The following is a 144,179-nucleotide window of genomic DNA, read 5'->3' on the forward strand; positions in this document are numbered from 1 at the left end:
TATGTCTAGCCCCATGTCAGATTTCAAAATTGAATATAAAAAATCTGTTTGCTCTTTTGAGAAATGGATTTCAGTGCAGAATTCTGCTGGAGCAGCACTATTAACTGATTCATTTTGAAAACATTTTTTTTTCCCATGACAGTATCCCTTTAAGCAAAGAGGCAGGGCAGTCAATTACTTTCACTTTCCATTCACTTACTATAACACTTTAAAATCATATAGGGCACTGTGTATGGGTATTAGGTCCCCCATTCTGGTGCTTACACAAGATTTTGAGATGATACACAACTTGTCTTAATAACATTGTACATCCTGCCTGCATACTGTGATTGTGTAATTCCAAGACTGAAGGAAAGAAAATGTAAATAATGAATGTAATGTAAGTAAATTTTATTTTGCTCAACTAGCATGATTGGAACTGATGTGGAATTATTTCTTAGAGTGACAGGTCCCCTTTAAATGTTTTTTTTATGTGTACGTATTTAGTAAAGTTAAGGAGCAAGCTGTTAAAGTCTACTCTGCTTGTAGTCTTTTGATTAAAGGAACAGCAACACCAAAAAATTAAGTCTTTAAAAATAATGGAAATATAATAATACTATAGATTATATAAACAAGCTGCTGTGTAGCCATGGGGGCAGCCATTCAAAGCTGAAAAAGGTGTAAAGGCAAAGGATGCACCGCAGATAACAGATAATCTCTGTAGTATACAATGGGATTCTTCAGAATTAATCTGTTATCTAGCCCAATAAATAATGATTGTCATGACATCTTACAGCAGCCCCTCTGACATTTGCCAGAATCTACAAATTCCCAACTGCACCAGGGCCACCCCTCTAAGTGGCCTGCCAGGAAGACTGTAGGGAGGCAGGAGTATTGTACCAAGAAATGTTTATGTCATTCAGTATCGGATTTTAACTAAAACTGTAAAAAATTAGTTACTTATACATGTAGAGTGTGTGTGAATCCCTACAGATGTAAAGGGAGTCTTGTATATTTACATCAAACATACTGATCACATACAAATACTTTCCAATACAAGAGATAAAGGAAACCAAAAAGGCTAATATTATATTGGAAAGCTAGGTACTAGGAATGCACAGCATCCAGGATTTGGTTTGGGATTTGGCCAGGATTCTGCCTTTTTCAGCAGGATTCGGATTCGGGCAAATCCTTGTGCCTGGCCAAACAGAATCCTAATTTGCATATGTAAATTGGGGCATGAATGGAATTCACATAACTTTTCATCACAAAACAAGGAAGTAAAAATGTTTTCCACTTTTTCCTTTCCTGTCCCTAATTTGCATATGCAAATTAGGATTCGAATTCAGTGCTGTAAATTTGAGAAACACATTGAAGTCAATTCGCGTGACAAATTTACTTGCTCCAAATGCATTAAAGTCAATGGACGTTTTTTCTAATGGCGATTTTTTTGTCCAAATGCATTAAAATCAATGGGCGTTTTTCTTATGGGTGTTTTTTTCTCTGCAAATTTTTTTTTTGCGGCAAATTTTTCTGCTGCAAATTTTTGCCACAGGTTCATGAAAAAAATCTGATGCCAAAATGCGGAATTTCGCCACAAATCCATGGCAGGCATAAAAATTCGCCCATCACGTTTCAAAAAAATTTGGTGCCGAGGGCCCCACCACACAACAGGGACCACAAAGGGTTGCCTTAAGGGGGGCCCTACCATGTTACACTTACTTCATTAGTGTGGCCCACCTGCTGTCAGTGAGCTGCCAACTACAGAAGGGAGGAGGGGAGCACTGGTGGCTGCATCTTCTTCCAGTGACAGCATTTTCTTCCCTTATTGGTCACAGAATTTCAAGTCCTGGTAAAGCTGCATGGTGATTGGATGAGCTGGAGGAGAAGTTCAAACCTCAGCTATCCAATCCCTGAGCAGCTCAACCAGGACTTAAACTCAGTGACCAATAAGGGGAAGTAATGGACAGAAGATACCTCCCCTTGTGCTCCCACCATGCCTTCCTGAAGTCAGCAGCTCTCAGAAAGCAGGGGGGCCCGACTAATCAAGAAAGTGCGGCGTGGCCAGGCCCCCCTTACCCTCGGGGCCCCTACAACTCTCCCCCCTGTCCCCCCCTGATAGCTTCCCTGCATGCAAGAGACCTGCAAAGTTCTGAGCAACATCACAAGACATGGCTAAAACCCTGATGAGCGGTATATGGAACAGTTTAATTGTTATTAATAAAAACAAATCCTGTCAAGCAAATGTGCAGCTTCTGTCAGTTGTCCTGTGTTGTCTTTGCTTCTCAGCACTGCTCATACATCATATTTATGGCTTTAGTGTTAATTCTTGCGCTTTTCCAACCCTATTAATGCAGTTGGCATATTCTGAAAGTCGGCTGGCCAACTATAGCACAGAAGTTAATTATCCCCAAGGCTTTATACCACCGTTTTTAATGCGCCGTAATAACTATTTATGACGCGAAAGTCTGTGTACACTTTGTGCTTAACAGTAGCACACATGCTTAAATGAAAAACTGTAAAGTTTTATTAGTTAAAGCCAATTTAATAAAAGGAACAGATTGGCAATAGGAAAGCCATATCAATTTTAAAATGAGACCGACAAAGCTAACATCAGGGCAATCTGCATGTTTCCTCAGTGGCAAATTCCTGGATCCGGGATGGTACTAGACCTCATGTTCCTTGTGTTTGTTTAGCTAAATATGCTCACTGATGAGCCCAGACGGGAGGAGGTCACGTGAGACACTGCAAACAACTAACAGATGCATTATATTTATTCTGTTTTACTGCCTTTTCATAACTTTTCATAAACCACAACACTCATTTAACTCCTCTTTGCTGTCTGACTTGATTACAGCACTTCTTTTACTCTTTTTTATTCCTGCAATTCAGCCTTTGGTCAATGCATCTACTGTAGTTATCAATAAATCTTAAGTTATGTTTTTTTATAGAGAATATATATAGTGAATATAGAACCCCCTGTTGTAAAATATAAGGATATGATAAGTCACCGATGCGTTCCATGACCATATAAAAGCACGAGGCTGAAGGCATGGAACGGAACTCAGAGGTGACTTCTAACATCCTCATATTTTCCAACAAGGGGTACTTTATTTATTATAATACACACGTTTCATATGACAAAAATGACATCACTAAACTCCGTTTGTAAGAGCCGTTTATGAGGATATAATTTACAGGCTATTCATAGCTTTTGTGTATATATATAATTCAGCCGTTTGTTTTAAAGGGTTCAGATGGTGTATAGATATAGATGTAACCCCAAATTGTTTAGAAATAGTAGAATCTCACCAGTAGAGACATAGGGGCAAATTCACTAAGCGCCGAACGCTAGCGTTACTTCGCTAGCGTTTGGCATTTTCGTTACTGCGCAAATTCACTAACGAACGCTGGAGTAGATTCGCTAGTGTTACTTCGCACCCTTACGCCTGGCGAATTAGCGCAACAGACATAACTACGCAAATTCACTAACGTGCGCATTGTTCTGAACGCTACCTTTTACGCTAGACTTCCTTCACTTCCTCAGACCAGGCGAAGCGCAATAGAGTAGATAGGGATTGCTTCAAAAAAAGTCAAAAATCTTTATAAGTCCCAAAAAACGCTGGCGTGTTTTCTACATTATGGGTGATAGGCTGAAAAAGATCGAAATTTTTTTTGGGGCTCCCCTCCTTCCCCCCTACATTTCCTGACTCATGGCAACTTAACTATACAGTGGGCACATGTGTAGGGCAAAATAAAATTTTTATTTGATGTTTTGAAGGTTTTCTAGGCATTTGTAGTGCTGATACGTATTCCTCCATTGAAATTTGAATTTGGCGCCTTATGCAGATTAGCCTTCGCTAGCGTAACTTCGCTTCACTTAGCGAATCAACGCTAGCGCAACTTCGCAACCTTACGCTACCCCTGAGCGCAACTTCGGATTTTAGTGAATTTGCAAAGCGCTGGCGAAAGTACGCCTGGCGAAGTGTGGCGAAGTGCGGCGAAGTTACGCCTGGCGCAACTACGAATCTTAGTGAATTTGCCCCATAGGGTTTAGGTGCCAAGCCCTAAATCATCAGCCAGAGGAGAAGAATACTATTGTAGCATATAGGCTTGCACTTTATAAACCTCAAATGTACAGGCCGAAAAGTAAAAATGCACAAAAGTTTTAATTTAAATAATGTGCAAAAATCTGCCTTACCCCATTCATGCCCAATGGACACTTGGTGATATGCTCTAATGGGGATAATGTCTCATGGTTCTGCACACCAGGGGCCCCTGTATAACAGCAACTGCAGGTAAAATGAATCGGGAAAAGCAGATTTAGAATGGCAAGATGGCAGCAAAGTAAGAAAGTAAAGTAAAGCAAGAAGGGAACAGCGGAGCAAGTGAAAATGATGGAAATGGATGAGCAAGAGGCAACAACAGTTGATAATGATGATCACAGAAACACTGTATGATTGTTGATAAATCTGCAGTGCTTCAGCTATTGTTGTCAAGACCCGCTGAAGGGCCATAGATTGGAAATCCTACTTTATATAGATAATGGGTAGCAAAAAGTTCGGATTTTTCTCCCCCACCATAATAAAGAATGTCCTATTGAAATGGATGCATACCTTTTTTGTGCGCCATTATTTTTTTTCCCCTTAAAAAAAAGTAGAGTATGATATGCACAAGTCAGTGACCCCACAGCATCAAGTAAGGGGTCCACTGGAACTGTAATCAAAAAGGGATCCCGGGGTCTTTTGTACTGTACTTATGAAAATGATTTTTATTTTTTTGTATTTGTTGCTGAAAGCTACCACGGGAGCATGGGGCTCGTTGTAGTTCATTAGCAGCTGAAGAGCTGCAGGTTGGATCAAAATGGATATAGCTTAAAGTAGTGGTTCACCTTTAAGTTAACTTTTAGTATATTATAGAATGGCCACTTCTGAGTGTGTTTGATGCCTAAAAAACAATAATATGAAAACTGTCAGAGCATGCTGATAGCAGCTGAATAGCCATCATTTCCCTTGCAATTTTTGAGACCCTTCTTTAACTGCATTTTGCGGAGCTCAGCAACGTCTCTCTAACACACAAAGTGGTCAGACAGATCTAAATAGAAGAAACTAGGGCTTTGCTGAAATATTCTTTCCTTCCTTTTGTAGTTAATATTCCTCTTGTTCCAATTTGAAAAGCTGATAAAGAAATTGTATAAATCAAATATTGACACGCTGAGCAAGATATTTATATGGCAGGGCTTCCATTTTATTACAGCTGTTTACCTTGGTACGGGAACATTAACCTCCTAAGGGCTGAGAAAAATCTCATTTGTATTATCCTTATAATGAATGTTTGGACTGCTCATTAAATTTTAATTGGACTTATAACAGCAATAGTATATTTGTAGTTTTCTAATATGATTTATTGTTGAATTATGTCCTTAGACTTAATTTTTTTAATATTGATAAATATTATTTCCCATGAAGAACAGGCAGGGGCCATGTTTATATGCAGGGTAATGGACTCATTGTTAGTTTGACAAGTGCAAACCTGCTTTAGGTGCCAAGAACATCTTAGAAAATTATATTATGTGCATTTTTCTTGCTATAATCGTGTATTCTCTGTTTTTATGGAATATATCTATATCATTTTTTTGCATTTTTCTTTTATTTTGACTTTGTTTGTAATGGGACACTGTCCGTTTAAGTAATACTTTTTTCTTTTTTTCCTTAACTTTTTTTGATTGGTTGTTTATTGTATAAAAGCTCATTTCCTGTGGGTGAGATCTTAGCCCATGATTAAGTACCTTAGGGGTACGAAATGCGTAGGGTCTTTGGAGATGTATGTACACTTTTAACTTTGGTTACTAAAAACTTACTTTTCTAACTTATTTTTTTGGCCCTGTGGATTGCTCTGAGTCCCGGATAGCCCTGTTCTTTCCGCTATAGGCAGTGCATGTACAGATCCACCCATGAAACTCCCAACCTGATACCCATTGTGGGTAGCCACAGATTGTGTGCCATGAGGCAAAGCAATTTGCACTCCCAGAATGGCACACATGGATTTTTGCAAGTACCTTGATTTGCCTGAAGAAAAAATAAGAATCTAGAGGATGGCTTATAGCACATGACAAAGGAAGGACAACTGTATGCATACAGAGGGACATGGTGGCACTTAGGAAACTGCTTTGAATGGTTTGGCATTGTAAGTAACCCTGTTATCTACATTAAAGCCATTGTCTTCTGTTATCTGCCGTTATAGGCTCAGGTAGGCTCACTGCACAGCCCTTCAATAGGCTTAGTGACAGGAAGTCCGAGGGATGGTTCTATCCACAATCAAAGCTTTAGTTCAGAAAAATTTTGTTTTAAAGTTCAGGCTAATGGCACATCTGGGGTGTACTTAAAGAAAATGCCAGCACTCAGAATAGGACTGGGATCCACCTGTCAGTGCACACACAGGGTGTATTTTGGGCAGAAAATGCTAGTGTGCCTTGTGTGAGTATTGACAGGTAGATGCCATGCCTGTCCATGCTTACTTCTACTGCCAGTTAGAAGTAGGTTGACACTTTCTCTGCCAATGGAGCCTTAGGACTGTGGCAAACTAGGTGATTTGATGGCAGGGCAAACTATAGTGGTCAAAATTCCTTTCCCTGTCTGTCATCTCTTTCCATTCAAAAGAGTAATGGTAGATTGGTGGTGACAAGCAGACACTGCCCTGGAATGCTGAGGTTAGGGGCAAAAGGTCTTCTGTGATGCAGAGGTATAAGAAGTGATGGATTTTATAAAGAACTTTGTGCAACAAGTTGCTGAGAAATAAATTAGGCAAAACATTTATTACTGAACATACCATCTGGCTGTTCCTCTAGTTGAACCCCAGGATTTCAGCCTTGACAAATTGGAACCATCCAAGTGATAGGATGCAACACCAAGTACCATAATTGTACAATTAAGATACAGGTATGGGATCCATTATCCAGAATGTTCGGGAGTCAGGATCCGGGGTATTCCATATAAGAGATCTTTCCATCATTTGGATTGCCATACCTTAAGTTTACTTAAAAAATAATTTAAAGATTAAATAAATCCAACAGGTTTGTTTTGCCACTAATAAGGATTAACAATATCTTAGTTGGGATCAAGTAAAAGGTGCTGGTTTATTATTACAAAGAAAAAAGTAATATGTTTACACATTCAGAATTATTTGATGAAAATGGAGTCTATGGGAGATGGCCTTCCCGTAATTCCGAGCTTTCTGAATAATGGGTTTCCGGATTACTGATCCCATACCTGTACCTAGGGTTGCCACCTGGCCAGTATTTTACCAGCCTGACCAGTAAAAATGATACTTGACCCCAATGTTATTAATAGGGAAAAAATCTAAATATAAAGGAAGGCAACCCTACCTGTACCATTTGATATGTATTGCAGATAGGGTTGCCACCTAGCCGGTATTTTACCGGCTTGACCAGTAAAAATGATCTGATCTATTATTAGGGAAAAGATATAAATATATAGGAAGGCCAGTATTTATTTCCAGAAAAGGTGGAAACCCTAATTGCAGATCATAGGCTCAGACAAGACTGTGTCACTCAGGGAAATTCACCTGTAATGTTCCCCAAAACATGTCTCAGCTGACACTTCTGGGTCCAGAACTACTGCAGCCATTGGAATGTCTAGAGACTTGTTCACTTCAGGGCAGAATTAGTACAAATGATGTGTCTGGCCTCAAAATATGTGTGGGAAAAGAGTGTGAGCTTTGTTTCAGAATCCCGCCCCCCCCCCCCTTGGTAAATTATCCCATCTCATTATTTGAGTCGTCAGACTTGGTTTCTACTGTGCATTGAAAAAATCTGTTTAAACTACGGCTGCCCGTCACAACAGGTCCCTTCTTACAAGAAAGACAGTGACCTGGCTCCTCATATAATAACAAAGTTATTCTTAAGGGGACAGAGAAGAGGACTTAGGGCTTTGTCTCCAGAAGGCAAACAGCTTTGCAATGTACTGAGACAGGACAAATATAAGATAACAATCACAAGGGTCAGTATCGAAGCAGAGTCCGGCCTAGTTTACCTCCTCCGAGAGAATTCCTTGATTAGAGGGACAATGAGAGGCGGGCAACGTAAATAAGAACATGTATATATTCTACACTTATTGCTGAAAATTGTGGTTGGTAACTCTTCCAGATTATAGACAGTATATTATATATACAATCTGGTCATTTACTTATGAGAAGGCAGAGCGAAAAGTCACAAAAAAAACAAAACAAAACAATTGGCCTCTTTTATGTACAGGTATGGGACCTTTTATCCAGAATGCTCGAGACCTGGGATTTTCTGGATAAGGGATCTTTCCATAATTTGGATCTCCATACCTTAAGTCTGCTAGAAAATAATTTAAACATTAATTAAACCCAAAATAGGATTGTTTTGCATCCAATAAGGGTTAATCATATCTTAGGATAAATTACAATATACTGTTTCATTACTACAGAGAAAGGGGAAATCATTTTAAAAAAATGTAATTATTTGATTATAATGGAGTCTAGGGGAGACAACATTTTATATACAATAGCACCAACATTTTCTGCTAGATTTAAGAGTTTATACATCATTTTCCGCACCATTGGATAAATGCCAATCAAATTCACATACAGAATGGTAAATTATATCGGGGGGGCAATTAAACTGCTTGTACAGTATGCTTTTGGAAGATGCTTACACATATAGCACACGTGGGTTATTTATCAACACTGGGCAAATTTGCCCGTGGGCAGTAACCCATGGCAACCAATTTGCCCAGTGTTGATAAATGAGCCCCAGACTTTTTTTTCAATTTTTTTTTAAATCTTGACCAGGACGGAACTGAACCTAGGCAATGATAATTTCAAGTGTTCTTTTCCCCCACAATTCAGCGTATACCCCAGCGGGAGGCAGTTCGGGGAGATTAGTCGCCCCCCAGAAGAAGAGGAGATTTATCGCTGGGCCACTAATCTCCCCAAATCTCAGTGTGTGCCCTGACTCTTAAAACGAGATTTAAAAGATGTAATCATGTGTGGACCAGCCAGAATCCTGCAGGACATGGGCCAGGTGGGTTTGGCCCCGCAAAACAATTTAGCAGGCTGCAAGTGGGTAATGGTCCAAACTGTGCCCTGACCCAACCACCTGTAGGGTTGCCACCTTTTCTGGAAAAAATACCAGCCTTCCTATATATTTATCTTTTTTCCCTATTAATAACATTGGGATCAACCATCATTTTTACCGGCCAAGCCGGTAAAATACCAGCCAGGTGGCAACCCTATCCACTTGTGACACAAGAGTGCCCCCAATTCCTCCAGCAGTCTCTTCCCCTTATATAATTGTGCCTACATGTCCCACGGGTTTACCCACGGTTTAGGTTTGGACCAAATCCGCATAATGCCCTCTGGTGACACTGGAAATAGGTGGGTTGGGCACAGTTATATATCTTGGTTATAATCCCATCGCCAAGTGCGTGTCGAGAGAGGGCAGGTTAGGGTTGGGTGTGGGTCTGCATTTTGCTGACCTGCTCATCACTATTAAGAATGTCTGAAATAATAATATTCAAAAGTGAAAGTACTCAAGATCTCTTTTCTACACTATCTATTTGTGGGAGGATTAGCCCTTTAAGGAATTGTTTTACAGTATACAAATCCAACTTTTTTAAGAGGTACTTTTATTCTACTCTGCAATGCAATTCAATTCCCAGCAACAAAAAAAGGGGGGTTTGCCTCTCCTCTATTATTAGCACCTATGTGCCGTGCCGGTCACTGGTTTAATCCAGATAGAGGAGCCGTCAAACACCTGGCAAGCCGCATGAGATCTTATGGGCACAGATGTGGAAAGAGGCGGTGGTTTATGGCACATTAAGTCACAAAGGCTCCAGAATGTTGTATGATTTGAAGGTGCACACGTTATCTTCCTCAAAAGGATCAGACTGTAAATGGGCCATAACTTACAGCACATCTGTTTCCTGTGACTCTGTGTTTGTTTTGTGTCATGCTTGCTAAACTCATTGCAACAATAACTGGGGATTACATGGCACTTTTTTGGGGGGGGGGTCTGTATTCTAAAAATGACAGTGTATGTGTCAAAATTAGCACCTATAAGAACATATGTAAATATGTAATATCTGCCTCTCACCTTGGTCTTTGTGCTCATTTATCAACTCACTGAATACCGAATGTGCCTGGTTTATATTTATTCATTTCTATTTGATAGTATAAGGCTAGGGCTCACAAGGGGTTTTACTTGGTGCTACAGAGTACCATATTAAAGGGGTTGTTCATCTTTAAATTAACTTTTAGTATGATGTAGAGAGTGAGACAATTTACAATTGGTTTTCATTTTCTATTATTTGTGGTGTTTAGTTTATTTGTGGTGTTCAGTGGTTTAGTTTTTTATTCAGCAGCTCTCCAGTTTGCAGTTTCAGCAATCTGATTACTAGGGCCCAAATTACCCTAGCAACTATGCATCGATTTGAATGAGAGTCTGGAATATGAATAGGAGAGGCCTGAATAGAGATGAGTAATAAAAAGTAGCAATAACAATACATTTGAAGCCTTACAGAGCATTTGTTTTTAGATGGGATCAGTTACCCCCATTTAAAAGCTGGAAAGAGTCATAAGAATAATTTAAAAACTATAAGATAAAAGAAATAATGTGGGCCACTTGAAAAGTAGCCATTCCATAACATACTAGAAGTTAATTGAAAGGGGAACCACCCCTTTAATATTAATATTAAAATAGAATACAGGACTGTCCGCACTGGTTGTGTGTCGATTCACCAGCATACAAAAGCAGACTTTATAGCAGATTTTACAGAGATTATATGTCATTCGTTGATGTGCCTGCCCCACTAGAGATTACAATTGAAAATCTCTATCACATTGACATTATATTGTAATATTTATCAGGAGTCAATGAACAAGCTGGCCAGTGTCATCTTCGCACCCCTCGCATCACTTCGCCAGGCGCTAATGCGTTACGAATACGCAATTTGACTAATATGCAGAGTTTTGTCCCGCGCATCGAACACTGCCAACTTTTCACTAGCATTACTTCCGCACTGCGAGCATTTCATAGCGAAGATGCACTAGCATTCATTTGTGTCTAGCGAAAAATCGATTGTGATCTTGTGCTTAGGTCAATTTGTATATGGCGGGAAATTTACAGTTGTTTTGAGGACTTTATTAGAAATATTGGTGCAAATGCTATCAGTTTTTCGTATAGATGTCCAGGGAACCATAATAAGACAAGAGCGTTAATATAATGCCCTTCACATGAGCCCACTGTAAAATTAATGTTCCATATGTTATGAAATGTCTGGAGAAAACCCGTTCCCAAAAAAAGTTTCAGTCAGTACGTTTGCAGCCAATTCCACTTCAAAAAAGGAAAAGTCACCAGCGTTTTTGGAACTTTAATGCAATTTCGGCACACAGGATATGATGTAAGTGACAGAAGATTGAGGAAGATCTAGCTGCTTTTAAGCAATTGGCCTGGTCTGAGGTGGCAAAGTCAACTCTGGCGAAAGAGGTAACGTTCAGTAAAATCCGCACTTTGGTGAATTTGCGGAGTAACGATCGTTCGTCAGAGCGAATAGTCGTCTGGCGATAGAGTGTGAATGAACGATAGCGACGGTCCCGTTCGCTAGCGAATTAGCGCCTGTCCCTCTCCTCCAATAATATACCTGGTGCTCTATATATAGGGGGACGACACCCCCACAAGCATAAGCCATAGAGAACTCAAGGGAAATAATTTCAAAACGGGGATTACCCCTGTGTTTAATGTGTCAAGCCAAATACTGCAATGTTTCTAGGGCGTAACCTTAGTCAGGTGATCTGTACAAACATCAAACCAATTAAATCTACACTCCAATATTTTAGTTTTGTTTTCTTAATGTATTTTGCATTTATGTTAGAAGTAAAGACAAAAGGGACACATTGCTGTTTAGTTATTGTATTAGTCACATAGTAGACACCCCACCTCATCACGTATCTGATATAATTGATATCATAACCTTTAGCAACACATTTATTTACCATTTTTTCAGATTCACAGTTGTACAAAACATTGTCAGAGGTGATCCTCCTTACCTGCATTAGTTGGCTTTTAGGTAAAACCTTAAACAACCCCGGGGCATGAAAACTCTTGGAGTTTAGCGAGTTATTACAGTCTGTGGGCTTAGTATAGACAGTAGCGGTTAAGGCATTTCCAGAACAATAAGGGGGTTATTTACTAAAATCTGAATTTATCTCATAATTCAAATAGAAAAATCTCAACCAAACTCCCATGCCCGATTTTGCCTTATTTATTAATTAAAATAACTCAAATAAATCAGATAGGGGAAAAAACCCCAGATAAAATCAAGTGAAAATCTGAATCGTATGATTTTTTCAGACTTTTTTTCCGAATCGCTTTATTTTTTCGTTTTTTTTTTTGCCTGAAAACTCATTTATTGGATTATCGGGCTAAACCCAGCACAAACCACAATATCTTCAAATTGGGATAGGGACATCTCCCATTGACGTATACCTGACCTCAACAGGTCTGAGATGGCGGATTTTCTTATTCAGGCTTTTTGCCAGATAATATATAATAAATAAATAAAAAGTATAATAAATAAAATAATTAAAAAAAAATTTTAATAAAAAAAAAATAAAAAGTATAATAAATATTGAAGAATTCGAGTTTTTGCCCCAAAAAGCTCAACCAGATAAAATCAAAGTTTAGTAAATAATCCCCTAAATGTCCACATCCAAAAAATGGATGATGGAAGGGTGAAATTCCAGTGTGAAAAGGAATAGAACCTAGGACCCCAGCACTTCAAGGCTGTTTAAATGTACTGCTTGAACTGTACCTTTGTGTTTATACATTAGACGTATAAGGGTTAGGGCATATGCTCAGATTCAGGGAGATTAGTTGCCCGGCGACAAATCTCCTCTTCTTCAGGGTGACTAATCTCCCTGAACTGCCTCCCTTTCTGCTAAAATGTAAATAGCCGATGGGGTGGCACTCGGAGCTCTTCGTTTTCCAAAGTTGCCCGAAGTTTCCTTGTGAGGCAACTTTGGAAAATGAAGAGCTCCGAGTGCCATCCTGCCGGCGATTTACATTTAAAGATGAACTGCAGTCCTTAGTGCCTTTTTGTTAAACATAGAAGAGGGTCTGTAGTGGTCTGAACAGCAATATGTCTCCCTTTATCACTTATATTCAGTATAATAAAACTAGTGACTATATTGACATTTCAGGGGCCACACCAATCCTACAATTTATTATTTCCAGCAAGGGTTGAAATATTTAAAGAGGCGGTTCATTGTTAAGTTCATTTTCAGTATGTTTTAATTTTCAACCAGCCTTCATTTTTTTAATTTTAGTTTTGAATGATTTGACTTCTTCTTCTGACTCTTCCAGCATACAAATGGGGGGTCACTGACTCCATCTAAAAAAACAAATGCTTTGTAACAAATTTATTATTATTCCTACTTTTTATTACTTCTCTTTCGATTCAGGTACTCTCATATTCATATTCTAGTCTCTTATTTAAATCAATGCATGGTTGCTAGGCTCATATGAACCCTAGCAACCTCAATTTTCAAAATTGAGAGCTGGTGAATAAAAACCGCAAAAAATCCAACTTTTTTCAGAATATAATTTTCTTCATACCAACAATTAATTTAAAGGCATACAACAACTTCGGGCGACTTTAGCGCTGCGTGTGCTTTAGCGCTGCGTGTGCTTTATCGCAGGCGACTTTTCATTATAGCGGAAGGGAAGACACGCAAAGGCAGTTCGGGGAGATTGTCGACAAGAAGAAGAGGCGATTAGTCGCCAGGCAACTATGGGGTGCCGTTTGTCCCAAATACATTCTGTATACAAAACTATCCCTAATACACAGAATGAATGTCTCTCATGTTATATAAGTATTTGTGACCATAGCCTGAGAAAAAAATATACAAAAGACTTATTTCTATTAAAGAATGAAAACAAAATCTGATTAGTGCACAAAAGGATGTCCTTATATCACAAACTCCATTCTGTACAGTTTAACAAGCAATCTGTCTCACAAATGTATAACCTCCATGTAACGGACGCATTTATGTGCAAAGTTACTTACAGAATGAATTATGTAAAAACAAAGTTGGACATAATATATAATAGTGTAACTAACTAGTGCTTGTCAAGCTAGATTTGACTGACAAAATAGATATCTGTGACAGAAAGCAAGATTTTATAGTACAGGATTCATTCTTTCCACAAAATGACAGTTTTGTTTCACAAAACAGATAAAATAACCATTCTGTGAAGCAACACTGTCAGTCACATTCCTGAACCAATAAGAACAAAGCTTATTGCCATATACAAACAAGATGAGAAGTGGCCAGCTCTGCTCCACATGGCTAAGGCAAAGTATCTGACCTGCTATAGAGGGCGCCCTCTAATGTCCCCTGTGCTGCATAGTAATAAACATGAACAAACCTTTCCTAAAAGAGCTGCTGTTAAACACTACAGGTTCATAAATGGAAGTTTTTACAAATGGCTGAGAAATATAATTCTGCACTTATAATGATTGTAGAGAAAGAAAAGTATGCAAAACATAAATATGATCATTTTAGGTGATATGGCTATTCTTATTGTAGTTACCTGCTTGTGTGGCCATTTTGGTTAAGGGCATTCCTGCTGTTTTGCCATTATCTTATGACTCACTCCTGTTCCTCTTCCTGTCTAAGCTGAGAGCAATAATGGGACAGGCCACACCCACCTTCCATGTTGTATTAAATGTACCAGAAGTTACTGTGCTTGTCTGGCTGCTTTGCCTGACTCTCAGAGTCAGTTATAAGTTTTGTATATGATAGTTAGACTCCAATGTCTCCTCCTAGCTGTAATCTTGCACCAATTAGCTTGTAGTAGTCTCTTAATAATGTGCTTACCTATAGTTCAACTACTACATAATAGCTTTAGCCAGAGACTTGGGACTGATCATGTGCACAGTGCATACCTCCCAACTGTCCCTTTTTCAGAGGGACAGTCCCTCTTTTGACAGCTCAACCTGAGGTCCCTCATTTGTACTGGAAAGTCCCTCTTTTCTCTGCACTGAACAGCCAGAAAAAGAAACAAAGTTTCTAACTTAATTGGCTTTTGGCAGAGAGGCCAGTACAGCTAACAGGTGCAACTAAGATGCTTTATAACAATTTTGAGATAAGAAAATAGGTAATTTTAACAGTTAGGATAAGGAAAAATATTTTCAAATTTTTATAACCTGCCAAACTTTGTAAAATGAACATGGTAATTAGGGGGTGCGGCCACAAAATGGGTGTGGTCAAAAAAAATTGCTGCTCTACATGCAAAAAAATTTTTTGCCTCTCTTTTTATTTCCAAAATGTTGGGAGGTATGGTTCAACTACTACATAATAACTTTAGCCAGAGACTTGGGACTGATCATGTGCACAGTCAGCATACCTCCCAACTGTCCCTTTTTTGGAGGGACAGTCCCTCTTTTAACAGCTTAGCCTGCAGTCCCTCATTTGTACTGGAAAGTCCCTCTTTTCTCTGCACTGAACAGCCAGAAAAACAAGTCATCTGTAGTGTGGGTACTTCAATGTGGTAAACAAATTACTCACCACGTAAGGGAAGTGGCCCAGGTGCACTGCCCTGAGCCCTCAGCATAGGGGGCGGACGAACCGAAATGTAAAAAGGAGCAGACACTCAATGAACGCAGACTTCCAGCAGGCACCAATTCAAAGTGTAAAGATCTTTATTGTGTCCAAAATTTCTAACTTAATTGGCTTTTGGCAGAGAGGCCAGTACAGCTAACAGGTGCAACTAAGATACTTTGTAACAATTTTGAGATAAGAAAATAAGTAATTTTAACAGTTTAGATAAGGAGAAATATTTTCAAACTTTTATAACCTGCCACACCTTGTAAAATGAACATGGTAATTACGGGGTGTGGTCAAAAAAAATTTGCCGCGCTACATGACACGCTTTTACTTCCAAAATGTTGGGAGGTATGACCACGCATTCTGTATAGTATGATGTGTAGGTTATATGAGCAGCCACTCCTGAGTACTGTGTGTAAACAAAAGGGGGTCATTTAGGCAGGGGCAATTTTAGGGGATCATAATCTATTTATATAGAAGCAACAAGCTGTACAATGCTTTATATTTATTTATAACAAACGACTCTAATGATGCCGTCCCCTTACCTGCCCAGTGCTTAACCCTTTCACATCAGAGTGGGTCAAGGGGGGCACAACACTAGAGCAGAGAGCACAACTGCGCCCATGTCACATGCATGTCCAGGGCCGCCAGCAGGGGGGGACAGGGGGGACAAGTGTTCCAGGCCTGAAGGGGGGCCCAGAAGTGCTGCATTTTTCAAAGAGCCGGTTCCCCTTTACGAGCGCCCGAGCCGTGCGGCCATTTCACATATTACCGAATGCGCAAGTGCCGAAAAGACGAAGCTGAAGTTCCGAAGAAGCGAAAAGACGCAAATTCACAAAAGGAGGTGAAGTTGAAGTCCTGAAGCCTTTTGTTTACACACAGTACTCAGGAGTGGCTGCTCATATAACCTACACATCATACTAAACACAATGTGTGATGCACATGATCAGTCCCAAGTCTCTGGCTAAAGCTATTATGTAGTAGTTGAACTATAGGTAAGCACATTATTAAGAGACTACAACAAGCTAATTGGTGCAAGATTACAGCTAGGAGGAGACATTGGAGTCTAACTATCATATACAAAACTTATAACTGACTCTGAGAGTCAGGCAAAGCAGCCAGACAAGCACAGTAACTTCTGGTACATTTAATACAACATGGAAGGTGGGTGTGGCCTGTCCCATTATTACTCTCAGCTTAGACAGGAAGAGGAACAGGAGTGAGTCATAAGATAATGGCAAAACAGCAGGAATGCCCTTAATCAAAATGGCCACACAAGCAGGTTACTACAATAAGAATAGCCATATCACCTAAATGATCATATATATATAAGTTTTGCATATTTTTCTTTCTCTACAATCATTATAAGTGCAGAATTATATTTCTCAGCCATTTTTAAAAACTTCCATTTATGAACCTGTAGTGTTTAACAGCAGCTCTTTTAGGAAAGGTTTGTTCATGTTTATTAATATGCAGCACAGGGGACATTAGAGGGCGCCCTCTATATCAGGCCACATACTTTGCCTTAGCCATGTGGAGCAGAGCTGGCCACTTCTCATCTTGTTTGTATATGGCAATGGCAATAAGCTTTGTTCTTATTGGTTCAGGAATGTGACTGACAGTGTTGCTTCACAGAATGGTTATTTTATCTGTTTTGTGAAACAAAACTGTCATTTTGTGGAAAGAATGAATCCTGTACTATAAAATCTTGCTTTCTGTCACAGATATCTATTTTGTCAGTCAAATCTAGCTTGACAAGCACTAGTTAGTTACACTATTATATATTATGTCCAACTTTGTTTTTACATAATACATTCTGTAAGTAACTTTGCACATAAGTGCGTCCGTTACATGGAGGTTATACATTTGTGAGACAGATTGCTTGTTAAACTGTACAGAATGGAGTTTGTGATATGATGACATCCTTTTGTGCACTAATCAGATTTTGTTTTCATTCTTTAATAGAAATAAGTCTTTTGTATATTTTTTTCTCTGGCTATGGTCACAAATACTTATATAACATGAGAGACATTCATTCTGTGTATTAGGGATAGTTTTGTATACAGAATGTATTTGGGACAAACGGCACCCCATAGGCAACTGCAGAATCTGCTCCTGTGGACTCACCCTAAGGGTGAACCCTGTCCAGAGCAGCTGTAAAAAAACAAAATAAATCGTGAAACAATGAACAATCTGCAAACAACTGAACTGAATAAAGTGTTGAAAGGTGAACAACCCCCTTAAAGTTGTGAGATTGTGTTATTTCTGAACCCCATTTTTGTATAGTTTTACTCCCGTTCCTGCTTATTAAATTCCAGTTCTAACCTGTGCTTATAATAGGCAACACTCTATATGGGGGTGATAATTAGCTTATTAGTAAGAGGTCCCTATTTTGCATTTTTAATAAAAAGCTACATTTATACTTTAGTAAACATCGATCCCTAGTTGATCTGAGCCAAAGAAACAGCATGTTATGTTCTTGCTAGGGGCCTGACTGAATGCAATTGCAGCGACTAAACATAAGAGGGCGCTCTCTTACTACTTTGCTGAGATAAAATCCCCATAATATTAAGCTGCTGTTCGGCTTTTTCCCGTTCTCTATCCCCCCTTCTCTCTTTCCTAGCCCTACATTGTTATCATATTCTAACTTATTAAAGCCAGTTTATAGCTCATGTATGACTTTAAATTATTTAAAGCAGAGGGTTGCAGTTTGCGACATAATTATTATAAAAAAGAAATCATAGAAACCTCATATTTGGTATTGTTAAAATTGCATTTTTTTCGGTATAAACCTAAGGCTTTAATGAAAGGCAGCCCCCATATAAGTTTTGTATTATTGCTGGAGGATTAGATTAGACTACATTTAATATAATATTGAATATATAATATACAATATAATATATATATAATATATATCATATAATATTTAATATTCCATATATAATTTATATTATTTAATATACTAATTAGACTACATATTATATATTTTTTATATTTAAATTGTATACATTGTATACATCTATCTATCTATCTATCTATCTATCTATCTATCTATCTATCTATCTATCTACTGTATATATATATATATATATATATATATATATATATATATATATATATATATCAACCAGTATTCATACAGTGAGAACCCAATATGTGCTAGGATGAGTGTTTATTCACATGTGCAGCCCCCACCTCCCTACTGTATACATCTCTGTTTTATTTTATTATTAGTAATTTCCCCTCCTTGTACAAGATTAGCTTGCTGCACATTGCAGGGCTGTTCAAACGAAAGGCATCGCTTTTTATTCCTCTTTAGAATTTCCTTGTTTTCCTAAGGCCCAATTTATTGACCATCCCTGAGACGATCTGCTAAATCTGCGATGATCAAACACGTTAAATAAACTTTACTTTGTTTAATATCTCAAACAGCAAACGTGCCCTCCAGAATAAATATATGTTGCAGCTCTGCTGTTGGTGTAGTTCAGTCAGAACAGGCAGCAAATGACAGATCACAGGCAGATGGAACAGCAGGCACTAGACAAAATACAGAACATTTCTACTTTTATTATATATTTTCTGCAATTGGATTATGGTCATTTCCGGAGCAGGATCAGAAGGAAAAATACAACGTCGTCATCATAAAACATTTTGTTGTCTCTTTTGTTCGGCCGATGCTGGCGGATAGTTTTCCAGGTTCAAATGTATTAATTTTGATTTTGTCTTAATAATGACACTTCCCTTGTTGGCATTTCAAGGTGACTTTCTGTAAGGATTCCTGGCAGGAATTCACAGGACTTTTTGCATCAAATTGGAGTGGAATGTTCCTGACGGTGGTGAGATTAGAACTGTAACCTTATTCTATTCACATTATTTATCACGAAACCTATAATTTGTGCTTTTTTGGTTTAGAAATAAATCGCATATATTATTATCGTAGAATTCATAATTCTCCGGTCTGTGTATTTGTTCCAGTAATTCATTATTTGTTTTTGAACCTGTGCAATAAAATAGTGTTTAATAATATGTGTTCAAGATTTGTATTATTTTGTGTTGGAGATTTGGGATCCGTTTCTAAGATCTCTGCCAATTGAGGGTATACTGGCTGCATTATCCATGTAGGGGAACGAGAAAAAAAAAACTAGGGCAATAAAGTGAGTTTGTGTCCTTCTCTCGTCCTAAATCCCCACTCCTCCCCTAGGGAACTGCACAATCAGATTAAAGCTTAATGAATCTATTCAAATGGGTTTAAGGCAGGTGTACAATAGAAGGGCCGAGGAACTGTCTGGCACTTAGGTGTGAGCTGATTATTCAAATGGGCAGGCGAAGACCTGGGGATTGGAGGTCTGACTGGAGCTGGATGCTATATCACCCTAGAGCAACGTCACTGCAAGACTTGCAATCATCATCATCATCCTCCTCTTCAGCAGCACCCTGAGGTCTTTTTCAGCTCCTGCAGCACCTCTTCCTACTTCAGTTTCCCTGAAACCCTTTCCCACTCCCTGAGCAGCCCCTCTGGCTGCCCATTCGTGCCCAGCAGCAGCAGCAGCAGCCACCTCCAGCCTTCCCCCTCCTAGTGATCAGAGAGGAAGAGGGAGGGTTCCTGGCTCTCTCTCTCTTTTTTTTGTTGCTATTGCTGTCGTAGTTGTTGTAGCTGTTAAATTTTAAACTGCAAGGCACTCAGCTTCCAGTATGCTTGGGGCTGTGAAAATGGAAGGACACGAAGCTACAGATTGGAGCAGCTACTACGGGGAAGCAGAGGTAAAGAGACACTTCTCGCTAATGGCACAATCCTTGCCTCATTCTGCCTCTTTATAGCGCACTGTTAGCCCTGGGATAATATTAACTTGGTCATCAAATATTGACTTGTGGCGCCTCCAAATCCTCCTCGATGACTGAGCCACACACTGTCCCAACAAAGTTCTGTTTGGCATAGGCAGGGGGGGGAGGCAATGGGCACAGGCAAGAGGAATTCTATGAGAAAACACAATTTAATATTCCTAAATTCAACTAATCAGGCTTTTTGGAAGATCAATTTGTATAAAAATTGGCAATTTCCCGGCTTTTCTCCAGGAATTGCCCAGCAAGGACCCTCATACCCCACGGGGCTTGGGAGGGAGAGGGAGACTTCTTTATTCCAAAAATCCCAATATTTCGTTTTTTAAGCATTTTTGAAGAGCAACGTGTTTGACTCATGGATTTGTCACATGGGCTCTGTGTATTTAATATTAATAATAATAATATTAAGAAAAATTAAACCCATAGAATGTGTCTAAATACCTGTTGCATTGTACAGTCCCCAAGTTTGTTTCTGTAGCTTGTTGAGCTATGTTTGATTTGGGTGCTTTTCTTTGGCAAGGAGTATATTTTCGTGAAAGTGACGGATCCCAATTTTTCTGTGTGAAATCTGTAAAAATAATTTCCTAGGGACCAAAACGGTGTGATATTGGTAATGTTAAAAAAAAACAGAAACGGAATATATTGATGTAAACGGAAAAAAATAGGCTTTTTTTCTTTTTTTTTCACGTTTTATTTGTTTGGGGGAGATGCTTGAAACTGTTTAATTTATGGTTGACACTTTTGTTTTTTTTAATGTACTGCTGAATCGACAGCGGGACAGATCAGTGGGCAATAAACATCACCAGTCACCCCATTTTTGCTGGGCAGGTGGATGGAAAAGGTGTATATTTATACTGATCCATATGTAGTGGGATTATTAAATATAAATTTCCACTGTGCTTAAAATGTTTTTACATGGTTTTAGCCCGAAATGTTTTAACTTTAATCAAATAGAACAAGTTCTATATGTGTTTGTTCAACCTGTGACTTCCCAGCTCTTGCTGAATGCCATTCCCCAGAATTTCACATGTGCCTGGTGTGGTTCAAGCAGAGCTGGAGGGCCGCAGGTTGTTGCTAATATTTGGGACTTTTTGATTGTAACCAGCTCCTTTCTTCTCCAGGCTTACTCGTCGGTGGGCAATATGAACGCTGGGCTGAGCATGAATCCCATGAACACGTACATGAGCATGTCTGCTATGAGCACCTCGGCCAACATGACCGCCAGCTCCATGAACATGTCCTATGTGAACACGGGCATGAGCCCATCACTGACCGGCATGTCTCCTGGCACCGGGGCAATGACTGGCATGGGCACGGGGGTCCCCAGCATGGCAAGTCACCTGAGCCCCAGTATGAGCCCGATGAGCGCCCAGACAACTGCAATGAATGCCCTGGCACCCTATACCAACATCAACTCCATGAGCCCAATTTATGGACAGTCCAACATCAACAGATCCAGGGACCCCAAAACTTACCGGCGAAGTTACACACATGCCAAGCCCCCCTACTCATACATCTCGCTCATCACCATGGCCATCCAGCAGTCCCCCAACAAGATGCTGACGCTGAGTGAGATCTATCAGTGGATCATGGACCTGTTCCCTTTCTACAGGCAGAACCAGCAGCGATGGCAGAACTCTATCCGCCATTCCCTTTCCTTTAATGACTGTTTCCTCAAGGTGCCCAGGTCCCCGGACAAGCCTGGAAAAGGTTCCTTCTGGACCCTACACCCTGATTCGGGCAACATGTTTGAGAACGGCTGTTACCTGCGGCGACAGAAACGCTTCAAGTGCGAGAAAAAGCCCAGCCTTAGGGAAGGGGGAGGCAAGAAACTTTCAGAAGGGGCATCGAGTGTGGGCTCTGCGGCCAACAGCAGCTCTGAAAGCTCAGTGGGCAATGAGTCTCCGCACTCCAGCTCGTCTCCCTGCCAGGAGCAGAAGAGGTCTCTTGTAGATATGAAGTCCAGCCAAGGCTTGAGCCCAGAGCATACCACCTCCCCAGCCTCCCAAGCCCAGCACTTGCTTTCCCAGCACCATTCTGTCCTGTCCCATGAAGCCCAGTCCCACCTCAAACCAGAACACCATTATTCTTTCAACCACCCATTTTCCATCAACAATCTCATGTCCTCGGAGCAACAGCACCACCACCACCATCACCACAACCACCATCACCACCATAAAATGGACTTGAAAGCCTACGAACAGGTGATGCACTACTCTAGTTACGGGTCCCCCATGGCTGGCAGCCTGGCAATGAGCACAGTAACAAACAAAAGTGGCTTAGAGTCTTCACCTATTACCAGTGACACCTCATACTATCAAGGTGGGTATTCTAGACCTATCATGAACTCCTCATAGACTTTCTTCTCATGGACTTGTCACCTGGGCTCTGTTTATATAATATTAATAAGAAAAATAAACCCATAGAATGTGTCTAAATTCCTATTGCATTGTACAGTCCCCTAGTTTGTTTCTGTATAGGAGCTTAACTTGTTGAGCTATGTTTGATTTGGGTGCTTTTTTTTGGCAAGGAGTATATTTTTGTGAAAGTGACGGTTCCCAATTTTTCTGTGTGAAATCTGTTAATTTTTTTCCCTAAGGACCAAAACTGTGTGATATTGGTAATGTAAAAAAAAAACAGAAACGGAATATATTGATGTAACTGGAAAAAAATATGTTTTTGCTTTTTTTTTAATGTTTTATTTGTTTGGGGGAGATCCTTGAAACTGGTTAATTTATGGTTTCTGTATGTTTTATTTATGACTGCTGTATGTATTCTGGCCATAACCGGCCGGGTTTAACAATCTCTATTAAAAAAAAAAAAAATGAATTGGCATTTCTGTCGGGATTTTTCTTACCACCTCTATACACATATATTTTTTTTTTTTTGTGGCTGAAGGTGAATCAGATAAGTGAGCACAAGGCAAGGTCTGAGCTGCACCAAGGGGGGGGGATAAAGGGGGCTGAAGGGTTCTGCTCTGCTGACACTTGCCCTCAATTTTTCGCGAGTCCATGAAAGTTCTACCACACTGGGGTCAGATAAAGGATCCCATTGTATTGGATGGGTCGGTTCACAGGCCAGTTTTACAAGTATTTAACGAATTGGAATGCTGCTAGAGAGCAGATATAATAATAGCAGTCATAATAATAATAATTCTAATGAATTACGACTGTACACTCTGCATTTTGATATATTTGACTTATATTCCATGGCACTACCCTATTCTGGGTGTGACAGTAAGACCTTTATTTGGATGCAAATTAAAATTAAATTAAGAGGCGAAACAAATACCCACCAATATTCTTTCTAATTCGTTATAATTGCCATAAACCGGGAAGATAAGACAACCCTCATTATTTTATACTTTTAACACAATTAAAATCTTTTTTAATATGATAAACGAAAGCCTGAGTCTAAGCATATTTCAACACAACAAACAATACATAAAAAATAGATGTGGGTGGACAGGACTGGCATCAGTATCAGAATAGACGCTGGCAATGTATTAAGTGGGAGCGGCCAATGATAAATACACAGGTGTGAAGCAGACTGATATATTTGTCCGTGGTGGGAATTTACTTTATATGACACATAAAACCATCGAGTTACCGTTTTATAGATTAATAATATCTGAAATATTATTCTCTCAGATATATACGTCTATTAACTATTGTAGGTCACCATTTTTTGGTTTTCTTTCCAACTGTGTGTGTGTAAATGTATTTATATTTACTGTAGGTCATCATTTTCTGATTTTCAGTAGCCCATGTTGGTTTAAACAAATATACATGGCAACTGGTCCTCTCAGAGAAGCATTTTCCTAGGGCCCTATATTTTTATAGTATTATTATTATATTATTATTATTATTATTATTGTTATTTTAGAGTTGGAATTTACAGAGATTAGTCAAAAGCAAAGTGGAAATGAAATGCAACTTTGTAAATATATATATGCAGTGTAGAACCAGCCACCTGCCCAGAGATCCCAGTCCCTGAGAATGAGAGAAGCTGGTATATCCAGTCTGTGCAAGTCCTGCTGCCCCGAGAAGGCCAAGTGAGAAGCATAAGGAAAGTCAGGGGAAATCAAAGTCCACAGGGCCAGAAAACTCTGTATAGCAGGCATGTCCAAAGTGCGGCCCATTTTAAAATTTACACCGGCCCTCAGCATCCATCATGAAATAAATAATAATGAGGCCCCCCAGCACAGTGCGATCAGGAATCCCATAGCAGTAATATTAAGGCACATTAGTGAAATGATCTGCCACTTGGTCTATACTGCTGCATGTATGCTGAAGGTGTTAGTTATGGACATGTACTGGAACGTAGAGACGCGCTGTTTTCGCATACTTCTTTAGGGCTGAAGGTGTCAATAGACATACTGACGTGCCTGTACCGTAAACTAAAGAAGTGCTAAAATATTACTGCTGCGATTACTCGATTCCTGTAATTTAATGTTAATGGTTCAAAGAATGTCGGGCTGAATGGTCGGCCCCCACACATTTTCACCTCACCAAATCTGGCCCTCGTTGCAAAAAGTTTGGGCACCCTTACTGTATAGTAACTTTTCCCATGCGGTCAGGGACTACCAGATAGTGGTAGGGAAATAACATTCAAATCTTTCTTAATATCCACATTGTTAGAGGTTAAACAACGCGGGTTCCAGCCAAAGCCCCTTGCAGTCCCCACACTGGCAGGACACACACGTTGAGAAGGGAGCAGAAATGTGTTTCATTAGCACATAAAAGCTCCCCGCGGAGAAGGAGAATGGGAGCAAAGAATAGGGCTGATTTGGGAACAATTGCCCTTTCAGTGTGATGCTCTAACCTGTTATGTTCCCTATCATTTCCCCATTGTCCTGCGCTCATTTTAAACTACTTAGCGTGTCCTGCCCCACTGATCCCTTTGCAGATAACATGGAGTTCTGCCCCGATACATCAAAACCATGTCACTGCCGCCGGTGTGTCAGCCTTGTCCCCCTTTCCTTCCGTTCTCTTCCCTGGCTCCGTGCTCTGCCACCCAGGCTCTGCGGGCTGCGCTTTTTGTACAAAAAAAAAAAAGTGGGGGGGTTTGGGCAACTAGTACATTTATTTTTCAAGCTCTTTGCTGGTTTAAGCGAGCGTGAGCTGTGAATAAACAAAGGCAGTAAACAAGAAAAAAAAAAACCCTGAACAGATTCCAGGAGGGTAAACTTCCAGCAATAGAAGCAGCACGTCACTCTTTAGCAAATTGACTCACTTATTATATTCCCTTCCCTGTGCTCCGCACTCATTCTGCCACCCAGAATTTTATCCAGCTGATCAATATCTTCTGGCTGAAATATTCTTTGTTTTCCCAATGTCGAAATCTTTGCTTTGGTCTTAGAGTCAACAGTGATTTAAATCTTCAATAAAACCTGCAAAGCGGAGTTACTGGGAGCCACGGCAGCAGCAGGTAGGGAGAACTGCTATGTTTCTGTGGGGCAGCCCCTCATCAGGAACTTTATCTCACCGGCCTCGTGCAGGGCAGGCTGTTATTTCACTTTTATTAAATATACAAAATGCAGCAGAGATCAACCTGAAAATTAAATAGCACAAATGCAATTATGACCATTAGATTCACAGATGCATTTTGTACTCTTTGTTATTTGTCAAAAAAATATGTTTACATGACTCTCTTTAGTCCCAGCACAATATTTAGCAGCACTTAGCATTTTTTTTTTTAAATCTAACTTTTATTAGAGATTCTTTCATTAAATTACAAACAGTGTAGGGTTTAATATTCTCTCTTAGTTTGTTTGATCTGTCAGTACCTAATAGATTTCAAGGCAACCAATTACTACAGTAAATAGCAAACTTTCTGAATGATTCTGATGACACAATAAAACATAACATATTTTAACTCTTTCTTCCCTTGTTACTGTTAATAAATGTTGAAATGTTATTTCTTTCGTGCTAGGGATATTATGTTATGTTAACCCCCAATTTCATCAAATTAATTCTGTTAATAAAAATTTATTATTTCCCCCACTTGGCCAAACAGAGACCATTCTAAGTGTGCAAAATGCCGCAGATATTTTTTAAGAATCAAGAAATACAATACAGGCATCAGCCCTTTGGTAAATTGGAATAATATTTTTGTATCAGCAGCTAAATAAAAACGAATTTCCCCTGCAATATTGAATATATATATATATATATATATATATATATATATATATATATATATATATATATATATATATACATTTGTTTTTCTTTTCTTCTTTTTTTAATATTGCAGGGGAAATTAGTTTTCATTTAGCTGCCTATACAAAAAAAATAATATATATATATATATATATATATATATATATATATATATATATATATATATATATATATATATATTCAATATTGCAGGGGAAATTTGTTTTGTTTTCATTTAACTGCTGCTACAAAAAATAAATATATATTCAATATTGCAGGGGAAATTTGTTTTCATTTAGCTGCTGATACAAAAAAAAAAAAATATATATATTAGCAGCTAAATTTTCCCTGCAATATTGAATATTATTTAATATTGCAGGGAAAATTTGTTTTCATTTAGCTGCTGATACAAAAATATTGTGCCCATTTGGCACGAAATGCGTAAGGCAATACATGTCCTAATACATACTTTTTACATTTTACTACTACCTTGCTACTGCATTTATTAATTGTGGATCTACTTCACCTACTTTGAGTTTACTGATATATAAATAAATATATATATATATATATATATATATATAGATATATATATATATATATATATATATACACACACTGTAAAATATACATAGTTATATAGTTGTAGTGTTCTTGCTACTTAATTGTAAATATGTGAATATGATGACCTCTATCTATATAACATATGCAATATTCTGCACATATCTAGTTGATCATGTCAATTCTATTAATATTATATAATATAAAACATATATTATATCATATATTTATTATAATATCTTCCACTTCCTTGTAAGAGCTTACACACACACACACACACGACTGCTGTGACAAGTTTTATTTCCAGTACAAGATGAAATTCGAGCAGGACACACAGAAAGGCTAATCGTTTATAAATAATTAATTTCTTCCCATTTCTCTAGTAATGCAGGTCCTTGGATCTGTCAATTACTTGTGCCTAAATGAGTGTATACCCACGTACTTCATTTCGGATGGTTTGATGGGGGGGAAGCAGAGCAGAGTCAAGGCCACTCCAGGCTGCCTGAAATAGGAATGACCTTTTGATATGGGGGTTCAGAGTAACCTCTTCCTTAATGCAACGGCACTTTTGAAAGAAAGCCTGGCCTTGTTGGAGATGTAATCTGTAAAATGACCAATTTAAAAGGCCTGATCTTTATCATGTGAGCCTCTTCCTAGTCCTGCAGCTCCATCTATTCTATTCTGATGCCTCTTGTCACATTGACCAAGTCAGCAAGCCGGCAGCTCAGAAGTATTTTGTAATTAGGTGGGATTGATATCTAGTCCCCCTTTTCAATGGCACTTGTAATAAAGCATTTGTGAGGACTCTAGCAGCGAGCGCTTTCATACAGTATTGGAAATGTGTAATCCCCTCCCTGATCATTTTCAAAGGCAGCCTTTTATGTCTTTATACGGACTTTAATTGATTATGCTAAAAATCTGGATTGTGTTTTTTTATTTCCCCCCCCCCCTGCAAACCCAAGTAATACCTTCAAACGCAGGATTCATTTGGATTCATCTAATTCACAAAGGATTTGTGCATACAGATACATGGCTGCCTCTGAGAAAAACAGGGGCCTATTTAGGAGAAACTTGGATCGCAATGGGCAAGGTTACTCTTATCAATCAAAGGGGAGAAGGCACTTCTTATTCCAAAAAAAAGAAAAAAAAAATCAGACGGATCAATCACAAAAAGGTTTCAAAGGTCAGAGGAGGCAGAAATGCCTTTGGTTGGAGCTCAACTACAACACAGACACCAGGCATTTTGTTGCCCTAGTAACCAGGCCAGGCATCGTCTCCATTGCTGCTTGTTCATCCTACTTACTTTGTAACTTGCTTTAATTGCATCTCTTTCCAGTCACTAGTTTTGCATATATCAGCCATCGACATCAGGCATTTTGTTGGGCCTCTCTGTTTGGTGTTGGTGAAACAAAGCCAGTACTGTTCTACTGCTGGACACATAGCTTGCATCTAGTGCTAATTATCCGATTCTTACAACATAATTCTAAATAATAATAATAAAAAAAATATATATATATATATATATATATATATATATATATATATATATATATATATATATATATATATATATATATATATATGGCTGTGGCCATCCAGCTGTTTTCTGATCTCCAGCAGAGATAGGAGTCAGGACTAAACTAGCAGTAGAGGAGGCTCCGATTCTAACAAAATAATTCTAAATAATTAAAAAATAAAAAAATAGAAGTCCTAAGAGTGCTGACCTTTCTGTGAGTTAAATTTACTTAATTTGGACACTGCACCCAGGCACGTCTGCACACAGTGACGAGAGTGCCGGCTCCTCCATGGATTTCATATATATATATATATATATATATATATATATATATATATATATATATATATATATATATATATATATATATATATATATATATATATATATATATATAAACATGGAGGAGCACACCCTAAACCTGCTTAGCAACTTGCTAGGTTGCTGGTAAATAAGGTAAATAAAGTGACATAGTACCGCACTCAACGGGAATACTTGTGAAAAAAATCGAGATTTATTGAAAAAAAAATGACTTTTCGAACACCAACTGTGCTCTTTCTCTTGTTATCCTTGAGAAAGCGCACAGCTGGTGTTCGATACGTCGGATTTTTTTCAATAAATCTTGATTTTTTCACAAGTATTCCCATTGAGTGCGGTACTATGTCACTATATATATATATATTGGTCTTGATAAAGGTCTTAGGAAAAGACCGAAAGGTTGACCTGCTTTTAAACATGTATTAAATAAAATTTAGATTTTTTTACTTCTGTAAAGGTTCCCAGTGTGCACCTCATTTCTTGGATTTTTTTGTGCAGCATTCGGTTGATAAAGGGCTGGTATAGCCCGAAATGTTGCCGTGTTATTAGCACAAATAAATAGTTGAAACCAAGAATCAGAGTGCTGCTGCAGCAATTGTTTTCATTGGAAGTAACCTCTGCAGAGAGGATTACAGCGTGCACCTGGCGCCTCAAACAGCGGAACGTGTGAGTGTGGCAATTTATTCTGACTTTACAGCATTCGGATGGTAGCACCTGGGTCAGTTGTTTATCGTTTAGTGGTGTGCTGAACAAATTGGACTATTTTTACATATATATATATATTTATATATATATATATATATTTATATTAAAACAATATTTTAGATATATAGATGTTTTTACGCAAATATATAGCAGAAACATCACCTCTAAGAAGGCTTTATACTCTTGGGAAGCTTGTACATATTTCTTTTATAGCTACTCTTCAGCAAGCATGTATTTATAAAACACACGTCATCAATATATCTTCCTCCAGACTGGTAAACTGCTATTCTGCATTACCAACCAGGGTGCTGGGAATTGTGGTTCTGCATCAGCAGGGGCACCATGGATTGCCCATTAGAACAACATTTGTACTTGTTAACAGTGTATAAGGGAAAATAACAACTTCCCACAGACAGGCCACATTCTGAGAAGCAGGCAAGGAAAGTGCAGGAGTTCCCTGCTGTGCCAAGTTGTCTGGCTAAATACTTACAAGGGTTCGGGTAATGGATCTGGAGTCAGACACTGAGCAGCCTTTAGCGCACACACACCTGTGGATTTAGCTGAGCACAGAGGATGCATGGGGGAGATTCCCCTGCTGAAATCTAGGATTAGGGATATTCCCAAAGAATAGGAGCTAAACCAGGCTAGTGTGAACTGTCTTTCCAAGCAATAGGCTAAAGCAGTATTACCGCTAGTAAAATAGGTCTCCATCAGTATCCCAGGAGACACATCTACTTGGGTGTTCCAGCCTCCTAGTGCAAGCTGTAATTAGTCTTGCTACCAACTCTTAAAGAGCCAGCCACACGTGCAGCTTTGCATTTAACCCCTTCCCTGCCAAGGGCTTTGACAGCCTACTCTGCCCAGCAAAACGTTGTTATTAAATTAAATGCCATCCAATAATTAGTATAGGGCATATTTAACAAAGATTGTAATACAATAAAGAGAGTAATACATTTGCATCTCGGGCACATTTTCACAGTGAAATGTCATATTTTGCAAATAAATACACCAAGAACTAGATTAATTAAAGAGCCAGAAAGTCTAATGCACAGAATGTCAGCTTTTATACATAAAAAAATAAAGCACAATTCAGTAAGCATTCTGAGGTCAAAAAAAATTATCAGTCATCTGGTATGTGCAAATTACAGTTATTCCAAACAAATTGACTAGGTGAACTAGGCCATTATTTCAGTGTGCCAGCAATGTAAAATAAATCCTTTAATAAAATTACCCCAATGCATTATCATCATCATCATTCATATACAGCGCCAGAAAGTTACATTAATTTATAACAAACCGAGGTCTTACAATCATGTAACAAACAAGGGTTACAGAATAAACATAAGATCAGAGGCCCTACTCACAAGAGCTTACAGTCCACTACCAGTTATTTTAAATGGCATTAATACAAATTTGCAACACTGGTTATGCCACAGTACTTTGGCCCTAAAAATTTTTTTAAGGGAACCACAACATAAAATAGGGAACATGTATCTGGGTCTTCAGTAACGTTGACCAAATATGAATTTGGTCACTTGGAGTATTTCTTTAAAAAATCTTTTCTTGTTTTTATCCTTACATTTTTTAGATTTCAGGGAGCCACTTTCAGTTGGGTGGGTTGCTATAAGTGTCACTGGCTGTCTCTCTGAACCTTTCTCCAGCAGTTGGATCACACAACTTGTATGAGAATTCATTAGAAATATGTGGGTTCTTTGGGAGCAGTCCAATCAGTATAATTAAATGCTAATAACGACTGGTCCAAAGTTGACTTGAATTAATCTGAGCGAGCCCTACATCATTTAACATATTATAGGAAGAAGAAAGTATGCCAGGCAAAGGCAAAGGGATATTAGGGTTCCTGCTCTGTGGGTTATTATGCGTAATCATCCTCTGTAGTAACTGCTCCAACTCTTCCTTTGCTCTATACCCACCGGGTAAAAAATAAATGCTAAAGTGACAAATAATTAGCAACTGATCTATTTTTTTTTTGCATCTGACAATGTTTATCAGACATATTCCCTGCTCTTATCTAATTGAGATAGATGAATATGCCATTTCTACTTGCCAATACAGGTATAGGATCCCTTATCCGGAAACCCATAGACTCCATTTTGTCCAAATAATCCAAATTTTTAAAAATGATTTCCTTTTTCTCTGTAACAGTAGCATTTACTTGACCCCAACTAATATATAATTAATCCTTATTTGAAGCAAAACCAGCCTATTGGTTTTATTTAATGTTTAAGTTAATTTCTAGTAGACTTAAGGCATGAAGACCCAAGGCATGAAGACCCAAACTACAGAAAGATCTGTTATCCGGAAAACCCCAGGTCCCGAGCATTCTGGATAACAGAATACCTGTACTACATTTGATCCAGTGTCAAGAGGAGGAACAGTTTGGAGGGAAGGGAATGCCAAGAGAACAGAGGGACAGGGGAGAGAAATATACACAGGACAGACAGGATTCTCACTGGAGGAGCCTCAACACCTAAAAAATATGTACAATTGTGTAGTGTGCTCTTTAGATTTTATAATTTCTATTCATTTTCTTTTCTATTGACTTTTCATAATATCAGTAGTTTCATACTGCTAAACAGGGGTGTAATTATAGAGAAAGCAGACCCTGTGCTGCAGGGGGGCCCAGGAGGTATAGTGGCCGCATGAGACCCTCATTCATATGCAATTTCAATAAATATTGGTAAAACAGGTCAACCTGAAAAATAATTTGCTGTGGGGCCCAGTGATATCTCGTTACACCACTGCTGCTAGATCCATGTTTTTCCCCAACACAGCAAGCTACAATGCTGTCTTCCAGAAAGTGACATCACTTAGGGGGTTATTTATCAAGCTCTGAAAATCCGGACCTCAAATAATTCGGAGCAAAAAAAAAAAACCGAAGAATTTTTCGAGATTTATTAGTCCGATGGTCTAAAAACTCTGAACCCCGGTGTCTAAAAGCTCTTGAGGTCATGTATAAGTCCATGGGGAAGGTTCCAGTGTCTGCACTGATGTCCGTACCGATATCCGATGATTTCGGGGTTTCGGCGCAAAAAACAATGAAAAAATCTTAGTTTTTGCAGAAAACTCCGAACATTTCAAACAATTCTTCATAAATAAGGTCCATTCGGGAATTTGGACTTGCTCAAAGTTCAATATTAGAAATACTGAGATAAATAACCCCCTTAGTTTCTATTGCGCGTAGTTTTCTCATCTCTCATTTGTGGAAATTACAAACCTATAAGCATTCAGATCTGAGTTTCAGCACATTAAGGGGTTGACTGCATTTTTTTTAATAACTGCTAAATGCTGCATTTTTATGCATTTGAAACACATTCAGAATATATTAAAAGAGAAGACGCCTGTTGAGCTCACAAAAACACAGTATATATGTTTCCAAATATGTTTCCATTTGTTTAGCCTACATTTCTATAGATGCACATTGACTGTGTAAGGGAATGTGTAAGGGACCTTAAACTATAAAACTAGACGAGAGAAGAACAGAACTGTGGGGTCTAGAGATGGTGCCTACATTAGTAGCTGACCCTCTTGTGGTTGGCTGTCCAGCATATAGTATAAAGCTGCTAATATCATGAAAACGTTACAGAAGTTTATTAAAGAAAGGCAACTCAGGATAACTTATATAATTAGGATATCAAAGGTACATTTTTCTGCCTCAGACTGACTGATATATAGAAGATATAGAATATAGAATCTTACCAAACTGGTATATATATTTAAGTAAATATTGCCCTTTTACATCTCTTGCCTTGAACCCCCATTTTGTGATGGTCTGTGTGCTGCCTCAGAGATCATCTGACCAGAAATACTACAACTCTAACTGTAACAGGAAGAAGTGTGGAAGCAAAAGACACAACTCTGTCTGTTAATTGGCTCATGTGACTAACATGTTTGGTTTGTTTGCGTGCACTGTGAATCCTACGATCCCAGGGGGCGGCCCTTATTTTTTAAAATGTCAATTTTCTGTTTAGGATTACCCAATGGCACATACTACTAAAAAAAAGTATATTATTATGAAAATTGATTATTTACATGAAGCAGTGTTTTACATGGGAGCTGTTTTATGCAATATCTCTTTATAGAGACCTACATTGTTCTGGGGTATAGTTTTACTTTAAAGTACAAAACAGATTTCTGAAAGACCACCCCCACTTTTTAGGGGGTTATTTACTGTTTTAGGAATGATTGGGATTAGCTTCTATGTTCCCAGGTCCCAGGTACAGGTATTTGTATGTAACCCTAGGTCAGTGATCCCCAACCAGTAGCTTGTAAGTAACATGTTGCTTTCCAACCCCTTGGATGTTGCTTCCAGTGGCCTCAAAGCAGGAGCTTATTTTTTAAATTCCAGGCTTAGAGGTAAGATTTGGTTGCATAAAAATCAGGTTAACTTCCAAACAGAGCCTCAATGTAGGTTGACAATCCACAGGGGCTACCAAATGGCCAATCACAGCAATTATATGGCACCCCAAGAACATTTTTCATGCTTGTGTTGCTCCCCAACTCCTTTTACTGCTGAATGTTGCTCACGGGTTCAAAAGGTTGGGGATCCCTGCCCTAGTGGGTACTGCCACATTCTATAACTGTAAATGGGCTTCTCCACAAACCTCAATGAGATTCCTCCAATAAGAATCATTGCCTCAAGTGCTGGGCCCATCTTCTAACACAGTGAAATTGCCAAACGGGTTTTGTTTGCGAATATGAGGTGATAAATGAACACTAGAAGGGCACCTCTGCTCCAAACCAGGTCTAATATATAAAAGGTTTGCAGCATTGACAGTAAACTGAAATGTTTTGAGGGGTAGGGGTGGAGGGTGAGTTTCTAGGCAGCATTAGGTCAACTAAAGAATGAAATCTCTGAGCGGGAATGTTACTGTGAAGTATCATCTACTTGAAATTCCCTAGATGCTCAGCATAATAATTTCTTGACGGCAACGAGATGCAGCAACTCACTGCTTAGGAATGCTTGCAAGGCTGTCTGGGAGAAACCGAGCTGACGTACAAACTGCCCAGTAAAGCAGCCAGTGACTAAAGCCCCACTCTTTATTACTGTATATGCCACTGACATAGATGGGAAGTGGCTTTCTTAAATGCACACCTCCTTTCCCTAGGCAACAAAATAAATGACATATTTCACAGTATTGAACTTGTTTAGGAGGTAAGGAGCATTGTTGCTGAACCCCATGAATGGGAAGCCACATTTTTTTTCCTTTTGTACATAGAACAACCATAGAAATAGATTTTTTGGCCATACTTTCTAAAGAACTTAATAAATAATATTCCAATTTAGTAAGAAGCTATATGTACAGCTGGCCTCAGAGGGATTGAGAGGTATCCTACAGGATTGTGTATTAATGCTTTTTATCCACACATATGGATGAGCCAGCAGATTGACCGACAGAGTGTTTGTTGGATCCCTGGGCAGAAGATTGGTTAACACAATTATGGATCTCAACCATGTGAGAAATAAGACTATTAGTTGTTCTGGTTTTCTGAGCCAATGGGTCACACTAAAGGAAGACAATCTCTATAGGACCCATAAGACCCAAGGGCCAAATAGATGGATATCATGTGTGTGGCCACTTTTGCATTGTTCTGTTTATGAAGGCTAACCACCAGAACTACTGAACCAGCAGCAAACTAAAAAAAGGAGCGGTGGATTGACTGAGTTTTTCTTTCAGGGTCCAGGTGGTTAGGCAGTAAGGAAGAAACTTGCCAAATTGTCAAAGAAGAGAATGAATATCAATGTCAAACATTCTCCTGCCTCAGCAGGCTTGGACTAGCAATATTGGACTAGTTCTGGCTAATGTCCACGGTTGGACTGGGATGTGCGAGCCCCACAAGGGCCCCACACTCCCTCTGGGGCTCCTGACGCCCACTTACTCACCTCCAGACCCTTCCTCCATCCCTCTGCATGTATCTTAACTTACTTTTGCTGCAATCGGGGAAGGGTAGCGGGAAGTGAAGGCAGAGGGCAAGCGGGGATTGGGTCTGGGTCCGTGGGGCCAACTGTTTTTTTTCCCGGTGTCTGGCCAGCCAAGTCATACCCTGCTATTGGCAGAGGATCTGCTGTTTTTTGTCACAGACCAGGGTTCCCCACTCTTTTTTTACCCTTAAAAGAGAAACAAACCCTTTACCAAAAAAAACCCTACCCCCCACAAAATCCCCCCTACCCCCCGGGAAATGCCCCTAACTTTTTACTCACCCCTCGGTGCAAATTCACAGCATTGAAGTTCACCGCAGCCATCTTCTGGGTCTTTGTGTCTTCTTCTGTCACTTCGGCAATTTCTGCCCATTTTGGTGCATACCGGTAAATTGCTCCAACTGCGCATGCGCTGCTTCATTGGTCTCCGTCTCAGCTTACAGAAGACCCGGAATATGGCTGCAGTGAACCCCGATGCTGTCACTCTGCACCAAGGGGTAAGTAAAAAGTAAGGGGCATTTCCCCGGGGGGGGGGGGCAGCTAGGCTGGGGGGTGGAGGGAGGGGGGTCTACGAAGGGGTGGGGGTAGGGTTTTTTCTGGTAAAGGGTTTGTTTCTCCTTTAAGCCACATTCAGATGTAAAAAGAATGGGGGCGCAGCTCAAGCAATCACTTGGAAATCACAAAGAAGCACCTACTTTGAGGCTACTGGGAGCACAGTGAGCAACATGTTGCTCAGGATCCACTGGTTGGGATCACTGCCTAGACAGTCACTATTTATTGGGCCTGTAGAGAATGTTTGGGCCTCTGTGTATTTGAAATGCCAGGATCAATTTTAAATCCAAGTGCAGGCCTGTGCCTCAAGGTAGCTTCATGTTCTTACATCCTATGCTTCATAGAATTCAAAGATATCTATTGTATAGCATGTATGTGAATTCCCTGGAAAAACTCAATTTGTGTGTATGCTAAGGAAAAGTTCTCATCGTTGCCGTTGCTGTTAAGGGTTGAGAATTATAATGGCCGGTGCCCAGGCCCGGATTTGTGGAAAGGCCACCTCGGCTCGGGCCTAGGGCTGCAGGATTTTAGGGGGGAGGCATGCTGCCCAACCCCACCCACATTGGTTCAAAAACACTGAGAATGCGCTGGAGATACAATAATTTTTTGAATTTCGCATGTGCCAATCCCCATTGCTCTGGTCCAGATGATGAAAATTTGCACAGATAAAGAGGGGACAGGGCGACTAATGGCAGTGGGCCTAGGGGTGCCCACTATGTAAATCCGACCCTGCCCGTGTCTGCTGCAAATACCTCATACTTTAGTTAGTGGCATGGAAAGGAGTTGGCCCAGAACTCTGCCTGACCTCACCTGTAGGACTTGGCAAACAAAAGGGAGTCCATTACTCTCAGAGCTTACTCTGCCCCTGAATGCAGGGTGCTGTGACATTGCAGACACTCCCTAGCACTTAGCAGGAGGATTTAGCTTTTTTACTTTGCTCTAATGCAAACACTGCTCCTGTTTCATTTCTTCTGTAATTTTCAGCTCGCCGAGTGATTGCTGCAGCAATTAATACTTTTGCATAAACATCATGCAGCACCAACAATAGAGGGTTTAGGGAGGTATTTTAAAAGACAATAACCATATAAATGTGCCATGTGCACTTAACTAGAAAGAGTTCAGCTCTTTATAAACACAAATTAACTCTTTTACTATGGGGCCACTTGTATGTTTATTTCATTATCTCAGAATCCACTAAAAAAACCAAATATGTTTAAAAACACACAAAGTGAATTTCTAGAGGTCAAACTTGGAAGTTAAACACAACCTTGTAGAATGATACTGACTTGTGGATTTTAAAAGACAATAAAACCCTTTGTTCTACTGTATCATGTTTTGTTATGTTGTGGCCACTGGGGGCAATGTTTCATGAAGCTGCCTGAATAGTGAGAGGAAAGGAAGGATAAATGCAGTTAAACAAGAATAAAATACAAGAATGATGAACAGATGAGGGAAAGATAAGGGATAATATACACCAATTGTAAAATACAAAGATAATAGAAACCAACAAGGAGCTTATAAAGACACAGGATAGCAGACCAAGTGCTTTTATACAGGTCATGGTCACCTTCTATCCTTAAATTTTAGGTAGTGGGTAAATGTATGATCAGAACTGAGAACCACTTATAAGGATAGGATATATTTTAGAGGATGTATTTGGCACCTGTGAATTATAAGGACAGATGATTCCATGGAGTTAGATTTGCATATGGACACTTAGTGCTTGCAGTTTGTATGGCATCTCTGTGTTTGCTGGGGTGAATTGTTCTGCAAGTGCAGAAGATTTCATTGACCCCACAATTTTGTCAAAGCTGTTGGCTTAGCTCTTAAAGGAGAAGGAAAGCTACCGAAGCAGCTTATTGCCAATAGATTAGCCACAATAGTGCAAGCTATAAGACTATACTTATTCTGCAGAATGCTTCACCATACCTGAGTAAACAGCTCTTGAAGCTTTCTGTTTGTTTAGGATAGCAGCTGCCATATTTGCTTGGTGTGACATCACTTCCTGCCTGAATCCCTCCCAGCTCTGGGCTCAGATTGTATAAAGGAGGGGAGGAGGAAAAAAATGCTTTGTTTCTTTTGACAGAGGACTTAAACCAGCATTACTTTGACGGTTTACTGGTGTATATATATAAACTTTTCTGATAAAGGTTATTTAATTTTAGCCTTTACTTCTCCTTTAATAAGGTTATAGATATATCTAATCACTGTATCAGCCATTTGGCCATAGTTACAAGAATATCTAGAACAGCAAATAAGTATTCACCCCCAAATTTTACTTGACTTGGCCTTTAAGCTGGGCTTCCAAGAGGATCTAAGGGAGATACTCCCCTTGAGCACAGGATTTGTAGCGACAGGTATGGGACCTGTTATGCAGAATGCTCGGGACCTGAAGTTTTCCGTATAAGGGGTCTTTCTGTAATTTGAATTTCCATACCTTGTCTACTAAAAAATGATTTAAACATTAATTAAACCTAATGGGATTGTTTAGCCTTTAATAAGGATTCGTTATATCTTATTTTGGGATCAAGTACAAGGTGCTGTTTTAATATTACAGAGAAAAAGAAAATCATTTTTAATCCTTTGAATTATTTGATTAAAATGGAGTTTATGGGAGATGGTCTTCCTGTAATTCCGAACATTCTGGACAACGGGTTTCCAGATAACAGATCCCATACCCATAGCACAAAACACAGAAATGGACATCTTGACCACCATAGTTCCCTCTGAGAAGATTGTGGTGATCACAAATGTCTACATGCCGTCACACTAAAGTAGCCATCCTCTCATTATTTGTGGATTTAGGATGTATTTATATGTTTGATATTGTAGTCTTGTTTGGGGAGGACCCACTTTACCTCTTGTGTTGGTTATTGTTTGATTTCGAATGATGTCAATCTGTACATTCAATTTATACACCCATTTATTGTATAGCGCTGCTCAATATTTTGAATATAAATGCATATTATTATTATTATTATTTATCATGATAATAATTATTTATGATAACACTTTAAGATTAGTCACATTAGAGTGACTTCAAATATCCTTTCTGGGACCTATTAACATAATGGGTCTTGCTGCCTAGAGGGTCCAAAACAGTGGAGTAGGTGCCCACCCAAAATTTAATATACTTTTTTTTAGTAAAGCACCCCCTGTCAACATCTTTTTCTCCAAAAAAAAACCCATCTAGCATGGTAGCCTGTATGGGCAGAGACACACGCTCAGATTCAGGTTGCCTCACGAGGAAACTTTGGGCGACTTCGGAAAACGAAGCACTCCGAGTGCCATCCCTCTGACAATTTAGATTCTAGCCGGGGAGATTAGTCGCCATGAAAAGGAGTCGATTTATCGCCGGGGGGACTAAATCTCCCCGAATCTTCACGTCTGCCCTTACCCTAAGATGTGCTTAGGATCACTATGTTGTTTTGCTGGTCCACACATTGTGTGTAATAGATCTTCTCTGGCTGTGTGTGTTGTGAGTGAGTCCCTAAGTTCAGGCAGCTGAAAGCAGCTCAGAGCATGTGCTGTGAATCAGCAAAAGAAATGGGAAGCTACTGGGGCAGCTGCTATTTAACCATTTAGATTTGATAAGTAGCTCTTCTATAAAGTAGCAAATTATCAAATTGTGACAAAGTGGCTTCCCCCTGAGTGATGTGTTTCGATTACAAGAGACAATTAAGTCTTTATGTGATTTCCTTGCTTTTATTGAGCAGGGCAGCAAGCAATTAGATGGCCCGGCAGATAAGCCAGGAGATGCCCCATATCACAGCTGAGATCAGAGTAGTGGGAAAAGGTTTATCTCAGGTGTCTAACCTCCACTTATCTGCAGCCCGGCCTCATTTAGGGAGCTCAGCCTTGTAACTGGACACTCCATTCCTTCATTGATTGCCTGAAAGCAGTGTAGATGCTTCCCTTCCTCTGTAAACACCTAAAGGAGCAGCCTTGTCTCTTTCCACACCAGTGAATTTGCCCTGTTCTTGTCTCTCTTGTCTCAGTACATTCTGAATGGAGCCTATGAATATGACAAAACACTCTCAGGGACATGGGCTGCCACACAAACCCCTATGTACTGTATGGGAGGGAGCCAACATGTATTATAAGGACACTTATCCACCAATCAGAGGCAGACACAGGCCTTGCAAACAGGTGCTACATTCTACTCTCTGGCTCTTTCCCACAGTGAAATTCCCCTGACAGTGTCAGCAATAAGATGGCCAAACACTCATTTGGAGAGAGGCCCGGAGACATCCTAATGAAGAATGGCTGACCTTCTTACCTTTAATACCACAAGTTTGATTGCAGGAGGTAAAAAAAAAAAATGGAAATGCGACAGGCGCTTCACTCTTATTCACCCCAACAATGATTCCATTTCATGGAATGTATATAAAGTAGATTAAATACCCCAAATATCCTCAGGTATAGAAAGAATGTGCATGCTTGCATATAAAATATATAGTATATCTAATACATATACCATCTGTCTCTCCGTGTCATTTATAAATAGAGAGAGAGAGAGAGAGAGAGAGAGAGAGAGAGAGAGAGAGAGAGAATGTTTATGTGGGTAAAGGAAAGTGAAAGAGAGTGTGTGGATGTGTGAGTATATTTATATAGTGTACGTATAGTACACACATACCTACATAATAAGGTTCAATGAAGCTTGTTCAAATAAATGTAATATCCTTGCATGAGGCAAACACACACACAAACACACACTCCTTCATACACATACATAATCACACAATCTCACTCACACTGACAGGCACACACATACACACTCTCTCTCATACACTCACACACTATCTCATACACTCACACTCTCTCTCATACACTCACACTCTCTCTCATACACTCACTCTCTCATACACTTACACTCTCTCTCATACACTCACACTCTATCTCATAGACTCACACACTCACACACTCTCTCATACACTCACACTCTCTCTCATACACTCACACACTCACACACTCTCTCATACACTCACACTCTCTCTCATACACTCACACTCTCATACACTCACACTCTCTCATACACTTATACTCTCTCTCTCATACACTTACTCTCTCTCATACACTCACACTCTATCTCATACACTCACACACTCACACACTCTCTCATACACTCACACTCTCTCTCATAAACTCACACTCTCATTCACTCACACTCTCTCATACACTTACACTCTCTCTCATACACTCACACTCTCATACACTCACACTCTCTCATACACTTACACTCTCTCTCATACACTCACACTCTATCTCATACACTCATACTCTATCTCATACACTCACACACTCACACACTCACACACTCTCTCATACACTCACACTCTCTCTCATACACTCATACTCTATCATACACTCGCGCTCTCTCTCTCTCTCTCTCTCTCTCTCTCTCTCTCTCATACACTCACACTCTTTCTCATACACTCATATGATATATGTGTGTATATATATCTATATTTGCTTACATACTTTCATGCTACAGAATTATTTGCCTGTGTGCTGTCTGCCCAGTAAATTACTGTAATAAGCAAACACTGTACATATATAAAACTGCAGATATTTTGTAGATCCGGCTGTGTCTGAAGCAGAGGAGTAGACTCGCTCGTGTATAATGCTGAAATAATATTAATTGTTTCACCTCGCACGGCTATTTATGGATCTTGCAATGAATCTGGAAAAAATGTAACCCCTGTGTCTGTGTGTAGATGAGCCACAATGTTATGTATAAAGAAGAGATCAACGAGTCTGCTGCATTTTATCCCTACTGACCCTACAAACCTATTCTGTAAGTAAGTAGAAATATATTGACATATTTTCAAATACATATACTTAATATACAATGTTTTTCCGCCATTGCCGGCAAATCATACTCAAAACTAAATAATTTTGTTTGTCCTTGTGCAGTAGATTAATAGACAGTTTATATTTTAACAAACAGCGTTCAGATGTAACATACAGAGGATCTCTCTCTCTCTCTCTCTCTCTCTCTCTCTCTCTCTCTCTCTCTTGATATATATAAATAATAGAAATATATATAAATAAATATATATATAAATACATATATATATATATATAAAAACAATATATAAATATATATCTCAAGAGAGAGAGAAAGATTTGAGTAACCTGCAAGTAGACATCTTTACCTGTCCCTATTCTTTATAATAAATACAAATCAATTTTTTAAAGAAAACTCGTTTATTTGCAGGTCACATTTTATTTACACTGTATTTCAACAACCAATTAATAACCAATTAACAATAATAACTCGATTATTGTTGATTTCTCGATCGAAAACGCCGCATTCGTTTAGAAGCGATCGCTCTACTATAAAATACAGTAAAAAAATAATATTCTAATAACAAGTTTGCTGTAAATTGATTTTCCGTTTCATCCGAGTGAATGAACGCGGGCTGATGTTAATGACTGAAGGAGACAAGTCCTGGTTTCCCTTAAAGCCTCGCGCTCACAGCGGGATCGGCACAAGTCGGAGGCGCATTGCTGGGATTCAGCGCTGGGATGTGAGCGGGGCGGACTATTTGTGGGAGAGGGGGGAGCGCCAGGCTGGGGTTAATCCGCACATATAAAATCATTTTCTAGTAGACACAATATAGCGCGTTTTTTGCACATGAAAATGAACAGCAAGAGGTTTTGCTCTTATCTTTTAATTGAAAGGTCTCAGGAGTGTCATTGGGATAAGAAGCATGGGGGCACTTCACCTTTCTCAAGGATGGACGGAAAAGCTTTTCATCTCAGGCCTGTACAGCCTAGTGCAACTGCAACACACTCACACACAGCTACACCCACATACACACTCTCTTTAGCGCACACAAGCACACACACCTGTACACTTACACACACACTTACACACACACACTACAACCACACACAGATCAGATACACACACCTTTATTCTCACATTCTCTCTTTCCTTCTTTGTCTCTGCTGCCCACACACTCACAAGGTTTCTCTCTCACACACTCATATGTTCCCATACTCACACATTAATTCTCTCATTTACTGATTCATTCACTCAATCACTGACTCATTTTTTTCTTACTCTCTCCTACTCTCTCTTCCACTCTCTCTCTCACTCACTCACTCACTCACTCACTCATTTACTGATTCATTCACTCAAGCAATCAATCACTGACTCGTTTTCTCTCTCTCTCTCCCTCTCTCTCTCTCTCTCTCTCTCTCTCTCTCCCTCCCTCTCACTCTCTCAGTCACTCATTTACTGATTCATTCACTCAATCACTAACTCATTTTTTCTCACTCTCTCTCTCTCTCTCTCTCTCTCTCTCTCTCTCTCCCTCTCTCTCTCTCTCTCTCACTCTCTCCCACTCTCTCCCACTCTCTCTCACTCTCTCTCTCTCTCTCTCTCTCTCTCTCTCTCACTCTCTCCCACTCTCTCTCACTCTCTCCCACTCTCTCTCTCACTCTCACTCACTCACTCTCACTCTCTCTCACTCTCTCCCACTTTCTCTCACTCTCTTCCACTCTCTCTCACTCTCTTCCACTCTCTCTCACTCTTTCTCACGCTCTCTCACTCTCTCTCACTCTTTCTCACGCTCTCCCACTCTCTCTCACTCTCACTCACTCTCTCTCACTCTCTCCCACTCACTCTCAGTCACTCTCACTCTCTCTCACTCTCTCCCACTTTCTCTCACTCTCTTCCACTCTCTCTCACTCTCTTCCACTCTCTCTCTCACTCTTTCTCACTCTCTCTCACTCTCTTCCACTCTCTCACTCTCTCCCACACTTTTACATTCTCACGCACTCATTTACTGATTCATTCACTCAAACACTGACTCATTTTCTCTCACTCTCTCCCACTATCTCTCACGCTCTCCCACTCTCTCCCACTCTCTCTCACTCTCTCCCACTCTCTCTCACTCTCTTCGACTCTCAATCACTCTCTCCCACTATCTCTCTCTCTGTCTCTCTCTCATTCTCTTCCACTCTCTCACTCACTCATTTACTGATTCATATCACGGACTCGTTTTTTCTGGGTTTTTCAAGACAGCTTTATATGGTGCTGCAAGAAAATTAAATGAAACAAGACACTTTGCTCCCTGCCATCAGCTAACAGGTTTGGGAAAATAGTGGCTCTCTCGGGAGTAGAGAAAGAAAGTCAGATAGAGAACTAGTGGCCTTTCTCATATTCACCAAGTTATAAGGCTAATTAGTCTTTTCAGACATTCTTTCACTTCTAATACCTTTATAGATGCAGCATACAACCTTTCATTCTTTTACCTATGTAAATGCAGTTATTTATCCACCTATAGCCTGCTCACCAATAATCCCTAGAATCTATATGTACATGATGTAGCCATTCATTTACATATAATCCCTAATATCATTCCTATTTCGTTTTCATTATTCTTTTTACTCATATAAAATTATAAAAAAATATATTAAAGAAATTCCACGCACTGTATGCTGTGTATATAGTATATACAGCAATTCATCCAATTTAATATAATACCCCTTCATTTACCTATAATCTAATCGCTCTGCCATTCATTCAACCATATTGCAGGCACTCTGTCTTCAGTATATATATATATATATATATATATATATATATATATATATATATATATATATATATATATATATATATATATATATATATATATATATATATATATATAAATATATATATATATATATATATATATATATATATATATATAGTTATATATATAGTTTGCCTATAATCAAAAAATTCTGTATTTAATATATAAACATTTGTATTCACTTACACTGCATGCACTTAGTATTTTATTTATAAATCTATTGATAAACTTGCAAGTCATCCACTCTATATTTAGTGTATATGTCCACAGATTCACATCTAATATAAGCACTGTCTAAGTGTAGCACATAAAGCAATTGATTCACATAATCTAGGTACTCCCTGTTTAGTTTATACAACAATGATCTCATTCACTTCTGATTCAAAACTCGGTATTAATTATAGAATGTGATCCATTAGCCTATAATCCAGGTACTTACTAAGTATAAACAATCATTCACCAATAATCCAGACATTATGGGGGGGGGATCACAAAAGTGGTGATATTGAGACAAAATAAAAGTGGAGATAAAAATGCCAGATTTCCCACCAAATTCCCAAACCTCTATTTCCAGTTTTGTGAATTTGTCTGTTATACAGTTGTTAGATTTTGTCTGAAAATGACGTTTTTTTCTGAATTTGTCTTTAGTTCTTACCTTTCAGTAAGAAAGTAAATGGGGGGGGGGGGGGGGTACCTAGGAAATTATACAGGATTTCAGGATAACCTGGGCTTTTGAAATCTGCCTTTATCTGTGTATAATTATAGTATAGTTATAGTGTGTAGTTCCACTAATGTAAAAAGATACAAGGGTCTAAATACAAAAAAATTGCTATTTTGCATAATATAAAGATTTGTATCCGAAATATGTTTTATTATATTAAGTGTCTAAGTGCTGCTGAAAGTAAAAAAAAATGGCTGGGAGGCTTTACTTTTCCTTTTAATAATATATTCACTCAAATTGCTAATATTGCCTCATTCATTAAGATAAAACTAGTAAAATAATGCAGATGTGCATTTAAAACTCTTTACATATAAAATTGTTTAAAATACACTTTTTTTTTTTGTTTAATCAGTGTTTTACTTGTTTTGGTAATGAGGCTTTTACACCTATACGGTTAGAAGGAAACTTGTGCCCTGACTATATAAAATGCTAATCCCTATTAATATGATAATAATTCCCTAATGGGGCACCTACAGGAGGTGGGTATAGAAGATTGGGTGAACCAAAACAGAGCAGATTATTTTAGAATTAATCAGACACATGGGGAAGAGTTACACTGAGATTTACTCCATTTTTGAAATGTCAGGAGGAAATCTTGTTTAAAATGTTGTTTTTGCTCCATTTTTATGTTATTTGGAAGACAAATTCAGAAAAGTGTTTGTAAAGTGTTTTTCTTTCACTAAAAAAATGAAAAGTGGCGCTTGAGTCAGAGTTTAGGCGGATTTCTGTTTGTGAATATGGAAATAAGTATTTTACACCAGTTTACCACCACTTTTACTCCAAAAATGGGCTATTTCTCCACTTTTGTCAATTGTCCCCATAGGGAAATATTATTATTAATGATTATTAATAATTATTCATTATATTATTATCTATATTAGGAAGTACAGATTTGTACAGTGTTTACTTTTTTTTTTAAAAAAGCAGCAAATTCACAAGCATCTCATTCCCCAATTCAAAAGATGACATGCATTCATGAACCAATAAATATGACATTATATAATGATCAGCAGGGATATTGTTAGTATTTGTAGCCGACACAGGAGGAGCAAATGGAGAAGAGAATGTTTCTTTGCAGCTTCTGCTGTTGGGACTGAGACCAGGAGATTTACATGTGGAAATTGATATACTGTGTGTGTTGTTACATCTGAAAGCTGTTTATTAAAATTCATACACAAATTGACTGCGGCTCATTTACAAATAGGAGGTTTCCTCTGCTCCAAAGCACTGGCCTCAGACAAAAACCTTTATCTGTCCCTATTCTTTATAATAAATACAAATAATTTTTTTTTTAAAGAAAACTCGTTTATTTGCAGCTCACATTTTATTTACACTGTATTTCAACAACCAATTAATAAACAATTAACAATAATAACTCGCGTATTGTTGAATTCTCGATCGAAAACGCCGCATTCGTTTAGAAGCGATCGCTCTCCTATAAAATACAGTAAAAAACAACATTCTGATAACAAGTTTGCTGTAAATTGATTTTCCGTTTCATCCGAGGGAATGAACGCGGGATCGGCACAAGTCGGAGGCGCATTGCTGGGATTCAGCGCTGGGATGTGAGCGGGGCGGACTATTTGTGGGAGTCGAGGGGGGAGCGCCAGGCTGGGGTTAATCCGCACATATAAAATCATTTTCCAGTAGACACAATATAGCGCGTTTTTTGTACATGAAAATGAACAGCAAGAGGTTTTACTCTTATCTTTTAATTGAAAGGTCTCAGGAGTGTCATTGGGATAAGAAGCATGGGGGCACTTCACCTTTCTCAAGGATGGACGGCAAAGCTTTTCATCTCAGGCCTGTACAGCCTAGTGCAACTGCAACACACTCACACACAGCTACACCCACATACACACTCTCTTTAGCGCACACAAGCGCACACACCTGTACACTTTCTCTCTCTCTCTCTCTCTCTCTCTCTCTCTCTCTCTCTCTCTCTCACACACACACACACACTGATCAGATACACACACCTTTATACTCACATCCTCTCTTTCCTGTTTCACTCTCACACACTCATATGTTCCCATCAGGCCTGGACTGGGAGTCAAAATAGGCCCTGCTATTCCAAGCACACAGAGGCCCAAACAGCCCCCTACCAGCCCACTATATGGTAACTTTCTATGGAACCATACAGCAGCCCCTCTGGCATTTGAGCTGAACCCACAGATTGGAAGTCCGGGCCTGATTCCCATATACTCACCCATTCACTCACTCACTCACTCACTCACTCACTCATTTACTGATTCATTCACTCAATCACTGACTCATTTTCCCTCACTCTCGTCCACTCTCTCACTTACTCATTTACTGATTCATTCACTCACTGACTCATTCCCTCACTGACTCCATTTTCTCACTGACTCATTCCCTCACTCACTCACTCACTGACTCATTCCCTCACTCACTTGCTGACTCATTCACTCACTCACTCATTCCCTCACTCACTCACTCACTGACTCATTCCCTCACTCACTTGCTGACTCATTCACTCACTCACTCATTCCCTCACTCACTCACTCACTGACTCATTCATTTACTGACTCTATTCACTTACTTAAATAAAAATCCACGTATTTAGGTAGCCACAGGTGTATATTTCTGAGCATAGTAGGTAACCCTCTATTGTATAATATAAGGATAATCCAAGGAGTTCAACCAGCATTTAAAGACATGAGGGCTTTTCTACAGGTCATGGAACTAAATACAGAGTGGATGCCTTGAGGTACCTTCTACTATCCTTATATACAATCCTTATAGCACACATTTGAGTGAGACACATGTTGCTGGGTACCAGTATGAGAATATATTTCACAGTGCGCTCTGTTTAAAGTGATGTATAAAAGGAAAATGTGTGAGTTCTGCCTATACCAAGCTTCTATAGAATGTTATAAGAATTAATGCCATCCCTGTCTATAGAATAGATTGACCTTTCAGCCCATAAGAGTGAATTTAGTGATGAGGAGCTGATGCACATTTTGGTACCGGTTTCCTTCCAGCCCTATGTGTCCCCTGACCCCTGGGACAATGCCCCTGCTGTCAGCTCTTGTCACCAAACTTGTCTCCACTGCAAGATAAAGTCCCCGCCTGCACCTGCCGGTGTCCCATTCATCAGCATATTGTCCCCAAATGTCCCTGTGAATGGGCCGCAGGCAGCACATGAGTTATGAAGAAGCCGCTCTGTCAGGTCGCACCATTGTCCCCTGCGCTTCTGCCGCTGCCCCTGGTAACACCCAGCAGTTACATGAGTCTGACCAATTATATCCCAGGCAGAGCCTGACCCTGTGCCACAGGAGCTATCCATACGCCGTCATTTAGCTTTTAGGTCGTCAGTAATTGGATCCCATAAGAACACATGTGAGGGGCTACACTGCCCAATATTCTTTCATGTGTAATCTGATGCCATCTGACATCATCAGTTTGAAATTCTGGAGTAAAAATACTTTGATGAACATTGCTCTTATTAAAAATAATATACAGCGAAACCTTGATTTTAAGTTTTTCTGCATTTTACATTTTTTATTTGTGGTCCCACCAATTTATAATGAATTACAATGGGTGCAATTCCCTGATTTTACATAATATTTTCCTGGATTTTTACTGTACAAGTGTTAGAGATACAGTCCACAGCATAAATATGTTTGATATTACCATGGAAGCACCAAGTTCCGTATTCTTTTGACCAAACATAAATAAATAAATACAGCAGAAGCAGTAGCAGTCCTGTCTTGCTTTTTGGCAGGGATAATAGCTGTAAGCTGACTATGCACAGGAAGGACAAAGTTAGTCTCATCCAGTTATTGCCATCAGTACTAATGATAAGATCATATAGGGGGTTGGCTGGACATATTGGAAGTAAGCTGCATTCACTGTGTTTACATGGGTTTTTCAGCCTTCCAGACTGATATCTGAAAGGTCCGATTAGATATAAAACAGGAAGGCCATTGCTTTAGTCCCATACACAGGCCAATACTCTGAGCGACTCCAAAAGGAATGGGAGAGTTATCACCAGTATCAGTAGGTTTATAGGTAGGGATGTAGCGAACTGTTCGCCGGCGAACTAGTTCGCGCGAACTTTGACCAATAGGCACGACGTTCGCCAATAGGCGTTCGCGTCAAAATCGTTCGACCATTCGACCATTCGATCGCTAAAATCGAACGATTTTCGTTCGATTCAAACGAAAATCGATTAAAATCCTTCGATCGTTCGAATCGAACGATTTTCGGATGTTCGAAGTTCGCGAACAGTTCGCGAACTGTTCGCATTTTTTGCCGGTGTTCGCGAACGGCGTTCGCGAACACATACTCGCCGGTTCGCTACATCCCTATTTATAGGCAGCTTTACCAATAGGCTGATGTCAGACATGGGGCATTTCCCACTGAATACCATATAATGTAGAAAATGAACAGCACCATCAATTTGGATGTGGTTTAAAAAGCCTTTATTTGTGCTCTTGTGGGCATCCCCCGCGACGTTTCAGGCCATGTGGCCTTTTATCAAGCTTGGCCACATGGCCTGAAACGTCGCGGGGGATGCCCACAAGAGCACAAATAAAGGCTTTTTAAACCACATCCAAATCGATGGTGCTGTTCATTTTCTACATTACATGGTCTGTCAATGGAAAGTGGTCGTTGCAGAACGTGCACCATCAAGGCAAGATACTAAGAATCGGTGTGCTGACTAAATTTGTTCTCCAACCACTGAATACCATAGACATGAATGGGAAATGTCTGACAGTACTGGATCCCATGCCATCAGACTTTATCTGGTAAAGATACACTGGCACACAAGGTAAATTGCAGTGCAGGGTGACCCCTTGCTGTTTATTTGTGCGGTCCATCAGACTTTATCTGACCATACATGTGTACAGGTCTTGCAAAGTGACTACATCAAAGGTGAAAAACCCCTTTAAAGTAGCATAGCCCCAAGGGGTGTCATATCATGAAACATTAATGTACTGGCACTTTATATTGACACTCAGCTAAAGCAGGTCTGTCTTATCGGAGGCTTATGGGCCAGATGCCGCCACCCCAACATTTATATGGCTTCCAGTCTGTTCTCCTTCACTGTTCTCCTTAAATGTATCTTCTATCAGAGAATGGACCCACATCATGAAGTTGAAGAGCACCAAACTGGCAGATCATTGTTCCCTTCCTGTAATGAGACATATGTTATCTAATCTGACCCTATCTGTCATGGCTCTGGCTCACTGAGGAACAAGCTCCATGCATGAGTGAGCAAAGGCAAGCAGACAGTAGATAGGATAGTGGATATGCAGCCAGGTTGCTGCTGCTGAGAGTGGAATCGATGGCTGGCATACAGTGCAGACTAGCTCAGTTATGTCAATGGAACTGCACATGAGCAGCAATACAAATTATGGAAGTTGGTCTATTTCTAGGGGAAGCAAGCTATTTACTTAGAAAGTTGCTCATTTTGGTCATGGGGGAGAAAGATCTAAAAAGGAATGATTGTGAATATAATAATTTAAAGTATATTTGCAAGAATATCTGTAGCTCTTCAGCAGGTTAAGGATTTAACCATAGACGTACAGATTTTACCTTTGTATCCGACAAACGATCCGACACCCCAATCTTCCAACCTACCGATAACTATTCAGATTAAATAAAGTAGTAAAACAGCAAATCAGACGAGCCTGTGACAGTCATTGTTTGTAGGTAACTGAATGTCAGACAAATTCTAGTGACAAGCTCCCATTTCATCAGATATGCAATATATGCAGAGAAATTATCGCGAGCCAACAGAAACCTTTTAACCAGTCCAATCGACTAAACGACCGATCGACATGGTACGAAAAATGTCTGGATGATCCACACACATTATGAAAAATGTACAAAACTTCCATTCGTACAACTATATCTTTGCGTCTATGGACAGCGTAAGCTTGCAGTGCACTCGCCCGGCCGAGTGTCATAATCCCATGCTGAAAGACATGAATATTCTGTGAATTCCCAAGGACAAATATATAGACATATGCATGTTATGACATCACCGTATATGTCCATATCAATATTGTGACACATATTATGACAAGATGGGCATAACCTTTTGCATTTTGTGATGCTTGTGCTGCTCTCCCTGACATGTGCAAGTGATCTTGACCCATCTCTGCCTTCCTGCTTCAGTGGTATATATTATATACATCAGCAGTATCCAATATATTTTCAGTCTTAAAGTCATTGCTCCTAGGTAGGGTACAAAGTGCAAAAAAAAAAACAAACAAGTTCAACCTGCCAGGTTTTTGGATTTTGCTTCTTGCCCCACACTGTACACCCACATGTGAAAATCTTTGCCCTCCAGAAAGTAGTTCCTAGCCACAGATTTCTCTTCTAAAGTGATACAATTATTAAGTATTTTCCCTTTTTATACACATATGGGATCCTTATCAAGACAGCTCCGAATTTCAGGAAGACCATCTATTACAGACTCGATTTTAATCAAATAATTCAGCTTTTTTCTCTGTAAGGGCAGAGACACATGCTCAGATTTAGGGAGATTAGTCGCCCTGCAAAAAATCTCCTCTTCTTTGGGGCGACTAATCTCCCCGACCTGCCTCCGCTGGCTAGAGTCTAAATCGCCGGCGCGATGGCAATCAGTGCGTTTCGTTTTTCAAAATCGCCTGAAGTTGCCTCACGAGGAAAATTCGGGAAAATGAAGCCGCCGGCTATTTAGATTCTAGATGGCAGGAGGTAGTTCAGGCAGCTTAGTCGTCCCGAAGAAGAGGCGGTTTATCGCTGGGCGAATCTTCTCCCCGAATCTTCACGTGTACCTTATCCTGATGAAAACACAGTAACTTGTCCCAACTGAGATATCATTAATCCTTATTAGAGGCAAAACAAGTTTATTGGGTTCATTTAATGTTTAAATGCTTTCTTAATAGAATAAATGTATGAAGATCCAAATTACAGAAAGATTCCTTAACTGAAAAACTCCAGGTCCGGAGTATTCTGGCTAACAGGCCCCATACCTGATGCTGCAGCACTGGTGATCCCCCCCCCCCCCCCGTCCTACACTGATTATTTGTTGCAAATGTTTCCAGGTCTAGTAACATGGTGCCGACTAATATGTGTTTTTCAAGATGTCCATTAACCACTACCTGCTGATTGGTTGCAATACTATGGGGCAGATTTATCAAGGGTCGAAGTGAATTCGAGGGAATTTTCGAAGTAAATAAATTCGAAGTAATTTTTTGGATACTTCGACCATCGATTAGGATACTACGACTTTGAATTTACTTTGAATTCGATTCAAATATTCGATAATCGAAGTACTGTCTCTTTAAAAAAAACTTCGACTTACAATACTTCGCCAAACTAAACCTGCCGAAGTGCTATGTTAGCCTATGGGGACCTTCTAATTTTTCTAAGTTTTTTGTAGTAAAATCGTTCGATCAATCGCTGAAATCAAACGATTTTACTCTGCAAAACGGGTCATATTCGGTAAAAAAAACTTTGACTTCGATATTCGATATGCGACACAATCGCATGACCAGCATATCTCCACGCTAATGGAATCTTGCTGGTTTTTTCCAAATGAAAATAAACCACATTCTTACAAATACTGGCCAAGATATACAGTTTCAAAGCTTGTTTTTTAAGGGCCAAATTATAACCTTTCTTTGACAGAGACGCTACAAGCCCAACATTTTTTTCCGCTTATACTTTCCCTTTAAAGTGTTATATGGAGCGAGAAATTGGTTTGTCTTCTTTTTCACGAGTCACATCTCAAGTCAGTGATTGCTGTGTACCTGTAATTATTTCTGTATACACTGTCGAAGTGCTGTATTATGTTACTAAGGCCTAACTGTAATATGGCTTTGTACTTTGTTCTGATCTGTAGCATAGCAGCGGGTCGATCCGATTGCACCTCATTCACAGTACATTGCACATATACAATTATTTGACTGCATGCTGTACAGCTGAGCATCTTTTTATGACAACGGCAGACACATTATGTGCATCATCTTCACAAAACAGATATTATATTTCAAAAAGTGCATCAAAGTCCTCGGCTAAAATTCAACATAAACGAAACAATTGCACAAACCATTAATCGCAATGTGACACGTCCTGAAGCCGGCATTATGGAATAATTGTCATTCTATATGGTGCCCACTGCAATCTGATCTATTCTAAACTGTTATGGCACTATGGGGGAAATTCACTAAGGTGCGAAGTGGTGAATTTTCGCCAGCGTTAAGTAAGTTCGATACTTTGCCTATTTACTAATGGGCACTGGCGAAAATAGGCTAGCATAGGAGATAGACTCTAGCGCAATTTCGCACTCTAACGCCAGGCGAATTTTCGCCAGGGCTAAAGATCGTTACTACGCAAATTCACTAAGAAGTTGATTTTACTGAACGTTACCTCTTACGCCAGACTTGCCTTCGCCAGCTCAGACCTAGGGGCTTCGCCGCACTTTGCCAGGCGTAGTTTCGCCAGCACTCCGCAAATTCACTAAAATCCGAAGTTGCGCACAGGGGTAGCGTAAGTTTGCGAAGTTGCGCTAGCGTTGATTCGCCAAGCGAAGCGAAGTTTCGCTAGCGATGGTTCATTTGCATACGGCGCCAAATTCAAATTTCAATGGAGGAACACGTATCAGCACTACGAATGCCTAGAAAACCTTCAAAACATCAAATAAAAATTTTATTTTGCCCTACACCTGTGCCCACTGTATAGGTAAGTTGCCATGAGTCAGGAAATGTAGGGGGGAAGGAGGGGAGCCCTAAAAATTTTTTCGATCTTTTTCAGCCTATCACCCATAATGTAGAAAACACGCCAGCGTTTTTTGGGACTTAGAAAAATTTTTGACTTTTTTTGAAGCAATCCCTATCTACTCTATTGCGCTTCGCCTGGTCTGAGGTGGCGAAGGAAGTCTAGCGTAAAAGGTAGCGTTCAGAACACTGCGCACGTTAGTGAATTTGCGTAGTTACGTCCGTAGCGAAAATTCGCCAGGCGTAAGGGTGCGAAGTAACACTAGCGAATCTACGCCAGCGTTCGTTAGTGAATTTGCGAAGTAACGAAAATGCCCAACGCTAGCGAATTGACGCTAGCGTTCGGCACTTCGGCGCTTAGTGAATTTGCCCCCTAGAGTAGAAAGGACTTCAGAAAAAAAAGTCACATTTTTTCTAAGTCCCAAAAAACCCTGGCGTCTTTTCCATTTTCATGGGTGATAGGCTGCAAAAGGACAAAAAATATTTTTTTCGGTACCCTGCTTCCCCCCTACTTTCATAACATATGGCACATAAACTATACTCCGGGCACATGTGTAGGGCAATAAAACATCTCTATTTGCATTCATTGAGGCTCCCTGGGCTTGTGTAGTTTTATGTATTTGCTGTAACATAAACGTCCATTCAAACTTTAAGTTCCCGGCGTATGCAAATTCCCCTTCGCTAGCGCAGCTTCGCTTTGCCTGGTGAATTTTCGCTGGCGCAACTCCGCCGGTTAGTGAATTTGCCCAATGAGAGAAAGAGGTGGATATTTGTAATGCAGGAAGAATAAAGCCCGGGAGTGACAGAAGCGATATCTGCCTTCAGTAACTTATTAACAAGCACCATTTTACCCGATCAATATTTCCAGCAAATAAGCAAACAAACTGTTGCCCTTCATTTTTTGTTTTGCAAAATTATTGGCACTGGAAAAAAAAAAATCAAAGTATAGAATGAAACACTGAGACATTTAGCTTTGGGGATATGCAAAGCGCATTTGTTTTAGCTTTTATCTCCTGAATTCCAAGATGATCCCATACATATAGATTGATTTTCTTCGGGCGGGTAATGAAAAGTCAAGTGAAAAATTTACACAAAGCCACTCGTGATGTCAGCTTTCCACCGGTATATAAATTGGTTTATTATTTCTGCAAGTACCGAAGCTTTGGAAATGTTATTGAAAAAAAAAAAACCAGAAAAATCTTCCTTTTGGAGGCAAGGAGATCAAAATAATCTCTTGTGTGCGAGCGATTGGCTAATTGTATGGGATTTACCATTTCAAGGCAGTTACTGCGTGGAAAATACTCAGCAGTTAAACTTTAACTTTTGAATGACAAAGGTGTGTGTTTGCAGTCTGTATTATACTACATAGAACATACAGATGCCATGCATGATCTGCAAGTTATGTCCTTGTGAATGGTGCTCTGCAATATTATCACTTGTGATGCTATATCCACTGTTCTGAAATAATAATGACACAATATCAAAAGCCATCTTGGAGTTGTGTCTTGATAGATGAATGACGTATATGTAGATAACGAATCTATTTATCTAATATCCACAGCTATCTAAAATATATCATCTAATATTCTAATGTTATATTTTCTATATAATACACAAAAGCCATGAATATCTTGTAACTTATATCCTTATAAACAGAGAGTTCTGATGTCATCAGTTATAAACGGTGAGTTCTGATGTCATTTCTGTCACATGACTCACTGAAACTTGTGTAGTATAATAAATAAAGTACCCCCTGTTGCAAAATATGAGATTATTATAAGTTACCTTGGAGTTCCATGACCTGTATAAAAACACTCGGCCTTCGGCCTCGTGTTTTTATATGGTCATGAAACTCCTTGGTAACTTATAATATCCTTGTAATTTACAAGAGGGGGTACTTTATTCACAATATAAATACCAATGGCTCATGCCTAGCATGGCAGCTTCAGAGTGGTGGCCTCAGGGGCCTATATATGAAAAATCTGCACTTTTTTTAACCCACCCTAGCCTGCTACCAAATACATGTATCTAAATTCAGTGGTGGAGTCAATCCGGTGGTAAATGTGGTGTGGCTTGGACAACAATGGATAGTAATTCCCCACTGCATGAGAAGTGAACGTGTCCATATATCAAAGCCACACCACTGTTTTTGGCTCCTCTTTGGAGACTTTTTCAAGGATCTGTGATCCTCCATCAGAATCCCTAAATGGCACTACTTCCCTACCCTAAAAGTTACCTGCCTTTCATAACCAATATTCAAGCCAGGTCTGACACCCCCAATAACATGGGGTACTCCAGTCACAGATAAGTAAAAGGTGCAATTCACAGATAAGAAATAGGGAGGGACCTGGATGGAATTTGGGTGGAAAATGGAAATGGATTGGGCTTAATGGGTCATGGTTGGGTCAGATAAGGGAGGTGACCATACACAAGCAGGGCCATTACTTTTTTTATTGCCACCTCATGCTACTTGTTGTCAGAGCCCACCACCCAGGGGTTCTGGGTATTCTGAAGCTGGCTAGGGATGTATTTTCTCTGTGCCCTTCTCCCTTACCGATTCTAGAGCAGGAGGAAGTTCAGCTGTGCAGTAAGATTCCCGTGTCATATAGCGTACAAGTGGAAACATTCACACATATCTCTTAGAGTATGAGATCACGGGGTGCCATATAAAAGCTGGTCTTGTTTTAGCTGCTGTATCCTTTGAGTTAAATAAATCAGTCGTTGCAGATGACATCCTCCTTTACTTGCTAAATTTACATTCACCAAAGTCCTGGCTAACATTTCATTCATAGAAAGGGGAACTCGAATGGCTAGATCAGTTTAGTAACACTTGAAAGCAAATATTTCCTTGTATTTTCAAGGATAACTAGGCCCGTGCATCACTTTATCGTTATTTTGAGTATTGGCCCTATTATATCCAGCTCCAGAACCTTTGAATCCTTGTCAAAGTAATCAAGGTAGCTACAATTCCATTTATTTAAACAGAACAACCAATGGTGATACATGTTACTGGAAATCTATGGATCTATAGAATCTTTAGTACAAAGAGAGAAAGGCTTTGGCACTGACTGAGCTTTGTAGTAAAAATGTGTAAAAACATAACGGCTTGTTGTCTGCTGATGGACGGGGCAACATTGTAGAAAATTCATTCAAGGCTGTGTTAACTTTTCTTTCATGGATAATATTTATTTAAATTGAATTTTGTCAAAATAATAAACAAAAAAGCCTGATTTTTATTTGCTTCTAAGGGAAAACCCAACATATATGAGTTTCCTTCTCTTAAAGTAAAGCCATTGCTAATATATATTTAATGCTCATATAAATATATTTACATACGTTAAGTTTATTTACATACTGTAAAAAAGAGAACCATGGCAGTCATGTAACCATAACAAACCAAACAATGTGCAATTTGGACAGTCCACACCAGTTAGGTAAATAGGCAATATTGTACACTATTTCATGTGTATTTACAAATGTGAATGCCATACAACAGTCTAATGCCTGGGTGCACATTTTTACTACACATGTTGGTCGCCAGGACCAATTTTGAATCTTGGCCACAACTAGAGGGTGGTAAATATTGATGGGCGAATTTGCGCCGTTTCAGCACCATTTTTGACGCCGGCGTCCGACTTTTTGGACGCCTGCGAATGTGCGCTGTCGTAAAAAAAACGGACGCCGGCATCCATTCTTTTTTACGCCAGCAAATTTTCGCGGCCGCTTCGCAAATTTATTTCCCAGCGGCGAATAGCGCAAATACGCCGCAAATTCCACTTTACCACTAGTGGTAAAGCCAGAGAAGCACAGATGATCAAATCTGGCCACGCATAAGCAGATATTGACAGTAACAGACTGGGCCTCCTAGGGTTCACCAGAGAAAATGACATCCAGGACCTACTCTCCCAACAATAACATTGTAGATAAGACTGGGGCAAATGTCATAAAAATTATATAGGCTTATGCTGGAAATAAAAAAGGGGTGGTGGTAACTGTCCTAGACTGAGGTACACACTAGGGCTTGGGCCCACTGGACAATTCTCTTGTACCCTGGCAGGCCAGTCAGTATGGTTACTCTATACTACTACTCCAACTGAGTGATGCCACATTGATGATAAATGATTATAGGTCAATACATTTTCATTGGAAAGGCTAGGGAATACTCTAGGGTAAACCTTCTTTACCTGTGTGCCACATTCAAAATTGGGGAGCAGCGCACACATAAAAAATGTTTCTGGGTGGGACAAAATAAGGGCTGTAATTGGCCATTTGGCAGCCCCTATGTGGACTGACAGCCTACAGGAGTGATCCTGGTTTTTATGCAACCAACCACTTGCCTGGAATTTAAAATAAGCACCTGTTTTGAGGCCACTGGAAGCAACATCCAAGGGGTTGGTGAGGATCAGGTTACTCATGAGCTACTGGTTGGGGATCACTGATCTAGAGCTACTAATGCAGCTAAGGAGCATGGTGTTTCTTCAGTGTCTAATAAAAGGTTTGCAAGCTGCCAATAGGGCCATTAGACCACATTGGCCAGTAATTAGCTAGTCAAAATGATTCATTCTGTTCCAGTAATAAAATATTTGATTGTTATGACCAATCACTTTGGACTCCATATACAAACCAATGTGCAATCAGCTTAGTAGAAAATTGCCAAATTTGCCCCAGATGGCATAGTTTAGTGTGAAGCAATCAAAATCCTGGAACTTTTGCCAGGGTAATTAGGGACCCTAGCATTCAAGCACTTAACCCTTCCAAAATTGCTCAGTGTGCAATGTGCAGTACTATTTGCCTGGTCCTGCAATTCAGGGAACTCTAAAGTATTTATACTCACTAGTCTTTACCTCTCAGAAGCCTCAGGAGCTGGCAATTTACATTTCTGTTTTAAAACGGTTTCACAGCTTTTTCACTTGTATGAAATACACAGACATGTATATACTGTATATATATATATATATATATCACATTCCTGGCCATGTTTTGTTCAGAACTTACTATTGTTGAAACATCGCTTTGATAGATGTGTCACTGACAGAATGTGTTTCCCCCATAACTTGCGTCACTGGCAGTGATTTGCACTGCAGATAAAAACTGACATTTAAGAAAGATTTTTTTTCATAAACAGACCAATTTCTAGTTCAAAAATTCTAGAAAAGGAAAACAATATGAGCCCACCCCCAAATTATCAAAACAATCATCCCCTGGCCACTTTCAAAATCAGAAAGCATCTTCAAAAAACTGTCACGATCATTAAGTATTACATTTGTGAATGGCTGTTGTACTGAATGGAAGGCGACAGGCACAGATGAATTATAGGCAAGATGATTACCTACTGACAGACAACTCTCTGTCACCTCTTCTGTCATTGTGCCTATTATAATCACTTTTAAAAATAATTCTTGTAAATACAGTCCTCAAGAAACACTTGTCTGACCCCACGTGCCTTTCAGTTACAGTCCTATCACCGTCACCGGCTTCTAAATTTCCTGAAAGAATTATTTACCATTGTTTGATTTACTTTGTTAACTCTCTTGTCTCTGAACAGTCTGGCTTCCACCCACAACATTCTATTGATCATAGACTTGAAAAGTACTTACAAAAGTATCCAGTGACTTGATCCAAGATAAGATTAAGGGTCACATCATTCTTTTGGTTTTGGTCAGTGTTATTTTTGGTACTGACGAATGCTTCTTCTTTTTGTGGACCCTCGGCTCAGAAGACTCTCTTGGAGATGAACCATGGGTCATAAGATGGCACGTGGGGACACCATGACTGCAGTCTGTCAAAGCTTTCTAGAGTGTGCCATAAATGTAGTTTCTTGCTTCTTTTTGCAGCCTTGCCTTGCCATTTAGCTGGCTATATAGGCAAAAGGATTGTGTGAAACTGGAGCAGTTAGAACTTCCCAATTTACCAATGTAATCTTGGCATTTTTTGCAGTACTAAACTTGATGGGTCTGCTACAATCATGCATGTATATAAAACATGGATAACTGCACGTATAACAATTATTCAGTCAATCATCATCCAGTCATTGTCTTTTTTATTTGCTTGTCTTATAGTTCCCCTGGTTTAGTGACGGAAATCCTCATCAGTACTTGACCTGCGACATTTCTGCAATAATTTACGCATTGGTTATAGTTTTGATGGCCAGGATCCTTTCTAATTTCATACCTGCATTCTGAGTAGGTGTTGTTAGTTATAATCCTGGTGCCCTTTGCTTTTGCTCTGGATGAAAAGTACAAGCTGCATAAGAACCTGATAAAAACCAATGGCTGGTAGATCTGTGATACTTTGGAGCAGTAACAGGAGTAGACATAGGTTGACCAAATGGGGATCAGAAGTCATCTTGACTCCCTTCCACAACCCTTGGAATGAGAGGCAGACAGAATATGTCATGTACAGCACAATTAAAGCAGGTCACATGTTAAATAGTCAGATTTTGATACAAACCCCCCCCCCCAGAAAAAGGCAGTAGGAATATAGCCAGGACCAAAGAGTGTCTGCAAACAGAATCTTTATTTGGAAGAAGGTGAAGGTAAGCACAAGAAAAACACATAATCAAGGCAGGAACAAGGGTAGGGACAAATGAATCAAGTACCAAGGATCCAGCTAGATCATATGCAATGAGCATAACAAATCAGCATAAAATACAGGAAGAGACAGGTTTATTCAGACCCTCGATAAGGATGTCAGCTGCAGCTCGACTTAACAAGTCAGCTTGAATACCTGTGATGGCTGTGAAACTGTTCATGTAGTGTCTTCATTGGGTTTGCTTTCGCTATGGTGCACAGCACCACTTTTGCAACCCAAAATGTCCAAAGTACACATACAAGTACAAGTTAAAGGGGACCTGTCAACTTAAGAAATGATTCTAATTCTTATTTTATGATGTTAGTCAGGCAAAATAAACTTCACTTATGCTATAAAAAATATTTAAATCTTGTTTTTTTTTAGTCTTGGAACTCACAATCACAGAAAGCAGGAAAGCACCATTTTGTAGACACATTAAAAAAAAGCTTTGCATCATGCCAAAATCTTATTTATGTGCCAGAATGGGGCACCTGATGCTCATGCCCATGAACTGACTACACAATTAGATGATGAGGAGGGAGGGGGAATAGAAGGAGGGCAGTTGCGCAGAATGGAGTGAAAATAATTGCCTGCCTTGTTAGCACAGAATTTTATAACGAATGTGGATGTTTTAATTTAAAAAATAATTTGGATTTCATGTTTATATGAAAAGGACTTTGGTTATACAGCTTTTTATGTCTGGATGACAGGTCCCCTTTAAGCAAAGCCATTTTTAAGGGGCAGATTTATCAAAATGTGAGATTAGAGCTCACCACAGAAAAACTCACCCACTTTCGATTCATTTTTAGAATTGTTTTTATGAAATGATAAACTCTAACTTTCACCCATTGATAAATACGCTTCTAAAATCCCATAGGAATGAATATAATTTTTCAGTGTTGAGCTCTAATCTCACATTTTGATAAATCTGACCTTTTTTTTTTTTTTAAAAAAACTTCCCTGCTATCTATAGGCAATTGAGATCTTGGCAGTTCACAAACTGAAAAGAAAAAGGTGTGAGACCTTGCCATGTATCTAATCAGCCTTTATCTCATGGTACATCAGAGTATTCCACTGAATCCAGTGGGCATCTAGCAGGGTGCTCAGTAGGTGGCCTGACTGTCTGGCAAAGGTACTTATTTTGACATTTATCTTAAGTGACTCTTTCCATAGAAAAGCCACCTAACACTTCCCTGTTATAAAAATGCATTTATTACCTAAATATTGTGTAAAAACATACTCAACCTAATTAGTGCAATTGCAATGTCATAAATAAATTTGAGATTTTATTTTGCTTCCTTAAAATCCCTTTCTCTGACCCTGGCTCATTCCTACTACATTGTGTTATCCCTTTGTCAGGCTATTGTTGCTCTGGCTCACTCATTCAGTCTTACTCATGTAAGTCTGTCATGGAAACACATCGGAGCAAGTTTTTTTTCTTCATCTATTACTTGTAAATTTGTGATTGAATGGGTTTCTGAAAAAAGAAATACAAAGCATGGTTTCCAGTGATGGATGAATAAATTTGGCAGGCACCAATTTGCGGTGAATTTTCATAGTTCTCTGTGTGTCACAATAGTCACGCATAAAATTGTCGCATGTCAAAATTATTCAGACGTCCATTGACTTTAATGCATTTGGACAAAATAGTCGAACATGTAAAAATTCATCAAAATTGACGCACATCAAACGCCTGTTGACTTCAATGCGTTTCGAGAATGTTTTGCCGTTTCGCAAATTTTTTGGTAAATTCGCAAATTTTCTGGCGAAGCAAAACGGCACAGATTCACCCATCACTAATGGTTTCCAATGATTTGCCATCATTTTACTATTTTAAGTTTAATCAATTTTTATTCCCCATTCATAATTAAAAAAGAAAAAGTATATGAATGGTGCCATGATAAGTGGCATTGGTAGTGTATAGTAAATGATGTGGAAAAGGGAAAATTGTAGAAGCTGCAATAGAATTAACACAGAATGATAATAATAATTATAAATATAATAATAATCTAGCGATTCATTTTCCGAAGTCGCCCGAAATTGCCTCACAAGGAAACTTCGGGGCAACTTCGGAAAACAAATCACTCTGAGTGCCATCCCACCGGCGATTTTCATTTTAGCCGACAGGAAAGCAGGGGAGGTAGTTCGGGGAGATTAGTTGCCCCAAAGAAGAGGAGATTTGTCGCCCTGACCCTTAAACTACAGTTATGGGACCTGTTATCCAGAATGCTCGGGTATTGTGGTCCAGATAAGGCATCTTTTTGAATTTGGATCTCTATACCTTAAGTCTACTAAAAAATCATTTAAACATTAATTAAAACTAAAAAGAAGTTTTACACTCAAAAATGATTTATTAAATCTTAGTGGAATCAAGTACAGGTATGGGACCTGTTATCCAAAATGCTTGGAACCTAAAGTTTTCCAGATAACACATCTTTCTGTGATTTGGATCTTCATACCTAAAGTCTACTAGAAAAACATGTAAATATTCAATAAACCCAATAGACTGGTTTTGCTTCCAATAAGGATTAATTATATCTTAGTTGGAATCAAGTACAAGGTACTGTTTTATTATTACAGAGGAAAAATAAATCATTTAAAAAAATTTGGATTATTTGGATAAAATGGATTTAACGGGAAATGCCTTTCAGCAATTTGGAGCTTTCTGGATACTGTATTTCCAGATAATGGATCCCATACCTGTATAAGGTACTGTTTTATTGCTAAAGGGAAAAAGAAAATAATTTTTAAAACTGTGAATTATTTGATTAAAATAGGGTTTATGGGAGATGGCTTTCCTGTCACTCAGGGCTTTCTGAATACAGTGTTTCTGGATAACTGATCCTATACCTACAAAAAAAATCTGGGTTCTCTGTAAATCCTGGTTAAATATTTTTTAAAGAGTCTTGGATATGTCTGCACCATATTCTAAACAAAAACAGCTAAATTTAATAGTAACAAAGCCATCTTTATTATGTATCTGGAACAATAAGTAAATAATGTGAATATTCTGTACCACACAGCTTATATTCTTATTAAGTAGTAATCCTATTAGTCCTTCTAAAAATAGATCCCTTCCATTATATAGACTGGAAAAAAAGAAGAAAAAATGTATAGTTGTTTCCAGCCCCCAACACACATAACTTTACAATAAAATTCATGCAGATAATATTATTCTTACACCTCCTCATACTGACTTTATTTGGCTCCTTCTAGTTGACGTATGGCTGCCAATGTAATAATGGTTATTCCCCCGCCCCAGAAATTATAATACAAATTGGCAGGGCTCAGCACATATCTGCGTCATTAAAGCGATACATTTAGTGCAGGAACAGCTTGGGACTCTGTACGGGAGGAAACATTATTGACAATAATTTTGTGGACATTTGGTGATACATACAGCATGGCCCAGCTTAGAGCAATTAATTCAGGATACTGACATAAACTCTCCAGTCCTTTGACAGCTTGGAGCTGAAATAAAAATGCTAGTTCTCCAGGGGAAAGAAGAGGATAGCTGGCTCTTTTCTAGACTGTTTGCTTATAAGTCCATGGAGCAATCTTCCTTGCAGAATGAAATGCAAGGACACAAACAATGTACTGGGGAGAGAATGGGAGATGGGAACGAACAGTTTGAACTATTTGCTTAGCAGAAGGGCAGCCACAATGGTCGCCCAATGGCTTTCCCATGCATCAGCTTGGGCTTCTTAGGCTCTTTTGTTGTTCTTGTCTTTCCTCTGTCCAGATAAGAACACAGCTGCAGTTCTAAGCAACGAGTTAAACCTATTCCTTAGAAGCTCATTTACAGTATGTAAATGTACGTGAAAATGAAGTATGTGAAATGCACGTTTTCACCGATGACACCTGTTAATATATTCTTTTAATTATCATCATTTGAAAGGGACACATCAACACCGACATTTACTTTTTACAAAACATCTATGTTTTAATTTTTAAAAAACATTATTACAAATAAACAGAAATCACATGGACGCTACTATCTCCTTTTAAAGGGCAGGCGTTACTGTAAAAAATGAATCTCAATCTGCGACGTTAAATGTAATTTAAAAAGAACTGAATAGAAAAACAAACAAAAGTCATAAAGGCCAAAATGCCTTGATATATATTCATTCCTCTTATGCACTGTTGGTTTTGGCCAAAAGAAACTACTTGCAAATTCTTTCGTTGAAAGGACGAGTTCCACCGAATTGCTTTGTGAGGTGATAAGTCATAGCACTTTAGCAGCCAGAATACGAATAACTTACCAAGAACACATTAAACATTTGCAGTCAAGGAGCACACCTGCAGTAAATACAAAGTTTAAACATTGCGCTTTGTTTGCTAGAAATACCCCCCCTCCTCAAAAATAAAATCCTTTAGTATATTCTTCCCTCTGGGTGGCCAAAGGGAAAGTCTGAAAAGCAAAGTGACTCCTATTGTTTAATGGCTTTCCTAGGAGCTGACCTCACGTGTCTGGAGAGAAGAATAGCACCTGTTAGTCAGTGACTTGCTACTGAATCTCTGGACATGAATCTGTGCCCATGAATGTCCCACGGAGGCTCCTCTTCCTTTTATCATTAAAGCTCCGCAGTGACTTATACTTGTAACCCGCACTAAACCATAAAACAAAAGCAGATAAACATTGGGAAAGCCTGCTGTGTATGACGCTGGTGATTAAAAATATTATTGTCAGTTTACTACTTAGAATGAAGACAGACAACGTAAAGGGAAAAAGAAGTATGGCATTTTGAGGGCAGTGGCACTAAATAAATTCAACTGAATTGAAAAAAAAAAAGTGGTCACTAGTTTAATAAAGAAAGGCCACAAATCAATCAGTTCATTTTTCTGACCTGATTTGTAATCGACAATAGATTTAGGCAACAGATGAATGGAAACTAAAGGTCACCATATACTTGGATGACATTTTTTTTTTACAGTTGGTAAAATACATGGTTTCTGGTGCACATATGAGATTCACTATCTGGGATGAAACAACAGAAATAAATCGTCAGCGATCGGTCTAACTCATGCGGTGGCGTTGACCAGCTGCCGTAGACACCGTTGTCCCAGCGCTCGGAATAACCCACATTCTGGAGTTGACCAGCTGCTGAAAATGATAAAAAGCCAATATTTGTACACAAAGAGAAAAAGAAAATTTGCCAGCGCTCGGTTTGCTTTTAAAAAATAATTACAAAAAAATTAGTAGTACTACACTTTGGCCAAAATATGTAAGCTCACGTGCCACGTCAAGGCCCCTTATTTTATGTGAGTCCTACACTGTTTGTGAGCATTATACGTTTGTACTGCATTTAAAATCAAGTCCCCCAGCAACCAGTGTGTGAGTAGTAAGACCATTGTGCACTTACCCTTAGCTCAGGAGCTCTATTGGGAAAGCTGCGAGCTTTTAAGCCCCAGCCAACAAACACCTGTGAATAATTTCCTTCCTACACTATTAGCATTAGTGTAATAAGTTTTTTAGAATTATATTTTAAAGGCAAACCGAGCGCTGGCAAATTTTCTCTCTCACTATCTGGGATACCAGAGGCCAGAAGGTATTCTGGATATGGGGCCTTCCCTTTATTAGAAGTACCATGCCTAGAATATAATAATCAAGATTTTAATACAAAAAAACCCAAGTTGGTCTGTGATGAACATGGATTTATGCTGGTCTGGTTGACATCACAAATAAGGAATGGTCTTATTATTACAGCGAAATGATCAATATATATATATATATATATATATATATATATATATATATATATATATATATATATAAACCAGCAAACGCTCGCACTCAAATCCAGTCTTAATCAACGCTGGGTGCTGGGTCAAAAGGTGAACATGTAGTAGTTTAAGAAGGGCCCGCACTCTTAGTGAAGAATCAGTGTTTATTCAAACTTGTGCATCCAACGTTTCGGCCCGTGTTTGGGCCTTTATCAAGGATAAAGGCCCAAGTTCTTGGTAGAGTCCTGCACATGTCTGGACCTGCTGACCTGCAACCTGACCCACATGTGCCACCCAATATATTCCCCTACATAGGCCCACTAGCCAACCTGGCCTGCAAATTGTTTATCTTCCAATCTTGGACCTAACTTCCAGGAAACTGGAAGTGATGTCACAATGGACAGGAAGTGGCATCACACTGGAGTCTGATGAGATGGGCAATGGAAAAAAAATTCCTATAACCTCACGTTATTGCCGGCATCAGACTGCAGGTCGGACCCACCAGGGTTGCCTCCACACCCCCCGGGTCAGGCATTATACCCCAATCCCCAGTCCCCCCCAGTCTCAGAGGCAACCCCTCTACACCAGCCCCCCACCCTACACATAACTTTTTTTCTTCTAGACGCGATCAGGACCAGTAGGGGAGGTCAGTTACTGCTGCAGGGAGCTGGTCTGAGTTGGCGGGGCCCAAAAAGGCTGTGGCCCATTGGTTTTTTTTCCCAGTGTCCTGCCTGCCCAGTCTGACCCTGGTTATTGCTATAACTTCAAATTACTAATCTCCATATGTGCTAACAACCTTAGGAGTTCAGTCTGCACAAGGCATATTTAGCATTTAGGCATCTCTGTTCTGAATTAACTAATAATCCTGATGGTAAAACCACACATTCACCTTCTTACCTTTCTTAAATAGTAAGTTAGGTTGAAAAAAGACACACCTTTTAACTTTTTTTAACCTGCCTAACTGCCAGTTGATCCAGAGGAAGGCAAAAAACCATCTGAAGCCTCTTCAATTTTCCTCAGAGGGGGAAAAAAGTCCTTCCTGACTCCAAAATGGCAATCAGACCAGTCCCTGGATCAACTTGTACTATGAGCTATCTTCCATAACCCTGTATTCCCTCACTTGCTAGAAACCAACCCCTTCTTAAAGCTATCTAATGTATCAGCCTGTACAACTGATTCAGGTAGAGAATTCCACAGCTTCACAGCTCTCACTGTAAAAAACCCCTTCTGAATATTTAGGTGCAACCTCTTTTCTTTTAATCGGAATGGGTGACCTCGTGTCAGCTGGAAAGACGTACTGGTAAATAAAGCATTAGAGAGATTGTTATATGATCCCCTTATATATTTATACATAGTCATCATATCACCCCTTAAGCGCCTCTTCTCCAGCGTGAACATCCTCAATTTGGCCAGTCTTTCCTCATAGCTAAGATTTTCCATTCCTTTTAACAGCTTAGTTGCCCTTCTCTGGACCCTCTCTAATACAATAATGTCCTGTTTGAGTGATGGAGACCAAAACTGTACGGAATACTTTCTCTTAGATAACAACCCACTATTGTCCATTATATCAGCAACTGGTCATGCAGCCTCAAAACAAACACCACACCAAATAACTTCAGAGACTCAGATATTGCCATACAATTAGTTTTTGTGACCTGCAGAGCTAAAGTCTACTTCCATGTATGCAGACAATACACAATGATTGATCTCTTCAATTAGCCTTTTCTTTTTTCTTTTTTAATACCAACGTATTGTGGAGCTGAGGTTTTTTTTGTTGCATCAAAGAACAATACATATTTTCAAGTCATTTGAAATCTGATAATGGAAAGGGCGTGTGAATGTTGAATGTTACAATACGTACTTTTATAGATTCAACGGTCAACATTAACAGACTCTATTAAGAAAAGTAAAAAAAAAAAAGTTTATACAAAAAAAAAAGAGAGAAGTTACCACAAAGCATATTGTTTGTTTTATAAAACTTTCCATTGTGGTGTATCTGAAGTACAGCTGGGAAAGGTTAATTAACGAGACATTAAACATACTGAAAGGCACTTACAGCTCGCTACTTATAGTGCTAATTTCAGTTTGCATTAGGCAAAGAGAGTCTGCTGGCAACGCAAAGTCATTTGTTCATTCCTGCCAAATAAATGGTAAAGCCGGAGGTAGTTCTGTAATACTGAAATGAAAGTTGACGCTAGTGCAAACATTAAAGCGCATCTAATGCCTTGAGAATTCTGATAATGCGTAGAGTTTTTAATTAAGCCTTCAGATTATATTATTATAAGTCATTGAAGGGTGAGAAGTGTTTAACTAAAATTAGAAAATACACATCAAGCTCATATTTCACTGTTAACTGTCATTTGTTTTGCCATATATTAAACCATCTGTTTTAATAAATTTCCTAACTTTAATATAACTGTATTTATCCTTTGCTGTAGACATGACAGTCCATTTCTGTGCTTGAGCAGTTGGGAGATAAGACACCTGGATCAAATGATTTTCCCAGCCTTGGTTAAGTAAGTGCTCCAGTTGTTTCCATTATATAACAGTACTAATTTATACTTTGTATATGTATATAATATATATATATATATATATATATATAGTAGCTAATTTATCTGCTTTCTTTTGTAAGAGTAGATTATCATGTGTTGTTTACTTCTATTCCAGCGCCCAAGTTCTATCCTGCACCTTTTGACTCTACCAATATATCAACAGAGTTGTAATTGGTCATGTTTATGAACAATGGTAATTTACAGATATTATGAAGCAGATTGAAAAAACAACAGGTGTTGCAAGAATCTTATTTGCTCTCTGGATCAAGCTTTTCATCTTGCTACAACTCAGTGAGACAGTAACTTTCCAAAAAACTCCCCACACAATACGTAGATAAATCAAATTAATCTAAGCAATGACAACCACTGAAATAAAGACAGATAGCAGGCAATTAAAGACTTGGTGGCCATACACTATAAGATTGTCAAGGTCACCAAATGAGCAGATCTTTCTTCGATATGCCCAACAATGGCAGGGCAATATCTGGTTAATACGAACGTTCGGCCCTAGGGCAAAACATCTCAAGTACACTTTGGCTTATTAGATGAGGACAGCTCTCTGTTGGGAGGTTGTTGCTGGTTTGAGGGAAGAGAAAGACTGGTGTGTATAGTACAACAGTCCTAGGTCAAAAAGAGAACACATAAAGTAAAGGGTAGGAGACAGACTGGGTTGGATGCTGTAGTAAACATGATGCCTAGTATAAATGAGATTTGCAAGCAAATCTTGCGAACCCTCTTTTCTTCAGAAGGCTTGGCAAATACAGTAGCAACAGTTAAATGGGAGATTAGGACACACAGCCACTCTCACAAAGGCAATCTTTTGTCAGTAGTGTGAGTCTGGTCTAATGTTCTCTTTAGAATGGAGATAATTGTTTAAGCATGGAACTATGCACAGAGAACTATGGTCTGGGTTTTTAACCAGGTCCATGTTAGAGAGAGGGTATTGATGAGCCCAAAAAGAGAAAAGCAATGACAAAAACACATTTAAAAGCCAAAAAACAATCATCAATGGATATCTAAACTTCTCTTTTGAGAATTCTCTTTTGAGAAGGACTTTTGCCAACAAACATAGGGGAGGAAAGGTGTAGAGGTGACATAGACAATTCCATACAAATAAGAAGGCAACCCACATCAAGGCTTCCTGAGTCCATACTCTGGAGATGAAGTTTATCATCTGGGGTGTGGAGGTTTTAATGAAAATTTATATCTGACTGTACCTTAGATTATGTTGGATCTAGGTGATTTCACTTGGAGGGCATGGACTGAAGACCTGTTGAAGCTTCAAATGCTTCTCCTGCTACATGAAGCTTCATTGTGGGACTGATTGTGGGACTGATTGTGGGACTGACCTTACTAAACCCAGAAGGGAATGACATCTCCAGCACAGAATGGACACGTGAGCACGTGTTAAGGCTCTATTTTCAGGAAGGGTGTGAAAGGAGTCCTGGGACCACAGGGAGATGAAAAATGATTGACTAGAGAAGGGATCCCCAACCTTTTGAACCTGTGAGCAACATTCAGCAGTAAAAGGAGTTGGGGAGCAACACAAGCATGAAAAATGTTCTTGGGGTGCCATATTAGTGCTGTGATTGGCCATTTGGTAGTCCCTATGTGGATTGTCAACCTACATTGAGGCTCTATTTGGCAGTGCACCTGGTTTTTATGCATCTAAAACTTGCCTCCAAGCCTGGAATTCAAAAAATAATCACCTGCTTTGAGGCCACTGGGAGCAACATCCAAGGGGTTGGAGAGACACATGTTGCTCACGAGCTACTCGTTGGGGATCACTGGACTAGAGGATGCAGAGATTACCTTTATACCAAAAGTGGAAAGCTGTTTATCCCATTACCTTTGAGAAAAAAGAATATTGGATACTTAAAAGGCTTAAAGGAGAAGTAAAATTAATACAACTAGGAATGTGCTAATATGTTGGACAACTGCAAATGAGTCAAAACTCTAACCTTGCATCAGGCATTTGTCTTCTATAAATATCGCACCTGATTACCCATGTATCCCCTGCTGCCACTGGGCAGGCAAATGGACAGTATAGACCTTTTTTAAGAGGAGCAAGTTATACTTGTTCATGTAGCTTTTATGACTGGGCAAACAAATCAAATATATATACAGTATATGTATAAATGTTTATATACAATGTGTTTTTAAAATGTAAACACCTCCTTCTTTCTGATTCCATCTCTATCTCCCATTTTTAACAGGTATTTGACCCAGACCAAAAAAATCTGCTTGGAAACATGAAGCATGACACTGCCTCGCATGGTTTTGGGTTACTGGAATGATTTTGTGGATGTCATCATATTATAACCTAAGCTTTGAGCAATTAAATACATTTTCTGTTTTTTTATACTAGCTCCTACTGAGGACGTGCAGGGCATAGCTGTTTATCCTCACTGTTGCATTCCATTATATTTACCTAAAAGTGTGCCTGTGTGAATTTCTAGGCAGCACTCACGGGACAAGGACTATTTGTAGCGTTCCCAATTTTAGTCTATGAGAAGCCAATTTCAGTGCAGATCAAGTCACTTGTATAATAGAGCTTTATAAAGGTGTTCAATTTGGTTTGACATTAAAAAAAGCCTAATGTAAATAAAATCAAAATAAACTGGTTTTCCCTTAAGGTTGTTATCAATTTATCTTGAGTTCATAAATTAAACCTATTTTTCCAGGTGCAACCAACACACTCATGCTGTGAGTCACTGATAGAATTTCCATCCATGAATTTCCAGCATGATTCAGCAGCTTGCTATTGCATAATGCTAGGAGTCACACTGATAAACTTAAAGGGATCCTGTCATCAGAAAACATGTTTTTTACAAAACACATCAGTTAATAGTGCTACTCCAGCAGAATTCTGCACTGAAATCCATTTCTCAAAAGAGCAAACAGATTTTTTTATATTCAATTTTGAAATTGAATATAACTGACATGGGGCTAGACATTTTGTCAATTTCCCAGCTGCCCCTGGTCATGTGACTTGTGCCTGCACTTTAGGAGAGAAATGCTTTCTGGCAGGCTGCTGTTTTTCCTTCTCAATGTAACTGAATGTGTCTCAGTGGGACATTGGTTTTTACTATTGAGTGCTGTTCTTAGATCTACCAGGCAGCTGTTATCTTGTGTTAGGGAGCTGCTATCTGGTTACCTTCCCATTGTTCTTTTATTTGGCTGCTGGGGTGGGGGGAAGGGAGGGGGTGATATCACTCCAACTTGCAGTACAGCAGTAAAGAGTGATTGAAGTTTATCAGAGCACAAGTCACATGACTTGGGGCAACTGCGAAATTGACAATATGTCTAGCCCCATGTCAGATTTCAAAATTGAATATAAAAAAATCTGTTTGCTCTTTTGAGAAATGGATTTCAGTGCAGAATTCTGCTGGAGAAGCACTATGAACTGATTCATTTTGAAAAATTTATTTTTTTCCCATGACAGTATCCCTTTAAATGAAACAGACCGATGCAGGACCGGAGCAGGCATACTGGTTCCCATGATATGTTTAGTACCCTTGCATCCCATTACTATTAACCCAATGAGCACCCACATATAATGTTGCTTGTTCCCCCAATATTAATAGTGGGCACATGTATATACAGTATGCTCACTAATGCTCTACAAAATAAAAGGTCAATCAAATATGGGAAATAAATGTTCTTGTAAACATTTAAAGTCTGACATTTGATAAGTGAATCCAGTGTCCATACAAGTGTGGGAAGCAGTTGCTAAAACCAACAGAAAGTATCAAAGTTTCATAGTACAGAAGGACATGCCCTGGCTTTCAGATTTTGCAATGACCAGACCTCGATCTCTACTACAGAGAAACACATAATTGGAACCGTAGTGTTGTCTCTGCAGGAATAAGCAGGGTGAAATCCTTGCAAACAGAACATATGATGTAATTACTGCATTATTTATGGATTTTTTATTACCTCTGCCCCACATACATCAAGGATGAAATTATATTATTTGGACACTAAAAGAACTGTGAGTGCAAAGACATTTGGCTACTTACAAATATTCACAATATTAAAATATCCACTATGACATACTAAATTAAATACATTTTATTCTTGATCATTATAGGGCCTCTATCATAACTTCAACTTTTGTTGGCAGTTAAACTGAGTTGGAGTTTCAGCATAGGTGTGTGCAATAAAGGTACCAGGTCCCTGGTATATAAAGTTATGATACCCCAAATCTCTATGGTGTTTAAAGGGATTCTGTGATGGGAAAACATGGTTTTTTTTTAACTCCCCAATTAATAGTACTGCTCCAACAGACTTCTGCACTGAGATCCACTTTTCAAAGAGCAAGCAGATCTATTGATCATACCCTCTCAACTTTTTAAATGGCCCTATATTCTTTAACATCACCTCATCAGAAGCTATTTTGAACCAACTTCATTGCATAAATGTTATCTTAAAGGGACACTTATGCCTACTCAGGGTCGGACTGGGGGGCCCGGGGACTGCTATCCAGGGACCCCCTCTGGCCCCCCGCCCCCTACTGTGAGGTGAAGTGTCGCTCGGCATACTTGCCCAGGCAGCGCATCACACATGCGCAAAGATCACTAGGCGCGCATGCACAAACGGCGCTTCGATGCGCCAAAAAAACCCTTTATATTTCTTTTGAATAACTGTTGGGAGAGGGGGTCTGGCCCAGCGGGGGCCCACTAGGGTCGGGGCCGACACTGAGCCTACTGTACTGCACTGATTGATCCAAAATTGTGCAGAACTATAGGTTCCATGCAGGATGCTGCTACTTTGCAGAGTGATTTTACTAAGTTGGAAAACTGGGCAGCAAACTGGAAAATGAGGTTCAATGTTGATAAATGCAAAGTGCAAATATAATATAAATGCAAGTTATACACTAAATGGCAGTGTGTTGGGAGTTTCCTTAACTGAGAATGATCTAGGGTTTTTTTTACATAATAAGTTGTCAAATTCCAGGCAGTGTCATTCTGTGGCCACTAAAGCAAATAAAGTTCTGTCTTGCATAAAAAAGGGCATTAACTCAAGGGATGAAAACATAATTTTGCCTCTTCAAAGGACCCTGTTAGGCCTCATCTGGAGTATGCAGTGCAGTTTTGGACTCCAGTCCTTAAGAGAGTGCAGAGACGTGCAACTAAACTGGTTATAGGGACGGAAGACTTAAATTATGAGGGTAGACTGTCAAGGTTGGGGTTGTTTTCTCTGGAAAAAAGGCGCTTGCGAGGGGACATGATTACACTTTACAAATACATTAGAGGACATTATAGACAAATGGCAGGGGACCTTTTTACCCATAAAGTGGATCACCGTACCAGAGGCCTCCCCTTTAGACTAGAAGAAAAGAACTTTAATTTGAAGCAACGTAGGGGGTTCTTCACAGTCAGGACAGTGAGGTTGTGGAATGCACTGCCGGGTGATGTTGTGATGGCTGATTCAGTTAATGCCTTTAAGAATGGCTTGGATGATTTTTGGACAAGAATAATATCCAATGCATGTATGAGTATATATCATTTATTTGAGTGTATTGAGGGGTCAGTGTGTGTATGTATGGATGCTGGGTTTTATTTGGAGGGGTTTATATATGTAACTACTCAACCACACTTTATTTAGTTGTTACTGGACTACAAATCCCAGCATACTTTAACATATTACTACGGTTAATACATGTTGGAAGACGTAATCCAGCAACATCAGGGTTGTATACTTAAAGCAACATTGCTCAATAAATCCTCTGATGAGAATCCCACCTGAAATGTGTAAATCTGACTCCCTGTTCTTTGTTCCTGCAACTGGAGTTGGAAGCTTTAAGCTAAGTTTTCGCAGCAATGTCTCTTATCCTATGTCTGAGAGTTTAATATAATAGTGATGCCAAAATGATATAATAATCTCTGAGAACAGCAAGATATGCTCGTATCATTGAGTTCTCCTGTATCTATAATGACATTTTTGGTCAGTAGAATTCTTATTGGTGGATTGTTTTCCATGGGTAATTAACAGCTTTATGGTTGGGTTTACTAATCCATTAAATGCCTACCCTTCTGATGTTTGATTACAGTGTAATATAATGAAGCCAAACATGACAAAATCATTTTTGTATGTAAGATAATAGCAAGATGCCTGATGGTGCTGGAATGCAGCAATTTCATTGGTGAATCCTCTTAAAATTGGAAATAATGGAGGGTTTACATGCAATTTTTTACACATAACGGGAAAAAGTGGTGAAAATTGATTTCCATGCAGCTCTCTGAGTATGGAGTAGAAAATTGATTTACAGTGGAGGTCCAAATGCCATATAACGTTGTCTTGTCCTAACAAACCCATAGATACAACCATAAAATGTCTTAAGCTGGTACAGTATATTGGCACAGTCACTTTGCATAGCCTTGCACAAAGAACACACTTTCTCTTTAAAGACCTTGCTATATTGTTTGGGGCAGGAATGTATTTATAGTAGTTGTTCTGCTGGGGTTCCTGGAAAGATGGTTGACGTTGATGCACCAAAAGAACGATTAGTATTCCAAAAATGAACGACGGATTAACATTTCAAAACGGGTGTCAAAAAGTGCCTAGTGAGTTTTTACACAAGCAAAGTTTAAGAATTGGGTCTGTGTGTACAGTGTGCATGCACCTACCTGTGAAATCTTGTTTTCCAATTGTAAATGAAGAATGTGGGGAGGTAAAAAAAAGACAACTGTTAAAAATACAGGAGAATAAAAGAAAGCAAATGTTAGCTTAGCACTGTCATTTTGGGTGAGTTATGGAAACTTGTATTTGATGTATGTTAAGTGACCCTCTGAAATGACATTGATGTGTAGGAATCTGAATATTCTTTCTTCAGAAATTTCTGCGTGAATTAATTCATATAAAATGATTGTCGGGATTGTTCGTTTCGAATTTCAGTGTATCTTGCATGCGACATATCAGAATGAACAGAACGCTAATGTGAATCATGAGTGAAAATGAATACAGAAATGAGTTTATATCTCACATCAAGAAATCTTGGAAAAAGACATTAAGGGGCCTATTTATCAAGGGTCGAATTTCGAGTTTATGGGAGTTTATAAAAACTCCCATAAACTCGAAATTCGAAAAAAGAAATGTATTAAAAAAATTTAATTTTTTAAATTCGGATGAATAGGATCGACCAGCAAACTCGAATCAAATTCGATTTGAGTTTTTTCACCCAAAAACATTTTTTTCTTTCAAAAGTTCAACAAACGACTCCAACTTGATTGTAGGAGGTCCCCCATAGGCTAAAACACCAATTCGGCAGGTTTAAGACGGCGAATGGTTGAATTCAAATTCTTAAAGGGACAGTACATGATAAATTTTGAATTTCATATTTTTTTTAAACTCAAATCGAATTTGGACTATTCCCTAGTCAAATGACACAAAAAAATTTGAATTTTTAATTCGACCCTTGATAAATCTGCCCTTTACCATTCTCTTTATATCTGTATCTTAACAACCATTGGCTCCAGAACCTTTAACGCCTTAAAGATAGTACAGATTTCGGCTAGGCTCAGGGTCCTAGCACCAGATGCCCTCGAGAGTGCATGCGCCGGACCAGAAGGGAGTATTTTTTAATTATTATGATTTTACTTGCGTTTTCTCTATTTCTGTGCATCAACACAACATCAGATTGTTTTGGGTTCCAAAGGCCTGTACAGGATTTTAAATATTCTTTATTAGGGAATTTCTGCAACTAACCACTTCTTTTGACAGTTCGGCATTAAATTTGTAATTCATGAAAAGTACTGTCGTTTTGCTTGACTAGGATCTTCCGGCAGGTTATTGGTCATACATATGTATTGTTTAAGGCTCAAAACACACAGTAAGCTGGATGGGGCTTTGTTTACACAACATATTCACTGCAATAAAAGCTAGAACCTTTATGTTGTCAATATTAGTTTTGAATTTTAAGGTCTGTAATGTTATGTCTAGTCCTAACACACATCATGACATCTCACGTCACTGGCTGGGCGATCTTATGTAACCAAAGTTAACAAGCAGGAACTTTATAGAGGTGTAGGACCTATTAGCCAGAATGTGTGAGACCTGAGGTTTCCTGGATTGCACCTGAGGAAGGGGCTGTGACCCCGAAAGCTTGTGCACTCAATAAATCTGCAAATGAACTAAGGCATTGCCTGTATATTCTGGTGTGCTCTTTCCCACCTTGTACATTTGTTGTAATATTTGGCGTGGAGGCGGCCAGAGATACGGATGCACCCAGCAAGAAAGTAAGTGGTGTGCGGCAAAAGACTTTGTTGTTTCCTGGATAAGACGTTTCCATAATTTGGATCGCTATACCTGAAGTCTACTAAAAACCATTTTAACTTAAAATAAACCCACTATGATTGTTTGCCACCAATATGGATTCATGAAGCTTAGTTATCCCCAAGTACAGGTATGAGATCCATTATAAGGAAACCCATTATCCAGAAAGCGCCGAATTATGGAAAGACTGTCTCCCTAGACTCATTTTTATCCAAATAATTCAATTTTTTTTAAAATGTCCTTTTTCTCTGTAATACAGAGAACTTTGTACTTGATCCGAAATAAGATTAATTGATCCTTATTGGAAGCAAAACCAGACTATTGGGTTTATTTAATGCTTATGTGATTTTCTAGTAGATTTACATAGCCAAGTTACAAAAAATAGTAGCATTCTGGATAACAGGTCCCATATACCTGTACAAGGTACTGTTTTATTCTTACAGGTATGGGATCCGTTATCAGAAAACCCGATATCCAGAAAGCTCCAAATTACGCAAAGGCTGTCTCCCATAGATTCTATTTTATCCAAATAATCCACATTTTTAAAAATGATTTCCCTTTTATCTGTAATAATAAAACAGTACCTTGTACTTGATCCCAACTAAGATATAATTAATCCTTATTGGAAGCAAAACCAGCCTATTAGGTTTATTTAATGTTTACATGATTTTCTAGTAGACTTAAAGGGGTTGTTCACCTTCCAAACACTTTTTTCAATTTAGTTGTTTTTAGATTGTTCCCTAGAAATAATGACTTTTTCCAATTACTTTCCATTATTTATTTTTTACGTTTTTTCCAAAATCTAAGTTTAAAGTTGAATGTTCCTGTCTCTGGTGTTTGAGTCTGGCAGCTCAGTGATCCAGGTGCAGATTCTGAACTGTTACAATTTTGCAACATTTAGTTGATACATTTCTCAGCAGCATCTCTGGAGTATTAGCAACAATTGTATCAATTCTAACAGCTGCCTGTAATGAAACCCAGAGATTCTGCTCAGCAGGGACAAAGATAAGAAATGTATCAACTAAATGTATCAATTTAGAACAGTTTACAGGATCGGCGACCCCCCCTCCCAGAGCTGCTTCAGAAGGAGAGAAATGACACTTTATACTTCAATATTAGAAAAACCGTGACACATAGAAAATAGAAAGTCATTGGAAAAAGTCGTTATTTCTGGTGATCTATCTGATAACAACTAGTTGTTTGAAGGTGAACAACCCCTTTAAGGTATGAAGATCCAAATTACAGATAGCTCAGTTATCTGGAAAGCCCCCAGGTCTCCAGCATTCTAGATAACAGCTCCCATACCTGTACATAAAAATAAGGAAATCATTTTTTTAAAAAAAGTGAATTATTTGCTTAAAATGGACTCGGTGTTATTTGTGGATAATGGGTTTCCGGATAATGGATCCCATGCCTGTAGAAGTCACAATTGCTTCTAATAAAGAAATCATATGAAGTGTTTAGAGAAAAATTAGGAAGCAAAGGTCCTGATTCAGTGGAATATTCTCAAGAACCCACTTTGCATAGAGACTGCACACTTTTTTTTGAAACAGGTGAATGAAGTGAGGACTTATTTTTTACTCTGGCAGGTAGGAAATGGCAGATTCTCTTGATTTATCCCCCCTGTTTTAGTTTCCTCCGTGCCCTCCCACATACTTACCCAAGCCAAAGTACTTAGCTCTTCCAATCTCCCATCCTGCACTCCCTCAAGTGGACTCCAACTGAAGTAGATGTTATGAAGTAAATAGGCAGCTTGGCTTCCTAAACCTATTTAGATAACTCTGGGCTTGGTCATAAGCAACAATAGCAACCTCTTAAGATGTTCCTCCAGCCCCAGACTGCCCACATGGTTCTTATCACACAGAAATTTTGTCGACAGGTAAAGACGCACAAACTTATCTGTCTAGTCTGATCATTGATCACTTAGGGGCCATTGTGGATGGATTTTAGCATCCTTGTGGGGCTACTTAATGCATTTTCTGGGGATTCGATTGGTTTAACATGATTAACTCTATGATTTTAAAATAGTTAATATCCACATTATTAAAAGCAGGTGATATAGACAGTAAAGTATTAATTCAAATTTGCAAGGATAAGTCATAGGAAGGGCATCACTTGCAAATGCAGAATCACTGTTCTCAGGACTAATGTCAGTAGTTTAGATAGTCCTTAAACTGCCATCATTACTTATAATAATTGTGGCACTTTTGACCAGTATTATGCATAGTATGTATGTATGGTATAGCCCCTAATTTAGGCAATGTAGGAGGTTCTGCTGAGAAGTATCAGGCAGTATGCGCCACCAGTTTTATAGGATAGTGGCTTCCAATTTACCTCTCTCTGACTTCATGTTGTATCCTCTGGACCCAGTCATCTTCTGCTCCTTGAAAAATGATTCTCAACCATAAATTGCAGAGCTGTTTTTCCAGTGTTGATCTGCAACCCTGTGCCAAGTTGGTTTATCTTGTGCCTGTGAATTAAAGCGGTTGTCATTTCCCTTATAAAGTTGCATTGGGCTATTTAAAAAAATCGGCTCCCAATGTGTGCCTGTATGTATCCTTAAGAAATTATGCTGATTGTACTGTACCAGCCCAAAAGTTGGTCTGCATCCCTGTGCCAGGTTCATTTAGCGTGTACCCAAGAATTACAGGGAGACAGGCGACCAAATCTCCCCAAAACACCCTGTGTGGACTTACCCTTAGGGCAGTTTCAGTGGAGTGCTGTTGCTTAAAACCAGATTGTAGGGGATCCAGCAGGCTATTGTCAGAGAGGAATGAGGTTAGTCGGTTGTAGACTAGGCGCTGAAGTAGTTTAGAGATGAAAGGTAGCAGAGAGATAGGCCGGAGGTTATCAAGATTGGAGGGTTCTAGAGAGGGTTTTTTCAGAATGGGGGTGACAAGAGCATGTTTTAGTTGAGAAGGAAAGATTCCCTTTTAGATTGATACATTAAATAGATGTGTCATGGCTTTGATTAGACAGGGATTGGCATTGTGGAGAAGTTTTGAAGGAATAGGATCAAGCGAGCAGGTGGTAAGGTGAGAGGAGGCAGTTTTGAGACTTCGTCATCAGTGACAGGGGTGAAGGAACACAGGAGAGACTGGGGAGTGTGGAGGGAGGGGGATGGAAGTCTAGGGGGTTGAGTTGTGTAGTAGTGTAATGTCACTTCTGATATGGTGCAACATATTTGGACTAATGCTTTATTGAGCTTTAGTTCTCCTTTAAAGAACCTACTTTGTAGTAAGCCCCCTATTAGCATTCCAATCACATGAGTTTAATTCACCCATAATCTTCTGCATATATTGCTAACACACCCAAAAATATAAATGCGAATACAATGCTATTTCTTATTCAATACAATTTTCACATCGTTAAGTTTTGCAGCAAAATATACCCATTTAACCCAACAAGTTTGCCATGTTTGTTTGATTTTTCTAATTCCCAAACAGCAAAGTGAAATATGTGCCTATGATCTCTCAGCACTTTATATAAAGAATTTAGAATTTTATACATATTTGCACCTTCTTTTAATTCATCCCTTCCAGATTTCAATACATAGTGATGTAAAGTATTATTGGAAGAATTTTGGCACAAATATTGTTTAATCAAATGTGTCCTTTGGTCTACCCCTAGTTGTTCAACTATAGTTCCCAGTTTATAGTTACTAAGAGAACTATAGTTCTTACATACCTGATTGCTGTGATCTCATATGTGGCTTTTCTGCTCAGCACAACCCTTACAATTGTAATATTTAGCATTATTATTATGATTCCCAGTCCTAGCTATACCTATGTTCTTTCATCTTCTCCAAACCTTCTAAAACGTCAACAATGAAGATACCCATTCATGCATTTGATTAGGTATTTTTAGTTTATTTCAATTATTCATCCCTGGAGAAGCCCTTTTCAATATTATGATGTGATTTCATTGGATTACAGTAAATCATGATAATAGGTTTCCATAAGGACAATTTTAAAACCTCTGTTAATATATTATACCCATTCTCTTATATAAGTCCAAAAAGAGCTGTTAAATACAGAGAGAATGAAAAAGAACTGCCACAAATGCATCTTGCTTGTAAAATATTTACACATTTTATTAAAAAGCAGATAAACCAAAAAGATCACTAATAATAAAAATAGCCACAAAAGTTCTTATCTACAACCCTGCTATCAATATCAAATCAATATCAGAATTTTTTAAATGACAACTTTATTGGGTGAACTGTAAAAACAAAGTGAACATTTGAAATGTAAAAACAAAACAAAAAATCAAATATTTCACTATATATATCATATATATCATTGGAAGTATATATCGATATATATATTTTTCTTTTTTAGTGCTGTTTTTAGCTGTTATAAGAACTGTATGAATATTTCTAAACAAATGACATAATTATTAATGTAAATGAGATTGTTTTGCAGGTTCAAGAGCTTTGAATGTCGGAGATTATCTTTTTTTTAATTATTTGTTAATCCAGGTTAATTGCAAAATGCAACCTTAAATTGCTGAAGGTTAAAAGCAAAGTATATACCAACTAATCCATGGTAAATGTTTTACTATGGCAACTATGGTAATTAATCTGTTAGATTTAGAAGCAATAAACCAGTAAAGTAGAATATTCAGGTTTATATGTATGTCAGCATAAAAAAATAAACATTAATTCAAATCAAAACAATTTATCCTATACCTGATACCAATAAATTATATGTATTTCAATTAAGCACTAAACTTCAAATTGATTTGATTGATTTCAAATCAATATTTGGTATAGGAATTAAATAAAAAATTATGCACCTGAATCAGGGTTCTGGCAAGGTTTAATAGATGATTTAATGGTTATTTCAAGACCTTTGAGAGACCATTTAGAATAAGTGGACTCTTAAGAGATAGATGACTCTAAGGAGGTTATTTATCAAGGTCCGAATTTATCTCAATATCGGCTGCTACAAACTCTGATCTAACCCGCTTGGGTTTTTAACGGTTATTTATTATTACATTTTCCCGATAATTTGCTTTGCGGGAAAAGCTCAGATTTTCAAGATTTTTTCGTGAATTTCCCCGAAATCTCCGAATTTTCACCAGAAATCTCTGAAAACATAGTGAAATCGCCCAAAACCCCTGACACAACCAAAAATTAATAGGACTGTTCCCATTGACTTTTATGCAGCCTTGACAGGTTTGAGATGCCGTGTTTTTATATTCAGGCTTTTTAGCCCTCAGGGTTTAATAAATTCAAAAAAATTCATGATTTTTTTAAAAGTCAGATTTTATAAAAAAAAATCACGAATTTTTCGGATTTCGGGGCTTAGTAAATAACCCCCAAAATTATAATTTATCCTCACTAAAGAAACTTTTAGCAGCTATGTTTTTCATAATAATGTATAAATAAGAATTAATCTAGAATATTTTACTCTGCTCATAAAAAGGAAAAGAATAAATGAAATAAATACGGATACTAGTCCATTTCATTGGAAATTGTTTTTCATGATCGCCTTAAATCCATCTTTGATGATCTTTGATCTATGCTCTAAGCGGAGTGGTCACTATTTGCTCTTCAAGAGATTTCTCTTTAATTCCCTGAGTAAGCATTGCTCAAGGTCCATTTCTCATGGAAATCCAAGAGGAGAACATTAAATCCTTTATTTCTTAGAAAACTGTTAAATTAGAAGGATATAGCACATTTTCCAATGTTTCATTGTAACACAAGTTTTATCTTTTTTTATCCTTCCTAGTGAAAAACAGCAGATTTACAAAAAATTTTAGGACTGGTCTTTTTTTGTAAATTCACACATGGGGACTCAATAGGGACTACTGCAAAAAACACTGTAGAAAAAAAACAAAAAAGTGAATTGATTAAAATGCATTTGCATGAAAAAAACACCAGTGAAACAACACCTATTGACTTCAATGTATTTTGCGCAAAAAGGCTTGCTCAGATGTCTATCAAGCCAAGTGCCTAGGGCATGAAATGTGTAGGGCATATGGATATAATTTTAATGTAATCAGATATAGAGATTTTTGCTTTAATTTTTTTTTTGGCCCTTGTGGAGTCCTTGAGTGCCCAAACACACACTTTTTGCCGTTGGATGGATTACTGCTCCTTTTGCTTAGGGGCATATTTATCAAGGGTCGAATTTCGAATTGAAAAAACGTTGAAATTTGAATTCAAAAAGACCAACCGAAATTAAATCAAAGTTTTTTTGGGGTAGAATAGGCCCATTTTCAATCGAATGGGTACGTATTCGACCGAATTTGAATCGTACGAATCAAAGGAACAGTGTATTCGATCGAATTCGATTAGAAGTTTTTCCCCCAAAAAACTTTGATTTTTCAAAGTCCACCAATTGACTCCAAATAGGTTGTAGGAGGCCCCCCATAGCTAAAACAGCAATTTGGCATGATGAATTTTGATATTCAAATTTTTTAATTGTTTTCAAATTCAAATCGAATTTGGACCATTTCCTAGTCGAAGCACACACAAAAATAGCTCAAAATTAGATTTTTTTTCATTCGAAAATTCACCTCGACCTTTGATAAATCTGCCCCTTAGAAAATAGTTGGATCAATGTACTATTTAAATTGAAGGCATCTGTGCACTATTTTGTCTTGTCTTTTAAAATGCTTTCCCTTTAGCCTGCAGCCAATGGTGCTGCATGACCTCCATTTGTTCCTATTATAGGCTGTGGACAAATTTTGCCCACCACAAATCAGACAAATATCTATTTGTTTGTTGGCAAAAATTCTCAAAACAATAATTATCTTCTGTATTTCTGCCACATCCACTTTTTTTAAAATTTGAGTCTCTCTTGAGTCTCTAGTTGTACAGAATTTCTTTTTATCTGATTCTGTTCTTGCCTGGAACTTCTGTATTCTATCATTTCTATCATTCATTTTAGTATCCCTGGGGGGGAAGCAGCTATCTAGGAAAAACTTGAAAGATGGACTCCGATCTTATTAATTTTCTGTTTGAAAATTGCTTCATGATTTTTTTTACTCTAGATTATCTTGAATGGATTGTACTATCAAGCCACACTGTCCATTCAATATTTGTCTTGCTGATTGTATATCGCAAAATCTTTTTTTGTCAATTTCAAATGTTTCTATGTTTTATCATTTATTTCTTGAAATTATTTTATGAACTAGTTCCCATAGTTCCCTGTATCCCAGGAACAAAACCATTTTAGTGCCTTTGTGGTCGTAGAAAACGTCCCCTATTTTGTCCATACGTGACACTGGGAGACACGTGTTGCCTGTACTCAATATGAACTGGCTTTCTTGGATGACGACAACTAGTTGAATCAACTTCTTGGTGACATCTATTGAATAGTGATGGGTGAATTTATTCACCAGGCGCGAATTTGCGGCAAATTCCTGCGATTCTCTGCCGGCGCCGTTTAGTGAATTTTTCTCCGTTTCGCAACAAACGACAAACGCCACAAATTCGCCCATCACTACTATTGAAGTCGAAATATCCATTTACTAAAACTGTTTTAAAGTGCATACAAGTAGTTATTTTACCTTTCTTAGTAGATCTTGAGCTGGCAAACAATAGATCATTCCAACCCCGATATTGTAGACAAATAGTACCCCTCTTCTTGGTGTGGCCTATTTGTCATATGTTACTAACTGGCATAAGAAATGGTTGTTGTGAATTTAAATACAGTATTATAGGGGTCATTTTTGACCCATTACAGAAGCACAAGATCACTAAATGATGCACCCTTTAATGCTTATTCAAGGAGCACTTCCAAGTAGTGTCTGGTTTAAGGTTCAGACTGCAGTGTCATTTTTCGAAGTAAAAAAATTCGAAATTAGAAGTAATTTTTGGATACTTCGACCATCGAATGGGATACTACGACTTCAAATATACTTTGATTCGAAGTAAAAATCGTTCGAATATTCGACCATTCGATAATCAAAGTACTGTTTCTTCGACTTCAATACTTCGCCAAATTAAACCTGCCGAAGTGTTATGTTAGCCTATGGGGACCTTCTACAGCATTTTTCTACGTTTTGAAGTCGAAGTAAAAATCTTTCGATAGTACGATAAAATTGTTTGTTTCGAAGGATTTAATCGTTCGATTTTACTTTGATCGTTCGATGGCCAAATTCGATGAAAAAAAGTTCGAATTCCATATCCGAATTCAAAGTATTTTAATTCGATGGTCGAATTTCGAAGTATTTTTAACTTCGAAATTCGAACCTTGATAAATCTGCCCTATAATATAATTATGAACCAGAAATTTCAAAAGAAGTCAATCTTCTACCAGGCAATACAATTAAGTAAGAACATTTATCATGTCAGAACATTATAGCCGTATGCGTTTTGGGTTCCACACACTTAGGGGGTTATTTATCAAAGTCCGAATTTATCTCAAAATTTTCTGCTACAAACTCCGATCAAATCTGCTCTGGTTTTTTCACTTATTTATTATTAAATTTTCCCGAAAATTTGCTTTGCAGTAAAAAATCTCATTTTCACGAATGTCATCATTTTTTCAGATTTTTTTGCGGTATTGCACAAAAACCCAGCGCACACCAAAAAAAATTGGGACTTCTCCCATTGACTTATATGCAACCTGGACAGGTCTGAGATGCCAGAATTTCAGATTCGGACTTTTCTATCCTCAGGGTTTGATAAATTTTCATGATTTTTGCATTTGTAGTTTAGTAAATAACCCCCTTAGTCATAGCCTAATGAGTAAGGCTATAATGATCTGACATAATAAATATTTTTACTTAATTATATTGCTTGGTGGAAGATTGCCTTAGTTTGAGTGCCTGCTTTACAAATTTCTGGTTTGGACCACACCCCTTGCTGAAGGCTCAGGGAAGTGCAACTGGACCTCTTCAATTACTTGGTGAGTTACTATTTGATGTTGTACTACCATTCTCTATCTACCTGATATTAGCCTTTGGTCTTGTGCTTGTATATGATCAAGGAACTCGGGGGTGACTTATAATATCCTTATATTTTACAATTGGCGTACAGTATTCACTATATATTTATGTTTCGCTGGCCTGGATATTTTTTTGGAGGGGGGGATAATTATCCATTTATATATGAGGACACGGACAGAGTTCAAAATGCAAGGCAACAGATACTTATATTATGCAATATAGATTTTTGGTTATAACCTGTAACCATTTTTTGTTCTTTTCCGGCTCTCATGTTACTTTCTTTATGTCTTTTCCTAGAAATATCAGAACAAAATTTTTTATTATTTATATTTACACCATTTTAGCACAGAGAGGCTCAATATTGAACATTTGTTAAAATTATTTTAATATTCTATAAAAAAAAAACATTCTAAGGGGCAGATTTACTAAAGGGCGGAGTGGCCTGCGCTAGCGGAAATTCACCAGAAATCCCATCTGCAAGCAAAATGGCAATTTATTAACAGACGTAGAGGACAATTTGCAAGTGAAAGAGACCGTTGCTAGCGAAGTTTCACACCCTATCGCTTGGCGAATTTTTGCTCAGGCAAACGATCGTTACACCACAAAATGCAAATTTTACAGAACGTTACCTCTTTCACCAGAGTTTCCTTTGACACCTTAGACCAGGTGAACTAATAAGATAAAGCTACATCCTCCTGAAGCTTATGTCAGTGACATCATATCCTGTTTGCTGGAAAGTCATAAAAATTCTAAAAAAAACACTGGTGTTTTTTCATATTGTAAAGCAGGGTTAATTTAACCAATTAAACCATTTTGAGGGGCATGCCACATTTGTTTTAGGGTAGGCTCATGTCTAGGACATTAGAGGATCTCTTTAGTCTTTATTTTGTTTCCGTGGACATTAGTAATAATAAGTGGCCACTTCAAGCATTTGCACCATCTCTAATAAAGACGTCTATACGATCTATATGTACCCACCTATTCAAATTGACCTAAGCGTAAGAGTACTAATGAAGTTTCGCTAGGTAGAATTGAACGCTAGGAAAAGATCGCTATGAAATGACGAATTAATGGTAGTAAAACTTTGCTGAGACGCAACTTTGCATTTTAGTAAATTAGTGTAATGGTAACAAATTTGCGTGAAGTGTGGCGGATCGTTCGCTGGAGAAAATTCTCCATTTACTGAATTTACCCCTAAAAGTATCTGCCCACGCATTTCATTTTTATTTTCTGTATAAGTTTAAATATTTTATGTTTATTATATTCTGTGCCTCTCCATTTTGACATTTAAACTATCTCTTTTATGGGGTCACCAGACCCTAGGCCGCCAGGCTGTGGTTCAAATGCCAGAATGGAAGATGAATGTTAAGAGTCTGAAATGAAAAATAAGTAATACAAAGCAATAATAATAGCAATAAAACTAGCTTTGCGGACTGCTCCCTAACTGACAGAGGAAGTGACCCAGGCAACCAAATAAACCATTTGAAATTCCAAGTTTGGGAGAGGCAATAAACAAACAAATAATAAATTGAAAGTACAACAAACCAAAAAAAAAAAAAAATGAAGACCAACCACAAAGTTACTTCCCTTTAATCGATTGAAGCAAACACCCAAGAATGATAAAAAATTACCCAAAAACAAAGACAGAAAAAACATCAAATATTACAACTTAATTTTGTAGAAAAAAATACAATTAAAAAGGTTTGTACAAAGAGGTATGTGGTGGCATTGCCCCTTTAAAAGGGTGGTTCACCTTTAAGTTAAATTTCAGTATGTTATAGAATGACCAATCCTAAGCAACTTTTCCATTGGTCTTAATTATTTATTTTAGTTATTTGCCTTCTTCTTCTGACTCTTCTGACTCTTTAATTTCCAATTCGCAGGTTGACCACATAGGAAACAAGAACTAATGTCAGTTTCCATTTTGCAAACAATAGCTTAAAATAGTAAGATGAAACAAAAATCAAGCAAATGCGATAGATTGAAGTGATTGATTTCCAGACTGTAATAGAACTATTTCCAGAAAAAAATTGTGTATATATTACAAAATAAGCTCAGTACTCTTATATGCTGACAGAGAGAGAGAAAGAAATTGAGAGAGAAAGAATATATAATTGTTAGAACTTGTTTAAATGATTAGTGATTATTCACATGTGACTAAGGGGGTTATTTACTAAACTCCGAATGCGATTTTTATAAAATCGAAAATCACAAATTTTTCAGAATTTATTAAACCCAGAGGATGGAAAAGTCAGAATCTGGAAACCCGGCATCTCAGTCCTGTCGAGGTTGCATATAAGTCCATGGGAGAAGTTCCAATGATTTTTTTTATGTGCGCTGGGTTTCGTGCAATACCCCGAAGTTTTCTGAGTTTTCGTGTGAAAATTATGAAAAAAATAGTGAAATTCGTGAAAAATCTGATGAAAAAATCCAAAAATCAGATTTTTTCCAGCAAACAAATTTTCAAGAAGATGTAATAATAAATAAGCGTAAAAAATCAAAGCGGATTTGATCGGAGTTTGTAGCAGAAAATACTGAGATAAATTCGGACTTTGATAAATAACCCCCTAAATGTTTAGCAAATTAATTAGCAAATTAATTAGACATCAAAGTAGAAAACCAGTTGAAGGAACTGCTATTGTAGTTGCAATGTTCAGTTTACTCTAGTTTGCCAACACAGGTAGGTATGAGGATCAATAAAATAACTGAATCTATTTGATGAATTGGGACAGTAATATCTGGACCAAAATTATATATACAGCATTTTAGGGGTGACACTAAAGCCCCAGTAATAATTCCCATGTGCTCGGAAAGCCTTGACTGGGATTGCATTTTTGCCTTCCTTTGTGACATACACAGTAGTGTTATAGAATTAAAGAACAGTAAGGGGCAGATTTTTCGAGGGAATTTTCAAAGTAAAAAAATTCAAAATTCAAAGTAATTCGAAGTAATTTATTGGATACCATCGAATAGGATATTACGACTTTGAATTTACTTCGACTTAGATTCGGAGTAAAAATCGTTCGAATATTCGACCATTCGATAATCTAAGTACTATCTCTTTAAAAAAACTTCGACTTCAATAGTTTGCCAAGTTAAACCTGCCAAAGTGCTATGTTAGCCTATGGGGACCTTTTAGAGCAGTTTTTTAAGTCTTTTGAGGTCGAAGGAAAATCCTTTGATCGATCACTAAAAATCTTCGAATCGTTCGATTCAAGACAAAGTATTTTTCATTGAATTTGGCCATTGAACTTGGCCATCTAACGATCGAAGTAAAATCGTACAAATTGAACGATTTGAACGATTTTAGCATACTATCGAATTATTTTATTTCGATGTGTAAAGACTTAGGGGCACATTTACTATTGGTTGAATATTGAGGGTTAATTAACCCTCGATATTCAACCCTCGAAGTAAAATCCTTCGACTTTGAATATCGAAGTCGAAGGATTTACCGCAAATGCTTCAATCGAACGATCGAAGGAAAAATCGTTAGATCGAACGGTTAAATCCTTCGAATCGAACGATTAGGCTAACATTGGTTTTAGGTGGCGAAGTAGGTAGTCGAAGTTTTTTTTAAAGAGACAGTACTTCGACTATCGAATGGTCGAATAGTCAAACTATTTTTAGTTCGAATCGTTCGATTCAAAGTCGTAGTCGAAGGTCGAAGAAGCCAATTCGATGGTCGAAGTAGCCAAAAAAAAACTTTGAAATTCGAAGTTTTTTTCATTCTAATCCTTCACTCGAGCCCCTTAGAAAATGGTTGTAGTAGGTCCTCATAGGCTAACATAGCACTTCGGCAGGTTTAATTTGGCGAACAATTGAAGTCAAAGTTTTTTTTAAAGAGACAGTACTTCGATTATCGAATATTCAAACTATTTTACTTTGAATCAAATTCAAAGTAAATTCGAAGTCATAGTATCATATTCGATGGTCGAAGTATTCAAAAAATTACTTCAAATTTCAAATTTTTTTACTTCGAAAATTCCCTCGAATTCACTTCGACCCTTGATAAATCTGCCCCTACAACGACTGAGCCCCTCAGTGAGCTCTGGAGTTTGAGGTGCATAAATATTTAGATCATTTATGATATAGAAAACATAGATCATGGCTACCTCTCTATTTTTACAAGTCACAGAAGAAAGAAACATTAACTTTGGCACTCCCTAACCTCCTACTCGACTAGCCATACATACCCTGATAGTCGGCATTACGGTTGAATTCTGGCAAGCTGCCATACTAAATCTAAGTATGTATGGCCACCTTAAAGGTCATTTAGCTGTAGTTAACAGACATTTAAGAAATTTGTTGAAATATCAACTTTCAGAGAGTAGCGTTGGAAAGAAACTATGTAAGTCATTATATGAAACAAAGGCTGGGGCCTGACTCGGCTTTTATAAAGTCATTAGGTGTGTGTTTAAGACATGAGACCTTAAGGAATGTTTTTCATGAAGGACTGAAGTGCATTGAAAACATAGAAACTACCTTAATCTTTGTAAGACTAACAAAGATAAGAAGTAGCATTGCATTGGCTGAAATGGGTCTGCAACACAATGCCCTTGTTACCATTAGCTGTGACCGCTGAATGGCACTAGTAAAGTATGCTGGCAATGTTTAACAAACCATCCATCTTTTACCTGTTCCTACTCAACAGAAACCTTTGTTTAAAGCATGCACCTATTCAGCAAGGCTACCATTTATCAGTGTGCTTAATCCACTATTTATCAATATATTTATTTCAAAATACAACTATTTTTTCTACACTACTTGTAATATTGCTCTTAATGCGGATGCATTCCATTTAATAGGTCATTTGTAAATATGAAAAGAATGAAATTCTGAAGAAGCATTGGCAACTCTCAACAACGTTGGAACCATTTTCTAATATTAATTTATCCTTAAATAATAGAATTCATTTACATTGAAAGCTTCCCTTAAAGGGATACTGTCATGGGAAAAAAATGTTTTTCAAAATAAATCGGTTAATAGTGCTGCTCCAGCAGAATTCTGCACTGAAATCCATTTCTCAAAAGAGCAAACAGATTTTTTTATATTCAATTTTGAAATCTGACATGGGGCTAGACATATTGTCAATTTCCCAGGTGCCCCAAGTCTGCCCCAAGTGCCAAGACTCTATTTTAAATAGAGTCTGTGGGCAATGGCCTTCCCGTTATTTAGAGCTTGCTGGATAACGGTTTTCCGGAACCATTTGGCAGTTAGGGTGGGTGCGGGTTTTGTGGGTTGAATTTTTCCTGATCCACGCAACACTATTATATAACATTTCAAGACTAGGATTCCAGTGTTTATTCGTAACAAAAGCAAAAAAGGAATAGAGGACGCACTCTCTACTTCAATGTGAGGTGCAGCTAATCCAATAGGAGGCTGCCCATTAAAGGACCAGTAACATAAAAAAATTAGTTTAAACATAATGAAAAAAACCCACCAAGACACATTTAAATTTAAATTCGCAAAGTCTTTATTAAGAAATAACTGGTCCTTTAACTCTCCACTGTATATATAGTCAAAAAGAAAAATTTGGATATTTGTCCATACTTTTTTTGCAAATACTTTTGACAAATAAAAGAATGTTATTTACTGAGTGTGCTATCCAAGTTTTTCATTTTTCATAACAAAACCAATTTTAGTGTAGGGCAGAGAGGACGTTTGCCATTTAACCCAAGCCCACAGCATTACAAGTCCCCTTTAAAAAGCACAAATTAATTATTTATTATTTATTATTTAAGTTGTTGTATCTTTAATGTTTTTTTTCTCTAAGGCAATCCTTCACTTTTACGAATGTTGTTCTTGGGAAGTATATGATTGCAGCAGTACGTTAGCTGCCATGTCTTCAAGTGGTCAATAGAAATACATTTGCATACACATTTTTGAAATAGCAGCCAACATCCTGACGAAGACAAAGTGTTGCCTACTAAACCCAGACTTACCATACAAATGTCTGGCTTGGGTAAACAGCAGCACATTGTGGACACCTGTTATGGTTTCAATTGAGTTCATTAGCATACTGTATTCCAGCTGCCTTTATCCTGGGTGCCTTTGCAGTATGTTGGTAGAGCAATGTCTTGATTATTCAGGAGGCTGAGAGAAATCAATCAAGGCAGAACTTGCTGCTAAGTGTTCTTTATTGCACACAACATGGGGCAGGTGCCCTTTATCAAGTGTACAGATTATTTTGTGATACAAGCTTATAAGGGAGAGAACAGGAAGTGTGGTCACATACAAAGTGTGTCAATCAGAAGTATATAAGTGCAGGCATTGGAGGTCATTAGTGGGTGCTTCGCACAAAGTCCTTTTTCAGTTCAGTCCATAGTGTAGTTTCAATAGAAACATTTCCACACAGAAATACAAAATTCTTACTGAAAAATCAGTATAGCAAAAATAGGAACTGCCCATTTCTAGGCCTACCACAGAATATCTTGATCATTTATTCTATTACATGGAAAAATGCCCGTTATTCTTACCAATAGCCATAGATTTAATGTAACTATCTTGGGCTCAGAAATCAGTTATCTGAAAAAGAAACAAATAAGGCATCAGTAACAAGGAAAGTTTGGTTAAAAAGTATCAAAAACTTTGTATACAAAGTACAAGTCAAAGAGCAACATTGTCACAGTTTTATAAGAAGCATTTCACACTCCAACTGTCATTCATGCCTTTTGGGTGGAGTGTATCTAAGTTCTTGATCCATTATGCTTCCCTCTGTAATATTTTCTTTTTTGAATTCCCACCTCGATACAAGGGACTAACTACTTCTAGGGTAGCCATCTTAGCTGTGACTGATTATGATTAGCATCATTAAAATGTCTGGACACCAGTGTCGGACTGGCCCACAGGGATACCAGGAAAAGTCTTGGTGGGCCAAGGCATCAGTGGGCCCTCATGCTGCTATACATTTGGCCTATTTCATGGCCATTCCCTATATCTATGAAGACAAAGTGGTTAAATAGATAGAATAATAGATTATAGTATATAAAGAAAAGGAGAATAGATGAGTAAGGAAAGGAACAATAATAGTACGAAGAGTAGGCCCCTGGTCTAAATTGGTGGGCCCCTAGTCAAAGGTTTTTGGGCAGGCCCCTGGTGTCCCAGTCCGACACTGCTGGACACCGTAGTGTCTGTGGCTGTTCCTTTCTTATTATTTCGTATATTTCCTTTGTGTTCTTTAATACGGGTTTTCACAGCTAACAGCTGCCTGTAATGAGACCCAGAGATTCTGCTCAGCAGGGAGAAAAATAAGAAACGTATCAACTGAATGTATCCATTTAGAACAGTTTACAGGGTCGGCGACCCCCCCTCCCAGGGCTGCTCCAGAAGGTGAAAAAAAGACACTTGACACTTCAATATTAGAAAAACGATCACACAAGTTGTTATTTCTGGTGATCTATCTGAAAACAATTAGTTATTTGACTCCAGTTGTAGTGACTCTACACATGGGCCAATGTTAATGAGCTTCAGCCAGGGGATGGCTATAACTAAAATAACAGACCACTGTATGTAGCTAGCAACAATATTTCATATATAAACAGGAGTGTGAATTTTCACATGAGTATGCTGGAATGAGAAGCTTTTAATAACTGTGCTAAAGTTTTCTGTCTCTCAAAGAATGCAAATACATCATGTTTAGTACGGTCTTTTATACACAAGATGAAGCACTGTGATGTAAAACGTTATTAATACCTGTGAAAAGCTACCGATCAACTCAGTTACTTTACAATGTTTTCTTTGCAATTGTTATTGAAATAAAAGACTTTTAAAGACATTACAGGTCAGCTGTAAGAATCACGTCTTGCACTAACCAGTATGGCATTCACGTTGCTGGGAAAACATACGGTTTTTCATGTTTTCATTGTTATAAGGGTGGGGCACCCATGATGCACTTAACATACTCCTAATACTACAGCATTGCCTTAACTTGTTGACACCAACCAGTGCGGCCACAAAACAAAAGTAACGATACAAAAAGCTATTTGTATTATCACTTTAATATGTCTGTATAATTAGAAATATTCTATTTGTTCGGCACCGGCAAAAAAAGAGGGTCCAAGAAGGCTAGCCTGTGAACAATACTACCAGAGGTAAATAGTTAAAATCCTAAATACAGCAGTTCTACAGGTATGGAATGTATTTTCCAGAATGCTGCGGAACTGGGGTTTTCTGGATGATGAATCTTTTCATAATTCGGAACCTCATACCTAAAGTCTACTAGAAAATCATTTAAACAATAAATAAGCCCAATGGGTTTGCCTCTTATAAGGATTAATTATATCTTAGTTTGGATCAAGTACAAGGAACTGTTTTATTATTACAGAGAAAAAGGAAATAATTTTTAAACATTTGGATTATTTGGATAACATGGAGTCTATGGGAGACGGCCTTTCCATAATTTAGAGCTTTCTGCATAACGGGTTTCCAGATAATGGATCCTATACCTGTGAATGTGCATTGAATATGCAACCATTGGTAAATAAAGAGCAGGCAAGCCTCCCCTTGCATAGAAAAAGACCAGCTTGAAGCCTTTGCAGTGGATGAAAGCATGAAAGACTAGAGGATTTAGAGATTGGGATACATGAAGACAAATGTTAATAGTGTACACCACCAACTGCTATGCCAGGAACACTATGGCTTGAGGCAACAGCAAGATGGGCCAGTGTCAGCTGGGACACCAGGGGCCCACCCAAAAGCCTTAGATCAGGGTCCCACCAAAAAACCTTAAACCAAGGGCCCATTCTCAGTACTATTATTCTTCCTCCCCTCACTCAACCTCGATTCTCCTAGTCTCTTTTCTTTACACATTATAATAGATTATTCCATCTATTTAGCCTCTTTGTTCTCATAGAAATAGGTAATGACCATGAAATAGGCCAAATATTTAGCAGTATGAGGGACACTGACACCTGGGCCCACCGGGAGTTTTCCTGGTATCCCAGTGGCCAGTCCGACACTAGTTTGGGCAAGTTAACAACTACAGTACCACTATAAGTCCTCCAGGTTGGTGCTTGTACCCCATAATAAAATATTACTAGAAAGATATTAAAGTGCCCTCTGTCAAGCACAGTTTATTTTTCTATATAGCATTCTGAATAGCAATACTTTGAAACAATGCGAATCACAGAGTACCAATGTAATATTTTGTTTTTTCCCTGCTATTTTTATCTTTTAGATGACACTGAGTATATACGCTTATGTGTAAAAGTTTAGGAAAAATGTCAAAGGGAGGCCAAACACATCTCTTCTCTGCGGTGCTTATGCTTTTTTATAGCTTTATGGTATACGCTATTTTTCTGGCCTGATGGACTCTTTATCAAGTCCACTTATTAAGGGGTCCAGGAACATAGTGGGCCATGAAATTATAATAAAGTAGAAACACTGAAGAGAAGATGTTTGTAATTTTCTATTTTGACACTGACTTTATGATTTATGGGTTGTGAGTCACAGACACTAAAAACTCAACATCATATGGTCAAGGCAAGACTTTTTAGATAACAGATTACTGGATGACGGGTCCCATACCTGTATTAAGGTTTATATGAAAAGTATGGGTGCGCAAAACACAGGATTTGGTTCTGAAATGGAATTGAAACATACAAGTTGTACTTAAAAACATCTGCAAATCTGTAAGGTGATGTCAAAGTCACAGAAATCATAGGTCATATGGTGAGACTTTAACCTGGGTATCGATGGATTTTCAGAAAAAGTATTTTCTGACCAATTTCTTCTCCATGAATTTTCTGCAATGCCAATATAACATGCACTCATTTTAATGCTCTGCTATTGTCCCTGAAAGCACAGGGGAAAGGAGGAGATTGTTAGACACTGAACAAATACTGTGAGGGAAAGTGAACTAATGGTTCTCCTTTTCAACAAATTTACTCTTGATATTGAGAAGGGAAGTTGCTTGTGCTAAATACACTCCATTGGCCATGTTTCATGTAAGAAATTGCAAAAAAAATTGCACTTGGATAAAATTAAAGAAAAGGCTATGAGAATATTAACCTAAATAACATCTACTGGCATTTTGAAACTGGGAATCTTTTTAAAAGGATACCTACAAACCAATATTAATCAGGAAACCTAATTATAGAGGACAATTCTAATTAATTATATCTTTTTTCTCTGTAATCATAAAACAGTAGCCTATACTTGATGCTAACTAAGCTGCAGAAATCCATATTGGTGGCAAAATAATCCCATTGGGTTTATTTAGGGTTTTATTTACTAAACCTCGAAATTTATCTGGTCAGGCTTTTTGGGCCAAAACTCTAATTATTTGTGTAAAAACTTGAATTTTTGTAGAATTATTATACCCTGATGCTGCAAAAATCCCGAATCCGAAAATCTGTCATCTCATACCTGCCAAGGTCCTGTATAAGTCAATTGGAGAAGCAGCAATTTCAATTTGAAGTTATTGGGGTGTGCCATGGGTTTAGGCTAAAAATCCAACTTTTTTGGGGTTTTCGGGCAAAAAAAGGAGCCTGAAAAATTCGAGCAATTCAAGTTTTTGCTTGATTTTTATGAGTTTTTCCATGATTCATTTGGGTTATTTTATTAATAAATAAGGTCAAATCGAGCTTGGGAGTTTGGTCGTGTTTTTTTTTTAAATAAAATATGAGATACATTCGGATTTTAGTAAATAAACCCTTCATCTTTAAATGTTTTTTATTATTTATTTGTCACCCTGAAATTCCATAGAAAATTCTCCTTGTAATTTCTTGCCTATAAAAGGGGTGGTCAGTTTCGTCAGGAGTGGGAAAACTACAGAGAATATAGAACCAGGAAATTAAGAATCTACAATGAAGGTTAGTAACGAGTGACGAGTGACATTTTTCGTCAGACAGGGATTTACAGCGAGATTGCATGTTTAACCACCGGTGAATTTTTTTCACGAAACCGTGGCAAAATTTTTTAGGGATGCACCGAATCCAGGATTAGGTTTGGGATTCAGCCAAGATTCAGCCTTTTTCAGTAGGATTCGGTTTCAGCCAAATCCAAGTACTGAATCCGAATCCAAAAAAATCATGTGACTTCATCACAAAAACAATTAATTCAAAAATTCTTTTTTACGATATTTCCCCTTCATTTCCCTAATTTACATATGCAAATTAGGTTTAGGTATTAGAATCTTTCACAAAGGATTCAGGAGTCGTCCAAATCCTAAAACATTGAATTTGGTGCATCCCTAAAATTTTGGCAGAAAAATGTTCATACAGTGAAAAAACTAACCATTGACTTCAATGCACTTTGTGCAAAAAAGACCTTGAAGTTTCCCACGATTTCACAATTCTCATCAGAGTGAAATAGAATAGACTTGGTCATTACTAGTGATGGGAGGTAGGCAGTGCTGTATTTTTAATGAACCTATGTAATGTAATCAGTTAAAGGGATACTGTCATGGGAAAAAAAATTTTTTCAAAATGAATCAGTTAATAGTGCTGCTCCAGCAGAATTCTGCACTGAAATCCATTTCTCAAAAGAGCAAACAGATTTTTTTATATTCAATTTTGAAATCTGACATGGGGCTAGACATTTTGTCAATTTCCCAGCTGCCCCATGTCATGTGACTTGTGCCTGCACTTTAGGAGAGAAATGCTTTCTGGCAGGCTGCTGTTTTTCCTTCTCAATGTAACTGAATGTGTCTCAGTGGGACATGGGTTTTTACTATTGAGTGTTGTTCTTAGATCTACCAGGCAGCTGTTATCTTGTGTTAGGGAGCTGCTATCTGGTTACCTTCCCATTGTTCTGTTGTTAGGCTGCTGGGGGGGGGAAGGGAGGGGGTGATATCACTCCAACTTGCAGTACAGCAGTAAAGAGTGATTGAAGTTTATCAGAGCACAAGTCACATGACATGGGGCAGCTGGGAAATTGACAAAATGTCTAGCCCCATGTGAGATTTCAAAATTGAATATACAAAATTCTGTTTGCTCTTTTGAGAAATGGATTTCAGTGCAGAATTCTGCTGGAACAGCACTATTAACTGATTCATTTTGAAAAAAAAATTTTTCCCCATGACAGTATCCCTTTAAAGCAGGGATCCCCAACCCCGTGGATGTTGCTCTCAGTGGCCTCAAAGCAGGTGCTTATTTTTGTATTCCTGGTTTGGTTGAATAAAAACCAGGGGGTCTGTTTATCATGCTGTGTAAATTGTGGAGAGAAACATTACCGGTAGTGATGGGTGAATTTATTCGCCAGTCATGGATTCACAGAGAATTTCCGATCTTCGCCGACAACTATTGTTTTTTGCGAAACTGTTGTTAAAATTTGCCACAGAGAAAATTGTTGAGCGCCAAAATTGACGCATGTCAAAATTATTTTGACTCCCATTGACTTTAATGCATTTGGACAAAAGAGTCGCGCTTCTAAAAACTGTCGCACGCATAAAAATTGCCTCACGTCAAAATTATTCAAACGCCCATTGACTTTAATGCAATTGGACAAAAGCGTTGCGTGTAGAAGAATAGTTGCTTGTGTCAAAATTGCGGTGCATCAAAATTATTTTGATGCCCATTGACTTCAATGCATTTCACAAATTTATATGGATTTTTGGCAAAGCGGGACAGATTCACTCATCACTAATTACCGGTGATGTTGCTCATAGCAACCAATCAGATATATGCTTTTGTTTTCTAACTGTTGAAATCTAATTGTTGATTGGTTGTTCAGGGCAACATCACCTGTAATGCTTCACTCCACTTTTTACACATCATGATAAATACTGCCAAACAGAGCCTCTATTAGCCTGCCAGTCCACATAGGGTATATCAAATAGCCAATCTCAGCCCTTGTTTGGAACCCTCAAGGTGTTTCATTCTTGTGTTGCTTCCCAACTCTTTTTACATTTGAATGTGGCTCACAGGTAAAAATGGTTAAAGGGACATTACATCTTGTAACACACACTTATTATATTTCTATTCAAAAGTTGAGTGTCCCAGTAACTCAGCTACTGTCTATTGGTGTAAACAAAGTCCATCTTATGTGTGCCCGCTGTTAATTGAACAGTCTTTTAGGGTTAGGGCACATGCTGCTATTTCGGGAGATTAGCTGCCCATCAACAAATCGCTTCTTCTTCGGGCGACTAATCTCCCCGAACTGCCTTCCCGCTGGTGGGATGGCACTCGGAGCACTTTGTTTTCCGAAGTTGTCCGAAGTTGCCTCATGAGGAAACTGTGGGTGACTTGGAAAGCCGAAGCGATCCGAGTGCCATCCAGCTGGCGATTCACATTCTAGCCGGCGGGAGATTAGTTGCCCGAAGAAGAGGAGATTTGTCGATGGACGACTAATCTCCCTGAAACTGCTCGTGTGGTCTGACCCTTAAAAACAATAGGCAAACATTGCTTTCACTGTTTGTATGATATGTTGCTGTTACAACTTCCCTTTACTTAACCAGCGTCTGTCTCCCAACCTGCCAGGTCTAGTAGACTTTTTATCATATAAAGCTTCAAACTTCTGTGTTGAAAATGTGAAACTTGGCTGACATTAGCAGCTGAAGTATGTCAACCTGGGAACAATCGTCAAGGTGCACTGAATTCCACTGAACACACCTATTGTTAACACAGAGATTCTGAATGGCTGCCAGCTGTATGTTTTCAAGGCTAAATACATTATTATGTGTGGACTGTTTGTTACATTCATAGATTTTTGTAACTAGTGAAATATCAAGAGAACGATGCTGCTCATTATTTTTGGGAGTAAATATAATCCTGATTGTATTTTTTTATTTGCACTTGAAATATTTGCATGTTCTTCATCTTAGCAATTATTCTTCTCAGCAATTAAGGACAGATGTTTTACTGCAGACTATTGCCTCCAACAACATTGCAAAACTGCATTTTACTTACATAGAACCTTTTCAACTGAGTCCCCTTTCCTTATGGTTTCCCCAGTTATTCTGGCTAATGATATTTTTACATTGGTCGTATGGGTCATCCTCTGCATATCTCAGGGACATCTCATAGGTGCCGTGCAAATAAATATACTGGCTAGCTGTGTGTGTTTGCAGTGTGCCAGAGAATTTTTTGCATGGAGACTCTTCAGAAAGCCAGACCAGTATAAAATGATTGCTCATTGCTGTCTTCTGATACACAGATCTTGTGTAAACCCTACTGCCCTTTTGCATGCTCACTACATAGTTGGGAAACATGACCCTAAACAACTGCATGGAAACTATATATTTATATGCTATATCTTACTGCAACATACACAGAATGTTACACATGGAAAAGAACCCATAGGAATAGTGATTACTTATGGGCCTATTTACTAACATTAAGGGGCAGATTTATCAAGGGTCGAAGTGAATTCGAGGGAATTTTCGAAGTAAAAAAATTCGAAATTCCAAGTAATTTTTTGGATACTTTAGACCATCGAATAGGATACTACGACTTCAACTTCGAATTCAAATTTGATTCAAAGTAAAATCGTTTGAATATTCGACCATTCGATAATCGAAGTACTGTCTCTTTAAAAAAACATCGCCTTCAATACTTCGCCAAATTAAACCTGCCGAAGTGCTATGTTAGCCTATGGGGATCTTCTAGAGCAGTTTTCTATGTTTTGTGAAGTCGAAGAAAAATCGTTCGATCGATGGATGAAATCCATAAAGCTCTAAAAATTCGAAATGTATAAAGCGTAAAAACCACAAAAAATACAAAACTTCTCCAAGTAAAAGCAGTCGAGGTCCCATAAAAGTCAATTTATTTAGCCATTCAGACTTCTAGAGGTTTTCAAATTTTTTTCACTATTGTTCATCCAAAATCTCAAATTTTTAGAGGCTTTAGAGATATTCATATTTTTTTTTGCTCTGATTTTAGAGAGATGGGGAAGCACATATATCAAGGGTCGAATTTCGAATTCATGTGAGATTTTTAAAACTCCCATAAACTCCCATAAATTAAAAATTTGACTAGTCGAAATGTATTAATAAAAATACATTTTTTTATACTCGGATGAAATTAAACGACCCAAAAATTCAAATCAAATTCTCTGAAAAAAACTCGAATGTCAGGAAGACTGCAAACATCTCCAAATTGATCCCTGCTCCTCACCCATTGACTTAAACAGTAACTTGGCAGGAATTCGAATTGGCAAATTCGAATTCTTAAAGGGCCAGAATATGATAAATCTCGAAAATCAAATTCGAATTTTTAAAAAAATTTGAATCGAATTTGGGTATCTCCCTAGTAGAATTTGACAGTTTTATCCATAAAAAAAATTCGAAAATTCAAATACAAATTTGAATTTTCAATTCGACCCTTGATAATTCTGCCCCAAAGAGTTTAATAATGGTTTCAAAAAGCTATAATACCACTAAAAGTCAACCTTTAATAAACCTTTTTAGCCCATTTGCTAATCACAAAAACCCACCATTATAGGTTATAGAACTTTGTTCTCCTGCATTGCAGATATATACTTGGCCTCGTTATTTAAAAACAATATTTAAAGCTGTTCAGACAGGAGAGCAGACATAAAGGGTAAGGGAAGTGGACCCCTAGCTATATTGGGTAGAAACTTTAATTGTAGGGAACACTGGCTTCTCTTGAAGGTCTTGACCTGTAACATTATGAAGTATTTACATTATAATGGGACTTTATTCGCTAAACTAATCTCTACAGACAAAAAGTACCTGCCTTCCCTTCCTGGTTTACAGACCACTACAAACACTTTGGAATCCCTGAGCCATTGGACCAATATTTCTAGCAGGAAAAATCCCATAATAATGGTCGTATTCATCCCTAGCCAGGGCTATCTTTTAAACTGGAGGTATACTGGAATTTCATACACATTATAAACAGATAATGGCAAGATTTAATAGGAGGAGATATTTATAACAAAAGTGAAATAGAAAAGGAGGAACTAATTGTTTCACTTGCAACAGCCAATTCCAGCTTTTTTTTTTATAAATATATCAATATTAAAAGAAGATGACAGATGAGAATGTGGTATTTTGGTTACAGAGATCTCTGTAAACGTATACAGTAAGTGCTTAATCATTTATCTTTCCCAATATACAATAGAGGAAACGGGTAATCACAGTCAATTAGTGATGGGCGAATTTATTCACCAGGCTCGAATTCACGGCGAATTCCCGCGTTTCCCGCCGACGAATAAATTTGTGAAAGTGCAGCAAAAATTCGCCGGTGTCCATAAAAAACAAGACGCTGAAGGTGTTTCGCAAATTTTTCGCCATTTCGCGGCGAAACAAAATGGGACAAATTCGTCCATCACTACAGTCAATTAATGACTTATTTATGAATTTCTAACATAAGGTAATCAATGCATTTATTAAGTACATTTTTAAAATGACAACATGGTTTCTGGAGTTGTTTATAGTAGCTGATACATTTGATAGTTTAATAAAGGGGTTGGCTGCCTTTTGAGCAGAACCATTATTATTAACACTTAAAACAATATTGATCCATGAAACGGTCTGATCATTGTTTTGAAGCCAGGAAGAAGTTTTCCCATTTTTAAATAACTTTAAATAGGGTTTTCTACTTTTGATGGATTATCTAGAAGTTAGGTAGGATTTACTTAGGCAAAAGGTGGACATGATGGACATGACTCTTTTTCAACCTCAGCCACCAAATGATGGAAAGGCTGTCTCCCATAGACTCCATTTTATGTAGCTAATCCAAATTTTCAAAAAATATTTCCTTTTTCTCTGTAGTAATAAAACAATACCTTGTACTTGATCCAAACTAAGATATAATTAATCCTTATTGAAAGCAAAACCAGCCTATTGGGTTTATATAATGTTTACATGGTTTTCTAGTAGGATGTTATTTACTAAACTCCGAATGCAAAAATCCTGAAAATTTTTGGATTTTTTTAATAAAATCATTCTTTTAAAAAATAAAGAATTTTTCGCAATTTATTAAACCCCCGAGCATGGAAAAGTCAGAATTTGAAAGCTGGCATCTCAGACCTGTTGCGTCATATAAGTCAATGGGAGAAGTCCCAATGATTTTTTGATGTGCGCTGGATTTCGTGCAATACGCCAAAGTTTTTCGGGCAAAAAAGCATAAGAAATCGTTGTCTTCGGCTAAAAAATCAGAAAAAGTTGTGAAAATCAGATTTTTTCCCGCAAAGCAAATTTTCAGGAAAATTTAATAAATAAGCTTAAAAAAACTGAGCGGATTTGATCGACATTTGTAGCAGAAAATGTTGAGTTGAAATCAGACTTTGATAAATAACCCCCTATGAAGATCCAAATTACAGAAAGATCCCTTATCCGGAAAACCCCAGGTCCTGAGCATTCTGGATAACAGGTCCCACAACTGTACTTGGATATCAATCAGAATCGACCTGCACCTTGCACATTTCGTACAATATTATTGGTACATGTATTCCCAGCATTAGTAAATGTAAGCTAAATTGATAGCATCTTTTAATCCTTTTAAAGAAACATTCCAAAGTATGGAACCTCCACCCCCAAAACTTATTGAGCAAAAACCAGTAAATTGACCTGCTCTTCAGCACTGTTAGTTTCAAGTGGTCTCCTAATCCTTCCTGTAGCAGGAAGGTTGTTTAACAGCATATAGTGAGGGATGTTAAGTAACTTCTCTGCTTCAGAAAAAATATTATAACACATTTCTAGTAGTAGTAATCTACAAAAACATTTAGGGTGCAATGTGCAAAGGTGCACCAGGTCTTGTAACCCATAGCACCCAACCTTATACTTATACTTACCCATTGCCACTACAGCCTTTGAAGAGACTTGGCCTCCTTAATGATTCCCTTTGTACTCAATTTTGTGCCTTGTTTCTTCATACTTGGAGTTTCTTCAGATCAGTCTCTTTTTCTTGGTTGTCCAGAACTTCTACAATCTTATGGATTGCTATTTACTAGTTGCTTCAGGGTCCTGCTGCTATCCAACCTTTCCACATGTCCTAACCACAGCAGTCTATGATTTTTTACTTCCTTCACTATATCTATATTGTTATATAGCTCCATGAACTCAGCCTTAGTCCTTATTCTTCATATACCATCCTTAATTACAGGGCCATATGTCTTTCTTAAAACTTTCTTTCCCACGTTTGCAGTAGCTTTTCTTCATGTTTTGTTAATGTCCAACATTCTGCTCCTTACATAATTACAGGCTTCATCATTACTTTATAAATCTTTACTTTTCGTTTTCTGATTAATAGGCTTGATTTCAGCAGTCCTTGTAAAGCATAGTAGTATTTATTAACTGCAGTTAACCTTGCTTTAATTTCCATCTGTATTTCGAAGTTTTCATTAATTCCTCCTATGTATTTAAATTAATATACCATCTCAAATTTCTCACCATTGTAACTCAATTTTTCCACATGACTAAAGGAATTTTTTATTAACCGAGGACTAAGACAAAGGGATGTTGATTTTTTGTAGATTTTAACATTAGAGTATGTAGTGAGGCAGCTAAATATAAATCCAGGTGGACATATCTTCAACAGAATAGAGTCACAGTGCATAGAGTCGCAGTGCTTAGCTTATACTGATGGCATTGTGCTTATTGCTAGAAACCAAAACTTCCAGGCACATTGGCGATTTACTAACGGGTACAGGCATAACTTTGCTAGCAAAAGAAACAGACGCTAACGGCCATTCGCATTCTATCGCCAGGCGAATTTTCGCTCAGTAAGATTTTACTGAACGTTACCTCTTTCACCAGACTTGCCTTCGCCAGCTCAGACCAGGTGAAGTGCATTGGAGTGCAAAGATCTTCCTCATTCTTCTGTTACTTACATCATATTTTTAGTGGAAAAGGTTTCTAAGTCCCAAAAAAATTTATTTGTTGCAACATATAAGTCCATTCAACTTTAAATTTCCAGTCGTATGCAAATTAGCCTGAGTGAAGACCTCTAATGAAGATGCGCTAGGCAGAATTGAACACTAGTGCATCTTCGCTTTTATTGCCGAAGTTATGCTAGTGAAAATTTGCAACTTTGCATTTTAGTAAATTAGCGTTGTCTGAGCGAATTCCAAGTGTTGTGATGGCTGCGAAGCTATCGCTGGTGAATTTTCGCAGCTTAGTAAATTTACACATAGAGTCTTAAAACAAATCACATAATGTGTGTGCAGGAGAATCGGTGGTTATATAATTAAGTGTATCCTATCCGGGAGTCTTCTCAGAATCAGAGGAAACTGTAATTTTTTTTGCCTGCCCTTTTTCAGGAAGCCTATGAAATGAGCTTATAGTTTAACTGAACATACTTCTCAACCACCTCTCTCAGTGGCGTAACTAAATATTACTGGGCCCCACAGCAAATTATTTTTCAGGCCCACAAAATGTTTAGAGGTTGACTTGTTACTCCAATATTTATTGAAATTGTATATGAATTAGGGCCTCATGGGGCCCCTATACCTCCTGGGCCCCCTGCAGCCGCAGGGTCTGCTTCCTCTATAGTTACGCCCCTGACCTCTCTGGAGCCTTAACTTTGCTCTTGGGTGGCTCCATGACCACAGGGGATTTCCATCGACTGTTAAGTAAGCTCACTCCCACAGTCATCTCTAAATGTACACTTTGTTGTGTTATCTTCTCTTTAAATAACTGTGGAATACTATCCTATTGTCTCTGGTCCCTTTTGTAAATAAGAGTGGAATATTATGTATCATGGTGGCTCCAGACGAAAGTAGAAGGACTTGTATGGCAGGATAGAGATACCAATGTAAACATTATTTATATTTATATATTTCCTCATGTCAGTTTGGATGTAGTGTTGTTTCCAAATTATCATGCAAGACATGATGACCTGAGCACTAAGTAACCAGCACCTAATCTCCTTTTAACAATAAGCAACGGGATTCTCTTTTCGAGTGAACTGGCTTAACATGCAGCAACATATCCTGCTGTTTTACTGATTTGTAAATGAGATTCCTAATCATCTCTGTGTATTGCCCCTTAAAACAATCCATTTTCAACAGATAAAAAATTGGGCCAAAAAAACATGATAGAAAGGAAGGAAGTGTAAGGATACCTAGTGGTCTAGTGGGGCAACGGCCCCCCCCCCCCGCGCTCTGTTCAGGGACACCCGCATCTTCAGTGCATTTCTGGGTTCATGTCTATACTTCATTTAATTTTGGCGTGCCACGAGTCGTCATTGCGCTGGGCACGAACTTCAAATATTTAAAGGTGCCATGTCTTAATTCCCATCACAGGTCTTTTGTAGTTTCTGGTGCGCTTCTAGTCTGATTTCTCTATTCCTTGACCTTAGCCTGTCCTTGACCACCGCTGTATCTCTGCTTGAACAGACCTTTGCCTGTTACTGACTATTCTGCCAAATCGTGACTCTGTACTGTGCTGACTGATTGGTTTTGACTAGGGATCCACTATTTTGGATTCGGCCGAACCCCCGAATCCTTCCTGAAAGATTCGGCCAAACACCGAACCAGATCTGAATCGTAATTTGCATATGCAAAAATGATTTTACTTTCTTGTTTTGTGACAAAAAGTCACACCCTTGTCTGCCCGCAACTCTTGTCTTGGTTCTGTCACTTTAAGACCTGGTGGCATCCGATTAGTGGAGGGCTCCTCCCAAAGCGAAAGGCGGCTGTTATAGGCAGGGTCGTACCAGAGGAAGCAGACCCTGGGCTGCAGGGGGGCCAAGGAGGTATATGGGCCCCATGAAACCCTAATTCAATGCAATTTCAATAAATATTGGTAAAACAGGGGGCCTGAAAAATAATTTGCTTTTGGGGCCCAGTTATATCTAGTTACACGGGACCTGAACCTTGGAGTCTGTTCTCAGTTTTGGGATACCATATCTGGAAGGAAGGAAGGAAGGAAGGAAAGAAGGAAGGAAGGAAGGATCCAATGAGGTTGGATACATTGAGTGAGAAGTGAGAAAATGGAAGTTTATTGTTATAAATTTAAATCTATATAGTAATAACTGTCCCGACTGAATTTTCCCACTTATTTGGGAACTAGGCAGGAATTTCAAAGGATGGGTTGAACTTTATGGATGTGTGTATTTTTCAGCCACAACGAAAGAGGTTGCTCATCCATAGAGGCGCATTATACAAATAGATATAGGATGCCCAGAGTAATTCATTTTGTGGATACTGGATTGCTGGCTACTTATTTATTTGCCATAATGCTGTGTTGTGCTCTCTACCTGATACAACAGTCTGTTTGCGTTTCTGTTTGCCAACAACCTTAGAAACTCAGCTCTAACGCATTGGAATAACCTTGCATTATGCGTTTTTTGGGTATATTAAGAGCTGCAAATGTAATTCCACATGGATCACTAGTTTGTCCTTGAATTGAAGCACTGCAGTTATTTTTGGAAACGTCAATCAAACAAAAACTCTTGCGAACTTTTGTTTGGTGATGCCCAGTTTGACCATCTTCGTGCTGGACCAATTCTGGCTAATCCAATCATTGGCCCTCAATGTGCTGCTGCTGTCCTTGCTTAGATAAGAATTTCAACCTCCATTGTTTTTGGCTTCATATCAGTTAAACATACTTCCCAAGGGCCCCCCTACATGGGCCAATAAGCTGCTGAATTGCTCTGGGCAAGTTGGAAGGGTTTTTTGTGTACTATGTATATCCACCTTAATTCCAGCTCATGCTATTAAAGGGGCTGGAAAATCCCATTTAATATCAAAATGCTGCACTAATTGGCACATGCCAATTAGCCTTTTGGCAAGTCAGAATGTCAAAGTAATGCTTGGCTGGTGTGTGGGAAATTATAGTGACATGATTCCTTTTTAGGAACTATGCCTAGTGATGGGCGAATTTGGACCATTCGTTTTTTGGATGCCGGCGCACATTCGCAGGCAAAAATTTGCTGGTGTCAAAGAAACGGACGCCGGTGTCCAATTCTTTTTTGACGCTGTCGAATTTTCTCTGCGGTTTCACAAATGTATTCGCCGACACCGAATCTCGGGAATTTGCCGCAAATTCGCGCCTGTCAAATAAATTCGCCCATCACTAATTATGCCTCCATATATATCATATCCCTTCAATAAGTGATACCTAATAAAAATAATTGGCAAAGGGCTACTTTACAGGTCTATATAAGCCACTCTTAGGGTTATTTTATATATGTCCCCTATTAAATGATTAAATTGACAGCCTTGTGAGAGGTAACAGGAGAAGGCATATGGCAAAGCCCATTCCCAAGGTTAGGAGAGTGGATTATATAAACAAAGAATCCCTATCTCAAACACCCTTAACACAAAGAAAATGTTTATATGCAGAGATGTAAGTGCAGGTAAAGGTACTGCTATTTTACATGGAAAATGAATTTCACGAAACAAGTCTAGTTTAGTTTGAAAATGATTGAAATCACATACAAATGTAATATCTTTCTATTAAAGGATATCAAAACAAGTTAGGGAATTTCCAGTCTGAATATAATTCAGGGATTTCCAGTCTGGGTTCCTTAAACTATTGTTGAACAGGTATGGGATCTGTTATTCAGAATGCTCGGGATCTGGGGTTTTTCCAGATAACAGATCTTTCCATAATTCAGATTTCCATACCTTAAGGGGGTTATTTACTAAACTTTGAATGAAAAAATCATTTAAAATAACATATTTTAAAGAATTTATTAAACCCCAAGGATGGAAAAGTCTGAATCTGAAAATCCGGCATCTCAGATCTGTCAAGGTTGCATATAAGTCAATGGGAGTTTGATTTGTGCTCGGTTTTTGGCAATACCCTGAAGTTTTCGGCGTTTTCGGGCAAAATCCAGAGTTTTCAGGTGAAAAATTAGAAAAATTAGTGAAAATCTGATGAAAAATCTGGAAAAAACGTGAAAATCACATTTTTGTGTAGGTGTTTTAGGGCCCATCCACCTCAGAATTATACACTTTATCGCATGGTACAATCTCAGAATATCACTCTCTACATCTTACTAAAAGTTATCTCAAAGCTGAACAACCCCATTGAATTATTTCTCCCACCCCTCATATCGCTCACTAATACTGGGTTTATGGGAAAAATAAGGGATGGTCCTCACCCAGCCCCCATTCCCTCTGAACAGGTATCAGTAGTGATAGGCAGTGATGGGCGAATTTCTCCCGTTGCAAAACGACGTAAAATTCAGACATTTTCACGAAAAATCAGAAATTGGTGCCCGCGTCCAACCTGATGCTGACTTTAAAGTCAATAAGCGTCTGAATAGTGTTGATTGTGCGCCGATTTTGCCACGAGCGTCTTTTCAAACACGAGTCCAAAAAAATTTCTGCAGCATATTTTTGCAGGAGATTCGCGAATTTAGATGCCGGTGGCGAAGCAAGGAAATTCATCTCAAATTTATTCCGTTGCTGGCGAATTTGTCCCGTTTCACTTTGCTGCAAATTTCCCGCAAAATTTGTGGAAGTGACGAAGAAATTCACGAAACGACGATTTTAACATCATCGACAATTCACTGGTGTCAAAATGGGTGCCGGCGCCAAATTGTCAGTCACCAAATAGTCCCCGGCATCGATTGTGATTGTCGTCGGCGTCTATTCCAATTTATTCACCGGAGGCGAAACACAGAAATTTGATGCGAATAAATTCACTAGGTATCAGCATTATTCACCTCCCTTTACTGTACCAGAGGTCATATTTACACATTTCCTCTGGTTTTCCACAACAATCTTCAAGGTACCTGTTTGGACAAACAGAGAAACCCAACGCTGATCCTGTAAATGAACATCAAAACTCCTAATAATGTGATTTTCCATTAATGTGTGTGTAGCAGGATGTGGGTGATAATAGTTTAATTGTTTGTTTGCAGATCCAGTTGTTACCATTGAGCAGTTATTTTTAAGCCCTAGCCTGGCAGTACAGATACAGATATAAACCCACAAAATCTGTATGAATATTTTGAAAACAAAAAAAAGCAGATGGAAGGGGGTTGAGGCCAGGTGAAACAAAAATGGCTCACGCAAGCAATGAAACTGGGAGCGATGAGTCAACCTGTGTTTATTACTACCTGGTTCTGACTGCAACTGACCTGATGGCAAATATGAAATATCAAAGAGCTTGTCAGCACTCCTGACTGGGACAAAGAAAAGGCGCATTAATGATTAACTCTGCTAAAAGCCCAGGCTTTTGTATTCCCATGGTGCTTGGACTATCTCGCTGCCATGTGACATGCTTGGGCCATTTTCTAGCAGATTGGGGAAAGCTAGTAAGCAAACACAGGTGCTCCGAGTCAGCAGTGCTGTCAGGGACAACCACAAACAACCCCAGCTATGCCTGGTTAAATTAACTCCTCTGTTTGCATCCATCTCTGCTTCCTGGAGATCCTGCTTTCTAAGTCTGCTGCCTTTCACCCTCGTTTCAAACCATTCCCAGACAAAACTTAAAAAGAGACACAAGGCAGACTGTTCTTTGTTGCCAACCCCGATAGCAAAGACCAAGTAAACTAATTAAACCTGCTCAGGTCTTTAAGTCCAAAAAAAAAAAAAAAAGAAAGAAAGAAAACAAATTTATTTTGCTCAAGTGCAATTATTTTAGCAATCATTGTCAAACAAAGATAGTAATAAATGTGCCATCTATGAAGAACAATGGAGTTGGAGAGTTGCTAAAAGCCCTGTAGTGTTTCATTAAACGTTACCCCCGTTATATGAGTTTGAACATTTTCTCCGCCATTTCTTACCACATTCTCTCATCCACGCAGCCATATTTCAAACTCCCGCAAGTGGCACTATTTGTTTGAGTGTGTTCAAGAGCTGTAGTCCAAGAGACACAGACTTTCCTTAGCTGTTCAAATATTTATGTATATTATTGTACTGTGCTTACACTGTTTGCCATCGCGCCGGAGCAATAAAGGATAGAGTATCAGTAAAAGATTATAAAATTGCTCTAAGTAAACAGCAGAAATCAACAGAAAATAAAATTAGGTTATAAAAATATGGCTGATGATGTTATAAATGTCTAAAAAATAATCGCTGTAACAGCTCAGGGAAGATATATGCGCAGACACTAAGCGCACAGTGCAGGACCTGAGAAGGGATTTGCAAGAACTGGGCGAACGCACTGATCGCCTAGAAAATAAAATGGCAGACCTTGTGGAAGTGCACAATACTATGGCGGATGCAGTTAATTTACATGACGCAGAGCTGGAAAAAATTCAGAACAAGATAGCTGATATGGAGGACCGCTCAAGGCGGAATAATGTGAGGCTAAGGGGTATACCTGAGGAAACCCTTCCACCTCAGCTACGCCAATATGCTTTAGACCTCATTAAAGCGGCATTACCGGACACTCCAGCGGATCAGCTAATAATAGACAGGATTCACAGGATCCCTAAGGCAAAAAATGCTCCTAGCAGTGCTCCTCGGGACACTATCCTGAGAATTCATTTTTTCCACGTCAAAGAAGCCTTGATGCACTACGCTAGGCAGCACAAGACACTCCTAGCTCCATATGACAACATCCAAATATATGCTGACCTGTCGACAGCTACCATGGCCAAAAGGCGTGAACTGGCAGCAATTACGCAAATCTTACGCCAACATGAGATACAATACAAATGGGGCTACCCAACTAAGCTAATAGTCCACTGGCACAATACTACAAAAATCATTGCTACAGTGGCAGAGGGCACAGCAGCTCTCAGACAATGGAAGATCTACACGGATACACAGCAAGCACCACCACCCTCAAAAGCTTCTATGCAAATTGAACAGGAATGGCACAAAGTCCAACCTTAAGCAAGGGAAGCTTACCCTGGTCGTTTATCTAACACACATCTCCTGACACCGGAAAGGAGACACATGGATCTATTTCCATCGGATCCAAACACCCCCCTTCTACAATCTCTAACTGCTGAACTTTCGGCCTAGCCAGGGCATGCATGCAGGTAGAGAACAGCCAATATATTTGGCTAAACTGTATATATGTTTTGTTAGATTTGTTTATGCTACTTTTCTTCCTTTCCACTTTCTCTATCCTTCTTTGGAGACTGGTACACTGTATACGATTGTATATGTATTGCTAACTGTGGAGTCAGCCGGGTATGGCCCACTTAGCAGCTTATTACACCACAATGGTTCTTAAATGTATGAGTATCAATGCTAGGGGCCTCAATACCCCTCGCAAACGATTGTTAATGCTAGCGGAATGCAAACGGCAACAAGCGGACCTAATTTGGGTCCAAGAAACCCACTTTAGGACCAAAGATCGAAACAAACTAGAAAATAAACACTATAAGATGCTGGCTGCGGCGACCTCAACTTCTAAAAAGAGAGGTGTAGCCATAGTGGTAAAAAAGTCACTAAACATAACAAGTGTGCGGCACTTGGCTGACTCCAGTGGCAGATGTCTTATTGTTATTTGTAACGTTAATCAACAGCTATACACCTTGGTCAACCTGTACGCCCCAAATGCAGAACAAACTGTATTTCTAATGCAAGCTTTAGAACAAGTTCATAATTTTAAGCAAGGGACAGTCATAATTGGAGGCGACTTCAATAACATACCCGACCCACAGATGGATCGAACTCCTCAGGTAGAGTCCCTACCCAAAAGTTATGGTAGGGTAGTTCTCAAAAAGTCCCAAAAATTTTCTAGGCTCTTAGAGCAGTATAATCTGTATGACATATGGCGAGTACAGCACCCCACGCAAAAAGATTTTACTTTTTACTCGGCTAACCACAATTCGTACACTAGGATAGACTTATTCCTAACCCACGCATCAACATTACATATGATATCAAAATGCAATATCAAAACCACTACTTGGACAGACCACTCTCTAGTGGAGTTTTCGCTCCAAGAACAGCACCAATTCACCACTAAGCCCCCTTGGAGACTTAATAATGACTTGCTCACAGACAATACTACCCACAAACAGATAGAGGTGAGCTTAACTGACTTTTTCTTATTAAATGACGACTCGAACATAGCAGACCTCACTTTGTGGTGTGCCCATAAGGCAGCTATTAGAGGACAACTGATCAGCATAGCGTCATACAAGACTAAACAGGCGAGGAAAAAACAGGAACAGCTCTTGTTGAAAATTAACGCCCTTGAACAAACAAAACGTATAGCCCCATCAAAAGCTATACTAGCGGAGTTGAGCAAACTTAAAGAGGAGGTAAACCTCCTTATTCTGGGTAGATGTCAAGCGCAGCTTACGAAACTTAAGAGCGCGACCTATATTATGGGGAATAGAGCCTCGGCTATCTTGAAAAAACAACTTGTTCAACAAACCTTACAGCATAGAATTGGGAAAATACAAGATGCCTCCCAAAAAACTAGAATTAATCCTAAGGATATAGCCGACACGTTCGCTAAATTTTACAGCAACTTGTATAATCTTAAGGACGAACCTTTCATAAAATTGCCCGTAGAGGAAGATATAAACAAATTCCTAAACAAGCTACATTTGCCAATAGTCCCTGTTGAAGCTCTGCCACCCCTAACCAAACCAATTACGACTGTGGAAGTCTTGGACGCGATTAGGAACATGCCAAAAAACAAAGCCCCGGGCCCTGACGGGTATACAAACGTGTATTATAAAAAATTTAGTAATGTTATAGCTCCCTATCTTACTAGAGCTTTAAACGCGGCAGCCACGCAAGGGTTTTTTCCCCAAGAAATGCTTAAAGCTTATATTTCAACAATCCCCAAACCGGGAAAAGACGAAACGCAGTGCTCTAATTATAGGCCTATATCACTATTAAATGGTGACATAAAAATTTATGCAGCGATTCTAGCGAAAAGACTCCAACCGATATTAGCAAGAATTATCAATAATGACCAAACGGGTTTCATACAAGGTCGTCATATTCATGATAACACTAGAAGGCTCATTACCTTACTACATCAAATGCATAATAGAAGATTACCGTCACTGGTGTTGGCGTTAGACGCGGAAAAAGCGTTTGACAGAGTGAACTGGCTATACCTCAGGAAAGTCCTAGAAAAGTTTGACCTCCCCACCACATTAATCACTGCAATTATGGCCTTATATTCTGCCCCGACAGCTCAGGTCACCGTAAATGGCTTTCTGTCAGACCCCTTCTCTCTGTCAAACGGGACCAGACAGGGGTGCCCGCTTTCGCCTATTATTTATGTGTTAAGTATCGAACCGCTAGCCCAAGCGATCAGACAATTACAAGATATTAGAGGTATTACAATTGGCCCCCAAGAACATAAAATATTATTGTTTGCTGACGATATCGCATTAACTGTGGCTAACCCAAGTATTGCTTTGCAGGAATTATTTGATTTGACCGAACATTTTGGCTCTTTATCCTATTACAAGCTCAACACCACAAAAACGCAGGCTTTACCAATTTTCATGCCAAAATCGGAGGTTGAGTTACTCAAAAGGGACTATAAACTTGATTGGCAACTTACGGGAATCAACTATCTAGGCTCAAAGATCACGGCGGATCCTTCTCATTTATTTCAACAGAACTATGCGGAGCTGTTAAGAGACATTCATATGACACTCCAGAGCTGGGAAAACTACCTATATATCCTGGCTGGGAAGGATCAACGCAATTAAAATGCTTCTTGTTCCCAAAATCCTATACAAGTTCAGGACATTACCTATCCTGCTATGCAGGTCTTTCTTCCATCAGATTCAAAGAGTACTATTCACATTTATATGGAACCAGAAGAAGCCGAGAATTTCGAAAGCCATTATGTATACTAGCAAAAGGAAAGCTGGGCTAGCGTGCCCTAACCTGTACCAATACTACAAAGCTATAATCCTTGATCAATTGACAGACTGGCATCTACCACCCGGAACCAAACAATGGGTGGACATGGAGAGGTGGATATACCTTTCAAGCATGGGACATAAAGCTACAGACCACGTCTGGTCTATGACCAAGCACCAGAAACCAATTATGAGCATGCTACCGCACACTATTCAGGCAACGCTACAAACTTGGTACGCAACCAAGTCTAACCGGCTCCTAACTAATCCCCCAACTGCTTTTATGCCAATCCACATACTGGAAGGAGCTATTCCAGACCTGTGCCTAACTCTATGGCGAAGAGCAGGCATCACAAAATTGGGAGACTTATATGACCGGGACGGTCTAGTTACTTTCTCTGTGTTGCAAAACAAATTTAAGATACCGAATACACAATTGTATACGTATATACGACTAAGGCACTATGTTCACACAATCCAATGGCATGGTTTACAACAACCAACCCTCTTTGATATCAAATGCTGGGCACCCAAGGAAAAAAGGAAAGGTGCGCAATCCATATACAGCCTATTCCAATTGGCTGACCAAGACAAATCTTTACCGGCAATGGAGAAATGGCAGGCTGAGCTAGGTATCCCACTTAACACCCAAGTTTGGAGACAATTGTTCCTACAAACCTCGAAATACTCACGAGCACTAAATCACCACGAACTCACTGTCAAAATTATGTACAGATGGTACATGACACCTGACAAAATTTCGAAAGCCTATCGCAATATACCAAACCAATGTTGGAGATGTCACTTAGGAGAAGGATCCTTGTGGCACATATGGTGGACATGCCCAATAGCACAAAAATTCTGGGAGGAAGTAACTTCCATGCTAATAGACATTACGGGTGATAAAAGAAGTCTACACCCAGCATTGGCTCTTTTGGGATACGAGACAGAATCGAGAGACAAAGCTACAAAGTTGAAAATTGTGCGCCTCTTACTAGCTAGCAGATCCCTACTAGCGAGAAATTGGAAGAAGACCAGTTTACCCAACAAACTTCAGATACAGGCTGAAATAGACCGGATGACTTTATATGAGACTACCTTTTCTCAACTTGCTTAAAACTACCTAAGGGCTGATTTACTCACCTGCATTATTGCGAACGAGACCAGTTCTCCAAATCTTCTCCTTCTTCTTCTTTCTTCCTTCCTTTTCCTCTTCTTCAAATTGCTGTAAATTCAAAAACTGTTAATAAAAAAAAAAAAAAAATAATCGCTGTATCTGTCTTTAGATACGCTTCTAATTAGCCACCGCAGGATGTATCCAGGCACAAGCTGTTGGTTGAAACCTGGGACACTAATTCATTGAGCTCACAGAATTCAAGCACCAGTTTTGGTAGAATAGAGATAACCGTTCCAGAGCCCTATTAGAATGGATTTACAACTGCAATATAATGCCAGCCGGACTTAGATTGTAAGCTCTATGGTGCAGCTGTCTCCTCCTATGAGGCCAATTTACTAACATTCTGATTTCTATTTTTTTCATGAATTGTAATTTTTCTTCTAAAAATGTTTGTTTTTTTAATTCTTTAAAACTCTATAGATTTGAGATTTATAAAGTGTAAAAACCATTAAAAAAAACCTCTAAGGGGTCTATTTACTAGCATTCAGATTCTTTTTTTTCCCCAAATTGTTCAAAAATTCATATTTTTTCAAATTTCTCTAAAACTCAAAAAAAATGAGATTTATAAAGGGGCAGATTTATCAAGGGTCAAATTTCGAAGTGTAAAATACTTCGAAATTCGACTATCGACCAGCTATGCCTGGTTAAATTAGCTCATCTGTTTGCATCCATCTCTGCTTCCTGGAGATCCTACTTTCTAAGTCTGCTGCCTTTCACCCTCGTTTCAAACCATTCCCAGACAAAACTTAAAAAGAGACACAAGGCAGACTGTTCTTTGTCGCCGCCCCCTGATGCAAAGACCAAGTAAACGAATTAAACCTGCTCAGGTCTTTAAGTCCAAAGGTCTTTAAGTCCAAAAAGACTTAGAAAAATACTGTAGAAGGTCCCCATAGGCTAACATAGCACTTCGGCAGGTTTAATTTGGCAAAGTATCGAAGTCGAAGTTTTTTTAAAGAGACAGTACTTCGATTATCGAATATGCGAATATTCAAACTATTTTACTTTGAATCAAATTCAAAGTACATTCGAAGTTGTAGTATACTATTCGATGGTCGAAGTATCCAAAAAATTACTTTGAATTTCGAATTTTTTTACTTCTAAAATTTCCTCGAATTCACTTGATAAATCTGCTCCTAAGTGTAAAAAAATCAAATTCAAAAATTTAACAAAGTAAAAGCAGTCAAGGTCCCATAGAAGTCAATGGGAGCTGCGTTGATCCATTTGGACTTTTTTTCAGACTTTTAGAGGTTTTCAGATTTTTTTTTTGTTAGTAATTGTCCAAAAAACTCGGACAGATATTTATTCTTTCGGGGTTTTTTTTTATATTCAGATCTTTTAATGACTTTCATGGCATCCGTAATTTTAGAGAAATAAAGTTTAATCGTGGGTTCAAAAAGCTAAAATGCAACCTGTAATAAATGGGCCGCTAATACAAAACTTTGCCAAGTGAAAGCAGTCAATGTCAATGGGAGCTGCACTGATCCTGTTGGACTTTTTTTTGCTAGTAATTGTCGGAAAAAAAATATGAAAACCTCTAAACCTGGTTTCAGAGGTTTTAGTATTTTTAGAGCATCATTGAGCTTTTTTTTCATTCGTACTTTTTATATGTATCCTTTAAGAACATTCATGGCATTTGTGGTTTTAGAGAAAAAGATTTTAATTGTGGTTTTGGAAAGCTCTACTATCACTAAAATTCAACCTTTAATAAATGAGCCTCAAAGTCTCTTAATTCAGCTAAGGAAGCGGCTGTCCCTGCATGTGCCACATTTCTGCTGCAATAAATATTTTAAAAGGCACAAGCCAAAGTAAGGTGTGCTTCTTTTTCCCTTTTCCAAGAAATCATCGTGTTGGGCTTTGAAGCGGTCTGGGATTGAATGTACCCTATGATAACAAGTAAGTGGTGTGCCAAAGTCAAAAACACTTCATCTCTGTTATATGTTTATATTTGTTTTTATATGGCAATGTTTGTCCTCCCTATTTGTACTTTTCTGAATTGTAAATATGCACAGCTCTCCATATCATAGCTGCTCTATATAAATAAATATATACACAGGGCCACCATTAGAAATAACAGGGAACATACTGGGCCCCGCCTGCCCCGGCCTCCAAGCCCCACCCTAGATCCACCACACACCACAGTTAAAAGAACACACAGATATCAGAGCTAAAAATGGTAACCCACCCACACACAAGTTATAAAAAGCTATTGATGGTCAGGGCCCCCCTATAAGTTAAAAAGAAAACTGTGGTGTCAGGGCCCCCCTATAAAAGTTTTGTTTTAAAAAAATTGGTGGTCAAGGCCCCCCTACAAGGTAAAAAACAATTATTGGTGACCAGAGCCCACCTATAAGTTAAAGAAAAAAAAATATTGACGCCAGGGCCCCCCATAAAAGTTTTTCAAAAATCATTGGTTGTCAGAGCCCCCCACAAATTAAAAAAAATGTTGGCGCCAGGGCCCCCCATAAAAGTTTTTTTTAAAAAAAACATTGGCACCAGGGCACCCCTTACAAGTTGAAAAAAAAAATTGGGGCCACAGAGAATATTTTTTTTAAAAAAAACATTGGTGGCAGGGACTTATAGAGTATTAAAATAATGCATTTGTCTCTAGGGGTTTAAAAAAAAAACCCTAAAAAAACACACATTAGTGTTCAGTAGAACTGAACTTGTGGCTTCAGGACTTCAACTTTGTCTCTTTTCGTGGCTTCGGTCTTTTCGGCGGCTTTCAGTGTTGGCTCGTGGCTTCGGGTCTTTTCAGTAGCTTTTGGTGGCTTCTTCCAGACTTAAGGGGGCCTGGAAATCCTTCCAGCTTCAAAAACCACCGGGCCCAATACAGCTGTACCCGCTGTGCCCCCCTGATGGCGGCCCTGCATATACATTTGAATTTGAGGAGAAATTTTGTGTTTCGGCATGAGTAAATTTTTTCGTAAAACTGCGTCAAAATTGTTTTTGATTTATCTCAACTTCAATTATGAAAATTATTAGGATTTGGATTTGGTTCGGTATTCAGGCAAATCTTTTGTGGAGGGGTTGTTATTCCAGAAATTATGCATTTTTTGTACCCTAATTTTTGTCCAATCATCTTTGGTGATTTTAATCAGCCAAAATATTATTTTTGGGACAAAGTATTTAGTGGTCATACACTGAATATAATTATCAATATCCAAAAAATATTGGAATGGGACTGCTTTTTCACACTGTTTTGTACTCACTGTTAATAAAAAAAAACGATAAATGTATTTAATCCCCACACTACCAACTCAACCTATGGTCACAATCTTAATCTGAGGCCAAATCTGATTTGAACATGTGAATGGAATGTTAAATAGAAGGCTAAATCATATCTTTTATCAGTTTCTAGATAAGAAACCTAAAATGCATTCATTCCTATAAAATAAAAACAAGACCAATGTCCTATCAAAGACAAAGATTCAGTCCACTGATGTTTATTACTTTTTACATAAAATAAAAGGAAATAAACCTGCAGTCTTTAAAAAAGATAAAATAAAAACCTGGACTTCTGTTCCAAACCGTTTATACAGACACCGGATACAAATAACTGCTATACCCTTGCAAATTGCACATTTTTGATTTTTTGGGATTTGCATAGTATTAAAGCACAGCAGTTGTGTGAAGATCAGAAAGGTCCCTGTAACATTGTTTATTTACACTGGGAGGGGATTACAGTTCTAAATGCTAAATACATTCCAGCCAGAATGCTCGCTGTCAGTGCATGTATAAAAGGAACCCAAAAGGAATTGAATGAATCAGATTAGTTAAGTGTTTACAATGTGGATCAGTAACTGAACGTTGCTAAGGCCGGTTTCAAACAATTGAGTCGCAGCCATTGTCTTATTTCTCCCATTTTTTTTCTGGTGAGTTTCGCTGGCCTGAAAACACCAGTTGTGTTTAGTTTTGGGCTACAACTCTTGAAGCATCATATAGTCACAGCAGGAGAGTGCTTGTTGGACAGGTGACAATACTGTGAAACCCACAGCTCTAAGAAACACATGTTCAGCTTGGCATATTTTTCATATAATTTATATAGTAAGTGAGTAAAATCCTAGGGCTCATGTCTGTTTGGCAGGGAATGGTACAAGCCGTTATGTTTACTGCAGTTTGTATCCTGCCCCACCATCAGCACCCACAGGTGCAGGTCCTTAAGCTCCAGAAGTGCCCTTTCCCAATGGATAAAGTGCTATTTGTGTTCAGAGCATGAAGGTGGAGGGATGTTATCCTCCCCTACCAACCCCTACCTACACCCAAGGTGCCAATGGGTGCAGAGTGAAAAGAAGCCTTCACCTTATTGCTGTCCCTATGGCAGACAGTAAGATAAAAGCTGCCATCAGGGCCGGAACTAGGGGTAGGCAGAATAGGCTTGGGATGCAACAATGAGGGGGCCGTGGGCAGCTACGCGTTGAAGTGTCCTCTGCCTTTGCCTACTCTGCACATTGTGCGCATGCACGGAGGGGAGCGAGGTGACCGGCTGGGTTGCATATGGCGCCTGGTCGGCTAGGCCCATCTTTGGCTGCCTTGCTCCTGGTTGAGATCTGCACCCACCACAAGATGGACTTTAATCTTCATACATGCACAAATATGTATTCAGTCTCACATTTAGACCATTCTCACTGCTTCCGTCCGATGAAGCTATACACGCAGCCAAAATAGTAGTAAGAATTGGTCAATCGCAGAAAATTGCTGCAAATTTAGGGTGCTTTCATTGACACACTACGGGGCAGATTCACTAAGGGTCGAATTTCGAAGTTAAAAATACTTCGAAATTCGACCCTCGAATTGAAATCCTTCGACTTCGAATATCGAAGTCGAAGGATTTAGCGCTAAACGTTCGTTCGATCGATCGAAGGATTTTTCGTTCGATCGAACGATTAAATCCTTCGAATCGAACGATTCGAAGGATTTTAATCCAACGATCGAAGGAAAATCCTTCGATCAAAAAAAGTTTAGCAAGCCTATGGGGACCTTCCCCATAGGCTAACATTGACTTCGGTAGGTTTTATCTGCCGAAGTAGGGGGTCGAAGTTTTTTTTAAAGGGAAAGTACTTCGACTATCGAATGGTCGAATAGTCGAACGATTTTTCGTTCGATTCGTTCGATGGTCGAAGTACCCAAAAAATACTTCGAAATTCGAATTTTTTTCATTCGAATCCTTCACTCGAGCTTAGTGAATCGGCCCCTACATGTTTCGAGCAGGAGCTCTTTTTCAAGTGTAACCAGATCCACAACATAACATTCTTTTAACCATAAAACTCTACCCCAATTAGTGTTAAAAGGTGGCCACTGAGCGCACCCCTCTGCGTAGGAGAGCATCTATTATCTGATAGTAAAGAAAAAAGGTTAAGTCATGATGAAAGTGAATACTGTGTTGCTAACCAATAACAAAGTTTTGAAAAGAAAGCCGGCCACTGCTAGGAGAGAAACTTTTTCAAGCTTCGCCACCAAAATGATGCATATCAAATCCATAATGAATATGATCCATAGTAATAAAGAGATTACTCTTACCCTTATGCAGTGTTTCTTTTTCAAGGTAATATTCAGTTGAATATTAGACTTAATCAAAGAGACATTTCTATGGGACTGTTTGGACACCAAAAGACATTGGATTACACATGAGCGGTGAATTGGATTAACAGGAATCCCAATTTGAACTATGGATTGTATGCATTCATTATGGAACTGATCTGCATCACTTTGGTGGTTAGGTTTGAAAAAGTTTCCCTCCTAGCAGTGGCCGTGGAGTTTTATGGTTAAATGTATGTTACGTTGTGGATTTGGTTACACTTGAAAAAGAGCTCCTGCTCAAAACACGTAGTGTGTCAATAAAAGCACCCTAAATTTGCAGCAATTATCTGCATTGACCAATTCTTACTACTACTTTAGCTGAAGATGGCTTGGTACGAGATGCAGAGAACAGCAATGCATTAGGCAGAAGTGTTGGGTAAATGAGCATTTAGTAAATAAGGTTTTGCTTCCTTTATAGCTCTACCACTTTTGTCTGGGACATGAGTAAATAACTTCCCAATGTTTCAAAATCTCCCATTTTTGCATTTTAAACTGGAAAAGATTCCCTGTCCCTATCTAGTTTTGCACACTGCCAGTGGTGTAGCTACAGAGGAAGCAGACCCCATGGGGGGGGGGGGCTGGGGAACAGGATGGCCCAGAACATGGGGTCAGCTTCCTCTATAGCCACAACACTATGAACTTGTGTGTACCCAGTCCCTGTGGAGTAGAATGCAAAGGAAGGAAAGGTTTTTGAATGTGTGCAAGGGGTGCGTGAGCACCCGTGTGCCCGAGATGGATAGTTGCTGATCTCTATGGTATAATCTAACCTAAACCATGAACAACAGGTTAGCCATTAACATGTCATAGAGGTACAGTGCCTAGACAGGTGCACCTCTTTGTGGATTTACTCTGTTTTGCAGCTGTTTTCTGCCAGACAAAAAGTCCCATGTGCCATAACTCTTACGAGACCAATATTAGCACAGGTGGATATTTCCTTACATGGCACCTCTGCAAACCACAATGCTCCGGTATACTCTGCCATGTCTTCTGCATTCAAATTTGGGGCCATGTGCCAACTTTGAGTTTGCATGCACAAGCAAATCATTATGTTACAAAGCTGTCATAAAAGAGAAGAAAGGGATTTTAGACCACTGATTTGTTTTTGTGTGAAACTGAACTAGTGTCACATGACTGGAAGAAAGTAGTCAGTCCCATGTATTCTACAGAACACTGGTCCCCACCCAGTGGCTCTGGAGCAACTCATTGGATATTGCTCTCAGTGGCCTCAAAGCAGGTGCTTATTTTTGAATTCCTGGCTTGGAGGCAAGTTTTGGTTCCAAACAGAACCTCATGTAGGCTGTCAGTCCACATAGGGGCTTTGAACAGCCAACCACGGGTCATTTTTGGCATCCCCAGGGACTTTTTTCATGTTTGTGTTGCTCCCCAACTCCTTTAACATTTGAATGTGGCTCACAGGTAAAACAGATTGGAAACCCCTGCCAAAGAACCTTTTCAAAATAAAAATGAAACAAAGACTAATCTAAAGCATTATACATATATAAAAGTCTGTTATAGATATTTCCTTGCAGAAGTCTCCTGTTTGTCTCATTGACAGATTTGCTTTATGGTGACAATGTCTTCACAGGAGACTAACCGTGAACATTGCCAAGCATCACGGACCATGGGGCGGCATTTCTGAGCTGTAAGTCACCTGTCTAGGTATTCCTTTGTATTAAGTACAATAGGGAATGTACCTGGCAAAACCTATGACATTAAACAACACATGATTAGTGCCTTTCCATTGTTGTGCTCGGTAAAAATTTGGGATCTCTGTAAAAAAAAAAGGAAAATATATTAAATATGCTGTGTTTTCTGCAACAAGGTGCTATGTAAAACGTAGAGCAGTAAATTATATTCAGGGGTGCATTCTAATACCAGGGCCTTATGCACCCAAGTGGCAAGTAACACAGTTCTGTGTATGAGGAGTACCAGACTGAATATTTGCACCTGAAAAGACATGTTTTTGCAGCGACTGGAGCAAAAGAACTGTACATCAGCGATGCCTCAGTAATGTTCCTCCCATGTGCAAAAATGCTTTTTATTTCTGAGGTTTTCCCTGTGCTCACAGGCTGCCCCTCTGAACCTCTGCATTCAAATCATGTTATAGCATTTCCTCTTTTGTTCGAATACTATTTGCTGAATGTGGAGCATTCGTATTTTTGCTGAACACCAATTAATCACAGTAATTCATGACAAAGAGTTTTTTTCACAAGGAACTCAAGGGCTAAAACTTCCCATATCAGCATGATAGGAATCAACTTCAATACGTTTTCCCTTTCCTTTTTCAGTTTTTGATTTTATGTAATAAATGTTATGCAGCAGGCGTGTCTGTACATACCTGAGTATTTCTTGTTTGTCTCTGCTGTAATAAATAATGTATCAGCTTATATGTCCTAGATTAGTAGTTGCGTTATTAGTACTTTTAGTGGTCACAAAACCAAACTAAAAGTAATCTGGATGTGAATTTGGCATATTTGTTAAGATTTTAGCTTTTAACAGTAAAATAGCTTTTAAAAGGAAACAGAACTTTATTTTATTATTGTAACGTTTCACTGAGTGTTAACTGTCTAGTCCGTGAAGAAGGCATTCTGGTAAGACTTTCATTGTACTGTGTATGCTGTACTCTGTACATATGACAATAAAACTTTGAATCTTGAATCTGAATCTGTTTGGCAGTACACCTGGTTTTTATGCAACCAAAAGCCTCCAAGCCAGGAATTCAAAAATAATCACCTGCTTTGAGGCCACTCAGAGCAACATCCAAGGGGTTGGTGAGCAACATGTTGCTTGTGAGCCATTGATTGGGGATCACTGAGTTATCTAAACTTGTGATATTGAGCAATGTTGCTAAATACCCCCTCCCCAAGAACATTAAATGGGTAATTTATGAAGTTTTAATGCCAGAGCCCTGTGTGCCGTGGACCTTACCATCAGATGCCAAAAGCACTTGAGCCTAGCACTTCTGAACTCTATGCCATAGACATGGAGTAAGTACAGGACAACCTAACTTAATGCATGCCATTACCTTGTCCCAATTTTACCACTCAAGTCTTAGATGTTGTACTAAGTCTTCCCAACTATATCTGTTATACATTCAAAATGACTTTACAGCTACAAATGCTTCCAATTCAGCAATGCATACCATCCAATCAGAAATGAGCTTGTGTTGATCGTAGGCATATTTAATAAATCTAAAGGTCATGTTACTATGGGTAAAACTCTTAGTACTAGAGATATCTTTTGTGTTATCCAACCATCTGCTCATCATAGGCCAATCAGTCAGTTGTTTACAGTTATAATACTAGCAGTCAGATGCAGTACTGTACTAGTTCAGATCTGCCCAGTGTTATTAAATGGGTAATATTGCATTATGTATTGGTAAAGTAAACCGTTATTAGTTAGGGCTTTGTTTTGCCCAGGGCCAATAGAAACATCAGTTATGAAAAGTGCCAATAACAATAAAATTATAGCCTCACAGAGCAATAGTTTTTGCCTTCTGGCCCATTTGAAAGTCAGAAAGAGACAGAAGAAGAAAGAAAATTATTCAAAAACTATAGAAAATAAACAATGAAGACCAAATGAAAGGTTGCTTAGAATTGGCTTATAACATACAAAAAGGTAAACCACCCCTTTAAAATGATGCATAATATTCTGGCGCTATATATATATATATATATATATATATATATATATATATATATATATATATATATATATATATATATTTATATATATAGTTCCATAGGTTGCCGGCCCTCACCCGGTCCTAGCGCCCGTCTGAACTTCCACTACCAGTGGAAGCAGTGCTCCCCATACAGTGTCGGACTGGCCCACAGGGATACCAGGAAAACTCCCGGTTGGCCCAGGTGTCAGTGGGCCCTTCTGCTTCAAAACATTTGCCCAATTTCATGGCAATTCCCTATTTCTATGAGAACAAAGAGACTAAATGGATTGAATAATAGATTATAGCATGTAAAGAAAAGAGACTAGCCGCCCCCAAAAATGTGCCGCCCTAGGCCCAGGCCTATGTGGCCTCACCACAAATCCAGGCCTGGTCAACAAGGTTAACGGTGTGCACCATTGCATCCAGAAAATATATATATATATATATATATATATATATATATATATATATATATATATATATATATATATATATAGATATAGATATATATAGATATATAGATATATATATATATCTATATATAGTATATAGTATATATAGGTTATTAGACGCTAACCTATTAACAAGAGAAAAACAGTGAAAGAAAAAGCTACAAATAAACAATGTTTACCCTTTACCTAACTGTTTTACCCTTTAATTAACTGACATAACAGACTTTATTCAACCAAAACAACAAAAGGGACATACCTACAATGCAGGGAGCTATGTGCTAGTAGCTTGTACTGGTTATTCATTTTAAACTTTCCATCTGGAGCCAATAAAGCTTCTCTATTCACAGAGATAATAAAGATCCAAGGTCACATTACACTCAGTTTGCCAAAGGCAGGGTAAGGTGCATATAAAAATAGAACTGTGAAACATTTACTGGGTGTATTGAAATATCCGAGATTAATGTGTTTCTACATAGATGATGCAATTATTTCTTCAGTTTTATTCGACGTGCCTCTTATTTACTCATCTATTAATTATTTTGCGGAGTTCTAAAGGAAGTGACAATTTTATTAAAATGGAAGAAATATAATTGTTCTTGTTGCCTTTGCCCTATAATATCCTTAGCATAAACTAAAGGCAGCATTGATAAAACATAAAAAAAACATACAAAGAGTTTAAGGGGCTCATTTACAACCACAAGTGCAGTAGTTATACTCATAATACAGATATGGGACCTGTTATCCAGAATGCTTTGGACCTGGGGTTTTCCAGATAAGGGACCTCTTCATAATTTGGATCTCCGTTCTTTAAATCTGCTAAAAAATCATTTAAACATGTAATAAACCCAATAGGATTATTTTACTACCAGAAAATATTCATGTGGTATATTTTTTTTGGTAATTTTTTTTATTTTTTTTAAAAATTAATGATTAAAATAGAGTCTATGGGAGATGGCTTTTCCGCAATTCTGAGCTTTCTGGATAACGGATTCCATACCTGTACAGTGTTTTCCCCATAATTACAGACTTTGCTCCCCTCATGACTCCCATGCACATAATTGAGGGGGAACTGCCCCTGAAGTTACGCCCCTGGATGTCACGTAACCCCATATTATGATGGTGATAATGATCCACTCCTGGTATTTTTGAGACTCTATTTTATGTTACCATTTATTGGAGACTAATTAGATTGAAAAGCACCTGACACTGGCTTTTTATCACCCTCATGATATGGGACTAGTTGACATCTTTAAGGGGGGTTATTTATTAAACTCCGAATGCAAAAATCCTGAAAAATGTGTGCTTTTTTTTTTTTATAAAATCAGACTTTTAAAAAATCACAAATTTTTCGGAATTTATTAAACCCCGAGAATGGAAAAGTCCGAATAAGAATATCCGCCATCTCAGACCTGTTGAGGTTGCATATAAATCAATGGGAGAAGTCCCAATGATTTTTTGATGTGCGCTGGGTTTCGTGCAATACCCCGAAGTTTTCAGGCAAAAAAGCATTCGAAATCTGAGTTTTCGGGTGAAAAATCCGTAAAAATCGTGAAAATCTGATTTTTTTCCCGCAAAGCAAATTTTCAGGAAAATGTAATAATAAATAAGCGTAAAAAACCAGAGCGGATTTGAAATTGTAGCAGAAAAGTTCGAGATAAAATCAGAGTTTGATAAATAACCCTCTGTACTTTCAGGTAAATGTACAACTTCCTATAACGCATCCGTTTATTTGTTTCTCCTGATCATTGACAGTGAATCCGATTGCTGTTTAATCAACTTACTTCTAGGTTTTTAACTCCGAGCCATTTGCATCACCCTCCCGATAATAAACCATTTAATGTTTCTTTTAAATGCAAACCAAATACCTCTCTTTTGTGAATTTTTATGGCAGGGATCTCTGAGAAAGTTGAACCTTTAATTAAATTAAAGGCTAAAAGGTTAAATGGAGAGATGTTAATGGTTCAGTTACAATGTAATGAATTTTCGACAGGCTAAAAACAGTAGATGACAACTGCTGTGCTTCTTTCGCATTGACGTAGTCATTTCTCAGCGTCGAGCTCTCAGGCTGCTGGTTGGTTCGATTTTATAAAAATGAAAAGCTATATTGGTGCTAAGTAACAATTAAATATATGTTAACTCTTGGAATGTATGTTGTGTCTGTTCTGCTTCTCGATATATTTACCTGGGGAATAGGGGTGTACTGCAGACAGGCCGGGTTTCTAAGCAGCTATGCATCTGAAATGCAGCATGGGGATTTAATATTGTCTATATTATAGAGGTACAGCTGTAGAAGGTGGTGTGCAGAGGAGACTTTCAGACATTCTACCTGCAATTGGTCATTTATAGTGAATAATTTGGAGGAAAGTGCTTACACAATCAACATTCTGCAAAGCTAAACATGTAATTATTAAAGCGATACTGACACGCTATAAAAATCATAGGAACGTGTCAGTACCAAATAGTTGCTGCACCTGAAAGAGTCCCCCTGAAAGCCCCCCTCAAACCCGCGCCCAGTAGTGATGGGCAAATTTCTCCCATTTCGCTTCGCTGCAAAAAATTCACGAAAAATCATGAAATCTGTCAGTTCACTAAAAAATCGAGCAATTCGAACGTTTTCACTAAAATCGAGCAATTCAAACGTTTTCACAAAAAAAATTTAGCAATTCGAACGTTTCACCAAAAAAAATCGAGCAATTCAAACGTTTTCTCTAAAAAAAATCGAGCAATTCGAAAGGTTTCACGGGAAAATCGAGCAATTTACAAATTTTCATGAAAAAATTGTGAAAATCGGAAATTGACCGGTGGCGAAACGCGGAAATTCGCCACAAATTTGTGCCGGGCAAATCTATTCGCCCATCACTAGCCCCCAGCCCCACTAACTTGCTTTGACTCAACCCTCCGCTAAAAGACCTTCTGTGCTGTTTCAGTGACACTGGGCTGGTGGCTGCGCAATTCTTTCATAGACCGATTACGAATAAAAACAGGACTTCAGCCTATGGAAGGATCGCTCCGCCCCCAGCCCAGCGTCACTGAAGCAACACAGAAGAATCGTTAGTAGTGTGAACGGGTCGGCTGCACAAAGGTTTGTGCGGCTGGGGGCGGCTTTGAGGGGGGCTTTCAGGCAAAATATTTCGGGTGCAGCAACTACTTGATACTGACACGTTCTTATGATTTTTATAGGAACGTGTCAGTATCGCTTTAAGTAATTATAATCATGAAGAAATTAGGCTTACATGTCATTGAAGCTGATGCTACAGGGCTTATTATTAAATTCTTATGCAGAATAGACCGGGGTCTGGTTAAGATGTCTTTCCATACTTTAAGGCTATTAAAAATCATTTAATTAAAGAAACCCATTAGAATTTGTCCCCAATAAGGATTAATTATATCTTAGTTGGGATTAAGTACAAGCTACTGTTTTATAATTACAGAGAAAAAGAAAATAATTTAAAGAAAAGCTAGAATGAATTGCTTATAGTGGATTCAATGGGAGATGTCCTTCCCGTAATTTGTAGATTTCTGGATAATGGGTTTCGGAATAACGGATCCCATACCTGTTGATGGTCTAAGTGGTTGCATTGAATTGAATAAAATAGACCAAAACATACATTGCAGCATTTCTAGCCTAATCCTTTGTAGAGATGTCGCGAACTGTTCGCCGGCGAACTTGTTCGCGCGAACATCGGGTGTTCGCGCTCGCCGGAAGTTCGCGAACGTCGCGCGACGTTCGCCATTTTGGGTTCGCCATTGTTGGCGCTTTTTTTTGCCCTCTCACCCCAGACCAGCAGGTACATGGCAGCCAATCAGGAAGCTCTCCCCTGGACCACTCCCCTTCCCTATAAAAACCGAAGCCCTGCAGCGTTTTTTCACTCTGCCTGTGTGTGCTGAAGAGATAGTGTAGGGAGAGAGCTGCTGCCTGTTAGTGATTTCAGGGACAGTTGAAAGTTTGCTGGCTAGTAATCGTTTTGATACTGCTCTGTTATTGGAGGGACAGAAGTCTGCAGGGGTTTGAGGGACATTTTAGCTTAGGTAGCTTTGCTGGCTAGTAATCTACCTTCTACTGCAGTGCTCTGTATGTAGCTGCAGTGGGCAGCTGTCCTGCTTCTGATCTCATCTGCTGACTGCTGCAATAACAGGCAGATTTTTCAGATACATTTTTGCCCTTGATCCCCCTCTGGCATGCCACTGTCCAGGTCGTTGCACCCTTTAAACAACTTTAAAATCATTTTTCTGGCCAGAAATGTCTTTTCTAGATGTTAAAGTTCGCCTTCCCATTGAAGTCTATGGGGTTCGCGAACCGTTCGCGAACCGCTCGCATTTTTGCGCAAGTTCGCGAATATGTTCGCGAACTTTTTTTCCGACGTTCGCTACATCCCTAATCCTTTGTCCAGATTTAGTTCTCCATTAATCTGATCACAATAAAATGTCAATCATTTACTGCTGCCAATGGGATTTGATTAACAACACAGAATTAAGTATTACCTTAAAAAGCACTTGTTTATTGGGTGGCAAACATAATTGTGGAACCACTTAATTTAAGGAAAAGGATGTTTTTCCCCTGAGGAGATGTTCTGAAACCTGTACAGTTACATTAGACGTCTGCCAATTCTAGGAGATATTTACTGTAAATCAAACATTATTGCAGAAGACGTATAGTTTTGATTGAAAATGTTGCCACCTGCAATCATTTGCAGTAGAGTCTCTCAACAAACAAAAGAAGCTTTATGGTTTTAAATAAGAACATATCACTGGACTGTTTAATAAAATCCATACAGTAACCCAGCAGTCAGAGTAAGTATAATATATAATATAGTGGTATAACACTTGACAGAACACTAGACATGTCTTATACAAGCCCATGCATCATAGAATCATGTGCATATAAAAAAACTAAGGCTTTACTTCATTAGGGATTTGAAAAAGGGGACACTTTTCCATATTTTAGGTCAAAGCAAATAGCTGTGTTTTACCCTCCAGAAGGCTTCCAACTGAGATAATGAAATTCGCTATTCAATGGACAGAATTAGCAATCTGTTTCAGTTTTCAGCCTGTTTTTTGCACTTTCCCTAAATGTCCAATACATTAGAGCCACCCGCTTTTTTTTATATTTTTTAAAAAGTTCTTTACATAAGCCCTGCCATCTGTCTTTTAAAATCCTTGCATACACATGCCAGATACAGAGCCGGCACTTCAAACAAAACCCATCTTTTCACCCCAAACCATTTAATGTAGGAGGCCCTATACCAACTTAAAGATCATTAAATACACATCTCTAAGCTGAAATGGTGAATAGAAGTACAGGTGTTATCCAGAATGCTGGGCACCTGGTTTTTTTTCTGGATAAGGGATCTTTATGTAATTTGGATCTTCATACCTTATGTCTACTAGAAAGTTATGTAAACATTAAGGGCATGGACACACATGCATTTTTACAGCAGTAGTTTTTAAAAAGACCAACCGCGAGTAAATACGCTAAACCTAGTGCGCCATTGCCTAAGCTTGAAAACACACTGCCGGAATTGCACACCAGGTTTAGCGGACTTACGAGGTGGTCAGCTACCGCGCCGAAAAAACCATGTGTCCATGCCGTAAATAAACCCAATAGGCTGGTTTTGCTTCCAATAAGGATTAATTATATCTTAGTTTAGATCAAGTACAAGAAACTGTTTTATTATTACAGAGAAAAGGAAATAATTTTTAAAAATTTCAATTATTTGGATAAAATTGGGTCTATGGGAAATGGCCTTCCCTTAATTCTGAGCTTTCTGGATAACGGGTTTCCAGATAACAGATCCAGTACTGTTATTTGTGTTCATGGCGCCCCGAGGCCTTGCGGTCCTAGCGCCTGCATGCAAGGCTTGCGGTCCTGGCACCTGACTTGCGGTCCCCCCACACGAGCCCTGGAACGATGCCTTCCTAATGCGGCTGTGCAGCATGCCGATCCTAAAATTTCGCCACCCTAGGCACAGGCCTTTGTGGCCCATATAAGATATTCATCACTCTTGCTTATTTACAGGATATTCATCACACTTGCAGCCACATACAAGTCCCATGCATGCCTAAATTTGGTGCCCCATACTCAAGCTACTCAAGGTGTGTGTACAAGGTTTCCCTCCACCAGTGACTGCTGCTTTCTGCCCCTTCAGGACTCAAAATGCAGCTGCTCTCATCATGGGGAGTAAATGGCCTAAGAATTAACATGTAAATGTGCGTGAATTGGTCAAGGTCCATATCGCAGCTCCCATTACTAATGATGGGCGAATTCACTGCAAATTTGCGCGTTTCAGCACGTCAATTTTGATGTTGGCGACTATTAACAGACGCCCATTGAAGTTAATTTGACACTGGCACCCATTTTTACGCTGGCAAATTGTCGCGGCGTCAAAAACGATGTTCCGAAATTTTTTGACATTTTTGCAATTCTTGCACGAAATTCGTGGCGAAGAGAAATGGATCAAATTCGCCCATCACTACCCATTACCCAACCAGCAACTGACCAGCACATAATAGGATGTTGCCAATGAGTTTTACCAAATAGAAATGGTTTCTTTGTACAAATTCTGGAAATGATAAGCGGTGTTATATTGCTAAATACATATTCATAAAAAACATAATTATTAACAGAACAGGAAACACTGCTATGGAGCTAGGCGCTAGGAACAGCAGAATTAGAGAAGAAGAGAGGAAATAAATGCACACATATTTGTCCTCTGTTCTAACTGATCTGAAATCCACTATAACAAAAGAGAGGGACTATTCACAGCCATGGTTGGAGTACCTGAGTATGTGGCAGAAAGGTTTCACTGTCAATATTGTCTGCTGAAATAGTTGGGGAAGAACTAGGTCAGACAAATATATAACATAGTTAGGTAAGTCAGCTATGCTGTAATATGGAATACAGTTCAGAAGTGATATATTGTTATAATTATTGGCAGCAATGAGTACCTACTACCCCCCAATATTATACTTAATATAGTTTTTATGATAGTTATTGTTCTTATTGCAGCCTTTTATTTGTACAGCTTCAGTACCTTCCCCAGATGGTCAAGGCGCCAGGTGTTCCTATTACATTCTGATAAAATGGTGCTATTATTCATTATACTGTTCATTGTATTCATCATTCTATAGGCTTCTGGAGTTGGTTTCTAAAGAATATTGGGGAGGATTTCCTTTTCATCCTTCGATAAAAAAAAGAAACCAAATAATAGTTTTGTAGACCAAGCTTTGAAGACCAAGGCAGAATCTAAAAAACAGATGTTTAAACTACTTTACATAAGAGATATAGTTATAGTTGGTATAGTATAATTCAGAACATAATTCCTGTAAACTGCTCCTGGTTTCTGCTGTCTCCCTCAGGATACATCTCATGAATACAGTGCTGCTGAATGCTGGTAATGCTGTATTCATTGGGGAGGGGCAAGTTGTTGAGCTCTATTATGCAGCAAAAAGACCTTCATCTCTGGGAGCACACTTTGGGGCAAGATGAAAGCACCAACATATTGATGTTCTACACTCTGCCTCACAGTTTGTAAATGACTCCTATTGAATAGATATACAATGTGCCTTCCTATATAATTAAAATAATTAAAGAATTAGAGGCCATTGTCTGCTTTTTGAGCCCATAGAGAGCTAAAGAGTTCAGGGTCAGTCTGGTACACCGGCATACTGCGAAAAATGCCAATGGGCCCTTTCACCTGCCTTTGAGTAACTTTCTTTCTTTCAACTTTTACTTTCTTATATTCATACAAAATTAAAGATTGCCCTGCACTCCACATGAACACATGATGTTGGTAAGTGGTAGGGTGGCAGTGGGAAGTTGTGCAGTGGGCAGCATGGGTGGGGAATATCAAGGCATAGGGGGACCTTAGCTAGGGGACCCAGTAGACTCAGGCCTGACAGTGTGTGGCCTGACACTCTGGGGCCCAGTTCTGCACACACACCACAGTGACTGTCAACTACGGCATCCCCTGAGACTTCATTTCAATCTCCCTCAGTGTGACTTTTATTGTACAAACAACCTTGAAAAACCAGCTGGGGGGATTGGCAGATGTTAGTTTTTCTTCCTGTGGTGAAAGATTAAATACCAGTCACCATTATTATATAGTCATTTTTTGCTTAAATATATCAACAAAAGGATAACTTTGAATTTATCAAAATACTCTCTTCTCCGGGGCAAGATCATATGTCTGACAGTGGGAAAGGGAGGGGAGCATAACTGTTGCTTCTTAACTGATTCTTATCTTGTAGTTGTTAAATGAAAAGTGCAAGGGTTTTAATACAGAAGCAAGAAGCTAAGAATAGAATACAAAGGAGACAAATGAACCTAGAAGAGGGAGGTGATTGTGACATACATTGTGAATGCTGCTCACTCAGCAGCGGTGTGCAGTGCCCTATGAAAAGACACACAATGGTGGTGGAATGAAGGTGAAACTGGCCTCTTATTCAGGTGACAGTTTTGAGTTATTGAGCAGCCTTAATCTGAATTTTTAACTTCTAATTGCAAACTGCCGATAGATTGCAGTTTGTGAAATGCTTTGTTTTTTTTATTGCAGGACAACCGACACACGCACACAGTCATTAAGCATAAAAATATGACATTATACAAAGACAAGGGAATTCTGGGACCTAATCTGTGTAATAAAAGTGTACCCTGGCAGTTGAGCCAGCATAAAGGTAATGGTCCAATGGTTTCATGCGATTTATGGTAGGTCTATGTTGGGTGGACAGTTCCCGGTGGTATTTATTTTACCACAAATCAATTGTTGGTTAGATAAGGAAGTAGATAAGAAAGTGATTAGAAGACATAGTAACTCTATAGTCTCAATACTTGACCATTGGCTTTAAGCAATGGAAAGGAAGAAATGTTGCCATGTTGGATACCAAAGAATATTGCCCAGTGTATGTCCTGCTTTAAATATGGCCAGATAACTAATGATTTCTTTGGTAGAGGTAAAAGTCAGACCCTGTTTCATTATAGCACTGTCATTATACTAAAAGTTCACTTACAGACAATCTTCCCCTTGTAAATTTTGTGAGCAATTGACTCTCTACAAACAAAGATCCCAAATAGTGATTCAAATATAACCCCATGGTATTAGATCACCAGGTTTAATTGTGAAAAATAATAAATGCTACAAAGTATCTAATGAATATGACATAGAAAAGCCCTTTATTCTAACTGTCCCTGTGCTCTCTGTGTTAAAAATCTAATGATGTCTTTCATTTGGCGTTGTCGGCAAGAGTAACGCTCTGAAAAATATATATACTCACTGTCCAGTTTGAAAAGATGAAAGCCATATTCTCTAATAAGTCATTTTCTTTGCTCTTTCACATTTTAGTTGTTTGTAGAGCCTTGAGAAAACAGACTACCGCATATAAAGAGGGACGAGAACAAAAACCACTGCATTGTATTTTTTGCTCTACATTCAGTTAGCTCCTACTTGTATTGTTCACTCAGGCTTTTATCTACTTGTGACAGCAGCTTATGTGGGATATTGCTTTTATCCAATAAAATCCATGCATGAGAAGCAACAGGACAGGTGTAATATCTAATAATTAACAATGCTGACCATTTGTAAAATCAAAAGCGTTTGTCCAAAATGTACTTTCATTTCTTTGAGTTGCATGTTATAAAATCATATCCCTAACAAAACTTAGAAGCATCACGCATTTTACAATCCTTGTTACATTCAAAACAAGCATAAAACGTACTGTACAAAATAACTAATCCATAGACTCCTTATTACTTTACTAGCCTAACCCTATGAGGGATTTTATTTATCCCAGATTTGCCCTTTATAGAAACAACCAATGCACTATAGTAACTCGTGTTAGTAATGCTGCCTTGCAGTGCTGAGGTCCCGCATTCAACTCCAACCTGGCCACTATCTGCAAGGAGTTTATACGTTCCTCCCTTGTATGTGTGGGTATCCTTGTGCTAATTAGGGATGGGCGAATTTGACCCGTTTAACCATAAATTTGCCGCCGGCTGACGCACGTCTTTTTTTTGTCGCACAACCCAATACAAGTCTATGGCATCATTTTTGAAACAAGACAAAAAATTCACCCATCCCTAGTGCTAATAGCTAACAATATGGTAGACAAGATATCGGCATTACACATCTAGCAACAATGGTCGCCTGATAAAGATGGCATCTCTTTTGAATTCTGCCTACCATTGAGGTTATGATACAAAAGTACCCAAACTTCACATTTATACCATAGTAAAGAAAACTGGGCAGGAGAATCAAAGGTAACTGTTATTGAACAATAATGAAAGGAATCAATAATGTTGGAAGGAATTTTACCAGATGTTTAAACCAGTCCTCAAGAAGAAAATCTCCTAATTTCATTACTATATATAACATTTTATAATTGTGACATTTTGTGTTATATCAGTTGGAATTGTCTGGCTAATATACACATAATGAAAATAGTTTGCAACTTTGTTTGGTTTTATCTGTACATGTAGTTCCAGCTTAACTGGTGCATCTTTCACTGATCATCCTGATCCCTCACAGAAATAATTATACAGATGTTAAACCTCTACAGTTGGGTGGGTAGTGTGACCTGTGGGCTGCACAAATGGATACTTTACCAGTGACCGTACACTGCATGGCCACCATTCGATCATCCCATTCATTTGTCCCCAAACAGTTGGAACTGCAGGGACTGAAGAGGAGCTTTTTATCTATCCATGCACCAAACACTGCCCAACATAGTGACTGGTGTCCACTGTACACATGAATCGGTTGGGATTGTCCAATACGCAAATGTTCAATGTACCAATGTGTCTGGTCACCTTAACTACCAAACCTGTGGCTTGCACACAACATGTTTCTCACAAGCTCCTTGGATGTTGGACACAATGGCCTCAAATCCGGTGTTTATTTATGGATTCCTGGCTTGGAGCAGGTCCCGACTGGCAATCTGTGGGTTCTGGCAAATGAGGGGCTGCTGTAAGGTCCCATAGACACTCACTATTTTTGGAGGAAAGTTTTGGTTGCATAAGACCCAGGTGTACTGCCAAAACAGAGCCTCCTGTTGTCTGCCAGTCCATTTAGGGGTTACCAAACAGCCAATCACAACCCTTATTTGGCCCTCAGGAACTGTTTTATGCTTGTCTTGCTTTCCAACTCCTTTTAAAATTGAATGTGGCTCACATTAAAAAAGGTTGGGATCCCCTGGCTTTACTGATGCACCTTCCACTGATTGGTGGATTGTAGAAGAGCTCCACTAGGCAGCATATTTACATTATATTGTATTTTTTTTTGTATTTTGTGCTTCTCAATCAAAATTGTTAGTTGACATTTCATCTAATAACCAATTTTGCAATTTTGCGACTTCAATTTCTATTAAATGGAGAGAGGCACTGTAAAAAGTGTAAAGCATGAGGGTAAGTCTACAAAGGATCCCACTGAAGTGGCATGCATTTTACTATATATGTTGGGGTGAAACTCTGTAGGGATACGCATACAAGAGAAATAGGGATAGAACTCTTGCACACATTACTATTGCTGGGTTGCCAAAGTACATGAAGATGACCGCCTGTTCTCTCATATGAACAAGTTATGACTTCAGCCTATAAACCCGTTGCATTAAATGTACACGTTTATGCTGAATTAAGAGGCTGAGGCATTGTCATGCAGTAATCCAGTAATCCAAGATGACATTTCAAAACAACCTTGCACACTTTTCGTAAAATGCAGCTGACATTATCAAAGCCTCTAGGTGTTTATCCTATTCATGGTGTTTGCCTCGGTTATTGCCAAATTCCTCTGTGCCCTCAGAAAAGTTGGAATGGAAGATTAAACAAACGAAGAAACAAAAAGATGTATGTAATCTTAGCTTTCTGCAATCATCTCAGCTACCTAACCTGTTTTCGGGCTCAAAGCAAACAAATATTTATTACTTTAGCAAATTGATAGTATGATTGAGTTTAAGGGTAAGGCCAGACGAGGAGATTCGGGGAGATTTTGTCGCCTGGCGACTTATCGCCACGTCTTTTGCGCAACTATCTCCCCGAACTGCCTCAGCGTTTTTTCCCCATAGGCTAGAATGAATAGTCGCCTGCGCTAATGCACACGCGGCGTTGCGTTTTCAATAGTCGCCCAAAGTTGCAGAGGATTCGTCACAAAATTCTTATTTTGTGACGAAAAGTCCTGTTGAAAAAGGCCGAATCCCAAACCGAATCCTGGATTCGGTGTATCCCTAATTGTAACGCAAGGTATCCCCAACCCAGAACAAAACCCCACGTCCCAGCCTCGGCTCACACTTCCACCTACAACAGCGGTGTTTCGCTTCGGGAGGAGCCCTCCGCTACTCATATGCTGCTCATACACTACTCTGTTTAAATGTTTTTACAGACTTTACAGTCAATGGGAGGCAAAATGTAAGCAACTTTTTTCAATTTGTGTCTTTCAAATTTTTTGAGAGTTTGTAGACCCATCGAAAATGTGTACAAGAGACATTCAATGCATGCAAGGTTTTTTTTTCACAATTTTATTCTTTTATTTTAATCCAGTTGTTTAGGTTTACATTTTTTAATAAATATGAAAACAGTCCAGTTTGGTAAAAGTTTTTTAATAAAAATTTGAATTTTGAGAAATGGGTATCCAAAATTCAAATATTTGAATTTTAATAAATCAGTTCCTTTACAGTAAGGGGCACATTTACTAAGGGTCGAATATCGAGGGTTAATTAAGCCTCGATATTCGAACCTCGAAGTAAAATCCTTCGACTTCGAATGTCGAAGTCGAAGGATTTACCGCAAATACTTAGATCGACCGATTGAAGGAAAAATCGTTCGATTAAATCCTTCGAACCGAACGTTTCGAAGGATTTTAATCCATCGATCGAAGAATTTTCCTTTGATCAAAAAAAGCTTAGAAACCTTATGGGGAAGGTCCTCATAGGCTAACATTGAAGCTCGGTAGGTTTAAAGTGGCGAAGTAGGTAGTAGAAGTTTTTTTTAAAGAGACAGTACTTTGGCTATCGAATGGTCGAATAGTCAAACGATTTTTAGTTCGAATCGAAGTCAAAGTCGTAGTCGAAGGTCATAGTAGCCTATTCGATGGTTGAATTACCCCAAAAAAACTTCGAAATTCAACGTTTTTTTACTTCGAATCCTTCACTCGAGCTTAGTAAATGTGCCCCTAAGTGTCAGTACCAGTGACTATATTAGATAAATGATGTTGTAAAATATATCTCACATGTAACCCCAACACATTTACAAAATATACTATATCATGTGTAACAGCAGCAATACTTAAAAAGCAAACAATCTAATTACAGCTTTGGCTTGGCACAACTCATTCCAAAACCCAGTGGAATCAATGGATAACTATTCCTGGTGTTATCAGCTGTAAGCGGCAATACTGTAGTTTAGCAGCAGATGGATAGCAATAGGCTTCTCTGAAATAACTTTCCTATACTCAACCAGCTGTTATGTTACAGGTATCTGAATCCAGCACCTGTAGCCTTGAATTCCTAGGTGAGTAGATCATCAAGGCTAAACCTCACTGACCTTGTAATGTGCCATGCAGCCCATTCATTAAATGTATTTGGTGATTTTATCCAACTTTAACAGGAACTAAAAAATCACAAATCTTTTGAGAGTGGCCTTTGCTGTACTAATACAGATGAAGATAGAATGCTTGGAACAATTTATGATAAGCAATAGGAAAAGTATAAGCTGCTTCTGTCTGAAAGAGTTTGTAGTTGTTGGGGTTTCTTCTATTCTACGCCAAAAACGTAAAGGGTAACTCCACTAAAACATAACTTTCGCACGATTGCTGTCAGGGGCTGATCTGTTCTTTTCTACTTTATTTGATCTGAATGGTTAGTGGCAGGTCGGGAGATGGGGAAGTCCGATCGTACGTTGATTCGTACAATCGGATCTTTGCGTCTATGGCCAGCTTAAGGAGCATGTTCTGCTAGAGACTTTCTAGAGGGGGAATTCTGGATCAGTGTGGCATTTATAAAACCATAAAAAGGGAATTATACCAGGTGAGGAGCAATGGTTGGAGGAGGGTTGCAAAGACCCAAGAAATTCTAATGAATATGGAGCCAAAGCCCCTTCTGTGGGTTTACATGTCTCCAACTGCACTAAATGAGATACCAGTAAATCCTTCATCATCTGTACTTTCCCACCAATAAATTCAGAGTAAGCAATGGCCTCCCACTGGTATATAGATCTAATACCAAGCACTTGTTTTTCTTGTAGAAGTGTTAAGTGAATGCCCGGCATACCTGTAGGTCGAAGCGCATCACTTCAGGTGAATGACGTTCATCAGAGCACATCACTCATCTCCTCAAGAATCCCCTGAAGACAATGGGCTTTGTTGCTGAGCAACCTAATTATAGAGCCTTTCTTCTAAATCCATGTCAAAATTGTACATACCTGCCTTGCTCTTCAGTGTATCTAAAAACATACCAAATAAGTGGAATTGGTCAATGCAGATTCAAAAGTCAAATGATGATACAAACTGCTACTTAGTTTTTTTCTGTAGAATCGCACACACCATATGGCTTTAGAGTTACTGGATCTGTGTGCTCCGTGTTGATTATTAACAAACTCACACACCACAGGCAAGTATCTAATCAGTATACTGTGGGCTACATGTAAATGATTTACTTACAGAAAACTTTCCTCTATTTCATGTTCTTGTGCTCTTATGCTTGTGACAAACGGGCAGATTCGGGGAGATTTAGTCGCCTGGCGACTAATTGCCTCTTCTTCTGGGCGACAATTTCTCTGAACTGCCTTCACGTGTCTTCCCATCCGCTATAATGAAAAGTCGCCTGCGCTAAAACACACACGACGCTTTGTTGCCTCACGAGGAAACTTCGGGCGACTTCGGAAAACAAAGCACTGGGTGCGCTTTAGCACAGGCGACTTTTCATTATAGTGGATGGGAAGACATGCAAAGGCAGTTCGGGGAGATTGTCGCCCAGAAGAAGAGGCGATTAATCGCCAGGTCACTAAATCTCCCTGAATCTGCCTGTGTGTCACAAGCCTTATACAAATGGTGTTGCTGGTCATGGCCAAGCTTTAGGATCAGGATCAGAAAATTCGATTTAGTTTCATGGAGAAATAATACACAGAGGCTAAAGCACAAATGGGCACAAAGAATTCAATCTATCACAGCAGTAACTACATTTAGAAACCCAAATGCATAGCAAAAGGGGTGGATATAGGGATGGGATTCAAAAATTGGTGGTGATTGAGGAAAGCAAAGTTTGGGAATCCAGATTTTGCACTGGCACCAAGTCCACTGATCTTCAGTTACGCGATTGCTCTTTGCACCTATCATGCACTAGGATGGAAGGTAGGAATGGCCTCTCCTACAACTCCTATCAGAGGTATGACCACTGAAGGTAAAGACTGGGCAAAGGGAATGGAGTGCTGTTGAAGAGTAAACATCCCCCATGGTACTAAATTAAATTATAGGCCAAAACAGAAGCAAAATCAGGGCAGGTAGAAGGTCAAGACAGGCAGCAGAGATTTGAGATCCAATATGCACGCCAAGGGGCCCTGGTAGGCTCTGGACCCCCCAGAGCCTACCAGGCTCTGGACCCCCCAGTCTGATGCTGGGCATTGGCTAGCAATAGAGAAATGAACTAGGGGAGGCTCAATGCCATACAAGACACCCAAATCACTTTGCAAAGACGTTCAAAAGCAGTATAAATGATCCAAAACTCCACTGTGAATGTTAAGCATTGAATTTGCATCAGTGGCAATGTATCATAATGTATTACAACTGTTACTCCACCTGGCTTTACTTTATAAAGAACATTGCTATCCACTTCAGCTATAATAATGCTCAAATAAATGTGTACACTGAGACCTGGCAAAATCATATTCCTTCTTATGGAATGATGAGTAACTGTTATTTGTCCTTGATAGTAAAATTTCAAAGACATTGGGGTATATTTATCAAAGAGTGAAGTTAGAGATCACCACAGTCCACTAGCGTGAAATACCGCCTCTCTCTCTATTCATTTCTATGGGATTTTTAAAAGAGTATTTATCAATGGGTGAAAGTGAAAGTTCATCCTTTGATAAATATGCCTTTAAAAACCCCATAGAAATGAATGGAGATTTGATCAGTGACCTGGACCCGCAATGGCCTTATCCGCAACCCGCCCCGCAACCCGCCGACCACCATTAAACAGGAAGTGGTGTTGCTTCAAACCAGAAGTGCCATCATCAAAAGTGGGTGGGGCATGAAACATGTTTTGTAAAACTTTAAAAGGAGTAAAATATAGACAATATTACATAAGATAAGAAATTTAGTTGAGACCTGCAACTCGACCCGCGACCCGCAGACCTGCATCCATACCAGCACCTGAAAATCCTCCCCTCATTCTGCAGGGTGCCCGACCCGCTGCAGGACTCTATTACAGAGCATTTGTTTTTTTAGGTGGGGTCAGTGACCCCCATTTGCAAGCTGGAAAGAGTCCAAAGAAGAAGAAACTTAAAGGTGAACCACCCCTTCATTTCATACTATGTTGTAGACATTTGTAGAGAATTAAGTAGAGAATTAAGCAGAATACCCAACCCGTGCCCTCAAACAGTGGATTGCTGAGGATCATGCAAGCTGTAGATCAGCAACAGAAAAGCATAAAAACAGATTGTCTGATTATAAATTGTAAAGCACAACATCCTGAATGCTAATAGCTGTGTTGGTATGGGGAAATCCTGTCTCAGCTGATACTCTGAAAGCAGACTTGTTGGATTACAATAAATAAGTAATCAGCCTAATGTTAAAAAAGTTTATTATTAAACAAACATAAAAGAATATATCTTGCAAACATTATGAATGGAATTTAAAGGCATAAACAAACGAGTGGGTCGCTAACATGCTTCTTTGGATCAACATAAAAGACATCTAGTAGCTCTTGAAATGTGTTTTCTCCTATTTAGGTCGGAGAACAATGACTGAATGACATTGTTCTCTGACCTGAAGACAAGAGTTAACTCTCTGAGCGCAAGGGAAAATAACCCTAATAATTCATATTAAAGGGCTAGTCTGGAATTAAAGTACAGAACTATATAGTACAGGTATGGGATCCATTATCCAGAAACCCATTATCCAGAAAGCTCTGAATTACAGGTAGGCCATCATCCAAATAATCCACATTTTTATGTAATGATAAAACAGCACCTTGTACTTGATCCAAAGAATATTTAATTAATCCTTATTGGGAGCAAAACCAGTCTATTGGTTTTATTTAATGTTTACATGATTTTCTAGTAGACTTAAGGTATGAATATCCAAATTACAGAAAGATCCCTTACCCAAAAAAAAACCCAAATCCCAAGCATTCTGGATAACAGGTCCCATACCTGTATATTTAATCCAAAATGGCTACAGAACAATCCTATTGGTTATAAATGCTTTAAATAATTTCTTAGTAGAAACAGTATCGAGCTCCAATTATAGTAAGATGCCTTATCCGGAAAACCCCAGGTCCCAGGCATTCTGGATAGCAGGTCCCATACCTATATAATAAAAAATAATGGATTCACAGGTAAATCAGAGTGTCAGATGGGTTCAGGCTGGTTACTGCAAAAAATTTTGGGTCAAAACCTCACAATGCCAGCTTTAGAGACTCGCGCCTGTCCCGCCACTTTCGTGACGTCACCGAGGGGCAGGCACGGGTCTATAAATATTGGGAGGTGGCGGATGCGGGTCAAGGAAAACTCGACCTGCACATCACTAGTATGTACCCTTGTGTGAGGGCGTGTGTTGGCTTGGGAATATTATGAAAGGCAACCGTCTTCCTGGATTTTATAGGTATCTAACATTGTGGATGCAGGTCTATGTGCTCCAAAAGTGGTATTTCTTAAAGCAGGAAGACATTGAGCTGATTGGGCCCATTTTTCACACTTTTCACACCTTCTTTCTAGCAGTTATTGACCCTTATAAACTTGTCAATCTAAGGAAAGCATTGCAAACCTGTTTCTAGGTATGGGTCAGTTTAATGTTATCAAATAGCATGCACCTATAAAATACCATTAGATAGGGCTGTTTTTATTAACCCCTTTTTTACATCCTTATCAAACTGATTTTAGACAAGTATCACTGGTTTAGACTACCGTCTCTTTTATTTATTTATTTATTGGATACAAGCGAAGTCATTAGCTCGGCTGCCATTGTAACTAAGCAACTGGCACGAAGTCCCCTGAGAACGATAACGGACTCTCTTGTCGAATGCAAGCCGCTATACACGATCAGGTAAAGTAAACAATAAACTTTGAACTGCATTTAAAGCAAAGGATGATCTGGGTAGGAACAGTCAATATGCAATTAGAGAGGTCATCCAGTCATTATGCCATGTAAATGAAAGACCACATTTTTCCATGGCTATAGATTGATACCTAAGAGGTAT

The 144,179-nt window shown here is 38.7% G+C and overlaps 1 protein-coding gene and 1 long non-coding RNA gene across 2 annotated transcripts; both read left to right on the forward strand.

The window, feature by feature from the left end:
• The first annotated feature begins 20,322 nt into the window (after positions 1-20,322).
• On the forward strand, positions 20,323-22,826 carry foxa2.L (forkhead box A2 L homeolog). The gene is given in 2 exon segments (NM_001172158.1): positions 20,323-20,391; positions 21,591-22,826. Coding segments are annotated over 2 exon segments (1,305 nt in total).
• A 2,640-nt stretch (positions 22,827-25,466) lies between these two features.
• On the forward strand, positions 25,467-71,760 carry LOC108716600. Its single transcript, XR_001935703.2, has 3 exons — positions 25,467-25,899; positions 69,009-69,086; positions 71,342-71,760. It is a non-coding gene; the product is annotated as an uncharacterized LOC108716600 (long non-coding RNA).
• The last annotated feature ends 72,419 nt before the right edge of the window (positions 71,761-144,179 follow it).

Source organism: Xenopus laevis, chromosome 5L (assembly GCF_017654675.1).
Source record: "Xenopus laevis strain J_2021 chromosome 5L, Xenopus_laevis_v10.1, whole genome shotgun sequence".
In the NCBI taxonomy this organism is placed as follows: domain Eukaryota; kingdom Metazoa; phylum Chordata; class Amphibia; order Anura; family Pipidae; genus Xenopus; species Xenopus laevis.